The sequence below is a fragment of the Spea bombifrons genome, chromosome 4 (genome assembly GCF_027358695.1).
Source record: "Spea bombifrons isolate aSpeBom1 chromosome 4, aSpeBom1.2.pri, whole genome shotgun sequence".
Classification (NCBI taxonomy): Eukaryota; Metazoa; Chordata; class Amphibia; order Anura; family Pelobatidae; genus Spea; species Spea bombifrons.
In genome coordinates, this window is record NC_071090.1 from 111,758,473 (window position 1) to 111,869,080 (window position 110,608).

At 50.6% G+C, this 110,608-nt stretch overlaps 6 protein-coding genes and 1 long non-coding RNA gene across 9 annotated transcripts; 5 read left to right on the forward strand and 2 right to left on the reverse strand.

The window, feature by feature from the left end:
- The first annotated feature begins 210 nt into the window (after nucleotides 1-210).
- Nucleotides 211-14,065, forward strand: LOC128490457 (procollagen C-endopeptidase enhancer 2-like). The gene is made up of 9 exons (XM_053462334.1): nucleotides 211-355; nucleotides 9,653-9,761; nucleotides 10,190-10,448; nucleotides 10,709-10,833; nucleotides 10,947-11,083; nucleotides 11,754-12,100; nucleotides 12,165-12,290; nucleotides 12,804-12,977; nucleotides 13,928-14,065. The coding sequence occupies exons 1-9, from the start codon at nucleotides 270-272 to the stop codon at nucleotides 14,056-14,058; spliced, it is 1,494 nt and encodes a 497-aa protein (XP_053318309.1). The 5' UTR covers nucleotides 211-269; the 3' UTR covers nucleotides 14,059-14,065.
- A 2,939-nt stretch (nucleotides 14,066-17,004) lies between these two features.
- LOC128490456 (motile sperm domain-containing protein 1-like) lies at nucleotides 17,005-19,211 on the forward strand. The gene is made up of 5 exons (XM_053462333.1): nucleotides 17,005-17,275; nucleotides 17,382-17,457; nucleotides 17,545-17,756; nucleotides 17,843-18,007; nucleotides 18,907-19,211. Exons 1-5 carry the CDS (start codon nucleotides 17,074-17,076, stop codon nucleotides 18,936-18,938), a joined length of 687 nt encoding a protein of 228 aa, XP_053318308.1. The 5' UTR covers nucleotides 17,005-17,073; the 3' UTR covers nucleotides 18,939-19,211.
- Nucleotides 19,212-20,742: 1,531 nt separating this feature from the next.
- KIF1C (kinesin family member 1C) lies at nucleotides 20,743-35,747 on the reverse strand. 2 transcript variants are annotated; one of them, XM_053462331.1, is made up of 20 exons: nucleotides 35,415-35,747; nucleotides 33,210-33,344; nucleotides 32,613-32,689; nucleotides 32,316-32,495; nucleotides 31,171-31,236; nucleotides 30,639-30,817; nucleotides 30,068-30,179; nucleotides 25,675-25,752; nucleotides 25,522-25,587; nucleotides 25,167-25,242; nucleotides 24,692-24,901; nucleotides 24,052-24,307; nucleotides 23,896-23,971; nucleotides 23,734-23,813; nucleotides 23,516-23,610; nucleotides 23,343-23,426; nucleotides 22,907-23,090; nucleotides 22,722-22,794; nucleotides 21,646-22,251; nucleotides 20,743-21,499 (listed from the first exon to the last, which is right to left on the reverse strand). In XM_053462331.1, exons 2-20 carry the CDS (start codon nucleotides 33,313-33,315, stop codon nucleotides 20,786-20,788), a joined length of 3,318 nt encoding a protein of 1,105 aa, XP_053318306.1. In that variant the 5' UTR covers nucleotides 33,316-33,344; nucleotides 35,415-35,747; the 3' UTR covers nucleotides 20,743-20,785. The 2 variants fall into 2 exon arrangements, with proteins under 2 accessions (XP_053318306.1, XP_053318307.1); XM_053462332.1 differs by having other exon boundaries at nucleotides 35,615-35,727.
- A 9,247-nt stretch (nucleotides 35,748-44,994) lies between these two features.
- On the forward strand, nucleotides 44,995-45,965 carry LOC128490590 (uncharacterized). The gene is made up of 3 exons (XR_008353962.1): nucleotides 44,995-45,114; nucleotides 45,241-45,280; nucleotides 45,786-45,965. It is a non-coding gene; the product is annotated as an uncharacterized LOC128490590 (long non-coding RNA).
- A 3,203-nt stretch (nucleotides 45,966-49,168) lies between these two features.
- Nucleotides 49,169-79,149, forward strand: LOC128492094 (calmodulin-binding transcription activator 1-like). 2 transcript variants are annotated; one of them, XM_053464534.1, is made up of 24 exons: nucleotides 49,169-49,232; nucleotides 55,758-55,859; nucleotides 56,307-56,410; nucleotides 66,269-66,336; nucleotides 66,524-66,659; nucleotides 66,778-66,849; nucleotides 67,167-67,320; nucleotides 67,631-67,771; nucleotides 67,959-69,352; nucleotides 71,214-71,340; nucleotides 71,433-71,567; nucleotides 74,015-74,145; nucleotides 74,368-74,549; nucleotides 74,673-74,751; nucleotides 74,847-75,123; nucleotides 75,239-75,534; nucleotides 75,800-75,984; nucleotides 76,152-76,313; nucleotides 76,407-76,620; nucleotides 77,032-77,103; nucleotides 77,487-77,507; nucleotides 77,617-77,786; nucleotides 77,896-77,970; nucleotides 79,007-79,149. In XM_053464534.1, exons 2-24 carry the CDS (start codon nucleotides 55,829-55,831, stop codon nucleotides 79,068-79,070), a joined length of 4,290 nt encoding a protein of 1,429 aa, XP_053320509.1. In that variant the 5' UTR covers nucleotides 49,169-49,232; nucleotides 55,758-55,828; the 3' UTR covers nucleotides 79,071-79,149. The 2 variants fall into 2 exon arrangements, with proteins under 2 accessions (XP_053320509.1, XP_053320510.1); XM_053464535.1 differs by lacking the exon at nucleotides 77,487-77,507 and having other exon boundaries at nucleotides 79,007-79,148.
- A 5,262-nt stretch (nucleotides 79,150-84,411) lies between these two features.
- Nucleotides 84,412-87,359, forward strand: SPAG7 (sperm associated antigen 7). The gene is made up of 7 exons (XM_053464115.1): nucleotides 84,412-84,549; nucleotides 85,736-85,803; nucleotides 86,098-86,186; nucleotides 86,296-86,380; nucleotides 86,513-86,602; nucleotides 86,719-86,875; nucleotides 87,149-87,359. The coding sequence occupies exons 1-7, from the start codon at nucleotides 84,465-84,467 to the stop codon at nucleotides 87,259-87,261; spliced, it is 687 nt and encodes a 228-aa protein (XP_053320090.1). The 5' UTR covers nucleotides 84,412-84,464; the 3' UTR covers nucleotides 87,262-87,359.
- A 1,768-nt stretch (nucleotides 87,360-89,127) lies between these two features.
- ENO3 (enolase 3) lies at nucleotides 89,128-99,834 on the reverse strand. The gene is made up of 11 exons (XM_053463233.1): nucleotides 99,771-99,834; nucleotides 92,285-92,374; nucleotides 92,053-92,207; nucleotides 91,590-91,659; nucleotides 91,303-91,436; nucleotides 90,899-91,121; nucleotides 90,543-90,740; nucleotides 90,266-90,467; nucleotides 89,895-90,003; nucleotides 89,667-89,725; nucleotides 89,128-89,421 (listed from the first exon to the last, which is right to left on the reverse strand). The coding sequence occupies exons 2-11, from the start codon at nucleotides 92,367-92,369 to the stop codon at nucleotides 89,352-89,354; spliced, it is 1,305 nt and encodes a 434-aa protein (XP_053319208.1). The 5' UTR covers nucleotides 92,370-92,374; nucleotides 99,771-99,834; the 3' UTR covers nucleotides 89,128-89,351.
- Nucleotides 99,835-110,608: the final 10,774 nt, after the last annotated feature.

A 110,608-nucleotide genomic window follows, 5' to 3' on the forward strand; every position in this document is an offset into this window, starting at 1 on the left:
CCCCTTCCCCCTCTGCCTGTACACACATATAACATATAACACAGGTCCGTACACACGCATGCTGCATCTACACATACATCGCTTACCTGTGACACGCCAGACCCCTTTCCCCAGCAGCTCACGCACTCGTCCACGCGCACACTCATCCACGCGCACACACTCATCCACGCGCACACTCATCCACTCGCACACACTCATCCACGTGCACAGTCACACACACACCCCCACTAACAGTCCCAGCCGTTCGCACACAGTCTCTCCGACACACCATGGGCTGCACGCGCTTTCTCATCCTCTGTCTGTATTTGGGGGTCTCCTGGGGGCAGAACCCTGACCCCCAAACTAACTACACCAGGTAAGTGTCTTAAGAGTGTGCGTGAGCTTTACATGTATGTCGTAAGACTCATATGTGTACGCGTGTGATCTGCAGCCCCGTGTATGCCTGTGTATAGATCAAAGGGTCTCGCAATCTACCTACACAAGGAGAGGTTTGAGCCGTCTGTCTGTCTGTCCATCACCGGCCCCAGACACTTTTATTACTAGTTAACAAATAATTGCAGTTTTCCGCCGCTCGGGTTGAATGGGTTAATTTTAGTTAATTATCAGTCTTATTAGTCGTTGCTCCCCAGCGGTGGGTCACAGCGTCCGGCGCTACATACAGGGGCAAATAGCGCCCCCCCCCGGGTACTGCAACTAGATTGTACAGCACAGCCTGCGCCTGAAATAAGAGGAAATGGTACATTTTATATAAAATATATAACTTATAAAATATGTAAAAACAATAAAAAATTATAATAATAATAAAAAAATCAAATATTGGTTTCATTGATAAAGAATTATCCTCATTTAGTAAGAAGCAAAAGGTCTTTCACTCTGTTTATTCCGCCCCAGTGTATTAGGACCCCCCACTTGTGTTTATCCCATGGGGCAGTCATGTTAACTTCCAGTTCTCGGGATCTGCAGGATTATTCCTCCCCATTACGTTACTTCCCCCGATTGTTGTTGATTGGTTTAGGGGAGGAAATGAATCGGATGATGCTGGATTTGCCACAGGCTGCCGCCAGTCCCTGATAACCCATTCCGGGAAAACGCCCTGTACCAAGGATAAAATATAATGCGTCCGAGCCGCGGGTCTCCGGGGACGTTTCCCCTTAATGTACCCCCCGAGTGACAATGACAAAGTCTGGAACGCGGTCTTATCACCACAGCAACCAGATTGGACAATGCCATTAGTTGCTATGGTGATGCTCGCACCAGAATTATTATCTTTTTACATGCTGTAGCTCCCAATGATCTCGGCGCTGTACCCGCAGGGCACTCGCACTGTGTACACGCGGGGGTCTCTGCCTCTCTTCCAGCTTTATTGTTAAAGGGTTAATGGGAATCGTTTGATTTGATTGGCTGCGGGCCACGCGCCGGCCCTGACATTACGCTCTGCCACTGAGTAAATGTTTACATACACTTTGTTCCTTCACATCTCCGGCCCCCGTGGCATCCGATTGCCCAACTCTGCCCCCCCACTTCCATTTACCCCTCAATCACCCAATAAACCCCCCTCTCCCCCGTATCTGATGTTTCCTAAACCTCCCCGGCACAGGAGGGACGCGTCATACCCCTAAAACCACACGTTAGAGCGTCAGCTCTGCGATCTCAACTCTCTATATACTGTATCCTCTCTCTCTCTGTATATTAGAGCGTCAGCTCTGCGATCTCAACTCTCTATATACTGTATCCTCTCTCTCTCTGTATATTAGAGCGTCAGCTCTGCGATCTCAACTCTCTATATACTGTATCCTCTCTCTCTCTGTATATTAGAGCGTCAGCTCTGCGGGTTACTCGCCCTCCTCTCTATATACTGTATCCTCTCTCTCTGTATATTAGAGCGTCAGCTCCGCGGGTTACTCGCCCTCCTCTCTATATACTGTATCCTCTCTCTCTCTCTCTCTGTATATTAGAGCGTCAGCTCTGCGGGTTACTCGCCCTCCTCTCTATATACTGTATCCTCTCTCTCTCTCTGTATATTAGAGCGTCAGCTCTGCGATCTCAACTCTCTATATACTGTATCCTCTCTCTCTCTGTATATTAGAGCGTCAGCTCCGCGGGTTACTCCCCCTCCTCTCTATATACTGTATCCTCTCTCTCTCTGTATATTAGAGCGTCAGCTCCGCGGGTTACTCGCCCTCCTCTCTATATACTGTATCCTCTCTCTCTCTGTATATTAGAGCGTCAGCTCCGCAGGTTACTCGCCCTCCTCTCTATATACTGTATCCTCTCTCTCTGTATATTAGAGCGTCAGCTCCGCGGGTTACTCCCCCTCCTCTCTATATACTGTATCCTCTCTCTCTCTGTATATTAGAGCGTCAGCTCTGCGGGTTACTCGCCCTCCTCTCTATATACTGTATCCTCTCTCTCTCTCTGTATATTAGCGCGTCAGCTCTGCGATCTCAACTCTCTATATACTGTATCCTCTCTCTCTCTGTATATTAGAGCGTCAGCTCCGCGGGTTACTCCCCCTCCTCTCTATATACTGTATCCTCTCTCTCTCTGTATATTAGAGCGTCAGCTCTGCGATCTCAACTCTCTATATACTGTATCCTCTCTCTCTCTGTATATTAGAGCGTCAGCTCTGCGGGTTACTCGCCCTCCTCTCTATATACTGTATCCTCTCTCTCTCTGTATATTAGAGCGTCAGCTCTGCGGGTTACTCGCCCCCCTCTCTATATACTGTATCCTCTCTCTCTCTGTATATTAGAGCGTCAGCTCCGCGGGTTACTCGCCCTCCTCTCTATATACTGTATCCTCTCTCTCTCTGTATATTAGAGCGTCAGCTCTGCGATCTCAACTCTCTATATACTGTATCCTCTCTCTCTGTATATTAGAGCGTCAGCTCCGCGGGTTACTCGCCCTCCTCTCTATATACTGTATCCTCTCTCTCTCTGTATATTAGAGCGTCAGCTCTGCGATCTCAACTCTCTATATACTGTATCCTCTCTCTCTCTGTATATTAGAGCGTCAGCTCTGCGATCTCAACTCTCTATATACTGTATCCTCTCTCTCTCTGTATATTAGAGCGTCAGCTCTGCGATCTCAACTCTCTATATACTGTATCCTCTCTCTCTGTATATTAGAGCGTCAGCTCTGCGATCTCAACTCTCTATATACTGTATCCTCTCTCTCTGTATATTAGAGCGTCAGCTCTGCGATCTCAACTCTCTATATACTGTATCCTCTCTCTCTCTGTATATTAGAGCGTCAGCTCTGCGATCTCAACTCTCTATATACTGTATCCTCTCTCTCTCTGTATATTAGAGCGTCAGCTCTGCGATCTCAACTCTCTATGTACTGTATCCTCTCTCTCTCTCTCTCTCTCTCTCTGTATATTAGAGCGTCAGCTCTGCGATCTCAACTCTCTATATACTGTATCCTCTCTCTCTCTGTATATGAGAGCGTCAGCTCCGCGGGTTACTCGCCCTCCTCTCTATATACTGTATCCTCTCTCTCTGTATATTAGAGCGTCAGCTCCGCGGGTTACTCCCCCTCCTCTCTATATACTGTATCCTCTCTCTCTCTGTATATTAGAGCGTCAGCTCTGCGGGTTACTCGCCCTCCTCTCTATATACTGTATCCTCTCTCTCTCTCTCTGTATATTAGAGCGTCAGCTCCGCGGGTTACTCCCCCTCCTCTCTATATACTGTACTCTCTCTCTCTCTGTATATTAGAGCGTCAGCTCTGCGGGTTACTCGCCCTCCTCTCTATATACTGTATCCTCTCTCTGTATATTAGAGCGTCAGCTCCGCAGGTTACTCCCCCTCCTCTCTATATACTGTACTCTCTCTCTCTGTATATTAGAGCGCCAGCTCTGCGGGTTACTCCCCCTCCTCTCTATATACTGTATCCTCTCTCTCTCTGTATATTAGAGCGTCAGCTCTGCGGGTTACTCGCCCTCCTCTCTATATACTGTATCCTCTCTCTGTATATTAGAGCGTCAGCTCCGCAGGTTACTCCCCCTCCTCTCTATATACTGTACTCTCTCTCTCTCTCTGTATATTAGAGCGTCAGCTCCGCGGGTTACTCTCCCTCCTCTCTATATACTGTATCCTCTCTCTCTCTGTATATTAGAGCGTCAGCTCTGCGGGTTACTCGCCCTCCTCTCTATATACTGTATCCTCTCTCTGTATATTAGAGCGTCAGCTCCGCAGGTTACTCCCCCTCCTCTCTATATACTGTATCCTCTCTCTCTCTGTATATTAGAGCGTCAGCTCCGCGGGTTACTCGCCCTCCTCTCTATATACTGTATCCTCTCTCTCTCTGTATATTAGAGCGTCAGCTCTGCGGGTTACTCGCCCTCCTCTCTATATACTGTATCCTCTCTCTCTCTCTGTATATTAGAGCGTCAGCTCTGCGATCTCAACTCTCTATATACTGTATCCTCTCTCTCTCTGTATATTAGAGCGTCAGCTCCGCGGGTTACTCCCCCTCCTCTCTATATACTGTATCCTCTCTCTCTCTGTATATTAGAGCGTCAGCTCCGCGGGTTACTCGCCCTCCTCTCTATATACTGTATCCTCTCTCTCTCTGTATATTAGAGCGTCAGCTCCGCAGGTTACTCGCCCTCCTCTCTATATACTGTATCCTCTCTCTCTGTATATTAGAGCGTCAGCTCCGCGGGTTACTCCCCCTCCTCTCTATATACTGTATCCTCTCTCTCTCTGTATATTAGAGCGTCAGCTCTGCGGGTTACTCGCCCTCCTCTCTATATACTGTATCCTCTCTCTCTCTCTGTATATTAGCGCGTCAGCTCTGCGATCTCAACTCTCTATATACTGTATCCTCTCTCTCTCTGTATATTAGAGCGTCAGCTCCGCGGGTTACTCCCCCTCCTCTCTATATACTGTATCCTCTCTCTCTCTGTATATTAGAGCGTCAGCTCTGCGATCTCAACTCTCTATATACTGTACTCTCTCTCTCTGTATATTAGAGCGTCAGCTCTGCGGGTTACTCGCCCCCCTCTCTATATACTGTATCCTCTCTCTCTCTGTATATTAGAGCGTCAGCTCCGCGGGTTACTCGCCCTCCTCTCTATATACTGTATCCTCTCTCTCTGTATATTAGAGCGTCAGCTCTGCGGGTTACTCGCCCTCCTCTCTATATACTGTATCCTCTCTCTCTCTGTATATTAGAGCGTCAGCTCTGCGGGTTACTCGCCCTCCTCTCTATATACTGTATCCTCTCTCTCTGTATATTAGAGCGTCAGCTCTGCGGGTTACTCGCCCTCCTCTCTATATACTGTATCCTCTCTCTCTCTGTATATTAGAGCGTCAGCTCTGCGGGTTACTCGCCCTCCTCTCTATATACTGTATCCTCTCTCTCTCTGTATATTAGAGCGTCAGCTCCGCAGGTTACTCCCCCTCCTCTCTATATACTGTATCCTCTCTCTCTCTGTATATTAGAGCGTCAGCTCCGCGGGTTACTCGCCCTCCTCTCTATATACTGTATCCTCTCTCTCTCTGTATATTAGAGCGTCAGCTCTGCGGGTTACTCGCCCTCCTCTCTATATACTGTATCCTCTCTCTCTCTCTGTATATTAGAGCGTCAGCTCTGCGATCTCAACTCTCTATATACTGTATCCTCTCTCTCTCTGTATATTAGAGCGTCAGCTCCGCGGGTTACTCCCCCTCCTCTCTATATACTGTATCCTCTCTCTCTCTGTATATTAGAGCGTCAGCTCCGCGGGTTACTCGCCCTCCTCTCTATATACTGTATCCTCTCTCTCTCTGTATATTAGAGCGTCAGCTCCGCAGGTTACTCGCCCTCCTCTCTATATACTGTATCCTCTCTCTCTGTATATTAGAGCGTCAGCTCCGCGGGTTACTCCCCCTCCTCTCTATATACTGTATCCTCTCTCTCTCTGTATATTAGAGCGTCAGCTCTGCGGGTTACTCGCCCTCCTCTCTATATACTGTATCCTCTCTCTCTCTCTGTATATTAGCGCGTCAGCTCTGCGATCTCAACTCTCTATATACTGTATCCTCTCTCTCTCTGTATATTAGAGCGTCAGCTCCGCGGGTTACTCCCCCTCCTCTCTATATACTGTATCCTCTCTCTCTCTGTATATTAGAGCGTCAGCTCTGCGATCTCAACTCTCTATATACTGTACTCTCTCTCTCTGTATATTAGAGCGTCAGCTCTGCGGGTTACTCGCCCCCCTCTCTATATACTGTATCCTCTCTCTCTCTGTATATTAGAGCGTCAGCTCCGCGGGTTACTCGCCCTCCTCTCTATATACTGTATCCTCTCTCTCTGTATATTAGAGCGTCAGCTCTGCGGGTTACTCGCCCTCCTCTCTATATACTGTATCCTCTCTCTCTCTGTATATTAGAGCGTCAGCTCCGCGGGTTACTCTCCCTCCTCTCTATATACTGTATCCTCTCTCTCTCTGTATATTAGAGCGTCAGCTCTGCGGGTTACTCGCCCTCCTCTCTATATACTGTATCCTCTCTCTCTCTCTGTATATTAGAGCGTCAGCTCTGCGATCTCAACTCTCTATATACTGTATCCTCTCTCTCTGTATATTAGAGCGTCAGCTCCGCGGGTTACTCGCCCTCCTCTCTATATACTGTATCCTCTCTCTCTCTGTATATTAGAGCGTCAGCTCTGCGATCTCAACTCTCTATATACTGTATCCTCTCTCTCTCTGTATATTAGAGCGTCAGCTCTGCGATCTCAACTCTCTATATACTGTATCCTCTCTCTCTCTGTATATTAGAGCGTCAGCTCTGCGATCTCAACTCTCTATATACTGTATCCTCTCTCTCTGTATATTAGAGCGTCAGCTCTGCGATCTCAACTCTCTATATACTGTATCCTCTCTCTCTGTATATTAGAGCGTCAGCTCTGCGATCTCAACTCTCTATATACTGTATCCTCTCTCTCTCTGTATATTAGAGCGTCAGCTCTGCGATCTCAACTCTCTATATACTGTATCCTCTCTCTCTCTGTATATTAGAGCGTCAGCTCTGCGATCTCAACTCTCTATGTACTGTATCCTCTCTCTCTCTCTCTCTCTCTCTCTGTATATTAGAGCGTCAGCTCTGCGATCTCAACTCTCTATATACTGTATCCTCTCTCTCTCTGTATATGAGAGCGTCAGCTCCGCGGGTTACTCGCCCTCCTCTCTATATACTGTATCCTCTCTCTCTGTATATTAGAGCGTCAGCTCCGCGGGTTACTCCCCCTCCTCTCTATATACTGTATCCTCTCTCTCTCTGTATATTAGAGCGTCAGCTCTGCGGGTTACTCGCCCTCCTCTCTATATACTGTATCCTCTCTCTCTCTCTCTGTATATTAGAGCGTCAGCTCCGCGGGTTACTCCCCCTCCTCTCTATATACTGTACTCTCTCTCTCTCTGTATATTAGAGCGTCAGCTCTGCGGGTTACTCGCCCTCCTCTCTATATACTGTATCCTCTCTCTGTATATTAGAGCGTCAGCTCCGCAGGTTACTCCCCCTCCTCTCTATATACTGTACTCTCTCTCTCTCTCTGTATATTAGAGCGTCAGCTCCGCGGGTTACTCTCCCTCCTCTCTATATACTGTATCCTCTCTCTCTCTGTATATTAGAGCGTCAGCTCTGCGGGTTACTCGCCCTCCTCTCTATATACTGTATCCTCTCTCTGTATATTAGAGCGTCAGCTCCGCAGGTTACTCCCCCTCCTCTCTATATACTGTATCCTCTCTCTCTCTGTATATTAGAGCGTCAGCTCCGCGGGTTACTCGCCCTCCTCTCTATATACTGTATCCTCTCTCTCTCTGTATATTAGAGCGTCAGCTCCGCGGGTTACTCCCCCTCCTCTCTATATACTGTATCCTCTCTCTGTATATTAGAGCGTCAGCTCCGCGGGTTACTCGCCCTCCTCTCTATATACTGTATCCTCTCTCTCTCTGTATATTAGAGCGTCAGCTCTGCGGGTTACTCGCCCTCCTCTCTATATACTGTATCCTCTCTCTGTATATTAGAGCGTCAGCTCCGCGGGTTACTCCCCCTCCTCTCTATATACTGTATCCTCTCTCTGTATATTAGAGCGTCAGCTCCGCGGGTTACTCGCCCTCCTCTCTATATACTGTATCCTCTCTCTCTCTGTATATTAGAGCGTCAGCTCTGCGGGTTACTCGCCCTCCTCTCTATATACTGTATCCTCTCTCTCTGTATATTAGAGCGTCAGCTCTGCGGGTTACTCGCCCTCCTCTCTATATACTGTATCCTCTCTCTCTCTGTATATTAGAGCGTCAGCTCTGCGGGTTACTCGCCCTCCTCTCTATATACTGTATCCTCTCTCTCTCTCTGTATATTAGAGCGTCAGCTCTGCGGGTTACTCGCCCTCCTCTCTATATACTGTACTCTCTCTCTGTATATTAGAGCGTCAGCTCTGCGGGTTACTCGCCCTCCTCTCTATATACTGTATCCTCTCTCTCTGTATATTAGAGCGTCAGCTCCGCGGGTTACTCCCCCTCCTCTCTATATACTGTATCCTCTCTCTCTGTATATTAGAGCGTCAGCTCTGCGGGTTACTCGCCCTCCTCTATATATACTCTATCCTCTCTCTGTGTATTAGAGCGTCAGCTCTGTGGGCAAGAATCTAACACTAGAGGGTGAGAGGCCAAGATGGCATGGAAGGTTTTGTTACTGAGAGGGTGGGAGATAAGGGGAACAGCCTCCCAGCAGAAGTGGTATAGGGGATCTAAACACGCATGGGACAGGCGTACGGCCCCCGAGTCTAAGACAAGTCCTGGGACGCCGGGCAGGTATCTTGGTTTCTGTGACTCTGAGGGCGAGCGGGGTAAATAAATCTTCGTCACGCCGCCCCTGAGGACAGAGAATCTCGTTGTTGTGTTATTTAGTAAATACGGCCCCTGTTACCATGCCGACAACCCTCAGATGTGGAAGTGAAAACGCGCCGGGGGGGGGCCCGGGGCCTGTATGAAAAGCCCTGTGTGGAGGGGACACAGCCCACAGTGTGCCGATTATTTATCCACGGAAGCCGAGGGGCTCTCTGCGGAAACAGAGACGGGGGAGACGGGGGGTCCCGGAGGGAGGCGAGGGGGCAACAAACGGGGGGGGGTTACACCAAGAGGTGCAGGAATGAGATGCCCATAGGGGGGCCGGTCAGAAGCAACGGATAAGACAAGGAGAGGTCAGGGCCCGAGGGGGTGAGCGGGGGGTACGAGGGGGTGAGCGGGGGGTACGAGGGGGTAAGCGGGGGGTACGAGGGGGTGAGCGGGGCAGTAATGACTACTAGCTTTCGGGGTCTCGCTGCCCCTGTGTCAGACCCTCTGCCCCGGGGTCTGCGTATAACATACAGGACGGGAATTATACGGCCAACAAAACCAAAACATGCCAAGAAAAAATCAACAGATGTCTCATACCTACCAAGTGTCCCCGCTCCGTTTGGCCAGTCCCTCTTTCCTCCTCAGATGCCCCTCTTTTCCGATAGGTTTGATGGGTACGAGCGTCATATTCCTATCCCATGCGGGTGTACTAGCCTCTACCTCACCTGCTGGAAGGCCGTTCCGCTTCTTCCTCACCCACTCTGTGAAGAAAGATCTTGATGAGGGGATTGTTTATTAACCGTTTGTTGACTGTTTGTGGTATTGCAGGCCGGTCTTTCACTGCGGAGGAGACATTGTGGGGGATTCGGGGTACATCGCCAGCGAGGGCTTCCCCAACTTCTACCCCCACAGCCAAAAATGTGTGTGGAACATAACGGTAAATACACAGCAATGATGCGTGGACGGTGGGGAGCGAGGAGGGATGAAGGGAGCGTCCACGTCGGGGGCAGGAAGGGATCGTACCCGGGAAATTACCCCGGGATACGTATTTACCTCAGTCTCGGGGCAGATTCTGGGCTCACACAGTCCGGAGACGACTCTGGTTTAATGACATCCGAGGATCCTGATTGGCTCTTTTCTCCCTGCTACATCACAGCTGGAATCCCTGCTTGAATACAGGTGACTCCGTTCAGAATATCTTTACCTCCTGACCAGTCACGGTTTCCATAACGACCGTTATTAGAGCCATTCGGTTGCCAGCGTCAGCGAGTCACTGCGGTGGGGTCTGTGTGACGGGGTATTAAAGGGTTAATGTTTGGGGGTCTTGCGGGACCGTGCCGATGATCGTATTCTATGTTGTGCCAGGTCCCCGAGGGCCACGTCGTGGTGCTTACATTCCGCCTGCTTGACATCGAAGCCGACCCAGGCTGTCGCTACGACTACCTCAGCGTGTATAACGGGCTGAGCCGGGGCTCGCAGCAGCTGGCACGCGTGTGCGGGACGTTCCGCCCGGGGGCCCTCGTGTCCACGGGGCCCAATATGATGCTGGAGATGGTAACAGACGAGGAGAACGCCGGCCGCGGGTTCCTGGTTTGGTACAGCGCTGCGTCCGCACAGGTCTCCGGTAAGAAGGCATGCGGGGCGACGAGGGGCGCTGGGAGTCTGCCCCCTGCGGGGTGAGGCGGGGTGCTGGGAGTCTGCCCCCCACGGGGTGAGGCGGGGCGCTGGGAGTCTGCCCCCCCCCGCGGGGTGATGCAGGGTAATGCGGGGTGACGTTGGGAGTCTGCCCCCTGCAGGGTGATGCAGGGTAATGCAGGGTGCTGGGAGTCTGCCCCCCGCGGGGTATTAGCAGGCGGGGCAGTGAACGGGGTCTCTGTGTTGCAGACAGTCAGCGCTGCGGGGGGACACTGGAGAAGCCGCAGGGGTCGTTCAGTTCCCCCAACTGGCCGGAGAACAATTACCCGAGCGGCATCAGCTGTTCCTGGCACATCATAGCCCCCCAGGAGAAGGTAAGGGGCGGAATAATCTCTTACCCCACCAGAGGGGGGCCCTATCGTTACAGGAATACCCCCTGTGTGTGTGTGAGACGCCCCGGTAACCGGCGTGCTCTTTGCCCCGGTAGGTGATCGAGTTGTCGTTCGGTAAGTTTGACGTGGAGGGCGACGGTTACTGCCGGTACGACTACCTGGCCGTGTTCAACGGAGGACAGACGGACAGCAACCATCTCATCGGGAAATACTGCGGGGACACCCCCCCCAAGTGAGTGCGGCCGGCCCTACTGCCCCGCCCGCGATATATATATATATAACAGATTGTACAGCGCTGCAGAGTATGACGGCGATATATATATATATATATAACACATTGTACAGCGCTGGGGTATATGGCGGCGATATATATATATGTATATATATAATAACAGATTGTACAGCGCTGCGGTATATGGTGGCGATATATATATATATATATATATATAACACATTGTACAGCGCTGGGGTATATGGCGGCGACGTATATAATAACGGATTGTACAGCGCTGCGGTATATGGCGGCGATATATATATATATAAAACACATTGTACAGCGCTGCGGTATATAGCGGCGATATATATAATAACAGATTGTACAGCGCTGCGGTATATGGCGGCGATATATATATATATATATATATATATATATATATAACACATTGTACAGCGCTGGGGTATATGGCGGCGACGTATATAATAACGGATTGTACAGCGCTGCGGTATATGGCGGCGATATATATAATAACAGATTGTACAGCGCTGCGGTATATGGCGGCGATATATATAATAACAGATTGTACCGCGCTGTGGTATATGGCGGCGATATATAATAACAGATTGTACAGCGCTGCGGTATATGGCGGCGATATACGTGTAATATCGTTATGTCTCGTTGGTAGGGCGATATACTCGGACTCTAACGAGATGCTGGTGCAGTTCGTGTCGGATCCCAGCGTGACGGGGGACGGATTCGAAGTCACCTACAGGATGAAGGACGCGTCTGAGGTGCCCAAAGTGCCCCCAGGAACCAAGCCCACCTCTGCCAGCGTTCCCGACTCCAAGCGCCCGCTGGGTACCCGGCAGCCCCCGAAACCAAAACTCACCCCGAAACCAAAACTCACCCCGAACGCCACCCCCAAGCCCACCCTCAAAGCCACGGCCGCGCCGGCTACAGAAGCCACAGCCAAGCCCACCCGGAAACCCAAGCCAACCAGAGCGGCCACGACAGCCGCCCCCACTGCAACAGGTACCGGGGGCCACGAGGGCCAAACATGCCCCCAATCAAAGAAAGAGGGGCTCCCGGGGGTCAGCGCGCAGGCTCCGCCTTTCTCACCACCCAACGAATGTCGTTTTAGGCTCCGGATCCCGCGGGAAATGCCCCGAGAAATGCCGCAAGACGGGGACGCTGAGCAGCCATTACTGCGCCAACCAGTTCGGTGAGCAGCTGCTGGGCGCCACGGCAACCAGTCGTCACATTCCACCCCGGAGCAGCTTAACGAGCAGCCGTCTAATGAATATCCCACCCCCCCCGCTAATTATTTTCATCCACTAATTAATTATTTTTACCCGCTAATTATTCCCGCCCACGTGCTAATTATACCCATCCACCAATGAATTTATTTCACCCACTCATTATTTCCTTCCCGCTAATTAAATATTTCCACTTACTAATTATTCACATGGTGCAGTGAGACCCCAAGCGGGCGCAGGCGGGGTCATTGCCATCACCATGGTTACAGTCGGGGGGTAAATGTAAAAGTGACTTTAGGGCAAAGCTTTAAATTTGATAATTCTCAAGAAAGGGGTCTTATCGCCATAGCAACCCATAGAATGGTCCGATTAGCAGGTTGCTATGGCAGTAACAACTGTGCTTTGCACAGAAAGCTTAGCGAGGAATCCCGCAGAGCTTACAATCTAAAGTGCTTGGGGGGGGGACGATCTCTCCGCAGTGCTGGCGGGAACCGTGAAGTCCCTGGTGAAAGGAGACGTGGAAAAAACACTGGTGGCCACCGTGGGCATCATCCACACCTACAAAACCGGAGACCTCAGCATCCAGCAGGCCGGCAAGAGCATGAGCGTCCGGGTCATCAACGAGTGCCCCCGCTGCCCCATCCTCAAGAGAGGCGAGTGTACCCCCACCCCCGAGTATCTGTACCCGCCCCCGCCCCCGCGCTGAGTATCTATACCCGCCCCCGCGCTGAGTATCTAAACCCGCCCCCGCGCTGAGTATCTATACCCGCCCCCCGCACTGAGTATCTATACCCGTCCCCGCGCTGAGTGTCTATATACCCGCCCCCGCGCTGAGTATCTATACCCGCCCCCGCGCTGAGTATCTATACCCGCCCCCGCGCTGAGAATCTATACCCGCCCCCGCGCTGAGAATCTATACCCGCCCCCTTACCCCAGCGCTGAGTATCTATACCCGCCCCCGTGCTGAGTATCTATACCTGCCCCCGCGCAGAGTAGCTATACCCGCCCCCCGCGCTGAGTATCTATACCCGCCCCCCGCGCTGAGTATCTATACCCGCCCCCCGCGCTGAGTATCTATACCCGCCCCCCGCGCTGAGTATCTATACCCGCCCCCGCGCTGAGTATCTATACCCGCCCCCGCGCTGAGTATCTATACCCGCCCCCGCGCTGAGTGTCTATATACCCGCCCCCCGCGCTGACTATCTATACCCGCCCCCCGCGCTGAGTATCTATACCCGCCCCCACGCTGAGTATCTATACCCGCCCCCCGTGCTGAGTATCTATACCCGCCCCCGCGCTGAGTGTCTATATACCCGCCCCCCGCGCTGACTATCTATACCCGCCCCCCGCGATGAGTATCTATACCCGCCCCCCGCGATGAGTATCTATACCCACCCCCGCGCTGAGTATCTATACCCGCCCCCGCGCTGGGTATCTATACCCGCCCCCGCGCTGAGTATCTATACCCGCCCCCGCGCTGGGTATCTATATCCGCCCCCCCGCCCTGAGTATCTATACCCGCGCTGTACAATGATACCGAGTATCTATACGCTGTTGCCGATACGCTGTGGCATGTAGTGATGCTGAGTATATTTGCCTCTAGGCCAGAATTACCTGTTCATGGGGGAGGTGGATGAGGAGGGAAGAGGCCGCATCGGCCCGGAGAGTTTTGTCATCGCTTACAAGGCAGCCCAACATCAGATTCTTTCAAACATCGCCAAGAAGCCCTGCTAAAGAACCCGGCTCCCCGCCCGGCTCCGCGGGGCCTCGTGCCTGGTCATGTGACGTCCGCAGGGCCCCGCGCCTGGTCATGTGACGTCCTCGGGCTGAACGTCCCTTGTGAAATCCGTATTTAATCGCAGGAGAGAATCATTTGTTTCTGTAATATTTCCTCTCCTTTCTCTCACCGTCCTGTAAACCGCCCTCCATTGGCGAGACGTTTACCACGGTGCAGGAGGCAGAAGAGTTGCACTCCCCACCCCTTTACCACCATTCCCCACCCCTTTGCCACCGTTCCCCACCCCTTTACCGCCATCCCCACCCCTTTACCGCCATTACCAACATCTTAACCGCCATCCCCACCTCTTTACTGCCATTCCCCACCCTTTTATCGCCATCCCCACCCCTTTACCGCCTTCCCCATCCCGTCCCTGACCCACTTCCTGTCCGTTTCCTCAAACACCCCCTCTTTTTTTATGTAATAAATATTTTGACCCCCCCGTCTGTGTCTCCTCTTTGGATTGGACGGTGGCGTGACCTTGGATTGGACGGTGGCGTGATTGGCATACCTAAGAACTCTCTGGGTCTGACCTGAAGTCTCTGGGTGAAGCTCTGCTTCCCTGGGTTTCTGAGCTCTTTCATCAGGATGTGGGAGCCGTGTTTAGCCACGCCTCTTCCTGCCCCACTCCCCACCCACACAAGCTTACCCAGATCTGGCAGATGGGCACAGACAGCCCAGTACAGGGCATTATGGGAAGTTTTGTGCAGTTACGAGTCCCCTCCCAGATCCCACCCATGCAGAGGCAACCTAAAGTCTGTACGGAAGCTCGCAAGGACCAAAACCCCTCGGGAGAGCAGTACCCGACTCAGCCCCCCCCTCACCGGTCTCCAAGACCCGACCATGCCATCGCCCGCCCACTGGCTGCGTTACATACCCCCTGTGTGTGGCCCTGGTGTGTGGGGGCAAAATCAGCCAGCGCCCCCCAGACGTGTCTCTGTGCCAGACCGGTCCTCCATGACTCGCCTTAGCGTTACCAGCCTGCCCTCTGGCCACGTTACCGGGGTAGATATAATTTAAATTACTGCCCCTGCAGGTTGTGGGGGCTATAACCAAGTAACTGATCCGGATCTGCCCTCTCTGGTGACACGGCAACAGGAGAAGCAGACCAATGAGGAATGAGAAATACATTTCATCCTATTATCCGGGACTCGGTGTTATTACATAACGGCCCATATGTGATTTAGGGGTGTGGTTAGAGGCGTGGCTGGGGCTATTTGTGGGCGAATGGGGCATTTAGAAGAAGAATAATGGATTTTACCTTGGCAGGTATAGTATAGTTCTTGGCTAAGTCATGTATTGGCCGAATTTCTTTCGGTGTGACGTAACATCCTCCCCCGGGGTAAATAAATACCCCTCCGCTCAGTACCTCAAGGGCGGCAGCTGCGTGACGGGATACGAGAGAAAAAAAAATGCTTTCGACGAATGAATGGCAACACAGACAGCCAATCAGCGATCAAAGAAGGCGTGTACCCATTCCCCTTGTTGCTCTGTGTATGACAGCTCGTACGCGAAACCTCGGCGAATCGGGTTAAGGAAGAGGCGCGCCTCCTCAGAACATCCCACTTTCATTGGTTAATTCTCGCCGAATCAGCATGCAAGATATCTGACGGACGCGAGCTCCGACCAATCAGATCGTGTATACAGCGGGTATGTCAGGGAAGCAGCTGCTGATGATGGCGGAAGCTGCAGGTAAGGGGTCCGGGCCGCTATCCGGGCGAGATGGGGTTACAAAGTGAGGCCTCGCTCCCCCCAGTTACCCACCCCTGCTGCAGGGCAACACGATATATCGCGAGTGCACCAAGCTATGATGTCACGGCTGGTCACATGAACCCTGGCGGTGACGTGGAGGGGTGTGTGATTACACCTTAGGTTTCTGGCGTCACTGATGATGTCACTTTCCTCAGTACATTCTGCCCCCCCGGTATCGGGGTAACGCTGTACATTCTGCCCCTGGGTATCGGGGTAACGCTGTACATTCTGCCCCCGGGTATTGGGGTAACGCTGTACATTCTGCCCCCGGCTAAAGGGGTAACGCTGTACATTCTGCCCCCGGATATCGGGGTAAAGCTGTACATTCTGCCCCCGGGTATCGGGGTAACGCTGTACATTCTGCCCCCCGGGTATCGGGGTAACGCTGTACATTCTGCCCCCGGATATCGGGGTAACGCTGTACATTCTGTCCCCGGGTATCGGGGTAACGCTGTACATTCTGCCCCCGGGTATCGGGGTAACGCTGTACATTCTGCCCCCGGGTATCGGGGTAACGCTGTACATTCTGCCCCCCGGGTATCGGGGTAACGCTGTACATTCTGCCCCCGGGTATCGGGGTAACGCTGTACATTCTGCCCCCCCGGGTATCGGGGTAACGCTGTACATTCTGCCACCCGGGTATCGGGGTAACGCTGTACATTCTGCCCCCGGGTATTGGGGTAACGCTGTACATTCTGCCCCCGGGGTAACGCTGTACATTCTGCCCCCGGGTATCGGGGTAACGCTGTACATTCTGCCCCCGGGTATCGGGGTAACGCTGTACATTCTGCCCCCGGGTATCGGGGTAACGCTGTACATTCTGCCCCCGGGTATCGGGGTAACGCTGTACATTCTGCCCCCCCCGGGTATCGGGGTAACGCTGTACATTCTGCCACCCGGGTATTGGGGTAACGCTGTACATTCTGCCCCCGGGGTAACGCTGTACATTCTGCCCCCGGGTATCGGGGTAACGCTGTACATTCTGCCCCCCGGTTATCGGGGTAACGCTGTACATTCTGCCCCCCCGGTTATCGGGGTAACGCTGTACATTCTGCCCCCGGGTATCGGGGTAACGCTGTACATTCTGCCCCCGGGTATCGGGGTAACGCTGTACTTTCTGTCTCCGTGGCTCTCGCAGGCTTCTAGATGCGGCCGGTGAAGGCTGTGCCGGTGAAGGCTGTGCCCGTCATGCCCGCTGATGCCCCCCGCACGTAGCGGTCATGCAGAGGGGGGTCCCCGGCCGGGCGGAGGAGGAGGATGAGAAGAGAGGCAGCGCGGGGCTCCCCCTGCCCTCCACCTCCCGCTCCCCGCTCCCCGTCTTCGTCTTTCCTCCCGCGTTGGACTTCTTCGCCGACGACCAGAGCAGCCACAAGCAGGTCCTCACCATCTACAACCCCTTCCCCCGTGTGCTGCGGTACAAAGGTAAGCCGTGTCCAAACCGGCCCCCAGGGGCCACGACGAGCCAGCCGCAGGCCTAGGACTTCCCCGCCGAAGGGTACTGAGTGGCTTTTTTCCCCCTCTCTTCCAGTCCTTTCCACGGCCCCCTCCCGTTACGTGGTAACCGATGCCGACGGCGCCGTCCGACCCAACTCCTGCATTGACATGTGAGTCCCGGCCCCCGGCCCACTTCCGCCCCCCCCCCGGTCCACTTCCGCCCTCATCCCCTATTATTGTATCCCCTCCCCCCACAGAGTCATTCGGCACAGGGATGCCCACCCTCGCCACTGCGGGACCACCGATAAGTTCCGGGTGGAGGTCTGGGAGGAGGGCGCAGGCCGGGGCCCCGCGGGGAGGAAGGATATCGCCGCCGCTCTGCACCGCACCAAACCGCAAGCACGAGAAAGAGGAGCGCGGGATCCGGGGCTCTGGCGTCCGCCCTCGCGCATCTTCCCCACGCGGCAGGGTAAGAGAGGCGCTTGACCCGACTGTACACTTCGTGTGGGTGTAGAGATACTCGGCGCTGTACATATACTCGTTGTCACCGCACAGGGTTCCCGCGGCCGCTCTCTCCGGGCCTCTTCGGCCTCTACGTCCTGGTCGGGCTGGCGTCCCTGTTGGTTCTCATGCTCCCGTTACACGGAGACCCGCGGAGCGTGCTACACGAGAACCTCCACGTGTCTGTCGTGCAGAAGCTGGTGGCGGCCTACGTGTTGGGTAAGGCTCACCGTGACGCGGAAAATTTCCAATGTGTCCAAAAACGATGAGGGCCCCCAAAGAATCAAAAACAAATCTGAGCTTCGCGCACGCGCACTCTTGATGTCTCCCCCCTTCTCTGTCTCATATTTCCTTTTTCTGCTCCCTCCCCCGAGGAGCCGCTCCGGCCTCCCAGAGCACTTCCGCATCAGGGCCGAGCCTCGGCGCACACAGCGGGAACAACCACCACCTGATGCGGAAGAGCTCCGGGAGGCCGCAGCGGGATCTCCCGGGGAGAAAGAAGATGCGGAGAACAAGAAGTGGAGCCGAGAAGGAAAAGAGACGCGGGGGGCGGGGGGAGTGAAGGAGAGCGACGGCGTGAGTGTGACCCGGAAGTGCAGGAAACCAGATTGACTAGAAACGTACTATAGATAAGTAAATAAACCTGATAGATTGTAGATATGGCAACATCCGATCAGTGACTGCCTTTGGGTCACATGACGAGCATTCCCTGAATAATTATGAGAAAAAAAAAAAAAGTCCATGTATTTATTATGTGTATTGAATGGCAGACAGAGGGTTAATTAGCGAAGGGTCAGCCCCCAGAGTTGGTCTCTTCCGGTGCAAATAAGTATCAGGTGCATAGCCAACCCAGTGTGCCAGAGCTCATTCCTCCCCCCTCTGCCCACACCCGCTCATTCCTCGCCCCCTCTTCCACACCCGCTCATTCCTCCCCCTCTGCCCACACCCGCTCATTCCTCGCCCCCTCTTCAAACCCACTCATTCCTCGCCCCCTCTGCCCACACCCGCTCATTCCTCCCCTCTCTCGCTCATTCCTCCTCTCTCTATCCCGCACCTGCTCATTCCTCCCCTCTCTGCCCCGCACCCGCTCATTCTGCCCCTCTCTCTCTCCTGCACAGGTCTCCTCACCATGGTTTTCCTGCAGGGGTGACAGGAGAGCGGCCCCCTCCCCCACGCTTCAGCCGTCTTCAGACACGCGTGTTCATGGAACGGGCTGGATGACTTTATACGATATTGTAGCGTGTATCTATGACATGTATTCCTGTGTATACGAACACGCGACGTACTCATCTCCACGTATTATACATACATTGCAGCTCCGAGTGTGAGTGTGAGTGTGAGTACGGACGCTCCCGCAGAACGGGCTAAATGTTAAAAATATCGGAAAGCATTGAATTTTGTAAAAATAAAATATGCCGGAGCAGCGATGCCTGCGGGTGCTTTATAACAGGAGCGGGGCCGACGCGGGGCCCCCGGCAGTGGGGGTGGGTAGGTGTGTGTGGATCCCCCCCCGCGGTGGGGGTGGGTAGGTGTGTGTGTGGGTCCCCCCCCCCGCGGTGGGGGTGGGTAGGTGTGTGTGGCCCCCCTCCCCCAGCACAGTATAATAAGCATGTACAGTTTGTTGTGTAAACAGGGGACAGAGGACAGTCCGTGCAGTCAGACATGATTTATTGCATCATTGGGGCAGATGAACACGGCACTCAGTATACAGCCCCCTCCCCCGTTCCGTCACGCGCAGGCCTCAGCGGGCCCTTTTAAACGTGACGAGAGAACCCTGGGGTCCGGGGCAGAAGACCATTAAACACACATTAAAACAAACATGGCCGTCCGCCAGACACAGAATGAAAAGAAAGCGTTTGAGTGTCCGCGGGGGCCGTCGGCAGAAGCTGTCGGGCAGTAAAGTGCGGCTGTAGTGTTTAGAAGAGGCGGAGCTCGGGGCGGCCCCAGGGGGCCAATAATCCATAAACAATGTCCGGCAGGGGTCCTGGTTCCCAGGGACACCTCAACGTCTCCTCTCCGGGCGGCAAAACTTCATGCTGGAAGCCGCTTTAAAACCGGGGGCCCTCGGCCCAAAACCACCCCACGTAGCAGCAGACAGGCAATCAGAGCGGGGGAAGGGCCACAATAACAACCCCCCCTCAAACATCTGCCCGGCCGGGGCAACCCCATAAACACTACCGACCATCTACGTCTGTGTGCGCCACATATATGTAACCCCCCTACATATACATACATCGATATCGCGCACACAGACTGACATATCATATACATGCGTGTCTATATATAATCCCATATACATATACACACATATGTACACACTCCACATCACATACGTGTTCCTTACATAGTGTTCCTTACATAGTGTCACGGAGGCCGTCGGAGGGACGCTCGGCCCTCCATCCGCAAAGCAGCACAGAGGTGTCTGATTGGCCGAGGCCCTCATCGTGCACGGTGAAGAAAAAAAAAATATAATAATAATAATAATAATATAATAATAATCCACTGCTTTCATAGAAACAAAGATCTTCAGCGGGGGGGAGGGGGGCAGCAGGACGCTACATTATAGAACTAATGACTTAAAAGAGGCAGTTTCTCTAAAAATCGGTAAAATCCCTGAAAATAAACGTTTCTATAAAAGCAGCGATGGGTTCTGCGGCGCGGCCTCCCAGCAGGGGCGGGGATTGGCTCGATTAAGGCCGTAAAGCGAGTGGTTTAACGAGTCGGACGCCCCCTGGGATAGCAGCTTTTTAAGGATCGTCGTCTGAGCCCCAAAAGTTAATAAAATTAAAAACCCACTCAAAACAATAAAAAAAAATAATGAACACTTCCCGGATTATACTTCTGTGCGTCGCGCTAAAAACATTCCCCGCCTCTCACCGCGCCGTCTACTTCCTAGTCCACGCTCGCCGGAGATCACCTCGCTCGTCTCCGGCCGCTCATCTCCTTCGTTTCCCTTTCTCTGACCATCCGCAACATACTTTCGTAGCCGTTCTCCGCTCACACGGGGGTCTCCTCGTCGCGCAGGTCGGGGGCCGAGTTCTGCCTGCGCATCCTGGGGGGTGCTGTGTACGGGTGGTATTTGTAGAGCCTGTCCTGCTGGGACGATGGCTGCCGCGGCTGCCGGCCCCCTCTGTTTTCGCCCTCCCTCTCCTGACCTCCCTTTCCGTTTTGCTGGAATTCCTCCCCGTTTGGCCGATTGTGGCGCTGCGGGGGCCGCCTGCCTCTGTTCGATCCGCCATCCAGCGAGTTCCTCCGGTGCCGCTGAGGCTCGCCGTCTGCTTGCCATTTCGGTCGCCGTCCGTTCCGCTTCTCGTTTTCTTCCTCCCCGCCGGCCCTCTTCTCGTCGGGGGGCCAACCTCCGCAGGCCACGTCCTCCACCACAAACGTGGCCCCCGGCGCCCACGAGAACCGGTGCTGGGGGTTGCTCTTGAACGGGAAGCGGAGCTTGCAATCGAGCGGGGGGATAAACTTGCCGGTGCCCGGGGGGCGGCGGAGCGCGCGTGTGATCTGCTGGTGCTGCATGCTCTGCAGCCGGCTCTGCTCCTGCTTCACCCAGCGCATTCGCCCGCGCCGAAAAGACGGGTCCTCGTCCATCAGCTTGGTGACGCGATGCTGCCGGGGCGAGCGGTCGGGGGAGCCGTCGCTGCGGGACTCGGGGTCGTCGTTGGAAGCCCACGCCGGGTCGTCCACACCGTCCTCTGCCCACTCGTCCTGACGGAAAGGGAGGAAGAGAAACTCGGTTAGGAGGCATCGCCCGCTCTACTGCTTAAAGACCCCCCCCGATGCGCAAGGTTTACGGGTTTTATGCTGCTACGGCAGCAGAGCCGTGTCCCGCGCACAGCGCTCCCCTTCCTCACCTGCGTGACGGGCATCACTCTCTCCATCTTCACCATGCGGTCTCTCAGGGCCCGGATCTCCTCGTCCTTCATGTTGTTCTGCAGCTTCACCTCCTGCAGGATGTCTGTCAGCTTGTCTATGTGCGCCTTCAGATCCTGCACCCCGCCGCCGCCGCCAGCGCCGCCTCTCTTGTCGCCGTCGTCCTCTCCCACCCCGACCGTGTCCCACACGTCGCGGGCGACCGCCTTCCACCACTCCTTCTCGTTGGCGTCCCTCTTGCCGTAGGTGCGACAGAGCTCCTTCATCTTGATGACCGCCATGGCCTCGATCTCCTGCTTGCTGTGCTTGAAGTCGCCGAGGGCCACCTCGTAGCAGATCTCCTTCACCGCCTGCATCTTCAGGTCGGCCAGGGTGAGCCAGCGCGGGTCCTTGGCCAGCCGCCTCCGCTGGGGTATCTGGTAGACCCGGATGGGCTCGCGCCTCTTGCCGCTGCTGGGGAGGCCGCAGCGCCGGACTATGCTCTGCACGCGGCCCGCGGGGACCTTCTCCCTCAGCGAGGCGATGAGTCTCCAGCTCTCCTCGCAGGAGCGCTTGTCAGAGTCGTCGCCGCTGTCCGAGTCGCCGTACTGCGTGACACACAAGAGGGGGAAACGGCGGGGGGTCACTAAAGGGTTAACGGTCACTTTCATCCCCGCATTAATAATAATTATTATTTAAATAAAAGATGTTTTGATAATTTGTTAGCGATGGGTTTAATATGGCGCCGTCAGATTCCGTAGCGTCGTACAAAGGGACCGCCAGCCTTCAGGAAAACCATCTCGAGAGGCTTTGCTATAAACTGGTGTGTAAGATGATTGGGCACGGGTCACATGACTGACTGGAAGCCCCGCCCACAAGCCCAAGCAGTAACTTACATGTATAGCCGTCTGAGCGGCCCCATCCGGCCCCCGTCTGCTGGTTTCGTCTTAGATTCAGGAGCCGTACGTCTATCCCATGCATGTTTAATCCCCTCGCTGTATTGCCCTCTACCGCTTCTGCTGGGAGGCTCTTCCAGTTACCCACCCCCCTCTCGGTAAGCTCCGCCCCGGATACGTACCAGTCTCTGCTGCTCCAGGCTGAGGTCGGCCTCTTCCTTCTCTCTCTTGTACTGACATTCCAGGTCCTGCAGCCTAATCCGGGGGGGAATAAGGGGGTATCAGTGGGGGCCGGACGCCTCGGTTGTACCCCAGCGTGCGGGTGTAGCGCGGGTTTAGTAGATGGGGACCCCGTTAACCCTCTCACCGCTTCTCCATCTCCAGTTTGATGTCTATCCCCTGCTTTTCCAGCAGCTCCCGCTGAGCGAAGTTCCAGTCGACCGCCTCCGCCTGGCTCTCCAGCGCCGCGCTGCTCTTCTCCCGCTCCAGACGCGCCTGTTCAGGGTGGTTGAACCGGAACACGTGGTTCTTCCCCATGACGATCCGATTACCTGCACGGGGGCCACAAATATACAGCGGGGGCTTACTACGAGGGGGCACCACACGCAAGCCCAGAACCTGCCGGCAGATCGGCCCCCATCCGGCCCCCCATCCAGTCTGCTCTAAAGACTCAACCCTTAATCAGTCGCTGGCCTCGTCTTGCCGTATGCCGTATTACCCTGTACCACTTCTGCTGGGAGCCTGTTCCACTTATCTACCCCCTCTCAATAAAGCAACACATCATTACATTATAGGCCACGTACCAGATTTTAGCACCAAGCTCTGCGTCACCAGCTTCCCGTTGACGTAGGTCTCTGCCTCCTCGCAGGGCTCCAGGGTGACGATCACTGCGGATAAATGAGGAGAGGGTGAGTGGGCGAGGAGAGGGTGAGTGGGCGAGGTGACAGCACCTGCACCCCCACCTTGAGCTACGCACCTTCTCCGCTGGCACTGGTGTTGCAGTGAAACATGCAGTGCTGCTCTTTGATGAACTGCCCGCTTAGTTTAATGTCCACGTCCACACGGCCCACCCTGGAGAAGAGAGAGGGTACGTTGAGCAGGGGGAGAGATAGAGGGGGAGAGAGAGATAGAGGGGGAGAGAGAGAAGAAAGGACAGAGGAGGAGAAGGAGGAGTGTGAGTGGCAGCCGCATTACCGCGTCACTCCTTCCTTGATATGGTACAGCAGGCACTCGGACATCAGCGGATCCTCATTCAGATTCACCAGGTGAGGGATCTGAAAAAGTACGGGAAAAAGAATGAAGCCCCTCCCCATCCAGGCCACCGCCCACGTGTCCCGCCAGCCCCTCCCCCGTTACCTTCTTTGGGGAGAAGACCCCCACCGTCCCTCCGTCTTCCCTCACAGCAACTCCCATCTCCGCCAGCAAGGCTTCCCTGCAACACAGTGACAGTTACCCTGCCGCTCCCCTCCTTTCTCCCCCCGCGGACCCCGCCCCCGCAGACCCCGCCCCCACCTCTCCATCCTCATGGCTTCCGTCTTGCGCAGTTTCTCCTCCCAGGTCTCGTTCAGCTCGGCGATGATCTTCTCCGTCTCCTGCAGCCGCTCCATGGCCTCCTCAGTGCAGATCTCCTCCTCGTCCTCCCCGAAGGCCTCGCTCTGCCCGTTCACGGCGGGGGCCGCGGGGGATTCGGAGGGTCCGGTGAGCGGCGGAGGGGAGAGCGGCGCGGGGGGGTGCCGGGGAGCAGCCGCGACGTCGTCTAAAGCGATATCTGGGAGGGAGGGAAGGGGCAGAACAGAATGAAAACAGCCCTGTTACCCCGCTACTCACCAACACCCAGCTTCTCACCCCTCCAGGTTCCCAGGTCTGTTTCCCCCATGTGGCCCTAGCTGCACAGTAACTGCCCCGGCCGTTACCCCGCCACTCACCGGCCCGTTACCCCGCCACTCACCTGCCAGGCCCCGGCCCGTTACCCCGCCACTCACCTGCCAGGCCCCGGCCCGTTACCCCGCCACTCACCTGCCAGGCCCCGGCCCGTTACCCCGCCACTCACCCGCCAGGCCCCGGCCCGTTACCCCGCCACTCACCCGCCAGGCCCCGGCCCGTTACCCCGCCACTCACCCGCCAGGCCCCGGCCCGTTACCCCGCCACTCACCCGCCAGGCCCTGGCTGCACAGTAACTGCCTCAGCCTGGCCACCTCCTCCTTGAGCTCGCGGATGAGCCGCGCGTTGGGGTCCTCGTTGATGACGGCGTTGCACTTGATCTGCTTGGCGCGGTCGGCGTACCTCAGGGTGCTCAGAGTCTCCTCGTAGTTGACGTCGGCCGGGCTGAGCGCCGCGATCATAGCCGTGCGGGAGTTTCCGCCTGACAGAGAGAAACAACCGCGTCAGAATCACTACTACATTAAAGAGGGGAGGTGGATAAGTGGAGCAGCCTCCCAGCAGAGGTGGTAGAGGGTAATACGGTGAGGGTATTAAACATGCATGGGATAGACCGACGACTGGTTAAGGGTTGAGACTAAATCAACTCCCAAAGAGTTCAAATGGAAGGATATGCAGATAGAACATCTGCCCCGAGGAAAGAGCAGCAGTCCCTGCGCGGAAAGCTACACCCCCACCCCCCGACTCACCCAAATTCTCCTTCAGGAGCCAGGTCAGGGCAGAGTCTCGATACGGGATGAAGTCGGACCTTTTCTTCTTGCCTTGCTGAAAGAGTCAAAAGAGTTTAGAGTGTGAGGTCATTGGCCCCGCCTCCCATGGTATGACATCATCACATCATCACATGGCGCCAGCTGGAGACACTTACCCCTGATTGGCTAGAGACATCTGCAGCGTTAGGAGGAGATATAAGAGACACAGCGTTACAGCTCTTTCCGTAGCCCCCCACATTTGGGGGGCAGGGGAACTGAAACACAGAGGCGTCCTGCCTCTAGGGGGGCATTTGGCGCTCTCACAGTTAAACTCACCGCCCCCGAGGGCACTTACCATATCAGCCAGGGCAGAGATCACTTTCCCCAGGGTGGTCAGCGACTTGTTGATATTGGCTCCTTCCTGGGGGGGCGAGACGGGGTGTGATTCGGGGGTCAAGGAACCCTTTATCATCTGGGGGAGGGGGGCAAATCCAGTCCCGCCACGTACCTTTAATCTGGTTCCTTTTGCCCCCGATGAGTCTGCCCTTTCACTGCCAGCCAAATCCACGAGGCTTATTTTACTGACCTATCAGAGAAAAGCACAGAGCTGCCCTGTTACCCCATCAGAAGGGGGGGGTCACTGACCCTATAACTTATAGGAATAACCCCTGCACGTGAGCTGCCCTGTTACCCCATCAGAAGGGGGGGGGGGTCACTGACCCTATAACTTATAGGAATAACCCCAGCATGTGATGCCCTGTTACCCCATCAGAAGGGGGGGGTCACTGACCCTATAACTTATAGGAATAACCCCTGCACGTGAGCTGCCCTGTTACCCCATCAGAAGGGGGGGGGTCACTGACCCCATAACTTATAGGAATAACCCCAGCATGTGATGCCCTGTTACCCCATCAGAAGGGGGGGGGATCACTGACCCCATAATTTATAGGAATAACTCCAGCATGTGATGCCCTGTTACCCCATCAGAGGGTATCCCTGACCCCATAACTTATAGGAATAACCCCAGCATGTGATGCCCTGTTACCCCATCAGAAGGGGGGGGATCACTGACCCTATAACTTATAGGAATAACCCCAGCATGTGATGCCCTGTTACCCCATCAGAGGGGGGGGGGATCACTGACCCCATAACTTATAGGAATAACCCCAGCATGTGATGCCCTGTTACCCCATCAGAGGGGGGGGATCACTGACCATATAATTTATAGGAATAACCCCAGCATGTGATGCCCTGTTACCCCATCAGAAGGGGGGGGGGATCACTGACCCTATAACTTATAGGAATAACCCCAGCATGTGATGCCCTGTTACCCCATCAGAGGGGGGGGGTCAATGACCCCATAACTTATAGGAATAACCCCAGCATGTGATGCCCTGTTACCCCATCAGAAGGGGGGGGGGTCACTGACCCTATAACTTATAGGAATAACCCCAGCATGTGATGCCCTGTTACCCCATCAGAAGGGGGGGGTCACTGACCCCATAACTTATAGGAATAACTCCAGCATGTGATGCCCTGTTACCCCATCAGAAGGGGGGGGGATCACTGACCCCATAACTTACAGGAATAACCCCAGCATGTGATGCCCTGTTACCCCATCAGAAGGGGGGGGGTCACTGACCCCATAACTTATAGGAATAACCCCAGCATGTGATGCCCTGTTACCCCATCAGAGGGGGGGAATCACTGACCCTATAACTTATAGGAATAACCCCAGCATGTGATGCCCTGTTACCCCATCAGAAGGGGGGGGTCACTGACCATATAACTTATAGGAATAACCCCAGCATGTGATGCCCTGTTACCCCATCAGAAGGGGGGGGGATCACTGACCCCATAACTTACAGGAATAACCCCAGCATGTGATGCCCTGTTACCCCATCAGAAGGGGGGGGGTCACTGACCCCATAACTTATAGGAATAACCCCAGCATGTGATGCCCTGTTACCCCATCAGAGGGGGGGAATCACTGACCCTATAACTTATAGGAATAACCCCAGCATGTGATGCCCTGTTACCCCATCAGAAGGGGGGGGTCACTGACCATATAACTTATAGGAATAACCCCAGCATGTGATGCCCTGTTACCCCATCAGAAGGGGGGGGGATCACTGACCCCATAACTTATAGGAATAACCCCAGCATGTGATGCCCTGTTACCCCATCAGAGGGGGGGGGATCACTGACCATATAATTTATAGGAATAACCCCAGCATGTGATGCCCTGTTACCCCATCAGAAGGGGGGGGTCACTGACCCTATAACTTATAGGAATAACCCCAGCATGTGATGCCCTGTTACCCCATCAGAAGGGGGGGGGATCACTGACCCTATAACTTATAGGAATAACCCCAGCATGTGATGCCCTGTTACCCCATCAGAAGGGGGGGGGGTCACTGACCCTATAATTTATAGGAATAACCCCAGCATGTGATGCCCTGTTACCCCATCAGAAGGGGGGGGGATCACTGACCCTATAACCTATAGGAATAACCCCAGCATGTGATGCCCTGTTACCCCATCAGAAGGGGGGGGTCACTGACCCTATAATTTATAGGAATAACCCCAGCATGTGATGCCCTGTTACCCCATCAGAAGGGGGGGGATCACTGACCCTATAACTTATAGGAATAACCCCAGCATGTGATGCCCTGTTACCCCATCAGAAGGGGGGGGTCACTGACCCTATAACTTATAGGAATAACCCCAGCATGTGATGCCCTGTTACCCCATCAGAGGGGGGGGGTCACTGACCCTATAACTTATAGGAATAACCCCAGCATGTGATGCCCTGTTACCCCATCAGAAGGGGGGGGGTCACTGACCATATAATTTATAGGAATAACCCCAGCATGTGATGCCCTGTTACCCCATCAGAAGGGGGGGGATCACTGACCCTATAACTTATAGGAATAACCCCAGCATGTGATGCCCTGTTACCCCATCAGAGGGGGGGGGATCACTGACCCCATAACTTATAGGAATAACCCCAGCATGTGATGCCCTGTTACCCCATCAGAGGGGGGGGGATCACTGACCATATAATTTATAGGAATAACCCCAGCATGTGATGCCCTGTTACCCCATCAGAAGGGGGGGGGGATCACTGACCCTATAACTTATAGGAATAACCCCAGCATGTGATGCCCTGTTACCCCATCAGAGGGGGGGGGTCACTGACCCCATAACTTATAGGAATAACCCCAGCATGTGATGCCCTGTTACCCCATCAGAAGGGGGGGGGTCACTGACCCTATAACTTATAGGAATAACCCCAGCATGTGATGCCCTGTTACCCCATCAGAAGGGGGGGTCACTGACCCTATAATTTATAGGAATAACCCCAGCATGTGATGCCCTGTTACCCCATCAGAAGGGGGGGGGATCACTGACCCCATAACTTATAGGAATAACCCCAGCATGTGATGCCCTGTTACCCCATCAGAGGGGGGGGGATCACTGACCATATAATTTATAGGAATAACCCCAGCATGTGATGCCCTGTTACCCCATCAGAAGGGGGGGGTCACTGACCCTATAACTTATAGGAATAACCCCAGCATGTGATGCCCTGTTACCCCATCAGAAGGGGGGGGGATCACTGACCCTATAACTTATAGGAATAACCCCAGCATGTGATGCCCTGTTACCCCATCAGAAGGGGGGGGGTCACTGACCCTATAATTTATAGGAATAACCCCAGCATGTGATGCCCTGTTACCCCATCAGAAGGGGGGGGGATCACTGACCCTATAACCTATAGGAATAACCCCAGCATGTGATGCCCTGTTACCCCATCAGAAGGGGGGGGTCACTGACCCTATAATTTATAGGAATAACCCCAGCATGTGATGCCCTGTTACCCCATCAGAAGGGGGGGGATCACTGACCCTATAACTTATAGGAATAACCCCAGCATGTGATGCCCTGTTACCCCATCAGAAGGGGGGGTCACTGACCCTATAATTTATAGGAATAACCCCAGCATGTGATGCCCTGTTACCCCATCAGAAGGGGGGGGATCACTGACCCTATAACTTATAGGAATAACCCCAGCATGTGATGCCCTGTTACCCCATCAGAAGGGGGGGTCACTGACCCTATAACTTATAGGAATAACCCCAGCATGTGATGCCCTGTTACCCCATCAGAGGGGGGGGGTCACTGACCCTATAACTTATAGGAATAACCCCAGCATGTGATGCCCTGTTACCCCATCAGAAGGGGGGGGGTCACTGACCATATAATTTATAGGAATAACCCCAGCATGTGATGCCCTGTTACCCCATCAGAAGGGGGGGGGATCACTGACCCTATAACTTATAGGAATAACCCCAGCATGTGATGCCCTGTTACCCCATCAGAAGGGGGGGGATCACTGACCCTATAACTTATAGGAATAACCCCAGCATGTGATGCCCTGTTACCCCATCAGAAGGGGGGGGGGTCACTGACCCTATAATTTATAGGAATAACCCCAGCATGTGATGCCCTGTTACCCCATCAGAAGGGGGGGGGATCACTGACCCTATAACTTATAGGAATAACCCCAGCATGTGATGCCCTGTTACCCCATCAGAGGGGGGGGATCACTGACCCCATAACTTATAGGAATAACCCCAGCATGTGATGCCCTGTTACCCCATCAGAGGGGGGGGGTCACTGACCCCATAACTTATAGGAATAACCCCTACACGTGAGCTGCCCTGTTACCCCATCAGAAGGGGGAGGGGATCACTGACCCTATAACTTATAGGAATAACTCCAGCATGTGATGCCCTGTTACCCCATCAGAGGGTATCCCTGACCCCATAGTTACCCCGTTAGAGGCGGTACGGAGCCTCTATATACCCCGTCAGATGCCCCGGCTCCGCTCTCACCTTCTCCGTGTCCAGACCGGTCATTTCGTCGTGTCTCTTCTGCGTGAAGACGATGGTGAACACGGCGTGCGACCGGCTGCTCGTCTCGTTCATGTTGGTGGCAGCGACCGTCCTGTAGGAAGAGCAGACGGCGAGACTGACCAATGGGGAGGAATCACTGCACTGAGAGGGCACTAAGCCTGGTTTAACCCATTACATCATCAGTGCGCACGGCGACATCACGTACGGGTAACGCCTAGCCCGCAGGCCTCCTCATCTTCTGTGTCACGCGTCAGATGCTGCTGTACAGCGCTGTGCTCAGCAAAGCGAGAGCACATCCGCCACCCAGCGGTGGGCATCTCGCGACCCAGTATTGGATCACACCCAAAGTCCAAAGAACCCTAACGTACCATCACTGGTATCTACCGGGTGCCGCAAAGGGCCACGTTCCCCGGCATAGCTTATAATAATAATATATGTGTATATATAATAATAATAATATAATAATGGGGAGGAATAACCGCACAGATCCATGGGATACAGCATTAGGTGGGTTTCTGCCAGCGCAGATCCCGGGACGGCTTCCTCTTACCGAGCCTTGTTGCCACAGTCCATGAGGTCCGCGATGTCGGGGTAAGAGGTCACCGCCAGCTTGGACAAGTCCTCCACGTACGGCCCCATTATAGGGTGCTCCCGGACGCGCAGGTTCCCTTTGCTTTTGGGGCTCAGCAGATCCCGGACTCTCTCGCAGTAAATCTCCATGTAGCTCACCTGATTCAGCACATGGGACGGGGTAATTGGGGGGGTAAGAGGCAATAAAATAATGTGCGGGGCAGAATACAGGGGGGGGTAACAGGCAGTCAGATACCATGCGGGGCAGGATACAGGGGGTGAGGGGCAGATACCATGCGGGGCAGGATACAGGGGGTGAGGGGCAGATACCATGCAGGGCAGGATACAGGGGGTGAGGGGCAGATACCATGCGGGGCAGGATACAGGGGGTGAGGGGCAGATACCATGCGGGGCAGGATACAGGGGGTGAGGGGCAGTCAGATACCCCGCAGGGCATTGGGAGTATGTGTTAGGGGCATTAGGGTATCAAGCAGAACATGCGGCTTTCTCACCTCCACGGAGAAGGCCAGGTCCGGGCTCTGATTATTACCAACGCGAGCGAATAAATCCTCGCAGAGCTGCGGAGAACACGGAAAACATGGCCTTGTTAAAGGGGCAGTAACAGCTTGTGCATGCGCGGCATTAATAAACCACACTGCATGTCTGTAACTGAGCGCCCGTTTATCTAATGGACCTCCCTATTCCACCACTACACATGGTATAATCCGGTGCCATTCACAACTATCCCATCAGTGCCATTTAAGCCCTGCTCCCCCCGCGCTGGTACCTGTGGTATGATCCAGCACTGCTCACCTCTATCCCGCCAGTACTTATAATAGGATGACCCCAGGCCCGGCTCCCCCCGCGCTGGTACCTGTGGTATGATCCCGTGCTGCTCACCTCTATCCCGCCAGTACTTATAATAGGATGACCCCAGGCCCGGCTCCCCCCGCGCTGGTACCTGTGGTATGATCCCGTGCTGCTCACCTCTATCCCGCCAGTACTTATAATAGGATGATCCCAGGCCCCGCTCCCCCCGCGCTGGTACCTGTGGTATGATCCAGCACTGCTCACCTCTATCCCGCCAGTACTTATAATAGGATGATCCCAGGCCCGGCTCCCCCCGCGCTGGTACCTGTGGTATGATCCAGCACTGCTCACCTCTATCCCGCCAGTACTTATAATAGGATGACCCCAGGCCCGGCTCCCCCCGCGCTGGTACCTGTGGTATGATCCCGTGCTGCTCACCTCTATCCCGCCAGTACTTATAATAGGATGACCCCAGGCCCGGCTCCCCCCGCGCTGGTACCTGTGGTATGATCCCGTGCTGCTCACCTCTATCCCGCCAGTACTTATAATAGGATGATCCCAGGCCCCGCTCCCCCCGTGCTGGTACCTGTGGTATGATCCCGTGCTGCTCACCTCTATCCCGCCAGTACTTATAATAGGATGACCCCAGGCCCGGCTCCCCCCGCGCTGGTACCTGTGGTATGATCCAGCACTGCTCACCTCTATCCCGCCAGTACTTATAATAGGATGATCCCAGGCCCCGCTCCCCCCGCGCTGGTACCTGTGGTATGATCCAGCACTGCTCACCTCTATCCCGCCAGTACTTATAATAGGACGATCCCAGGCCCGGCTCCCCCCGCGCTGGTACCTGTGGTATGATCCCGTGCTGGTCGGGCTCGGGTTTTCCCATCATGCTGTAGGACTTGCCGGCCCCGGTCTGGCCGTAGGCGAATATGCAGACGTTGTAGCCCTCGAAGGCGTGCAGCAGCATCTCCTCCCCGATGTCCTTGTACACCTGCTGCTGGGACGCAAAGTTTGGATCCTCTTTCTGGAGAGAAAGAAAAAAACTTGTGAGACACAGAACGCGCCCCCCCCCCCCGGGGAACGGGCCCCCCCTCCGGCCCCGGGGCCACAGCCAGCCGCCCGTAGTGCGAAGTGCCCTTACCGTAGTGTGGGACCAGTAAGAATAATCAAATGTGAAGTTCTTGGGGGCGTCCTTGGGCTGCTTGGGGTTGGAGATACCTGAGAACAGCAGAGACACAAGGGCTGGGTTACCATCACAAAGACACCAGGCCGGGTAACCACTACTACTCCCTGATACACAACACACTCACTCCCATCACCAGCAGAACCAATTAACACACGTTACGGCATATTGGTGCTGGAGGAGAAGGGGGTCCCTGTGCACTTACCCCCCCCACACACACACACACACACACACACACACACACACACACACCGGCACTCACTTACCACCACCACCCGTACTCACTTAGCCCCCCCACACACACACACACACACAGGCACTCACTTACCATCCCCCCACATCGGCACTCACTTACCCCCCACCCACACACACCGGCACTCACTTACCATACCCACACATACCGGCACTCACCCCCCCACACACACAGGCACTCAATTACCACCACCACCCCCCGCACTCACTTACCCCCCCCCACACACACACACACACACAGGCACTCACTTACCATCCCCCCCACACCCCGGCACTCACTTACCACCCTCCACCAGCACTCACATGTAGTGTTTCCCTGCATCTGGATAACACATTTGGCATCTAGTGTCATCTCCCGAGTGTTGAAGGGCCGAACGCGGACAGCAACCTTCACCGAGGCCCCGGCCATCTTCAGGCGGATTATTCACAGGGATTCACCTGAGTAACAGACAGACAGTGCCGTCAACAAGCTGCAGCTTCTCAGCTACAACTCCCATGAGTGTGAGTAAACCGGAGGATGGATGAGGACCCCATCAGATTCAGGAGCCGTATGTCTATCCCATGCATGTATAAATACCCTCTACCACCTCTGCTGGGATGCCTTTCTGCATTCAGTCCAGTTGGGTGATTAAGACTGAGCCGTTCTAGTGTTCCCCACAGGCAGTAGGATAAGGATTAAGAGTCACACAAATGGCTCAAACCTTTACATTCTGGGGTAAATGTTCGTAATAAAGTGTCTGGAGTCCCTTTACAGCAGACGGGGATCCGCCGCCCGGCCTCTGCTCCACGGCTGCCAGTGGCTGGGTCTCTTCAGATGCCCTGGTGGTTGGGATCGGGGGTGGGAGGGGAGGCAGGGGTTAATGCCCTGCAGAGGAGGACGGGGCAGCTGGCCAAACACCCCCCCCCCAATACACAAACATCCCAGGAATGCGCTTCCCTTTAATCTCCTCGCACTCAGTCTTCTCACAAAGGGTTAATCCAGCACCGGCCTCCCTCCTTTGCTGGGCCTCCGCTCCTCTCTGCCGGAGCTAAATATACCCCAGGAAGGGGGGGGGGGCGACAGCATGCGACACAGACAGGAGTGACAGCGTGACAGACACGTGGGCCAGGCCAAGCCAGGGGGCCCCCACCATACCGCCCCGGGGGCCCCCACCATACCGCCAAGCCCGGGGGACCCCACCATACCGCCCCGGGGGGGCTATAAAACGTATATCCATGCCTTAGTATAACGCAGGAACTCAGAACCACTTATTCCGCCCCACACACCCTGTCCTCTTAGTCAGCATCATTAAAACTCCTATCAGTGGATTAAAAACCCTTAAAGGGACAGCAGCCAATCACCCAATCAGCAATTTAACAACAGGAGAGAACAAAGGGGAGGAATAATCGTGACGTAAAGATGATGTATGATATGATACACATAAGGGGGTTATATATATATATATATATATATATATATATGTATAATGCAATACAACATATATACAATATATATATCCACACACACATATTACATATAGAGACAGAACTAGAAAAAGGAGCGAAAAAACTGCATTTTCCGAGTACCGCCGGCCCTTTAAGGACGGGCCCGGCCGCGCGTGTTCACCAATAAGCAGGGTGAGGGTCAGCGGACGAGTTACAGCACGATCCCCAGCGGCCCCCGGAGGGCACACGGGGCCCAATCATCCCGAAACACATTCCTTCCCGGCCCCTAACACACAATACGGCCCCCTCGGCCCTCAAACCTTAAATCAGTCATTGGTCTCGTCTTAGATTCAGGGGCCGTACGTCTATCCCATGCATGTTTACATTACCCTCTACCACTTCTGCTGGGAGGCTGTTCCGCTTATCCACCCCCTCTCAGTAAAGTAAAATGTCTCCCTCACATTCCATCTACAATGAAAGGAAGTTCAGAAGAATTCAATCTGAAAGGCGAGACCGCATCGGGACGCGAGAAACGCCCCAGGATCGGGGAGGATTAAGTAAATCAGCCGTGGGGATAAGACTAACACTTCCTATCCGTGTTTTCGGACGGGTTATGAGTCACGCGGCGTCTGGCGGCGTCACACGCCTGTCGTGTCAGCATGTGACAGGTGTCAGGGTGACTCGCCGGGGGCCGGCATCTTCTTTAACGCCTTTCCAGATCCAAACACTCACAGTCGTTTCATCCTCAACTCAAGAGAGAGTGGTAGAGAAGTGGAACAGCCTCCCAGCAGAAGTGGTAGAGGGTAATACAGTGAGGGTATTAAACATGCATGGGATAGACATACGGCTCCTGAATCAGTCCAACGCGTGATTAAGGTTTGAACGGTAGAGGCCGAGGGGGCCGATCAGTGGGGAGGTTCTGGGTCCGTATGTGCGCCATGGCATACGAGAGCGATATAGAATAATAAACTGTACTGTGAGCCCATTGGCCGTAATAATACATTTTCGATTTGGGGGGGTTACCTATAGAGTCTATAGCATGTATACAGACACGTTATAGATCACGAGCCGCGAGCCCCTTACCTGTCACTCTGCAACACAACCGTCCGGCGTGGGAGCCCCGGGGGCCGGGAATTCCGTGGCTCCTGTAGAAATCTATTGGGGGGGTCTCTGTATCAGGGGCCGCGGGCGATCATCTCCATTCAGTCGCGCAGACAGCAGGAATCCCGACACACACTTGTTTGCCGCGTGCGAGTGGAGGTCACCGTATATTCCACGCCTACCGCATGCTTCATACGTGTGCCGCCGTCCGGGGGGCGATCCGCTCAATGCAGTGAAACTCCCGCCACGTACGTCTCCAACATGCGCGACAGCATCCTCGCCCTTAATTCATGATCCCCTCGGCCACAGGCGCGGGGGGGGGGGTGGTCTCTGTCACAGGCGGGGGTCACACGTCCTGAGACCCTCCGCGTTCGCGCGCTCCTTCTCCCCGCCCCAGAGGAACCGAGCGACCTTCTTAGATGAGATACAATCTGTCAGGAGAGAGAGAGAGCGTCTGGGGTGTTACATGGAGTACATGATATATTCTCCCTATCTATACACACACTATATATACGGTATATACCGTATATATTATATATACATACACATATATACACACCGCCCACATCCCAAGTGTATTTTCACTGTACAAAGAGCATATCGGCTCCAAACCGCTTATACCGTCCAAAAGCCTGGATGTATACATTATATATATGTGTGTTCCATGCGTATACAGACTACAAGCTGTGTGTACATTGTCTGAGCAGTATATTGGCTATAAGAGGAAGAATATAGGTTACAAGCTGTATATACAGTCCATATCTCTGAGTGTATACATTATATACAGGGTATAGATGTATACATGATGATCAGTGCGTATACACTGTATATGGAATATATATAGGACCCATAACAAGTGTGTATGGACAATATAGACCGCAAGCTGTATATACAATCCATATGGCAGATGTAATTCCCATATACAGTATACGTATACTGTACGTAGTTCCCGTATAATAGGCGCGTATACAGTATACGGGCTGTACGTAGTTCCCGTATAATAGGCGCGTATACAGTATACGGGCTGTACGTAGTTCCCGTATAATAGGCACGTATACAGTATACGGGCTGTACGTAGTTCCCGTATAATAGGCGCGTATACAGTATAAGAACTGTATGTAGCTCCGGTATAATAGGCGCGTATACAGTATACGGGCTGTATGTAGTTCCCGTATAATAGGCGTGTATACAGTACACGGGCTGTATGTAGTTACCGTATAATAGGCGCGTATACAGTATACGGGCTGTACGTAGTTACCGTATAATAGGCGCGTATACAGTATACAGTATACGGGGTGTATGTAGTTCCCGTATAATAGGCGCGTATACAGTATACGGGCTGTATGTAGCTCCGGTATAATAGGCGTGTATACAGTATACGGGCTGTACGTAGTTACCGTATAATAGGCGCGTATACAGTATACGGGCTGTACGTAGTTCCCGTATAATAGGCGCGTATACAGTATACGGGCTGTACGTAACTCCCGTATAATAGGCGCGTATACAGTATACGGGCTGTACGTAGTTCCCGTATAATAGGCGCGTATACAGTATACGGGCTGTACGTAGTTACCGTATAATAGGCGTGTATACAGTATAAGGGCTGTACGTAGTTCCCGTATAATAGGCGCGTATACAGTATACGGGCTGTATGTAGTTCCCGTATAATAGGCGCGTATACAGTATACGGGCTGTATGTAGTTCCCGTATAATAGGCGCGTATACAGTATACAGTATACGGGCTGTACGTAGTTCCCGTATAATAGGCGCGTATACAGTATACGGGCTGTACGTAGTTCCCGTATAATAGGCGCGTATACAGTATACGGGCTGTACGTAGTTACCGTATAATAGGCGCGTATACAGTATACGGGCTGTACGTAGTTCCCGTATAATAGGCACGTATACAGTACACGGGCTGTATGTAGTTCCCGTATAATAGGCGCGTATACAGTATACGGGCTGTACGTAGTTACCGTATAATAGGCGCGTATACAGTATACGGGCTGTATGTAGTTCCCGTATAATAGGCGCGTATACAGTACACGGGCTGTATGTAGTTCCCGTATAATAGGCGCGTATACAGTATACGGGCTGTACGTAGTTCCCGTATAATAGGCGTGTATACAGTATACGGGCTGTACGTAGTTCCCGTATAATAGGCGTGTATACAGTATAAGGGCTGTACGTAGTTCCCGTATAATAGGCGTGTACACAGTATAAGGGCTGTACGTAGTTACCGTATAATAGGCGCGTATACAGTATACGGGCTGTACGTAGCTCCGGTATAATAGGCGCGTATACAGTATACGGGCTGTACGTAGTTACCGTATAATAGGCGTGTATACAGTATACGGGCTGTATGTAGTTCCCGTATAATAGGCGTGTATACAGTACACGGGCTGTATGTAGTTCCCGTATAATAGGCGCGTATACAGTATACGGGCTGTACGTAGTTACCGTATAATAGGCGTGTATACAGTATACGGGCTGTACGTAGTTACCGTATAATAGGCGCGTATACAGTATACAGGCTGTACGTAACTCCCGTATAATAGGCGCGTATACAGTATACGGGCTGTACGTAGTTCCCGTATAATAGGCGCGTATACAGTATAAGGGCTGTACGTAGTTACTGTATAATAGGCGCGTATACAGTATAAGGGCTGTACATAGTTACCGTATAATAGGCGCGTATACAGTATACGGTATACGGGCTGTATGTAGTTCCCGTATAATAGGCGCGCATACAGTATACGGGCTGTACGTAGTTACCGTATAATAGGCGCGCATACAGTATACGGGCTGTACGTAGCTCCGGTATAATAGGCGCGTATACAGTATACGGGCTGTACGTAGTTACCGTATAATAGGCGCGTATACAGTATAAGGGCTGTATGTAGTTCCCGTATAATAGGCGCGTATACAGTATACGGGCTGTACGTAGTTCCCGTATAATAGGCGCGTATACAGTATACGGGCTGTACGTAGTTACCGTATAATAGGCGCGTATACAGTACACGGGCTGTATGTAGTTACCGTATAATAGGCGCGTATACAGTACACGGGCTGTATGTAGTTCCCGTATAATAGGCGCGTATACAGTACACGGGCTGTATGTAGTTCCCGTATAATAGGCGCGTATACAGTATACGGGCTGTACGTAGTTACCGTATAATAGGCGCGTATACAGTATACGGGCTGTATGTAGTTCCCGTATAATAGGCGCGTATACAGTACACGGGCTGTATGTAGTTCCCGTATAATAGGCGCGTATACAGTATACGGGCTGTACGTAGTTCCCGTATAATAGGCGCGTATACAGTATACGGGCTGTACGTAGTTCCCGTATAATAGGCGTGTATACAGTATACGGGCTGTACGTAGTTCCCGTATAATAGGCGCGCATACAGTATACGGGCTGTACGTAGTTCCCGTATAATAGGCGCGTATACAGTATACGGGCTGTACGTAGTTACCGTATAATAGGCGCGTATACAGTACACGGGCTGTATGTAGTTCCCGTATAATAGGCGCGTATACAGTATACGGGCTGTACGTAGTTCCCGTATAATAGGCGCGTATACAGTATACGGGCTGTACGTAGTTCCCGTATAATAGGCGCGTATACAGTATACGGGCTGTACGTAGTTACCGTATAATAGGCGCGTATACAGTATACGGGCTGTATGTAGTTCCCGTATAATAGGCGCGTATACAGTATACGGGCTGTACGTAGTTCCCGTATAATAGGCGCGTATACAGTATACGGGCTGTACGTAGTTCCCGTATAATAGGCGTGTATACAGTATACGGGCTGTACGTAGTTACCGTATAATAGGCGCGTATACAGTATACGGGCTGTACGTAGTTACCGTATAATAGGCGCGTATACAGTATACGGGCTGTACGTAGTTACCGTATAATAGGCGCGTATACAGTATACGGGCTGTACGTAGTTCCCGTATAATAGGCGCGTATACAGTATACGGGCTGTACGTAGTTACCGTATAATAGGCGCGTATACAGTATACGGGCTGTACGTAGTTCCCGTATAATAGGCGCGTATACAGTATACAGGCTGTACGTAGTTCCCGTATAATAGGCGCGTATACAGTATACGGGCTGTACGTAGTTACCGTATAATAGGCGCGTATACAGTATACGGGCTGTATGTAGTTCCCGTATAATAGGCGCGTATACAGTATACAGGCTGTACGTAGTTACCGTATAATAGGCGCGTATACAGTATACGTGCTGAATGTATTTGCCATTTAGCATATAGCAGGTGGGCACACATTGTATACAGAGGATATATAACAGGCTTCTATAGGGTGTATAGGGAATGTATAGGTTAAACGCTATAAATAGGATGAGTATAACAGGTGTGTATACATGCAGCATATAGGCTACGACCTGTATACACGGCCCGTTTTACGGCTGTACAAGTACCGTATGAGCCATATACGCTGTATACGCCCGGTACCTGGTCCGAGCCCGGTATGAGTAAATGCCCCTGTCACACCGGAAGCAGCTGTGTGTGCCGGATGTGCCCCCACCCAGCGGATACACGTCCTCCCGCCCGGCGAGCGAGCTGAAACCGATACCCACCAGGGGACACGAACCCTCCGTTCCAGAGCGGCTCCTTCTCGTCCTCTTAGCTGCTTCACCCGGCGGGAGCCGCCATCACCGGCTCGGGAACCCCACCCACCGCCTGACGTCAGCACGCCTCCACCAAACACCTCCTACTGCGTGCCAGCCCTGCGTCATCGAGCTGCCCCGCCCCTCAGTCTACATTGGCAGGCGTCAATCGTACCAAACCACGCCCGTGCTCTGAGTCCCCCAGATTCATCGAGCACGAAACACAAGAGACTCGCTCCGAGATGTAATACATTCACAGGCGCCAACGCGCGCGCGTAATAAAACCAGCTACTTTGGGTCTTTTGCGTTTAGCGCCCAGCTCTGGGAAGCGTTCCGAGGAAGTCGGAAACCCCGCCCGTGCGCGTGACGTTAGCAGTGGCTCTGAGCGGGAAAGTGCTGCTCCTGACAGGAAAAGGGGAACACGAAGTGGATGTGGGAGTGGGCTGTGTCTACTGAGTGGGTTTGGGGCAGGCCGTGTGTGGGGAGTGGGCTTGGGAGGTTGGAGGCTGTGTCTACACCCCACACATATGTACCGTACTCATAGCTCTGAAGTAAAGACCTTGATTGAAATACGACTTCAAAATAACAGCTGAACTGTGCAGTTTCGTTAATATTACCCCCTGCTGCTGATATATATATATATATATTAATATTACACCCTGCTGATATATATATATATTAATATTACACCCTGCTGATATATATATATATATATTAATATTACACCCTGCTGATATATATATATATATATTAATATTACACCCTGCTGATATATATATATATATTAATATTACACCCTGCTGATATATATATATATATTAATATTACCCCCTGCTGATATATATATATATATATATTAATATTACACCCTGCTGATATATATATATATATATTAATATTACACCCTGCTGATATATATATATATATATATATATATATATATATTAATATTACCCCCTGCTGATATATATATATATTAATATTACCCCCTGCTGATATATATATATTAATATTACCCCCTGCTGCTGATATATATATATATATATATATATTAATATTACACCCTGCTGATATATATATATATATTAATATTACCCCCTGCTGATATATATATATATATATTAATATTACACCCTGCTGATATATATATATATTAATATTACCCCCTGCTGATATATATATATATATATATTAATATTACCCCCTGCTGATATATATATATTAATATTACACCCTGCTGATATATATATATATTAATATTACCCCCTGCTGATATATATATATATATTAATATTACCCCCTGCTGCTGATTTATATATATATATATATATATATATATATATTAATATTACCCCCTGCTGATATATATATATATATATTAATATTACCCCCTGCTGCTGATATATATATATATATATATATTAATATTACCCCCTGCTGATATATATATTAATATTACACCCTGCTGATATATATATATATATATTAATATTACACCCTGCTGATATATATATTAATATTACACCCTGCTGATATATATATATATATATTAATATTACCCCCTGCTGATGATATATATATTAATATTACCCCCTGCTGATATATATATAATATTACACCCTGCTGATATATATATATATTAATATTACACCCTGCTGATATATATATATTAATATTACACCCTGCTGATATATATATATATATATATATTATATATATATAATATATATATTAATATATATATTATATATATATATATTAATATATATATATATATACATATATATATTAATATTACACCCTGCTGATATATATATATATATATATATATTAATATATATATATATATATTAATATTACCCCCTGCTGCTGATATATATATATATATATATATATATATTAATATTACCCCCTGCTGCTGATATATATATATATATATATATTAATATTACCCCCTGCTGATATATATATATTAATATTACACCCTGCTGATATATATATATATTAATATTACACCCTGCTGATATATATATATTAATATTACACCCTGCTGACATATATATATATATATTAATATTACCCCCTGCTGCTGATATATATATTAATATTACCCCCTGCTGATATATATATATTAATATTACACCCTGCTGATATATATATATATTAATATTACACCCTGCTGATATATATAAATTAATATTACACCCTGCTGATATATATATATATATATATTAATATTACACCCTGCTGATATATATATATATATTAATATTACCCCCTGCTGCTGATATATATATATATATTAATATTACACCCTGCTGATATATATATATATATATATATATATATATTAATATTACACCCTGCTGCTGATATATTTATATTAATATTACACCCTGCTGCCAATATATATAAATATTAGCCCCTGCTGCCAATGTATATTAATATTACCCCCTGCTGCTGATATATATATATATTAATATTACCCCCTGCTGCCGATATATATATATATTAATATTACACCCTGCTGATATATATATATATATATATTAATATTACCCCCTGCTGATATATATATATATATATATATATATATATTAATATTACCCCCTGCTGATATATATATATATATATATTAATATTACCCCCTGCTGCTGATATATATATATATTAATATTACACCCTGCTGATATATATATATATATATATTAATATTACCCCCTGCTGATGATATATATATATATATATATTAATATTACCCCCTGCTGATATATATATTAATATTACACCCTGCTGATATATATATATATTAATATTACACCCTGCTGATATATATATATTAATATTACACCCTGCTGATATATATATATATATATTAATATTACCCCCTGCTGCTGATATATATATATATATTAATATTACACCCTGCTGATATATATATATATTAATATTACCCCCTGCTGCCGATATATATATATATATATATAAATATTACACCCTGCTGCCAATATATATAAATATTACCCCCTGCTGCCAATATATCTAAATATAAGACCTTGCTGGCAATATATATAAATATTAGACCTTGCTGGCAATATATATATAAATATAACACCCTGCTGAAAATATATATAAATATTAGACCCTACTGCCAATATATATAAATATTAGACCTTGCTGGCAATACATTTTATATTAAAAAAAATTTGACTCTACACAAGCATTTCCCTGGGCCCCGCTCCACGCTCCCTAGCATGCAATCCCTCCCTCCGCTCCCGCACCACAAAATAGGTATAGATCAAATAAACAACACATAAAACAGCACTTGCATGTATAGATCGACTGAATAAGACATCCAAACCTAAACAACTACATACATAAATAATGTATGGAAACATAGCATAGCAGGGATAGATGGGGCCTGACTCGGGGTCTCTGCTGAATGCCAGCATATGATGTCATACCATGTCACTCCACCTCTTAATGATGACACAGCACCCCGCCGATGTTTCCATACATTATTATTGTATACCTGCAAATACAGGACTTGTTTGTCTGATTCTACGCCTTCAGCGCTCATTGCACTGCATTGTTTCATTGGTGTTTATTCCTCTGCTTCTCAGACCCGTAAGGCCTGGGACGATGGACGATCGCTACGGCAACGAGGACCCAATTCCTTTCGCAAAGTACGTAGAGTAACTTAATGTTATGAATTAGTCTGCGCCCGGGGCCACAGGCCGCCCCAGATTCAGGGATATCCCTGCTTGGCCGCAGGCAGCTCACTCAGGCTGGTTGTGATTGGTAAATATACAGAACACCTGGTCTGTGTGTAGCAACTTTGCTTTAGGGGGCGTGGTTAGAGATGTGACTAGGGCATACCTCCCTCCAGTCCCAGGTTTTCATGGATCAGTCCTGATTTTTTAGTCGGTGTCTGTCATTCATATTGGTTGCTTTGACATGGCCCCGGCATGTGCGTGGCACTGAGTGCATGCGCGGCGGTGTTATGTTAGTAGGCCGGCTGCGTGACTCTCTTGCCCTTGGAGGGGGTCCCTGGGCTTCTATTCCAGGCCTTTTATGTAAATTGATTATTGATGTTTTATGCTGCAGGCGGCCCGGTGGCAAATGAGTTTAAATACCCCGTTTGCCCAGGAGGCAGCGGATATCCGGCATTCCCTGCATATCGTGCCAGTTGGTGGGTGTTACTGCTGGTGGGACAGCAGGTTGTTACAGGGAGCTGCCCGGGCGGAGCTGGGCCTTTAATACATCTCTGCTCTGCCGCCGGATGATGTACAGATGACGAGTACCCGTCCCACTAATCCCAGCCACCACGCCACGTGTTCCCTGTCCGCATGCCATGTCACACGAAGCTCATGGCAATACTATGGCTGTGGATGCTTACTGAGAGGGTGGTAGATAAGTGGAGCAGTCTCCCAGCAGAAGTGGTAGAGGGTAATACAGTGAGGGAATTAAACATGCATGGGATAGGCGTATGGATCGTGTTTCTGGGGGTCTTACAGTGCTTGTGTTTCTGGGGGTCTCTTACAGCGCTCGTGTTTCTGGGGGTCTCTTACAGCGCTCGTGTTTCTGGGGGTCTCTTACAGCGCTTGTGTTTCTGGGGGTCTTACAGTGCTTGTGTTTCTGGGGGTCTCTTACAGCGCTCGTGTTTCTGGGGGTCTCTTACAGTGCTTGTGTTTCTGGGGGTCTCTTACAGCGCTCGTGTTTCTGGGGGTCTCTTACAGTGCTTGTGTTTCTGGGGGTCTCTTACAGCGCTCGTGTTTCTGGGGGTCTCTTACAGTGCTTGTGTTTCTGGGGGTCTCTTACAGCGCTCGTGTTTCTGGGGGTCTCTTACAGTGCTTGTGTTTCTGGGGGTCTCTTACAGCGCTCGTGTTTCTGGGGGTCTCTTACAGTGCTTGTGTTTCAGGCGGTCTCGCAGCGTGCACAGATTCCTGCCGGATCCCTTCCTCTCGCACCGAGCTTCTCACTCACCCCCAGAGGAGCGCTACGGCCCGGCGTTCTGGGACAGACTCATCAGGCAGCCGAGGTGCGGTGCGCCTGGTATCGTCTCTGCGACGTCTCATCCTCTCCCCGGCTGTCTCTCCCCCGTCTCATCCTCTCCCCCGCTGTCTCTCCCCCCCCGCTATAACGGCTGTAACCGTTTCCATTTCAGTGTTCCCGTTATGAGAGAAATAAATGAACCTTCAGGCCTGGTACGTTTAACCCGGACACAACACGGGGGTATAACCCACGGGGGCGACAGGGGAGGAAAGAGAGGGGGGCATAAGGTGAGGAGAGAGAGAGAGAGAGGGGCATCAGGGGAGGAAAGAGAGGGGCATCAGGGGAGGAGAGAGGGGGCATCAGGGGAGGAGAGAGAGAGAGATAGAGGGGCATCAGGGAAGGAAAGAGAGGGGGCATCAGGGGAGGAAAGAGAGAGAGGGGGGCATCAGGGGAGGAGAGCGATAGAGGGGCATCAGGGGAGGAAAGAGAGGGGGGCATCAGGTGAGGAGAGAGAGAGAGGGGCATCAGGGGAGGAAAGAGAGGGGGCATCAGGGGAATAGAGAGGGGCATCAGGGGAGGAGAGAGGGGCACTGGAGAGGAAAAGGGTTCAGAGAGGGGCACCAAGACATTTATTAACAAGCCGTTAAAGGAAAGCTCCGAGCCGGGAAGGTTTCTTAGGACTTTTTCCTTTCTTGTTCCTTTATTTTTCCTCCCCAGATGTGCAGTTACCCCGCGTGCAGGTCAGACACAGACTGGGGCAGTTTACCTGCCCCCAGCTTAGACATCCTTCCCTCCCCTTCTGAATTATGCGGAAGACGAAAGAGAAGGAATAAAAGTCGTGGCGGCAGCGAGAGAAGAGTGCTGTCCGTCTGTCACCATCTCCAGGAGCTGAGGAGCAAGCAGAGCCGCATCGAGCAGTCAGTAGCTGCTCCCTTACATCATATGACATCATAACATACACTTCTTAGCCCCTCCCACCACGTCACGGCCGCATCACAAACAGTAATTAGACCGCAACCCTATGGACCTCCTGTGCCTCCCCCTCCTTTTTTTTTTTACAGATGGGGGGACATCTGTAAAAAAAAAAAAAGGAGGGGGAGGCACAGGGAGGTGCGGTAAGCAGGTCAATGAGAGGGCCAAGTGAATGGCTGGGGTGAAACAAGAAGCGGGGGTCTCGTGGGGAAGGGATAGCGCTGGCAGAGTCCGTGGCACCAGAGCATTTTCTAGGGCGGTTTGGCCGCTGGTTGCCCTCCGTGTTGCCCCCCGCGCTCTGTGTGTGTACAGCCCGTGTTACATGTATGTAATTAGCTGAGGGAAGAGGAGCCCGTAATGTTTCCATGGAGTCTCGGCACAAGGGGCCACAGCTAACATGGCTGTCCTCAAAGCCCCCCAGCCTGACTACGCCCGTAACCCGCCGCCCGCGTGATAACCAACTTACCGCACCGCAGGGCTAAGGCTGCAGGTGGGGCGGTTATGAGAAGCCGGAGCCCGGAGCGGAGATACGTAGTCCGCACATAGACAGCTGCCAGACGGAGGTGGCCACAGCCAGCGGAGGAGACCACAGCGTGAGCTTCCTCTACAGCTCTCCCACCTGCAGCACGGAGCGGGTAAGGACTCCACCCCCCATCACCTGTGTACTAACGCTTTACCACAACCGCTCCTACAGGTGTGGTCCCCCCCATCCTCCCTCCCTCTCTCCCCCCCATCCTCCCTCCCTCCCACCCCATCCTCCTCCCTCTCTCCCCCCCATCCTCCCTCCCTCTCTCCCCCCCATCCTCCCTCCCTCTCTCCCCCCCATCTCCCTCCCTCTCCCCCCCATCCTCCCTCCCTCCCATCCTCCCTCCCTCTCTCCCCCCATCCTCCCTCCTCTCTCCCCCCCATCCTCCCTTTCTCTCTCCCCCCATCCTCCCTTTCTCTCTCCCCCCCATCCTCCCTTTCTCTCCCCCCATCCTCCCTTTCTCTCCCCCCATCCTCCCTTTCTCTCCCCCCATCCTCCCTTTCTCTCCCCCCATCCTCCCTTTCTCTCCCCCCCCATCCTCCCTTTCTCTCCCCCCCATCCTCCTTTCTCTCCCCCCCATCCTCCCTTTCTCTCCCCCCCATCCTCCCTTTCTCTCCCCCCCCATCCTCCCTTTCTCTCCCCCCCCATCCTCCCTTTCTCTCCCCCCCATCCTCCCTTTCTCTCCCCCCCCATCCTCCCTTTCTCTCCCCCCCCATCCTCCCTTTCTCTCCCCCCCCATCCTCCCTTTCTCTCCCCCCCCATCCTCCCTTTCTCTCCCCCCCCATCCTCCCTTTCTCTCCCCCCCCATCCTCCTTTCTCTCCCCCCCATCCTCCCTTTCTCTCCCCCGGGCGACAGTGCAGATGCTCGGCACCGATATATATTTCTCTGCTGCGTGCAGGAGGTGTTTCCGTGGCTGCGCCGTGCCGAGGGATCTCCGTCCTGCAGCTTCGCGAGCCCCGCAGCAGACCGGGAGGAGGACAGGGAGACGGACGCTCCTTGGCCCTTCGAGTTCCTGCAGGAGGAATAGTCCGGGGGCCCCAGTCCGCTCCCCCTCCGTGAGGTACGCGGCTCACACGTTCACGCAAGTTCCACGCAGACTGTAAACACGTTAATAAATGCCTCCTCTCACCCCACTCTGATAGCGGATGCTTTTCAGTTATTATGCTGCATTAGCCTCTACCGCTTCTGCCAGGAAGCTGTTCCACCTATCCACCTCCCTCCTAGTAAACTTTACATAGAGGGTGGTGAATAGGTGGAACAGCCTCCCAGCAGAAGTGACGAATCCAGTGAGGGAAATTTAACGCCAGTGGGATAGGCACATGGCTGCTGAATCTAAGACGAGACCAACGACTGATTGATACACGCTGCGCACTAGGGCAGGGTTTCAATGATCACTAAGAGTATTCGCCCTGCAGAAGCCCCGCCCCCGCGGAGCAATAAACACATCACAGGCTGAGTGCAAGGAATTGAAGATGCGACTAAACGCTTGTCACAGACCGGGGGGCTCACGTTACAACCGCCACTCCCCCTCCCCCGTCAGGTCCGCGGCTGCTGGGAGTTACGGTCTGAGAGTTACCGTCCGCGGCTGCTGGGAGTTACCGTCCGCGGCTGCTGGGAGTTACCGTCCGCGGCTGCTGGGAGTTACGTCTGAGAGTTACCGTCCGCGGCTGCTGGGAGTTACGGTCCTGGGAGTTATCGTCCGCGGCTGCTGGGAGTTACGGTCTGGGAGTTACCGTCCGCGGCTGCTGGGAGTTACGGTCTGGGAGTTACCGTCCGCGGCTGCTGAGAGTTACCGTCCACGGCTGCTGGGAGTTACGGTCTGGGAGTTACCGTCCACGGCTGCTGGGAGTTACGGTCTGGGAGTTACCGTCCGCGGCTGCTGGGAGTTACGGTCTGGGAGTTACCGTCCGCAGCTGCTGGGAGTTACGGTCTGGGAGTTACCGTCCGCGGCTGCTGGGAGTTACGGTCTGGGAGTTACCGTCCGCGGCTGCTGAGAGTTACCGTCCACGGCTGCTGGGAGTTACGGTCTGGGAGTTACCGTCCACGGCTGCTGGAGTTACCGTTCACGGCTGCTGGGAGTTACCGTTCACGGCTGCTGGGAGTTACGGTCTGGGAGTTACCGTCCACGGCTGCTGGGAGTTACGGTCTGGGAGTTACCGTCCGCGGCTGCTGGGAGTTACCGTCCGCGGCTGCTGGGAGTTACGGTCTGAGAGTTAAAGTCCGCGGCTGCTGGGAGTTACCGTCCGCGGCTGCTGGGAGTTACGGTCTGGGAGTTACCGTCCGCGGCTGCTGGGAGTTACGGTCTGGGAGTTACCGTCCGCGGCTGCTGGGAGTTACGGTCTGGGAGTTACCGTCCACGGCTGCTGGGAGTTACCGTCCGCGGCTGCTGGGAGTTACGGTCTGGGAGTTACCGTCCGCGGCTGCTGGGAGTTACCGTCCGCGGCTGCTGGGAGTTACGGTCCGCGTGGACTCCCAATAACCCTTAGTGTGCCCGGCTGTGGCTGAGCGCGAGACACATGCCGCTGCTCTACCCCACTTCCGGTTTCGCCGTGCGGGCTGACGCCACTCTAGGCAGCCCCCGCACGCTGTGCGCGCTGACGTCACCTGCCGGAGGTGTGAGGAGGGGGGCTCGGTGATAAGATGGCGGCAGGAGGGTCCTGGGGAGGTGAGTGGGTGCGGGGTACAGAACGGGTATATTGACAGAGCGGTGCCGTGTATATAGGATGGGTGTTGTGTTCCTCGTGTATACAGTGCTGTGTATGCCGGCCGAATAGGTTTTGTGTGTACAGTGCTGTCTACATGTTACATGGGTGCACTGTGTGTAAAGTGCTGTCTACAGGCTGGGTTGGTGCAGTGCTGTGTATACCGACTGGGTAGGTTCTATGTGGGTACAGTGCTGTGTATACCTGCTGGATAGGCTCTATGTGGTACAGTACTGTGTACACCTGCTGGATAGGCTCTATGTGGTACAGTACTGTGTACACCTGGGTAGGTTCTATGTGGGTACAGTGCTGTGTGTGTGTGTGTCTGTATGTACAGTGCTGTGTATACGGTATTTGGATTGGTGCTTACTATGTCACTGTATATGCAGGCTGGATGGGTGCCATGTGTACAGGCTCTGTGCGTGGGTACAGCGCTGGGCACATAGGCTGCATGTGCAGGTACAGCGCCTGGTACACAGACTGGATGGGTGCTGCGTGCGTGGGTACACAGGCTGGATGGGTGCTCTGTGCATGGGTACAGTGCCGGGTACGCAGGCTGGATGGGTGCTCCGTGTATGGGTACAGCGCCGGGTACACAGGCTGGATGGGTGGTGTGTGTGTGAGTACAGCACCGGGTACATGGGCTGGATGGGTGCTGCGTGTGTGGGTACAGCGCCAGGTACACCGGTTGGATGTGTGCATGGGTACAGGGCCGGGTACACAGGCTGGATGGGTGCTGTGTGGGTACAGCGCCGCGTACACAGGTCGTGTGTGTGGGTACAGCTCCGGGTACACTGGCTGGATGGGTGCTGTGTGTGTGTGTGGGTACAGCCCCGGGTACACGGGCTAGATGGGTACAGCCCCGGGTACACGGGCTAGATGGGTACTGTGTGTGTGGGTACAGCGCCGGGTACACAGGCTGGATGGGTGCTGTGTGTGTGGGTACAGCGCCGGGTACACAGGCTGGACAGGGGTTCCTTAACTGCCACCAGAAATGATTTGCCCAAAAATTCCCCTCCTGCTGTATCCGTGGCGACTGCACAGGCTCCGCCCCCTCAGTGCGATTCCATCGTCATCGGGAGTTTGAGAAATTTGTCTGCTTCTAGCTTTTTCCTCCCCATTAATAACAGAATAAAGAATAAACCCCGCCTCCATTACCCCCTTTTACTTCCTGTTGGGGGTCCATTTTTTGTTTGTTTAGCTCCTCCCCTGGCTGTTGCCAGGGAATACGGGAAGTAGTTGTGCGAACACTTCCTGGGCATGCTCAGGAACACACCCACAAGTATTTAATCCAATCACGTGTCTGTTAAACATGCGTGTGATTGGCTGCTGCTAGTCCTGCGGCTTGTAGTTGAGGTACACTTCCTGCTTCCAGTAGAGGCCGCAGGGGGAGGAGCCAGAGGACACAGAAGTCTCATTCTGTGCAGTGACACGCGAGGAGCATGCGCCCGGGGCCCTTAAAGCGATCAGAGGCCCCTATTGGTCTAGGAAACCTTTATATAAGAAACAGAACGTCCAGACAGGAAATCGATCGGACAAAGCTGCCTGCCGCCTGCGCTTCACTGTATAGAGGAGGCGGGGTCATCCCGGCAAACCCCACCCACCCAACTACCCTGTGCTCTAATATAGAAATATATAAATATAATTATTATTATTTATATATCGCCGTCATACTCCGCAGCGCTGTACAATGTGTGTTATTATTATTATTTATATATCGCCGTCATACTCCGCAGCGCTGTACAATGTGTGTTATTATTATTATTTATATATCGCCGTCATACTCCGCAGCGCTGTACAATGTGTTATTATTATTATTTATATATCGCTGTCATACTCCGCAGCGCTGTACAATGTGTGTTATTATTTATATATCGCCATCATACTCCGCAGCGCTGTACAATGTGTGTTATTATTATTTATATATCGCCGTCATACTCCGCAGTGCTGTACAATGTGTTATTATTATTTATATATCGCCGTCATACTCCGCAGCGCTGTACAATGTGTGTTATTATTTATATATCGCCGTCATACTCCGCAGCGCTGTACAATGTGTGTTATTATTATTATTTATATATCGCCGTCATACTCCGCAGCGCTGTACAATGTGTTATTATTATTATTTATATATCGCCGTCATACTCCGCAGCGCTGTACAATGTGTTATTATTATTATTTATATATCGCCGTCATACTCCGCAGTGCTGTACAATGTGTTATTATTATTTATATATCGCCGTCATACTCCGCAGCGCTGTACAATGTGTGTTATTATTATTTATATATCGCCGTCATACTCCGCAGCGCTGTACAATGTGTTATTATTATTTATATATCGCCGTCATACTCCGCAGCGCTGTACAATGTGTGTTATTATTATTTATATATCGCTGTCATACTCCGCAGCGCTGTACAATGTGTTATTATTATTATTTATATATCGCCGTCATACTCCGCAGCGCTGTACAATGTGTTATTATTATTATTTATATATCGCCATCATACTCCGCAGCGCTGTACAATGTGTTATTATTATTATTTATATATCGCCGTCATACTCCGCAGCGCTGTACAATGTGTGTTATTATTATTTATATATCACCGTCATACTCCGCAGCGCTGTACAATGTGTTATTATTATTTATATATCGCCGTCATACTCCGCAGTGCTGTACAATGTGTGTTATTATTATTTATATATCGCCGTCATACTCCGCAGCGCTGTACAATGTGTGTTATTATTATTTATATATCGCCGTCATACTCCGCAGCGCTGTACAATGTGTTATTATTATTATTTATATATCGCCGTCATACTCCGCAGCGCTGTACAATGTGTTATTATTATTTATATATCGCCGTCATACTCCGCAGCGCTGTACAATGTGTGTTATTATTATTTATATATCGCCGTCATACTCCGCAGCGCTGTACAATGTGTTATTATTATTTATATATCGCCGTCATACTCCGCAGTGCTGTACAATGTGTGTTATTATTATTATTTATATATCGCCGTCATACTCCGCAGCGCTGTACAATGTGTTATTATTATTATTTATATATCGCCGTCATACTCCGCAGCGCTGTACAATGTGTTATTATTATTTATATATCGCCGTCATACTCCGCAGCGCTGTACAATGTGTGTTATTATTATTTATATATCGCCATCATACTCCGCAGCGCTGTACAATGTGTTATTATTATTTATATATCGCCGTCATACTCCGCAGCGCTGTACAATGTGTTATTATTATTTATATATCGCCGTCATACTCTGCAGCGCTGTACAATGTGTGTTATTATTATTATTTATATATCGCCGTCATACTCTGCAGCGCTGTACAATGTGTGTTATTATTATTATTTATATATCGCCGTCATACTCCGCAGCGCTGTACAATGTGTTATTATTATTTATATATCGCCGTCATACTCCGCAGCGCTGTACAATGTGTGTTATTATTATTTATATATCGCCGTCATACTCCGCAGCGCTGTACAATGTGTGTTATTATTATTTATATATCGCCATCATACTCCGCAGCGCTGTACAATGTGTTATTATTATTTATATATCGCCGTCATACTCCGCAGCGCTGTACAATGTGTGTTATTATTTTTATATCGCCGTCATATTCCGCAGCGCTGTACAATGTGTGTTATTATTATTATTTATATATCGCCGTCATACTCCGCAGCGCTGTACAATGTGTGTTATTATTATTATTTATATATCGCCGTCATACTCTGCAGCGCTGTACAATGTGTGTTATTATTATTATTTATATATCGCCGTCATACTCCGCAGCGCTGTACAATGTGTGTTATTATTATTATTTATATATCGCCGTCATACTCCGCAGCGCTGTACAATGTGTTATTATTATTTATATATCGCCGTCATACTCCGCAGCGCTGTACAATGTGTTCTTATTTATATATCGCCGTCATACTCCGCAGCGCTGTACAATGTGTGTTATTATTATTATTTATATATCGCCGTCATACTCCGCAGCGCTGTACAATGTGTTATTATTATTTATATATCACCGTCATACTCCGCAGCGCTGTACAATGTGTGTTATTATTATTTATATATCGCCGTCATACTCCGCAGCGCTGTACAATGTGTGTTATTATTATTTATATATCGCCGTCATACTCCGCAGCGCTGTACAATGTGTTATTATTATTTATATATCGCCGTCATACTCCGCAGCGCTGTACAATGTGTTATTATTATTTATATATCACCGTCATACTCCGCAGCGCTGTACAATGTGTTATTATTATTATTTATATATCGCCGTCATACTCCGCAGCGCTGTACAATGTGTTATTATTATTTATATATCACCGTCATACTCCGCAGCGCTGTACAATGTGTTATTATTATTATTTATATATCGCCGTCATACTCCGCAGCGCTGTACAATGTGTTATTATTATTTATATATCGCCGTCATACTCTGCAGCGCTGTACAATGTGTGTTATTATTATTATTTATATATCGCCGTCATACTCCGCAGCGCTGTACAATGTGTTATTATTATTTATATATCACCGTCATACTCCGCAGCGCTGTACAATGTGTGTTATTATTATTTATATATCGCCGTCATACTCCGCAGCGCTGTACAATGTGTTATTATTATTTATATATCGCCGTCATACTCCGCAGCGCTGTACAATGTGTTATTATTATTTATATATCACCGTCATACTCCGCAGCGCTGTACAATGTGTTATTATTATTATTTATATATCGCCGTCATACTCCGCAGCGCTGTACAATGTGTTATTATTATTTATATATCACCGTCATACTCCGCAGCGCTGTACAATGTGTTATTATTATTTATATATCGCCGTCATACTCCGCAGCGCTGTACAATGTGTGTTATTATTATTATTTATATATCGCCGTCATACTCCGCAGCGCTGTACAATGTGTTATTATTATTTATATATCGCCGTCATACTCCGCAGCGCTGTACAATGTGTTATTATTATTTATATATCGCCGTCATACTCCGCAGCGCTGTACAATGTGTGTTATTATTATTATTTATATATCGCCGTCATACTCCGCAGCGCTGTACAATGTGTTATTATTATTTATATATCGCCGTCATACTCCGCAGCGCTGTACAATGTGTTATTATTATTATTATTTATATATCGCCGTCATACTCCGCAGTGCTGTACAATGTGTGTTATTATTATTATTTATATATCGCCGTCATACTCCGCGGCGCTGTACAATGTGTGTTATTATTATAATTTCTATATCGCCGTCATACTCCGCAGCGCTGTACAATGTGTGTTATTATTATTTATATATCGCCGTCATACTCCGCAGCGCTGTACAATGTATTATTATTATTATTTATATATCGCCGTCATACTCCGCAGTGCTGTACAATGTGTGTTATTATTATTTATATATCGCCGTCATACTCCGCAGCGCTGTACAATGTGTTATTATTATTATTTATATATCGCCGTCATACTCCGCAGCGCTGTACAATGTGTGTTATTATTATTTATATATCGCCGTCATACTCCGCAGCGCTGTACAATGTGTGTTATTATTATTTATATATCGCCGTCATACTCCGCAGTGCTGTACAATGTGTTATTATTATTTATATATCGCCGTCATACTCCGCAGCGCTGTACAATGTGTGTTATTATTATTTATATATCGCCGTCATACTCCGCAGCGCTGTACAATGTGTTATTATTATTATTTATATATCGCCGTCATACTCCGCAGCGCTGTACAATGTGTGTTATTATTATTTATATATCGCCGTCATACTCCGCAGCGCTGTACAATGTGTTATTATTATTATTTATATATCGCCGTCATACTCCTCAGCGCTGTACAATGTGTGTTATTATTATTTATATATCACCGTCATACTCCGCAGCGCTGTACAATGTGTTATTATTATTTATATATCACCGTCATACTCCGCAGCGCTGTACAATGTGTGTTATTATTATTTATATATCGCCGTCATACTCCGCAGTGCTGTACAATGTGTGTTATTATTATTTATATATCGCCGTCATACTCCGCAGCGCTGTACAATGTGTTATTATTATTATTTATATATCGCCGTCATACTCCGCAGCGCCGTACAATGTGTTATTATTATTTATATATCGCCGTCATACTCCGCAGCGCTGTACAATGTGTGCACATGATAATGGGAGTTTTGCTCATCATCAGGCTGGACTGATGGGGGGCAGCGCTTGCGCATGCTTCGGGGTATTGGAGCTGCGTGTTGAGCTGCGTGTTGTTTGCGTTGCGCTTTCTGTGATTGGTATCCCGCTAATCATCGTTTACTAATGACTTTCTCTCCCGTCTTCTCCCTCTCTCTCCGCTCTCGCCCCGCTCCCCCCTCTCTCTCCGCTCTCGCCCCGCTCCCCTCCCTCTCCGCACTCGCCCCGCTCCGCCATGTTCCAGGTCGCCGTGGTTCCAGACAGGCTTCGGTGTAACGCGTCTCCTCGCCTCCCAGAGATGTTAAGCCGTTTACAATGAATACTAAAGAGTGTGCGGAGGTCTCAGGTGAGTAAGGGGTTAAGTGAGGGGCGCGCCATCGTATTCCGCAGTGCAGTACAATTATCTTTACTAGAATGTTAGCGAGGGCCGGGTTTGGACTGACGAGGTCCTGTCACGTTTGGGTGACTTTCCCGGCTCTGTCACCGCACTGAGCGGATGCTTTATGGCAATGCTAATGAAGTCCGTTCCCTATAGACTTAGTCAGAGAGTCCTGCCGGGGGATTAAGACTTAGTCATTCTATTGCCCCCCCCCAGTGCCGTATATGATAAGAAGTCGGGGGGCGGGGTTAGTAGATCGGGGGTCAGATAACAGAGAATCATACAAACTTCCGAAAGCTTTATATTCCGGGGCAAAAACTCCAGCTGGTGTAAAAAGGAGAAGCGAGCGATGTTCCCGGGACGCGTCGTTAAATGCCGCCGTTTCTAACGCTCCCCTCCCTTTCCTTCCCCCAGAAAACACTCACCAGATCAAAGTGTTCCTCCCCAAGAAGCTGCTGGAATGTTTACCCAAGTGCCCCGTCCTGCCCAAAGAGAGGCATCGCTGGAACACCAACGAGGTGCGGACACCTAAAACATGGCTGCCGTCCGGCCCCCGGGGGGTCTCCAGAACCGCTCCCCCGATACTCCGAGATCTGCCCCCCGATACTCCGAGATCTCACCAGAACCTCCTCCCTTCTTCTGCTACGAGTTCTCCTCTGTATACCCCCCGCACCCTGCTTCCTTTTTCCTCCCCTTTTTTTTTTTATTGCCTGCTTACCTTTAAGTCATCAGTAATACAGTAAATGCCCCCGAGTGCCTTCTCCTGACCGCCCAGGGGCCCCAATTCTTTATTCTGCACTGGGGGGTTACATCCCAAGTGCATTATTTTACATTTATGAACATTAAACTGCAGCCGCCGCGCTCTCCCCCATTCCTCTAACATTAAACTGCAGCCGCCGCGCTCTCCCCCATTCCTCTAACATTAAACTGCAGCCGCCGCGCTCTCCCCCATTCTTCTAACATTAAACTGCAGCCGGCGCGCTCTCCCTCATTCCTCTAACATTAAACTCCAGCCGCCGCGCTCTCCCCCATTCCTCTAACATTAAACTGCAGCTGCCGCGCTCTCCCCCATTCCTCTAACATTAAACTGCAGCCCCCGTGCTCTCCCCCATTCCTCTAACATTAAACTGCAGCCGCCGCGCTCTCCCCCATTCTTCTAACGTTAAACTGCAGCCGCCGCGCTCTCCCCCATTCCTCTAACATTAAACTGCAGCCGCCGCGCTCTCCCCCATTCTCCGCACATTAAACTGCAGCCGCCGCGCTCTCCCCATTCTCCTAACATTAAACTGCAGCCGCCGCGCTCTCCCCCATTCCTCTAACATTAAACTGCAGCCGCCCCGCTCTCCCCCATTCTTCTAACATTAAACTGCAGCTGCCGCGCTCTCCCCCATTCTTCTAACATTAAACTGCAGCCGCCGTGCTCTCCCCCATTCTTCTAACAATAAACTGCAGCCGCCACGCTCTCCCCCATTCTTCTAACATTAAACTGCAGCCGCCGCGCTCTCCCCCATTCCTCTAACATTAAACTGCAGCCGCCGCGCTCTCCCCCATTCCTCTAACATTAAACTGCAGCCGCCGCGCTCTCCCCCATTCCTCTAACATTAAACTGCAGCTGCCGCGCTCTCCCCCATTCCTCTAACATTAAACTGCAGCCGCCGCGCTCTCCCCCATTCCTCTAACATTAAACTGCAGCCGCCGCGCTCTCCCCCATTCTTCTAACATTAAACTGCAGCCGCCGCGCTCTCCCCCATTCCTCTAACATTAAACTGCAGCCCCCGCGCTCTCCCCCATTCCTCTAACATTAAACTGCAGCCGCCGCGCTCTCCCCCATTCCTCTAACATTAAACTGCAGCCGCCCCGCTCTCCCCCATTCTTCTAACATTAAACTGCAGCTGCCGCGCTCTCCCCCATTCTCCTAACATTAAACTGCAGCCGCCGCGCTCTCCCCCATTCCTCTAACATTAAACTGCAGCCGCCCCGCTCTCCCCCATTCTTCTAACATTAAACTGCAGCTGCCGCGCTCTCCCCATTCTTCTAACATTAAACTGCAGCCGCCGTGCTCTCCCCCATTCTTCTAACAATAAACTGCAGCCGCCGTGCTGTCCCCCATTCTTCTAACATTAAACTGCAGCCGCCGCGCTCTCCCCCATTCCTCTAACATTAAACTGCAGCCCCCGCGCTCTCCCCCATTCCTCTAACTTTAAACTGCAGCCGCCGCGCTCTCCCCCATTCCTCTAACATTAAACTGCAGCCGCCGCGCTCTCCCCTATTCCTCTAACATTAAACTGCAGCCGCCGCGCTCTCCCCCATTCCTCTAACATTAAACTGCAGCCGCAGCGCTCTCCCCCATTCCTCTAACATTAAACTGCAGCCGCCGCGCTCTCCCCCATTCCTCTAACATTAAACTGCAGCCGCCGCGCTCTCCCCCATTCCTCTAACATTAAACTGCAGCCGCCGCGCTCTCCCCCATTCTTCTAACATTAAACTGCAGCCGCCGCGCTCTCCCCCATTCCTCTAACATTAAACTGCAGCCGCCGCGCTCTCCCCCATTCCTCTAACATTAAACTGCAGCCGCCGCGCTCTCCCCCATTCCTCTAACATTAAACTGCAGCCGCCGCGCTCTCCCCCATTCCTCTAACATTAAACTGCAGCCGCCGCGCTCTCCCCCATTCCTCTAACATTAAACTGCAGCCGCCGCGCTCTCCCCATTCCTCTAACATTAAACTGCAGCCGCCGCGCTCTCCCCATTCTCCTAACATTAAACTGCAGCCGCCGCGCTCTCCCCCATTCCTCTAACATTAAACTGCAGCCGCCGCCCTCTCCCCCATTCCTCTAACATTAAACTGCAGCCGCCGCGCTCTCCCCCATTCCTCTAACATTAAACTGCAGCCGCCGCGCTCTCCCCCATTCCTCTAACATTAAACTGCAGCCGCCGCGCCCTCCCCCATTCCTCTAACATTAAACTGCAGCCGCCGCGCTCTCCCCCATTCTTCTAACATTAAACTGCAGCCCCCGCGCTCTCCCCCATTCCTCTAACATTAAACTGCAGCCGCCGCGCTCTCCCCCATTCCTCTAACATTAAACTGCAGCCGCCGCGCTCTCCCCATTCTCCTAACATTAAACTGCAGCCGCCGCGCTCTCCCCCATTCCTCTAACATTAAACTGCAGCCGCCCCGCTCTCCCCCATTCTTCTAACATTAAACTGCAGCTGCCGCGCTCTCCCCCATTTTTCTAACATTAAACTGCAGCTGCCGCGCTCTCCCCCATTCTTCGAACATTAAACTGCAGCCGCCGTGCTCTCGCCCATTCTTCTAACATTAAACTGCAGCCGCCACGCTCTCCCCCATTCTTCTAACATTAAACTGCAGCCGCCGCGCTCTCCCCCATTCCTCTAACATTAAACTGCAGCCCCCGCGCTCTCCCCCATTCCTCTAACATTAAACTGCAGCCGCCGCGCTCTCCCCCATTCCTCTAACATTAAACTACAGCCGCCGCGCTCTCCCCATTCTCCTAACATTAAACTGCAGCCGCTGCGCTCTCCCCCATTCCTCTAACATTAAACTGCAGCCGCCCCGCTCTCCCCCATTCTTCTAACATTAAACTGCAGCCGCCGCGCTCTCCCCCATTCTTCTAACATTAAACTGCAGCCGCCGCGCTCTCCCCCATTCTTCTAACATTAAACTGCAGCCGCCGCGCTCTCCCCATTCTCCTAACATTAAACTGCAGCCGCTGCGCTCTCCCCCATTCCTCTAACATTAAACTGCAGCCGCCCCGCTCTCCCCCATTCTTCTAACATTAAACTGCAGCTGCCGCGCTCTCCCCCATTCTTCTAACATTAAACTGCAGCCGCCGTGCTGTCCCCCATTCTTCTAACATTAAACTGCAGCCGCCGCGCTCTCCCCCATTCTTCTAACATTAAACTGCAGCCGCCGCGCTCTCCCCCATTCCTCTAACATTAAACTGCAGCCGCCGCGCTCTCCCGCATTCTTCTAACATTAAACTGCAGCTGCCGCGCTCTCCCCTATTCCTCTAACATTAAACTGCAGCCGCCGCGCTCTCCCCCATTCTTCTAACATTAAACTGCAGCCGCCGCGCTCTCCCCCATTCTTCTAACATTAAACTGCAGCCGCCGCGCTCTCCCCCATTCTTCTAACATTAAACTGCAGCCGCTGCGCTCTCCCCCATTCCTCTAACATTAAACTGCAGCCTCCGCGCTCTCCCCCATTCCTCTAACATTAAACTGCAGCCGCCGCGCTCTCCCCCATTCTTCTAACATTAAACTGCAGCCACCGCGCTCTCCCCATTCTTCTAACATTAAACTGCAGCCACTGCGCTCTCCCCCATTCCTCTAACATTAAACTGCAGGTGCCGCACTCTCCCCCATTCTTCTAACATTAAACTTTAGCCACCGCGCTCTCCCCCATTCCTCTAACATTAAACTGCAGCCGCCGCGCTCTCCCCCATTCTCCTAACATTAAACTGGAGCCGCCGCGCTCTCCCCCATTCCTCTAACATTAAACTGCAGCCGCCGAGCTCTCCCCCATTCCTCTAACATTAAACTGCAGCCGCCGCGCTCTCCCCCATTCTTCTAACATTAAACTATAGCCGCCGCGCTCTCCCCCGTTCTTCTAACATTAAACTGCAGCCGCCGCGCTCTCCCCCATTCCTCTAACATTAAACTGCAGCTGCCGCGCTCTCCCCCATTCTTCTAACATTAAACTGCAGCCGCCGCGCTCTCCCCCATTCCTCTAACATTAAACTGCAGCCGCCGCGCTCTCCCCATTCTCCTAACATTAAACTGCAGCCGCCGCGCTCTCCCCCATTCCTCTAACATTAAACTGCAGCCGCCCCGTTCTCCCCCATTCTTCTAACATTAAACTGCAGCTGCCGCGCTCTCCCCCATTTTTCTAACATTAAACTGCAGCCGCCGCGCTCTCCCCCATTCCTCTAACATTAAACTGCAGCCCCCGCGCTCTCCCCCATTCCTCTAACATTAAACTGCAGCCGCCGCGCTCTCCCCCATTCCTCTAACATTAAACTGCAGCCGCCGCGCTCTCCCCCATTCCTCTAACATTAAACTACAGCCGCCGCGCTCTCCCCATTCTCCTAACATTAAACTGCAGCCGCTGCGCTCTCCCCCATTCCTCTAACATTAAACTGCAGCCGCCCCGCTCTCCCCCATTCTTCTAACATTAAACTGCAGCTGCCGCGCTCTCCCCCATTCTTCTAACATTAAACTGCAGCCGCCGTGCTCTCCCCCATTCTTCTAACATTAAACTGCAGCCGCCGCGCTCTCCCCCATTCTTCTAACATTAAACTGCAGCCGCCGCGCTCTCCCCCATTCCTCTAACATTAAACTGCAGCCGCCGCGCTCTCCCGCATTCTTCTAACATTAAACTGCAGCCGCCGCGCTCTCCCCTATTCCTCTAACATTAAACTGCAGCCGCCGCGCTCTCCCCCATTCTTCTAACATTAAACTGCAGCCACCGCGCTCTCCCCCATTCTTCTAACATTAAACTGCAGCCGCTGCGCTCTCCCCCATTCCTCTAACATTAAACTGCAGCCTCCGCGCTCTCCCCCATTCCTCTAACATTAAACTGCAGCCGCCGCGCTCTCCCCCATTCTTCTAACATTAAACTGCAGCCACCGCGCTCTCCCCCATTCTTCTAACATTAAACTGCAGCCACTGCGCTCTCCCCCATTCCTCTAACATTAAACTGCAGGTGCCGCACTCTCCCCCATTCTTCTAACATTAAACTTTAGCCGCCGCGCTCTCCCCCATTCCTCTAACATTAAACTGCAGCCGCCGCGCTCTCCCCCATTCTCCTAACATTAAACGGGAGCCGCCGCGCTCTCCCCCATTCCTCTAACATTAAACTGCAGCCGCCGCGCTCTCCCCCATTCCTCTAACATTAAACTGCAGCCGCCGCGCTCTCCCCCATTCTTCTAACATTAAACTGTAGCCGCCGCGCTCTCCCCCGTTCTTCTAACATTAAACTGCATCCGCCGCGCTCTCCCCCATTCCTCTAACATTAAACTGCAGCTGCCGCGCTCTCCCCCATTCTTCTAACATTAAACTGCAGCCGCCGCGCTCTCCCCCATTCCTCTAACATTAAACTGCAGCCCCCGCGCTCTCCCCCATTCCTCTAACATTAAACTGCAGCCGCCGCGCTCTCCCCCATTCCTCTAACATTAAACTGCAGCCGCCGCGCTCTCCCCCATTCTCCTAACATTAAACGGGAGCCGCCGCGCTCTCCCCCATTCCTCTAACATTAAACTGCAGCCGCCGCGCTCTCCCCCATTCCTCTAACATTAAACTGCAGCCGCCGCGCTCTCCCCCATTCTTCTAACATTAAACTGTAGCCGCCGCGCTCTCCCCCGTTCTTCTAACATTAAACCGCAGCCGCCGCGCTCTCCCCCATTCCTCTAACATTAAACTGCAGCTGCCGCGCTCTCCCCATTCTCCTAACATTAAACTGCAGCCGCCGCGCTCTCCCCCATTCCTCTAACATTAAACTGCAGCCGCCCCGCTCTCCCCCATTCTTCTAACATTAAACTGCAGCTGCCGCGCTCTCCCCCATTCTTCTAACATTAAACTGCAGCCGCCGTGCTCTCCCCGATTCTTCTAACATTAAACTGCAGCCGCCACGCTCTCCCCCATTCTTCTAACATTAAACTGCAGCCGCCGCGCTCTCCCCCATTCCTCTAACATTAAACTGCAGCCCCCGCGCTCTCCCCCATTCCTCTAACATTAAACTGCAGCCTCCGCGCTCTCCCGCATTCTTCTAACATTAAACTGCAGCCGCCGCGCTCTCCCCTATTCCTCTAACATTAAACTGCAGCCGCCGCGCTCTCCCCCATTCTTCTAACATTAAACTGCAGCCACCGCGCTCTCCCCCATTCTTCTAACATTAAACTGCAGCCGCTGCGCTCTCCCCCATTCCTCTAACATTAAACTGCAGCCTCCGCGCTCTCCCCCATTCCTCTAACATTAAACTGCAGCCGCCGCGCTCTCCCCCATTCTTCTAACATTAAACTGCAGCCACCGCGCTCTCCCCCATTCTTCTAACATTAAACTGCAGCCACTGCGCTCTCCCCCATTCCTCTAACATTAAACTGCAGGTGCCGCACTCTCCCCCATTCTTCTAACATTAAACTTTAGCCGCCGCGCTCTCCCCCATTCCTCTAACATTAAACTGCAGCCGCCGCGCTCTCCCCCATTCTCCTAACATTAAACGGGAGCCGCCGCGCTCTCCCCCATTCCTCTAACATTAAACTGCAGCCGCCGCGCTCTCCCCCATTCCTCTAACATTAAACTGCAGCCGCCGCGCTCTCCCCCATTCTTCTAACATTAAACTGTAGCCGCCGCGCTCTCCCCCGTTCTTCTAACATTAAACTGCATCCGCCGCGCTCTCCCCCATTCCTCTAACATTAAACTGCAGCTGCCGCGCTCTCCCCCATTCTTCTAACATTAAACTGCAGCCGCCGCGCTCTCCCCCATTCCTCTAACATTAAACTGCAGCCCCCGCGCTCTCCCCCATTCCTCTAACATTAAACTGCAGCCGCCGCGCTCTCCCCCATTCCTCTAACATTAAACTGCAGCCGCCGCGCTCTCCCCCATTCTCCTAACATTAAACGGGAGCCGCCGCGCTCTCCCCCATTCCTCTAACATTAAACTGCAGCCGCCGCGCTCTCCCCCATTCCTCTAACATTAAACTGCAGCCGCCGCGCTCTCCCCCATTCTTCTAACATTAAACTGTAGCCGCCGCGCTCTCCCCCGTTCTTCTAACATTAAACCGCAGCCGCCGCGCTCTCCCCCATTCCTCTAACATTAAACTGCAGCTGCCGCGCTCTCCCCATTCTCCTAACATTAAACTGCAGCCGCCGCGCTCTCCCCCATTCCTCTAACATTAAACTGCAGCCGCCCCGCTCTCCCCCATTCTTCTAACATTAAACTGCAGCTGCCGCGCTCTCCCCCATTTTTCTAACATTAAACTGCAGCTGCCGCGCTCTCCCCCATTCTTCTAACATTAAACTGCAGCCGCCGTGCTCTCCCCGATTCTTCTAACATTAAACTGCAGCCGCCACGCTCTCCCCCATTCTTCTAACATTAAACTGCAGCCGCCGCGCTCTCCCCCATTCCTCTAACATTAAACTGCAGCCCCCGCGCTCTCCCCCATTCCTCTAACATTAAACTGCAGCCGCCGCGCTCTCCCCCATTCCTCTAACATTAAACTGCAGCCGCCGCGCTCTCCCCCATTCCTCTAACATTAAACTACAGGCGCCGCGCTCTCCCCATTCTCCTAACATTAAACTGCAGCCGCTGCGCTCTCCCCCATTCCTCTAACATTAAACTGCAGCCGCCCCGCTCTCCCCCATTCTTCTAACATTAAACTGCAGCTGCCGCGCTCTCCCCATTCTTCTAACATTAAACTGCAGCCGCCGTGCTCTCCCCCATTCTTCTAACATTAAACTGCAGCCGCCGCGCTCTCCCCCATTCTTCTAACATTAAACTGCAGCCGCCGCGCTCTCCCCCATTCCTCTAACATTAAACTGCAGCCGCCGCGCTCTCCCGCATTCTTCTAACATTAAACTGCAGCCGCCGCGCTCTCCCCTATTCCTCTAACATTAAACTGCAGCCGCCGCGCTCTCCCCCATTCTTCTAACATTAAACTGCAGCCACCGCGCTCTCCCCCATTCTTCTAACATTAAACTGCAGCCGCTGCGCTCTCCCCCATTTCTCTAACATTAAACTGCAGCCTCCGCGCTCTCCCCCATTCCTCTAACATTAAACTGCAGCCGCCGCGCTCTCCCCCATTCTTCTAACATTAAACTGCAGCCACCGCGCTCTCCCCCATTCTTCTAACATTAAACTGCAGCCACTGCGCTCTCCCCCATTCCTCTAACATTAAACTGCAGGTGCCGCACTCTCCCCCATTCTTCTAACATTAAACTTTAGCCGCCGCGCTCTCCCCCATTCCTCTAACATTAAACTGCAGCCGCCGCGCTCTCCCCCATTCTCCTAACATTAAACGGGAGCCGCCGCGCTCTCCCCCATTCCTCTAACATTAAACTGCAGCCGCCGCGCTCTCCCCCATTCCTCTAACATTAAACTGCAGCCGCCGCGCTCTCCCCCATTCTTCTAACATTAAACTATAGCCGCCGCGCTCTCCCCCGTTCTTTTAACATTAAATTGCAGCCGCCGCGCTCTCCCCCATTCCTCTAACATTAAACTGCAGCTGCCGCGCTCTCCCCCATTCTTCTAACATTAAACTGCAGCCGCCGCGCTCTCCCCCATTCCTCTTACATTAAACTGCAGCCCCCGCACTCTCCCCCATTCCTCTAACATTAAACTGCAGCCGCCGCGCTCTCCCCCATTCCTCTAACATTAAACTGCAGCCGCCGCGCTCTCCCCCATTCTCCTAACATTAAACGGGAGCCGCCGCGCTCTCCCCCATTCCTCTAACATTAAACTGCAGCCGCCGCGCTCTCCCCCATTCCTCTAACATTAAACTGCAGCCGCCGCGCTCTCCCCCATTCTTCTAACATTAAACTGTAGCCGCCGCGCTCTCCCCCGTTCTTCTAACATTAAACTGCTGCCGCCGCGCTCTCCCCCATTCCTCTAACATTAAACTGCAGCTGCCGCGCTCTCCCCCATTCTTCTAACATTAAACTGCAGCCGCCGCGCTCTCCCCCATTCCTCTAACATTAAACTGCAGCCCCCGCGCTCTCCCCCATTCCTCTAACATTAAACTGCAGCCGCCGCGCTCTCCCCCATTCCTCTAACATTAAACTGCAGCCGCCGCGCTCTCCCCATTCTCCTAACATTAAACTGCTGCCGCCGCGCTCTCCACCATTCCTCTAACATTAAACTGCAGCCGCCGCGCTCTCCCCCATTCTCCTAACATTAAACTGCAGCCGCCGCACTCTCCCCCATTCTCCTAACATTAAACTGCAGCCGCCGCGCTCTCCCCCATTCTTCTAACATTAAACTGCAGCCGCCACGCTCTCCCCCATTCTCCTAACATTAAACTGCAGCCGCGGCACTCTCCCCCATTCTCCTAACATTAAACTGCAGCCGCCGCGCTCTCCCCCATTCTTCTAACATTAAACTGCAGCCGCCGCGCTCTCCCCCATTCTCCTAACATTAAACTGCAGCCGCCGCGCTCTCCCCCATTCTCCTAACATTAAACTGCAGCCGCCGCGCTCTCCCCCATTCTTCTAACATTAAACTGCAGCCCCCGCGCTCTCCCCCATTCCTCTAACATTAAACTGCAGCCGCCACGCTCTCCCCCATTCCTCTAACGTGACCCGGTGGATTATACTCCGCCCCGCCGTGCAGCGCAGCCTCAGGTAATCCCCGTTCTCTCCTGCAGGAAATCGCCTCTTACCTGATCACGTTCGAGAAACACGAGGAATGGCTGTCTTCTGCCCCCAAAACCAGGTACCGGGGTCACAAATCATACGTGCTGCTTGCGTGTTACGGGATCCCTGTCCGATTCTCTGTCTGTCCGCCTCTCTGTCTGTCCGCCTCTCTGTCTGTCCGCCTCTCTGTCTGTCCGCCTCTCTGCCTGTCCGTCTGTCCGCGGCCCTTTTTTCCGGTCCCTGACCGTCTCCCGTTTGTCTCCCAGACCCCAGAACGGCTCCATCATTCTGTACAACCGCAAAAAGGTGAAGTACCGGAAGGACGGATACTGCTGGAAGAAGAGGAAAGACGGCAAGACCACTCGGGAGGACCACATGAAGCTGAAGGTCCAAGGAATGGAGGTGAGAGCGCGGGGCGGGGGACACGGACGCGCCCGTGAGACGTGTGCCTTGTAATCTAATGACAGCGATGGGTTAAAGGGCCGCTGGCGCCGGTAACGCGGCCTCTCTTTATTTCCAGTGTCTGTACGGCTGTTACGTGCATTCTTCCATCGTTCCCACCTTCCACCGCCGCTGCTACTGGCTTCTGCAGGTGAGTTGCGGGGGCCACGGTCATTTAACCTGCGGCCCCCGAACCGGTCTGACCGGGCCTTGCGTTCCTCTTCTCTTTCTTGGCATCCGTTGGTGGGGGGGTAAATGAGGAGCTCCGGGAGGGGGATGGAGAAAGTTCTCCTCTAGACTGTGGCGGAGTTGTGCTGAGCCTGCAGTTTGCCAACTGACCACAAGATGTCAGCACTGAGCTGTCTAGTGTGCGCCGTCTCTGGGGGAGAGGGGCATTTACCCAACCAGGAGGGCAGGCAGGGAGGTTTGAGGGGCAACTGTGAACGAGGCCCTTGTGTTTTGTTTCAGAACCCGGACATTGTGCTCGTCCATTACCTGAATGTTCCGGCCATCGAGGATTGTGGGAAAATCTGTGGCCCCATCCTGTGCTCCACCAACAGCGACCGCAAGGAGTGGATGAAGTGGAGCAAAGAGGATCTCATCAACCAGCTGAGACCAATGTGTATGGGCAGGGGGGAGAGGAGGGCAGGGGGTAGAGGGTGGGGAGAGGAGGGCAGGGGGTAGAGGGTGGGGAGAGGAGGGCAGGGGGTAGAGGGTGGGGAGAGGAGGGCAGGGGGTAGAGGCGGGGGAGAGGAGGGCAGGTCGTAGAGGCGGAGGAGATGGGATGCGTCTGGGAGAAGAGGGCAGGGGTAGGGGAGGTGGTGGGGGGAGGAGGGCAGGAGGTAGAGGTGGCAGGGAATGCTGGAGGGTATTGGGCAGGGGTGATGTGGGGCATGGATTCAGGATTCATTAACCCTTTCTTTTTCTTTCAGTTCACGGCATTAAATGGTCCTGCAGTAACGGGAACGGGACCAGCGAGTTCTCCATAGAGCAGCTCGTGCAGCAGATTCTGGACACGCACCAGGCGAAGCCTCCTCCGCGAACGCACGCCTGTCTCTGCAGTACCAACCTGGGTCAGTAACACCCCCCCCTGACCTGGGTTTGGGGGTCACCTCTGCCCTCTCGCCCCCACCTGGGTGTGGGGGTCACCTCTCGCCCCCACCTGGGTTCGGGGGTCACCTCTGCCCTCTCGCCCCAGTACTTTTTGTACAGCTCTACGGAATGTGTTGGCGGTGTATGAATTTTTCCCTAATGTTTCAGGGTCTTCCGGCGGCGTCCCCCACAAATGCAGCAGCACCAAGCACCGCATCATCTCTCCGAAGGTGGAGCCGCGGCTCTGCTCGTTTCCCGCTCTCACCGAGGTCCAGAATATCTCTTCCTCCTCTGCGGAGCCGGACCATGGGAAGGAACGCCGAGGGGGCCACAAAGGTAGCCGCACCCCCACAGGAAGTGACCCCGGCTCCTCGCGCTCCTTCCCCGATCTCCCGGACTCCACGCAGGCGTCTCCTCCGCTTGCCCTCACCAACGGCTTCTACGCGGAGCGGGAGCTCACGGGCGTTACCATAACAACCACCCCGGGGGTTCCCGGCATCAGCGCGGTGCTGGTAATGACTGGCATTCCCGAGAAGCCCCTGGCGCTGACCCCCAGCCAACACCTGATGCCGGCGGAGGCAGGAAGTCAGCCGACGGCTGTGCCGGTTGGCATTTCCCTCCTGCCCTCTCCTGTCGAGGGTTTGCTGCTTTCCTCGTCTCAGAGCTTAGAGGTGACCATGGAGGCGGCAGCCGGCGGCACGGGGGCATTCGATCCGGACTCCTTCCTCAACAGCCCCAAGGAGGGGCAGACCTACGGAGGCGCGGCAGGAAGGAGGGAGTTTAAGACCGAGGCGGCGGAAGGTGGGACCGCGGAGCTGGTTCCGCATGCAGGTGGAGCGGCAGAGTCGGGAGAGCTGGCACCGTGCGCCGAGGAGGAAAAGCCGAGCACGTCACGACCGGGAGACGACGAGGTGAAGGAAGAAGGCGGCCCAGGATCCGAGGTGGACATGGACACCAGGGAAGAGGCGGCTGCCGGGGAGCCGCAGGCCGAGGTGGTATCTACAGCCAACGCGCAGGAGGAAGCGGAGACTCCGGCCACCCACATGAGCGACCTCTACTCCATCATCCAGAGCGACCTGAGCTCCTCCGCCATGCGGAGCGACCTGAGCTCCTCCGTCATGCAGAGCGACCTGAGCTCCTCCGCCATGCAGAGCGACCTGAGCTCCTCCGTCATGCAGAGCGACCTGAGCTCCTCCGTCATGCAGAGCGACCTGAGCTCCTCCGTCATGCGCAGCGACCTGAGCTCCTCCGTCATGCAGAGCGACCTGAGCTCCTCGTCGGGGGCTTCCAGCGTCCACATGGAGCTCTCCACCGAAAACTTCAACATCTCCTTCGACAGCCACTTCCCGGACCTGATCTCCGACCTGATGACGGAGGAGAGCGCGCCAACCGCCTACGAGCCGTACGGAGAGCCGCAGGCCCGCTCCTCGCCGGCCGACGCGGGGTATCTGCAGCAGCCCGTCCAGCCAATGGGAGCGCCCGCCACGTTCACCGACGCCGGGGACGCCTCTGTTCCGCTCGTCGGAATCACTGACTTCTCCCCTGAGTGGTCCTACCCTGAGGTGAGGCATTCTGGGTAATTCCCTGATAGTAGGGCAACAATCGTCTGATGAGAACGGCTACAAACAGAAATACTTTTTCTGTGGCTGTTTTTGTAGTTTTCATTGTCGTAGTTATTACCTGTCATTCAATATTAAGATTAAATAATATATTTAACTGTCCAATCTGACTAAGAGACCTCTGAGGTCTTGAAAGCAGGAGTCCAGACCCTTGCGTTGGGGTTTCTTTGTCACTAGGTGGCAGCACTGCAAAAAAAAGCAATTGATCCGGCTGCATCGTCCTCGCTGTAATCACCCGGGACGGGCAGATCTTCAGATATAATAATATGGAAGCGGCCGTCTTCCTGCTCGCGGGATCTGCTGGATTATTCCTCCCCATTAGGTTGTTCCTCCCTTATTACTAATCTATTGATTGGTTCAGGACAGGAAATTGATTGCCAGTGATCTCGGGTAATTTTATTAAGAACATTTAGTGGCATCGAGGAGACTCCCAAGTATCTCGCGTTGGGATTTTGTTTTTTGTGATTTTTTTTTTATTATTATTATTATTATTTTTTTATTTACATAAACGTTTTGTTTTTGTAATCTATTTTTTTATATATAATTTTTTTTTCAATATTTTTATTGTTGGGATTTTTTTAACTTTTTAATTTTTGTATTTTTTTGTGTGATTTTTCATGTTTACATGATTTATTTATTTTTTACATTAAATTTTTTTTTTTATGTCAGACGTCACTTTCGTGCTAAATATGAGTTTGTTCATGCTCCTCTTTTTTTTCCTTTTTTTTTTTTTTTTTACTATTGTACTTTTTTTATTCGTTTTATCAGGAATATTTTTTATTATACAGAAAAGTTCCTTTTCCTGACGTGTTTCTCTATTATATAAAGTATTTATTATACTTGTACACTAATATAATATTATATTACACTAATATATTTTGACACCAATATAATATTATTATTACACTAATATAATATCATTATTTGTATTATATCAATATATTATTATTATTACATCAATATAATATTATTTTTATTATACCATTATATTATTATTATTATTACACTAATATATTATTATTACTACACTACTATATTATTATTATTACACCAATATAATGTCATTTGTATTATATCAATATATTATTATTACACCAATATAATATTATTTTTATTATACCAATATATTATTATTATTACACTAATATATTATTATTACTACACTACTATATTATTATTATTACACCAATATAATGTCATTTGTATTATATCAATATATTATTATTATTACACCAATATAATATTATTTTTATTATACCAATATATTATTATTATTACACTAATATATTATTATTACACCAATGTAATATTATTATACAAATATGTTATTATTATTATTACACCAATATAATATTATTTTTATTATACCAATATATTATTATTATTACACTAATATATTATTATTACACAAATGTAATATTATACATATATATTATTATTATTATTATTATTATTACTACACTAATATATTTATTATTACACCAATGTAATATTATTATACCAATATAGTATTATTATTATTACTACACTAATATATTATTATTACACCAGTGTAATATTATTATACCAATATAATATTATTATTATTATTATTATTATTATTATACTAATATAATATTATTATTATTATTACACCAGTGTAATATTGTTATTATACCAATATAATATTATTATTATTATTACACTAATATTATTATTATTATTATTATTACACTAATATAATATGTTTTTTTGTTTTTTTTTTTGTTAAAAGCCTCCGGGGAGGGGCAGTAATTTTTACTAAAGTGTCTTTTCCTCCCCACAGGGCGGCGTCAAGATCCTGATTACGGGGCCCTGGGTGGAGGACACGGACTCCTATTCCTGCGTGTTTGATCATGTGACCGTACCGGCCTCTCTCATCCAATCAGGAGTCCTCCGCTGTTATTGCCCAGGTGAGGACGCGGTCCGTGTCGGCCGTGTGTTTCGCTGCTCGCGTGGCGTGTTTGTGGCGTGTCCGCTTAACGGTGGTGCGTGTCCGTTGCAGCACACGAGGCCGGGCTGGTCACGCTGCAGGTCGTCCAGCACCAGCAGATCATCTCGCACTCCGTGATCTTCGAGTACCGAGCCCGGAACTTCCTGTCTCTGCCCAGCACCCAACTGGACTGGCTGTCCCTGGACGGTAAGAGGCGGGGCCCCGGGGGGATGGATTTAACCCTTTACGGGGTACATTGTTGGCAGGTCGGATGGGATGCGCAGCTCAGGGTTTGTTGGGTTGGGGGGATGCTCTCTGGACCACGTTCGTCCCCCGATCTCTGGAGCGTGATTTAACCGGGCGCAGTGGGTCGGGGACTCTATGTCTGCCCCACCCAGGGGCAATTATTAGAGGCAATGAGGGACGGTTTCCAAGAGGCTTCTTCCCGGCCGTGTCTCCTGAGCTTAATGCAACCGCTCCACAGAGACCGCTTCTCAGGCTCTGCTTACGTATGGCGTGACTGCGCATGTGACTGCGGGTTTCGCCAAGCCCACCAGCCCAAAATCCCGGCCATCGAGGACCTCAAGGTCCCCGTCACTCCCAGGAGATGTTTGGGGGTCCTTCATCTCCATCGAGGCCTCCCTGAACCTTCAGCGTTCCCACAAGTCTTGCTGTGGGCCCTCTTACTAAACGTAGCGCCCCGTGTCTGAAGGGCCCCTCGTGCCAGCCGTATGACTCTTGGCCGACGTCGGGCTTATTCCACAGGGAGCGAGACGTGCGTGGGGAAGTCCGTGCTTTTGGCCACCTCCCGCGGTGGTCTCTCGCTCCCCCTGCCGGCCGCGCTGGTCTCTCGCTCCCCCTGCCGGCCGCGGTGGTCTCTGGTTCCCCCTGCCGGCCGTGGTGGTCTCTGGTTCCCCCCTGCCGGCCGCGGTGGTCTCTGGTTCCCCCTGCCGGCCGCGGTGGTCTCTGGTTCCCCCTGCCGGCCGCGGTGGTCTCTGGTTCCCCCTGCCGGCCGCGGTGGACTCTGGGCCCCCCTGCCAGCTCTCCTCCCGCGTGAGCCCCTGCTGGCGTCGGTGGAATCCCTCCTTTCTATTTCCGTCCCTCGTCTTTCAGCAGCCGCCAGCAACTCGAATCCCACCTGGGACTATTTTCCTGGCTGGGGAAGGACACGGTGACGCCGGCCACATGCCTTTCATTCCCGGGGGGAGAGCAGCGAGAGGGGGGAGAGCGGCCGAGACCCTTTATAGAAAGTCCGCAGTGTCCTCTGTCACCGACTTAACTCCATGCAGGCCACCGCTGCACCCTCATACGCAGCCGTCTGTGCCGCCCCGCAGGGGGATGGGCAGACGCCCCGCAGGGGGAGGGGCTGACGCCCCGCAGGGGGAGGGGCATACTGCCAGATGACTTGAATAGTAAATGTTTTAATACCCGGGATATTTATAGATCAGATTACAGCCGTATTAACTCTTTGTTTCCTGCTCTGTATTTACGTGTAATCCCCGCTTCATAAATACCCCGCTTCGTCTCAGAAGGGTATTAATATCTCATTTGGGGGTTTCCCATGAAAACGTTATTCACGCGTAGAAATATACAAACCTGATCTCTGCCCCGAGCAGCCCCGCTCCCCCCCGTCTAGCCGATCATTCGTTGGTCTCGTCCAGGAGCCGTATGTCTATCCCATGCATGTTTAAATCCCCTCACTGCGTTATCCTCTGCTGGGAGGCTGATCCACTTATCTACCCCCTCTCCAGTAAAGTAAGCCTTCTTCCTATTCCATCTCCGCCTCCGGCCCCCTGTTTTTCATTCACGTTCTATCCCCCCCTCTCCCGGGGCACGGTGCCACGTACTCTGCACACCTTCCCCCCCCGCCGGCCGTCTGATCTCCCCGGTAAATCCGATCTTCTTATACGATTGAGAGATTTAGAGAGTGCGAGTGAGCGAGAGTGCGGCGGGTGGAGGGTCCTCGTTACTGGGACAATTACAACATCGGCTGTCCCACCGGGGTGGGGGGCAACAGAGGGGCCGCGAGCCAAGGTGAGAGACGCCGTGGAGTCGGGTGTCTGGAGAGACCCGGAATATTCCACTCCCGCGGTGGGGGGGGAGGCTATTTTAGTAGGGTGAGGATTATAACAGAGACTCCTCCGTCTGCCGAGGGGGGCGGCGCGGCCCGATGGCGGCACTCGCCGGCGTGGAGCGCAGCAGCTGAAGGTAGGGGAGAGGGGCTGGGGTACAGCGGACCCCCACATAACCCCCGTCCGGGATAACGATTATGACGATTTTAATGATAACGTTGCCCCCGGTAACTGTCCACGGAGGTGGCGGCGCGGGGGCCTCGTGGGCTCTCCTAGGTAGCGATCGACGCCGGAATCTTTGTTTCGGGTGCCGGAGCGGAGAGCGGGCAGGGGGTCCGTATCGAGCTTCTGTTTCTGCCCCCGGGCCGGCGTGGCGGTGGTGTCAGAGCGCTCTGCGGCGGGGGTCTCGCTCTGTATATTGTGCTTGCGGTTACTGTGGGCCGAGCATCGGGGGGGGCGAATCTTTAAATTAAAATCGTGGAAATGTTATCATTGGTGAAAGTATCGGTGGACGCGTGGAATAGCCTCCCGGCAGGGGTGGGGTCTGTTGTCGGGGTGTGTGTAACGCTGTCCCCTCCGCAGACAATCAGTTCAGGATGTCTATTCTGGAGCGTCTGGAGCAGATGGAGCGGCGCATGGCGGATATGAGCTCGTCCCACCTGCAGACCTCGCAGCCCCCGCAGAGCACGTACCGGGGGTCCGAGACCACGCAGGTGAGTGTCCGCGGCCCTCAGTGTTCCCCCCCCCCCCGGGCCGTCACCGGGGATTTGCTAAGTGGATTAGATGCTTCTTAAATTACCAAGTAGATTTTTCCACCCCGTCTGTTGACCCCCGCAGTGCCAGGCTGCTGTGTCTTGGGGGGGGGGTGTCAGGGTCGGCTGCTGTCTCTTTTCTTGCTGCTGTTATGATGTTTGGCCTTTTTTCCTCCCCTCCAGACGTCTTCAGGAGACAGCTTCGAGTCCCGATTGGTCGCCATTTGTGAGAAGATGATGTCACAGACCTGCTGGGTGACATCAGACCTCTTGGCGCACGAGATGAGTTTCCGTGGCATGACTCTGCTCCATCTGGCGGCCGCGCAGGGATACGCCCGGCTCATAGAGACCCTGATACAGTGGAGGTGAGGGGCGTATCGGGGGGCAGGGGGCGTATCGGGGGGCAGGCTGTGTATCGGGGAGCAGGGGACTTATCGGGGGCTGGGTTGTCCAAAAAGTACCCTGATGTGTGATTGGCTGTCCCACAGGAGCCTGCACTCCCAGAGCCTGGCCGTGGAGCTGGAGGTGGACCCCCTGAACGTGGACCACTTCTCCTGCACCCCCCTGGTGAGAAAGCGTCCCCTCCTGTGCGTTAACCCTTTGTGTTCTGCCGCACATGCCCCGCCCCCTTCTCACAGCTCATCTCTGATTGCTCCTCTCAGATGTGGGCGTGCGCCCTTGGCCACACCGAGGCCGCCTCTCTCCTTTTCCGTTGGGACTGCAGAGCGCTCTCCATCCCGGACTCCCTCGGCCGGCTCCCCCTGGGGGTGGCTCGGTCCCGGGGCCACGTCAAGCTGGCGGCCACCCTGGAGGAACTGCAGCGACAGGAGTCTGTGGCCGGCAACTACACTGACCTGCACGGGGCTAGCTGGCACTCGCTGCTCGGCAACCACGACACCAGTAGAGGGCTCTCCCCCCTCTCCACCAGCGCAGACACCGGTAACGAGCCTGACTGATTCCACTGTTACAGAGATGCCCCTCCCCCTGCGGGGTGACACACGGGGAGCTGGGCGTCTGCGCCTTGTGGGGTAATCTTTTATGTTGTCTTCCCCAGGTCTCAGCAGTCTCCCGTCTCCTTCGGACGTGTCGGATGGCTCGGTGTCGGTCACCTCCGCGTACTCGAGCAGCTCGGCCCTGCGCGGTTCCCCAGACTTCAGCCCCGAAAGCAGCCAGGATGCCCCGGCGGAGATGCCCCCCAGCCCCCCGATTCTGGGGACCTCCTCCTGGGATCTGGGGGACGCTGAAGGAGCCGCCCTTTTCCTGGACTCCCCCGGCATGGAGGCGGATTATGGAGAAGACGCGGCCCTCCTGGAGTACAGAGAGGACACGGAGAACCAGCGCTACCTGCAGGTGGGAGCAGAGCGGCCCCTTCCGGCCCCGTCTGTAAAGACTCAACCCTTAATCAGTCGTTGCTCTCGTCTTAGATTCAGGAGCCGGATGTCTATCCCATGCATGTTTAATACCCTCACTGTATTACCTCTACCACTTCTGCTGGGAGGCTGCTCCACTTACCTACTACCCTCTCACTAAAATAAACCTTCCTTGCGCTCCATCTGTGTATCTTTACGCCGGATGTATGTATGTGACCCGCATGCGGCCCCCTTTTCCCTCTCAGGTTGATATGGTGACCCTCGCCGAGCAGATCATCGAGGCCACACCGGAGCGCATAAAGAAGGAAGACTTTGCGGCGTCCGATTCCGGCCCCCTCCGTGAGCGGCCCAGTAACCTGAGCAAGACGATGGCGTGGCTGGCGAGCTACCTGGACACCGCCGACAAAATGCCCGGCCTGCCCCCTCACGGGTCAGTCTTACAGTGCGTGTATCCGTGGTGTCGCGTGTTGCCGTGGCGGCACGGTGGTGTCGTGTGTTGCTGCGGTGTCGTGCGTTGCTGACGTGTGTTGCTGTCGTGTGTTGTCGTGGTGTCCTGTGTTGCCGTGGCGACGGGTGACTCTGCTCTCGCCCTCGCAGTGAGGGGATCCGTGCCGCCCGTGCCTTGGCGCGTTTCGCCCAGATGAGCCCCGGAGATGACGGATCCAGTCACGGGTGTCACCCCGACACGGGGCCGTTCGTGCAGCGAAGCAAGAGGGGGAGCCGGCGTTGTGCGGAGAACCTGCGCGTGAAAGTGACCCGGTAGGGGTGGCTGTGATGGGGTCTGGCTGTTGTTACCCCCGCTGGGCGTCCGTTACTGTGCAGCGAGGTCACGTGATCTCCTTTGATCTTTAGGTCCGAGGCTCCGCCCTCCACCCCGCCCCCTCTGGGGGAGATCTCCTTCGAGCGGTTTGAGCCCCCCGGCACGGCTCGTTGGTCGGAGTTCCTCAGCGCGTCCAGCAGCGGGCGCATGGAGAGCGAGTTCGCGCTCCTCACCCTCTCCGACCACGAGCAGCGGGAGCTCTACGAGGCGGCACGGGTCATCCAAACGGCTTTCCGCAAGTATAAGGTGAGCCCCCCACCACAACGTAAACAATAATATAAGGGGCATCAGCTCCCCTCCGTCTCTCTCGTCATTCTCTCGCTCCCCTCCGTCTCTCTCGTCATTCTCTCGCTCCCCTCCGTCTCTCTCGTCATTCTCTCGCTCCCCTCCGTCTCTCTCGTCATTCTCTCGCTCCCCTCCGTCTCTCTCGTCATTCTCTCGCTCCCCTCCGTCTCTCTCGTCATTCTCTCGCTCCCCTCCGTCTCTCTCGTCATTCTGTCGCTCCCCTCCGTCTCTCTCGTCATTCTCTCGCTCCCCTCCGTCTCTCTCGTCATTCTCTCGCTCCCCTCCGTCTCTCTCGTCATTCTCTCTCTGCTGCTAGCTGCATAAATGAAGTAGCATTAAAGGATTGTTGATGTTTTCTTGTGCTGTCCGCAGGGCCGACGGCTAAAGGAGCAGCAAGATTTGGCTGCTGCGGTTATTCAGCGCTGCTACCGGAAATACAAACAGGTACTGAGAGTGCTGTATCCCGGCCCTCACCCTGCCCCCGCGTCTCCTGACACCGGCCCTCACCCTACCCCCGCGTCTCCTGACACCGGCCCTCACCCTACCCCCGCGTCTCCTGACACGGGCCCTCACCCTACCCCCGCGTCTCCTGACACCGGCCCTCACCCTACCCCCGCGTCTCCTGACACCGGCCCTCACCCTAACCGCGTATTGTATATTCCGGCCCCGTGTATCCCCTGCTCCGGCCCTGTATTACACGCCCCGTTACCCCCCCCCCTGTGTAGTCCAGTGCTGTTCGGTTTGGCCCCTTGCTGTAAAGCGAATGTTTGGGGCCGTTCTGGGCTCTCATGTTTTTTCTCCACTAACCGTCCGTCTTCTCTCGCTAGCTGACGTGGATTGCTCTAAAGGTAATTAGGCTGGAAACGCCCTCCCTGTGTTTCTTACCCCTGGGGAACCCGTACTTGCCCCTCGGGGGCGTTCCCACCGGTTGACTGTCTCTCCCCCTTACCCCCGCAGTACGCCCTGTACAAGAAGATGACGCAGGCGGCCATCCTCATCCAGTCCAAGTTCCGCAGTTACTACGAGCAGAAGCGTTTCCAGCAGAGCCGCCGGGCAGCTGTGCTCATCCAGCAGTGTTACCGGAGCTACCGGGAGGGGGCCCGCGGGGGCCTGCAGCACCGCATCAAGTGCGTAACGCTCCCTGTCCTGACCATTGTCCTGGGGGACCCCCCGCGTGGCTGCTGCGGGGTATTAAGGAAAGGGGTAACATTATGTGTTTTCTCTGCCGCTCCACAGGGGCTCCTTCCTGACGAAGAAACAGGACCAGGCCGCCCGTAAAATCATGCGCTTCCTGCGACGCTGCCGCCACAGGTAACGCCCCGGGTGCCCACCGCTGCCTGCCCACTGATACCCACCCAACCAACTGGCCGCCCAACTGCCCGCCCACCGCTACCCACCCAACTGCCCGCCCACCGCTACCCACCCAACTGCCCGCCCACCGCTACCCGCCCAACTGCCCGCCCACCGCTACCCGCCCAACTGCCCGCCCACCGCTACCCGCCCAACTGCCCACCGCAGTATAACACACATCATCCTCCGTGTAACGGGTTCACCAAGAGAGCTGTAGTAACTCCCAGAGATCACCCACATGCATCCTCCTCTTGTCCCCGGAATCACTTCCAGCACCAGCCAGCATGCGCACCTTGGAACCCTGCTATGTGTACCCAATAAGTAGACACAACTACCTTGAACTGAGTACAGCAGGAATGAACAGTTTATTGTAGTAAAGCATAGACTCATATAGCCACAGAACTTCATTAACATAAATGAACAGATACATGCATTCAACCCCACCTTTAATCCCCAGTCAGCAATCCTATTGATGGGATTAATTAAACAATGGAGTTCCTGCCTGTTTGGCAGCCGGGCTGGGGCCATCTCTGACTACCTTGGGCTCCTGTATGACAGCTCATTCTGTCACACTCCGCATTCTCTCCTCTCTTTGTCATTCTCTCTTTGACTCTCTACTCTCTCGTTGCCATTATCTCCTTGTCTTTCCTCCTCTCCTTGTCTCTCCTCCTCTCTCTTTGCCACTCTCTCCTTGTCTCTCCTCCTCTCTCTTTGCCACTCTCTCCTTTTCTCTCCTCCTCTCTCTTTGCCACTCTCTGCTTTTCTCTCCTCCTCTCTCTTTGCCACTCTCTCCTTTTCTCTCCTCCTCTCTCTTTGCCACTCTCTCCTTTTCTCTCCTCCTCTCTCTTTGCCACTCTCTGCTTTTCTCTCCTCCTCTCTCTTTGCCACTCTCTTCTTTTCTCTCCTCCTCTCTTTGCCACTCTCTCTCCTCTCTTTGCCTTTTGCTCCTCGCCATTCTCTCCACTCTCTCTCATCTATTGTTTTTCTCTCCCCTCAGGATGAAGGAGCTGAAGCAGACGCAGGATCTGGAGTGTTTACAGAAGAGGGGACTGACCAATTAACCCCCAACTCCTGCGCGAGACGCGTCACTGACTGTCCCCCGAGCCGCGCATGCCGCCGGACACGCCGTGTATCTCTGTATACTGCCCGCTATGGGGAGCAGGCAGGATCCCACGGAGTATGACTGGACTGTGTGTGTGCATGTGTGTAGAACACGTATGTTCTTTGTGTGTGTGTGTGCGTATTCTCTGCCTGGGGATCCCTGTGTCAGACTGTAGCGTGTTGGGGGGGGGGGTTGTCCAGGGGGCCATTGTGCTATCACTCATACCTCTTAACTGCCTGCTCTTCACATGTACTCGAGTGTGCATGTACACGCGAATGGATGTGTGCAAAGCCGTTCATGTATGTATGTATGCATGTATTTAATTCCTTACTGTATATTATTCTGATGTGCACACGCGTGCTCACATACATGTGCCACTTGAAATACATACGCGCATGTACTGATATAATCGCGTGCGTGTGAATCAGGGACACGTGTAGCCCCTGTGAAGATGGCTGTATATAGCTGACTGCGTCTGTGTCTAAGCGTGTGCTTAGGTTGGTCTCCCTGAGCTTGCGTGTACTGAACACGCGTACACGCACAGGACTGTGTGTATATATATATATATTTGTGTATATTTGTGGCGGGCGTCACGCGCATCACACGTCGGCAGCTGAATAACTTATTTATTTCACTGGTAACATTTCATGCACTTTGTAATTCATCCTATAAACCAATAATTTAATTTTTATTTTTTTTATCCTCAAAAAAACCTTTTCTGTTGATTATTTTGTTGTCTCTTTAATTTTTTTTATGTTTTTTTTTGTAAAGATTTTCGTTACGCGTCATTGTGAATAAAATATGACATATCGGGGGGGGGGGGAGTAAATAATATTCTCCACCTATAGATCATATCTATACGGTCGGATAAAACAACAGATCATAGTATTTATCGAGGCGTCAACAACGGAACACTACAAGTATTGGGGAGGAAAAACTGCATTTAGCTACCACGACGTCAAACGATGGAGGAGAAGAAGAAAAAAAAAAAGTACTGAAGATGCCCGAAATAAAATATGTATAAAGAAAAAAATATATATATATTTAAAAAAAATATTTTAAACAATGGCAACAAAGAAAATATATGAAAATATACATTTCCTGCCGTTTTTTTTATTTTTTTATTATTATTATGAATTTATTAGTCCTGGAGACCAACATTTTTCATTTCAATCTATGTTTTTTTTTTTTTTTGCTTTTAAATTATTTCAACAATTTTTTTGGTTTACATTTTACGTTTATACTTCTGGTTTTTGTTTTTATATATTTTTTAATTAATTTTAGAATTTACACCTGGGGAAAAAAAAAATAAAAAAAATTTACATTTCTGAAAACTGCCTGAGATTAAAAAAAAAAAAAACTGAAAAAATGTGGGGACGATGGATAATCCACCAATGTAATTTTAAAGAAATATATATATATTTTACAAAAATATATAGGAGAGGAAAAAAATAAAGGTCGCGTTTAAAAAATCGTAAAAACACGGAGAATAAACCCAAACGGAAGCGTTCTCGTCCGGCCGCGGAAATTGTTTTTTGCATGGAAAAAAAAAATGTAAATATTGTATTATAAAATTTTCTGAAAAATGTCGAATTTGCCTGCTTCCCGCGAAGAGATTAACCGGCGCCTGAGGAGCCGCTCCTCGCTCCGTTTCTTTTTACGTTTTCCGGTGTGTTCTGCGAATTTCTACTTTTTTTTTTTGCATGAATTTGTATCGTTTGCATTAAAGATTCTGCGCTGGCCGGAAAAATCCAATAAATTATATTAAAAAAAAAAAAAAAAAAGGATTTGAAGTTTTTTTATTATTAGAAATTGAGTGATATAAATCAGTGACCGGCCCCCTGTATAACGTATAGATAAATCAGTGACCGGCCCCCTGTATAATGTATATATAAATCAGTGACCGGCCCCCTGTATAATGTATAGATAAATCAGTGACCGGCCCCTGTATAATGTATAGATAAATCAGCGAGCCGGCCCTGTATAATGTATAGATAAATCAGTGACCGGCCCCTGTATAATGTATATATAAATCAGTGACCGGCCCCCTGTATAACGTATAGATAAATCAGTGACCGGCCCCCTGTATAATGTATATATAAATCAGTGACCGGCCCCCTGTATAATGTATAGATAAATCAGTGACCGGCCCCTGAATAATGTATAGATAAATCAGTGACCACCCCCTGTATAATGTATAGATAAATCAGTGACCGGCCCCTGTATAATGTATAGATAAATCAGTGACCGGCCCCTGTATAATGTATAGATAAATCAGTGACCGGCCCCCTGTATAATGTATAGATAAATCAGTGACCGGCCCCCTGTATAATGTATATATAAATCAGTGACCGGCCCCCTGTATAATGTATAGATAAATCAGTGACCGGCCCCTGTATAATGTATAGATAAATCAGTGACCACCCCCTGTATAATGTATAGATAAATCAGTGACCGGCCCCTGTATAATGTATAGATAAATCAGTGACCGGCCCCCTGTATAATGTATAGATAAATCAGCGAGCCGGCCCCCTGTATATTGTATAGATAAATCAGTGACCGGCCCCTGTATAATGTATAGATAAATCAGTGACCGGCCCCTGTATAATGTATAGATAAATCAGTGACCGGCCCCTGTATAATGTATAGATAAATCAGCCAGCCGGCCCCCTGTATAATGTATAGATAAATCAGTGACCGGCCCCTGTATAATGTATAGATAAATCAGTGACAGGCCCCTGTATAATGTATAGATAAATCAGCGAGCCGGCCCCCTGTATAATGTATAGATAAATCAGTGACCGGCCCCCTGTATAATGTATAGATAAATCAGCGAGCCGGCCCCCTGTATAATGTATAGATAAATCAGTGACCGGCCCCCTGTATAATGTATAGATAAATCAGTGACCGGCCCCCTGTATAATGTATAGATAAATCAGCGAGCCGGCCCCCTGTATAATGTATAGATAAATCAGTGACCGGCCCCCTGTATAATGTATAGATAAATCAGTGACAGGCCCCTGTATAATGTATAGATAAATCAGCGAGCCGGCCCCCTGTATAATGTATAGATAAATCAGTGACCGGCCCCTGTATAATGTATAGATAAATCAGTGACCACCCCCTGTATAATGTATAGATAAATCAGTGACCCGGCCCCCTGTATAATGTATAGATAAATCAGTGACCGGCCCCTGTATAATGTATAGATAAATCAGCCAGCCGGCCCCCTGTATAATGTATAGATAAATCAGTGACCGGCCCCTGTATAATGTATAGATAAATCAGTGACCGGCCCCCTGTATAATGTATAGATAAATCAGTGACCGGCCCCTGTATAATGTATAGATAAATCAGTGACCGGCCCCTGTATAATGTATAGATAAATCAGTGACCGGCCCCCTGTATAATGTATAGATAAATCAGTGAGCCGGCCCCCTGTATAATGTATAGATAAATCAGTGACCGGCCCCTGTATAATGTATAGATAAATCAGTGACCGGCCCCCTGTATAATGTATAGATAAATCAGTGACCGGCCCCTGTATAATGTATAGATAAATCAGTGACCGGCCCCCTGTATAATGTATAGATAAATCAGTGACCGGCCCCCTGTATAATGTATAGATAAATCAGCGAGACCCAGCCCCCTGTATAATGTATAGATAAATCAGTGACCGGCCCCCTGTATAATGTATGGATAAATCAGTGACCGGCCCCTGTGTAATGTATAGATAAATCAGTGACCGGCCCCTGTATAATGTATAGATAAATCAGTGACAGGCCCCTGTATAATGTATAGATAAATCAGCGAGACCCAGCCCCCTGTATAATGTATAGATAAATCAGTGACCGGCCCCTGTATAATGTATAGATAAATCAGTGACCGGCCCCTGTATAATGTATAGATAAATCAGTGAGCCGGCCCCTGTATAATGTATAGATAAATCAGCGAGTCGGTCCCCCTGTATAATGTATAGATAAATCAGTGAGCCGGCCCCCTGTATAATGTATAGATAAATCAGTGACCGGCCCCTGTGTAATGTACAGATAAATCAGTGACCGGCCCCTGTATACTGTACAGATAAATCAGTGACCGGCCCCTGTATAATGTATAGATAAATCAGTGACCGGCCCCTGCATAATGTATAGATAAATCAGTGACCGGCCCCCTGTATAATGTATAGATAAATCAGAGACCGGCCCCTTGTATAATGTATAGATAAATCAGTGACCGGCCCCCTGTATAATGTATAGATAAATCAGTGACCGGCCCCTGTATAATGTATAGATAAATCAGTGACCGGCCCCCTGTATAATGTATAGATAAATCAGTGACCGGCCCCCTGTATAATGTATAGATAAATCAGTGACCGGCCCCCTGTATAATGTATAGATAAATCAGAGACCGGCCCCTTGTATAATGTATAGATAAATCAGTGACCGGCCCCTGTGTAATGTATAGATAAATCAGTGAACGGCCCCCTGTATAATGTATAGATAAATCAGTGACCGGCCCCTGTATAATGTATAGATAAATCAGTGACCGGCCCCCTGTATAATGTATAGATAAATCAGTGACCGGCCCCTGTATAATGTATAGATAAATCAGTGACCGGGCCCTGTATAATGTATAGATAAATCAGTGACCTGCCCCTGTATAATGTATAGATAAATCAGTGACCGGCCCCTGTATACTGTATAGATAAATCAGCGAGACCCAGCCCCCTGTATAATGTATAGATAAATCAGTGACCGGCCCCTGTATAATGTATAGATAAATCAGTGAGCCGGCCCCCTGTATAATGTATAGATAAATCAGTGACTGGCCCCCTGTATAATGTATAGATAAATCAGCGAGTCGGTCCCCCTCTATAATGTATAGATAAATCAGTGAGCCGGCCCCCTGTATAATGTATAGATAAATCAGTGACCGGCCCCTGTATAATGTATAGATAAATCAGTGACCGGCCCCTGTATAATGTATAGATAAATCAGTGACCGGCCCCTGCATAATGTATAGATAAATCAGTGACCGGCCCCCTGTATAATGTATAGATAAATCAGAGACCGGCCCCTTGTATAATGTATAGATAAATCAGTGACCGGCCCCTGTGTAATGTATAGATAAATCAGTGACCGGCCCCTGTATACTGTACAGATAAATCAGCGACCGGCCCCCTGTATAATGTATAGATAAATCAGGTGTGGGCAAATAGCTGGAGTATGCCACTGGTTTCCATAGAGACTGCGCCGGGCACTACGGGTTTAAGAGAGGTGGGCCCCACCGCGGTCGCCGCTTTAAGCACAGTCCTGTTCACGCGCTGGGCGCGCTCCCACTGTCTCAGTCCAAGATGGCGGACCTACTCGGTTCTATCCTCAGCTCCATGGAGCGGCCGCCTCAGGTCGGTGACCAGGAGTCCCGGCGCAAAGCTAGAGGTGAGTGGGGCGCGGGGCCCGCTGTGGGGATGGCGGAAAAGCGGCAGGAGGTGAGCGGCGGACGCTCGGCAGGCTCCGGCGCCATCGCTGTTTATCTTCGGAAATGTGGTAACCTGCTCGTACCTAGCGTTCTGATTGGATAGTATTCCCGCCACTCATTTATCATTTTTCCAGTCAGCACTTGGGTTTGTGGAAGCGCTGTTTTTGATTGGCTAACTGTTTGTAAAGCGCCTGCCGAACCTGGGGCTCTTGCTGGCTGCGAATTCCTGCAGCTCTGTGATTGGCCGGGATCGGCTGCTCTCTTTGTTCGTAGTGTTACTTAGAAAGAACGCGATAGGCTCAGAAACATTGTCCTTTCCTCCTATTGGAGGGTTTATCTCAGCCGTATCGTTCGTTATCCCACCAGTGATTGGTTGATTCTCCTGCTGTTTTCATTTGTGTGTTAAAGGAACAGACATGTGGGGCATTAAAGTAAATTTATAACCCCCCAAAAAAATGTATAGCCTGTCTTGTGCCCTCACACTGCCCGCAAAGAACGCCTTGTTAATAATTATACAGGGAACATATAATTGTCATGTGATACAAATCCAGGCACTGATTGGCTGTTGCTGTCAAGCGTTTATTCTGTGTTTCAGGTACCAGGGGTTATTTTCTTCAGATACCCGAGAGGGAGAGGCTTCGGTGTATGTGGGGGTAACTGGGGCATTTCCTGATGTACGTTACCCCTGTTTCTGGCACCCAGCATAGTCGTGCTAGAGACATCTCGTGGTCTTTTACCCGGTCTCGGGGTGAATGGGTGGGGTCTCGGGCTCTTTTACCCTGGTCGCGGGGTGAATGGGCGGAGTCTCGGGGTCTTTTACCCTTGTCTTAGGGTGAATGGGCGGAGTCTTGGGGTCCTTTACTCCAGTCTCGGGGCAGAGTCTTAGGGTCTTTTACCCTGGTCTCTGGGTGAATGGGCGGAGTCTTGTGGTGAATGGGTGGAGTCTCTGGGTCCTGTACCCCGGTCTCGGGGTGAGTGGGCGGATTCAAATGGATAAATGGTGTCAGGAAGGAATTGGTGTGCGGTTTGCCCTCCCATCGTAGGAATGGATTCCACCACCTTGCCCCGCCCCCAGGGGCAGTTACTGTTTTTTTCTTTAGTATAATTGCCCCATGGTGAGTAATGCTAACGCTGGTGATCCCACAGAGCAAGCGGCCCGGCTGAAGAAGATGCAGGAGCAGGAGAAGAGACAGAAGCTGGAGTTCAGGAAGCGGGTGAGAGCCTCCGACAGACGGGCGACGCCATTTATCTGCAGACCGGGGCAGGAGGGTTAAGTGTGGGGTGGGGGGGTGAGAATCATACAAACGGCTGATATGCAGCTCCCTGAAAATATTATATTATGGGGCAAAAACTGCAACTGAAAAAAAAAACAGATTAATCATTAATCAGATCCAAATGATAAAATAAATCCTCTTTAATGGAAACTTTCACCCAAAAATAACTGGCACCACCCTGTTCCCGTTTCCTAACTCATAGTTACCAACTGTCCTGTCTTTTTTCCCCTTCAGATGGAGAAGGAAATCTCTGACTTTATCCAGGACACCACCCAGACTAAGAGAAAATTCCAGCCAATGGGAAAGATCGAGCGCAGCATTCTGTAAGAGAACCCCCCCATCAACCCCCTAACCCCTCCCCCACCACTACCCAGCCCCTCCCCCCGCCCGTTCACTGAGTCCCCTCTGATGCGTCTCCCTGTCCTCTTGCAGCCACGACGTGGTGGAGGTGGCCGGGTTGACGTCCTTCTCGTTTGGCGAGGATGAGGAAAGCCGATACGTCATGATCTTCAAAAAGGTGAGACCCTCATGTTTACATTCCCTCCCTGGGTCAGCCTCTACCACCTCTGCTGGGAGGCTGCTCCATTTGTCTCCCCACCTCTCATTTAAAGTAAAACTTCCTTATGGAGTCCCGTCTCTGATTTGTCAGGAGTTTGCCCCGTCGGATGAGGAGCTGGAGGCGTACCGCAGGGGCGAGGAGTGGGACCCGGCCAAAGCCGAGGAGAAGAGAAAGCTGAAGGTATTTGCTGAGGTCGCGGCGCGGGTTCGAATGATTGACCCGCCGTCCGCCTGTGGCCCCCGTGGGTAGGTGTATTAGGTTATTGCGTTGACTCCCTGTCTTCGGACTCCCGGCAGGAATTGGCCCAGAAAGAGGCGGAAGAAGATGCCTTAAGGGGTCCGTCGACCGTCAACCCGGCAACGGACTACAAAGATAAATACAGCCACCTGATCGGGAAAGTCGCCGCCAAGGACGCCGCGCACACGCTGCAGGCCAACAAGGCGTACGGCTGCGGTGAGTGCCCACGCGGCCCTCAAAAACCTCCCATTACCTGCAGCCGCCATCGTGCTCAGTCATGTGATCTTTGGGTGACTTTCCCGGCTCAAACACTGCACTGAGCTGATGTTTTATGGCGATGCTAATGAAGTCCGTCCCCCATAGACTTTCATTAGTGAGGGAGTCCTGCAGGGTGATTAAGACTGAGACGTTCTGTTGTTTCCTACAGGCAGTATAAGGAATAGGAATCTCCATCGTTCTAATTTGTAATTTTTCCTCCCCTGCATACAGTTCCCGTGGCCAATAAACGTGACACTCGTTCCATCGAGGAGGCGATGAATGAGATCCGTGCCAAAAAGCGACTGAAAGCAGAAGACGGCGACCCGGCTGGCGCGAGATCCTAAATCCCGGACCCGGCTCTCCCCAGCTGACCGGCTTGTGGTGATTGGAGGACGCAGCCCGCGTCTCACCGCGACGGACATTTTTTTTATCTTAAGCTTTTAAATTATTACGGATTTGCCGGCTGCCCGCGTGATCGTAGCGGGGTGGGGAGTGACGGACGTCGCCTGCCGCCATCCGGGGAGAACGTTCTTCTCGCACTGACTTTACGGCCTCCGGTTTAGTGGCTTTTTTTTTTTTTTTTTTTTTTTTTTTTTTTTTTTGGTATAAAGAGTCCTAAAGCCCAGAGCGGATGCCCTTCCGCCGCTGCCTGTCCGGCCTCCGCTTAGAATTCCATTTTTATTTTTTGTTGTCCGATGCGTTTTTAGAGATTCCTCTGTGGAACGGACTCTCCGTCCGCGTGAAGCCGCGAGGTCCGCTCCGGAGTAACCCCGCGGCTCTGTTAACCCTCCGGGTTCCGGCTTTTATTTCTGTACATAGATCCCGTCTGCCGGATTCTTTTAACCTCCCGTGTTTTAAGCTACCTCCTTCCATTAAAGTGATCGTATCCATGGAAACCGCTGTGCTTTTTACACGCTCACGAGGGGCGGGGGAACACGTTGGGTAACTGTACATGCGCAGGCAAAGGCTGCCTGGACCAATCAGCATCCAACTAGGATTTTGGGTAGTGTCGGTATGTCAATGCAAATATTCCTCCGTTTCCCATCATCCCTCATCTCAGCGAGCGTATCAGAATCTTTCTGTCAGACCAAGCAGGAAGTTGGAAGCTGCTTCCTGTTCTCTCCCTCCCAGTAGCCGGAGCAGGAAGCGGCTTCCTGTTCTCTCCCTCAGTCGGACCGAGCAGGAAGTTGTAAGCCGCTTCCTGTTCTTCCTCTGGCAGCCCGAGCAGGAAGTTGGAAGCCACTTCCTGTTCTCTCCCCCGATTGTTTTAGCAGACAGCGCATGAGGCAGCGATTTATACCCTGTGATGGGGCAGCAAGAGGGCGGCTCCCAAATACAATAACGGAGAGAAATACTGAAGGGGAAGATGAAGATCGGAGCTGGCGGAACGGGCCTTGGTCGGGGGGGGGAGTCATGATGAGAGTTGCTTCCCGTAAGCAGCCATTCACGTTATAATCGGCAGGTTTGGGGTTTTCTTCTCCAAATGCGTAACTTTACGTTGTTGATGTTGAACTGTCTGGGCCGGGAGGCCCGCGTCTTCTTCTGATTTATTTACCTTTTATAACCGTGCGTCCCGGGCCGGCCCCTGCAGTGCTGCGCTCAAACTTTTAATCGAACTCTTCTCTCTTCTTTTCATCCATACATTAACCCGTTGTGTGCCACGGCACAGCCCGCATCCACAGCTTCCCCGAGGGCCACGCCGCGACTTACACCTTTAGAGAGAAACTTCCCGGATGGCATCATCAACTACCCCGCTACAGGGGTCACAGGGGAGAGCTGCACCTTCTGGTCCTGGGGGCAAGTAAAGCCTCATCAGCCCTTTCACATCCTCCCAGTAAATAACGCACACATACTCACTCATACTAACACACGCGCATACTTATACTCACTGTAACAAACATGCACACTCATACTAACACACATTTACACATACAATTGCATGCTAGCACACACGCCTTCACATACTCTGACTCACATTCTCTCACCCCCCCTCCCCCAATATATAAAATGATTTTATTTCATTAATTCAGGAACGAGGTATTTTAAACATTCTTTACAAGCCGTATCCGGTTCCGCTCGGAATTCTTTTTAATTTATTTGGAATTCTGTGCTCGTAGCGTGTGTCAGGACACATGTATGTAACCATGCATGTACGTGTTCTACGCAGGGTATACGGTAATAAACACTAAACCCCCAAATTCCGAAAGGTGCTCAGTTTAGAGATTTATTCCAAAAACGTGTCCGTGATTTTTTTTCTCGATACGCAGGAAGGATTTGGCGAGCCCGAGACACATGCGTGTGCGAATTAAAGGGACACGTGGCTTGCGTGGCACTTTAGAAAGGCTCGGCGTGCTGGGGGTGGTCTTGGTGTTTTGAGCTCTGCAGGGAGTCTCGTTGGCGTGAGTGTTGCAAAGGATTCTGGGCGACGGCTGCTTTACTTAGCCCGGGGGTTTCTGAAGTTACGGCCGGCAAATTTAGCCTTATCGCCGAGCTCCTCCTCGATCCTGCGGGACAAGAATGGCGTGAGATATGATGCTATATAACGCAGTGGTGGGCATATGCCACATTATATAACGCAGTGGTGTGAATATGCCGTGCTATATGGCAGTGGTGGGCATATGCCACGTTATATAACACAGTGGTGTTTATATGCCGCGTTATATAACACAGTAGTGGGTATATGCCGCGTTATATGGCAGTGGTGGGCATATGCCGCGTTATATAACACGGTGCTTGGCGCGTCTCTCACCTCATCAGCTGGTTATATTTGGAGAGTCTCTCTGATCGGCACGGGGCCCCTGTCTTAATCTGTTGAGAGGAAATGGGGTAAGGTCACCATCTTGCCCGGTACTTGGCTGCTGAGTCCATGCCCTGCCCCAGAAACTGCCCCTTAACCCTCTCATTCATCTCACTCCCTCTCCCTGCGACTCCCTCCATCTTCTGCCCTAGCGCCGCTCCCACCCCTCCACACCCTCACCTGTCCAGTGCACAGTCCCACCACCAGGTCGGCGATGAAGGCGTCTTCAGTCTCTCCGGAGCGGTGACTCACCATTACACCCCAGCCATTGGACTGGGCCAGCTTACACCTGCGGAGATACTCCGTGTCACTATATATACAGCTCTGATATAAGCCACCTCTCACCACCCACCCCATATCAGGACAGAGAGCGTTAGAGACCAGTCCCCCCATACCTGCCGGTACCAGATGTCCAATATAGCAGGCAAAATCAAGTGGGAATGTTAGGACCACAGCTACCATTTTAATGGGGCAATAAGACACAAGAATCCTCTGCAATAAGCCCACCGTACAATTCTGCCCTTAGTCTGGATTCTGAACAACGAACTCACGCTTGGATTGACTCGGTGACTGAGCCGATCTGGTTGACCTTCAGGAGCAGACAGTTACAGGCCTTCTCCTCCACTGCCTTCTGGATCCTCTTGGGGTTGGTGACGGTCAAATCATCTCCAACCACCTGGATGTCGACAGAAGCCAAGAATTTCTTCCAGTTTTCCCAGTCGTCCTGATCGAAAGGGTCCTCGATGGAGACGACTGTCATGGAGGAAGTAAAGTCATGATGTCGGCACTCGGCCTGCTGGTGTTACCCCCGCAAGGAGAGATTCTCACCTGGATATGATTTAATAAAGCTTTTGTACAGGTCTCCCAACTTTTCCCCGGAGATGTAGCGGCTTGGGTCATCGGGGGATTTGAAGTCCAGATCGTATTGTCCTTTCCGGTAGAATTCAGAAGCTGCCACATCCATTCCGATGACAATCTTGTCGGGGTATCCAGCCTTTTCAATTGCCGCCTTCAGGAGCTCCAGGGCTGTTGGAGAAAGGGATATAGACGTTCTAAATTAGGTTCCTGGTCCCCCTAGACTGTGTTCCTGACAATGGTTGGCCATGTAGTCGACTGGTGTCTATCACAGTAGAAACATCTGCTCAAAGCTCTACTCATTCATGTGTACTGATCCCCTTCCTCACCTTCATTGTTCTCCAGGATGTTGGGAGCAAATCCACCTTCATCTCCTACGTTGGTGGCATCCTTTCCATACTTGGCCTTTATGACGCCCTTCAGGTTGTGGTAGACTTCGGCTCCGATGCGCATGGCCTCACGGAAGGTGGAGGCTCCTACTGGCAGAATCATGAACTCCTGCATGGCCAACTTGTTCCCTGCGTGGGAGCCCCCATTGATGACGTTAAAGGCCTGTCCAGAGACAATCATGGATTTACAGTGGGGACGTCCATGGTGGCCAAAACACATTCAATGGAATTGGGTTTCGTGAGGCACAAAAGACACAGACAGAGGGAGGTGATGGAAGAGTGAAATGGAGACAGGATGGGCATTGGTGGGATAGGACACAGTAACCTGAATTAAAGGTTCTCACAGGCACAGGAAGGATGATTTCTGGGTTTCCAGCCAGATCTGCGATGTGTCGGTACAGGGGGACTCCTTTCTCTGCTGCGCCGGCCTTGCACACGGCCAGTGACACTCCCAGGATGGCATTGGCACCAAACTTAGCTGTGAGAGCAAATTATATGAAAGCTGATCTGCGAACCCAACGTGGTGCAACCAACATCCTCAGGAACCCACCATCCAGTCTCCTCACTACACCACCTATTCCTCTACCCCCCCACCTTATCCTCAGATACCGCCTGCTCCTTCCGTACTTACACTTATTCTCAGTCCCGTCGAGTTCCAGCATCAGTTTGTCGATCTTCTCTTGATCCACGACACTGAGTTTCTGGGGAGAGATCAGACAATTTCTTGGAGGCCCACCAAGGAACGTCTCACATCTTTGTGCCTCATTCATCTCACCAGGTCCCAAGACTTTTGGCTATTCGTCCATCTAAGCATCAGCCAACTAGCAACCTATCCATCAGTCCATCTATCAGCCTGCTCATCCATCAGTCCATCCATCCATCAGCATCTGTCAAGTAGCATCTGTACCCTCCTTTTCTTGGGCAACGATGTTGTCCATCACTCCTTACGCCTGATAACCAGTTAACTGAATTCCTTATCTTCTCTACTAACTCAATCCTCATCAGTTCTCTCCCTCCATTCCCATCCTCAGGAACCCAGCAACCCATCCACCAATCCAGTCTTTAACCCATCCGTCCATCCATTAAATGGTTACCTTCTCTAGCAGAGCTGGTACAATCGTCTTGTTGATGTGCTCCACGGCCTTCAGGACACCTTTGCCCAAATATCGGGACTTGTCTCCATCCCTCAGCTCCAGAGCCTCATATATTCCAGTGGAGGCTCCGCTGGGCACAGCCGCCCGGAAGAGACCTGGAATTAGGACAAATGTTGTCACTTCTAGGCTCCACATACTTGGCCTCCATTATCCCTGAGGAGCATGAACTCACCCTTGGCTGTATACAGGTCAACCTCAACTGTTGGGTTACCCCTGGAGTCCAGGATCTCCCTGGCATGTATCTTCTGGATGGACATGGTGCCTGAAAGACAGGGAACGCTAATCAGTGATGCTGAGTACCTGTACTGACACGAAGGAAGTAGGCCTACAAATATGGTAACCCTATACCCAGGGTACTAGCACCCATACTATACCTAGTGTAACCGGCACCTATACTATACCTAGTGTAACCGGCACCTATACTATACCTAGTGTAACCGGCACCTACACTATACCTAGTGTAACCGGCACCTATACTATACCTAGTGTAACCGGCACCCATACTATACCTAGTGTAACCGGCACCTATACTATACCTAGTGTAACCGGCACCTATACTATACCTGGTGTAACCGGCACCTATACTATACCTAGTGTAACCGGCACCTATACTATACCTGGTGTAATCGGCACCTATACTATACCTGGTGTAACCGGCACCTATACAATACCTAGTGTAACCGGCACCTATACAATACCTAGTGTAACCGGCACCTATACTATACCTAGTGTAACCAGCACCTATACTATACCTAGTGTAACCGGCACCTATACTATACCTAGTGTAACCGGCACCTATACTATACCTAGTGTAACCGGCACCTATACAATACCTAGTGTAACCGGCACCTATACAATACCTAGTGTAACCGACACCTATGCTATACCTAGTGTAACCGGCACCTATACTATACCTAGTGTAACTATCATCTCTACTATACCTAGTATAACCGGCACCTATACTATACCTGGTGTAACCGGCACCTATACTATACCTGGTGTAACCGGCACCTATACTATACCTGGTGTAACCGGCACCTATACTATACCTAGTGTAACCGGCACCTATACTATACCTAGTGTAACCGGCACCTATACTATACCTAGTGTAACTATCATCTCTACTATACCTAGTGTAACCGGCACCTTTACTATACCTAGTGTAACCGGCACCTCTACAATACCTAGTGTAACCGGCACCTATGCTATACCTAGTGTAACCGGCACCTATACTATACCTAGTGTAACCCGCACCTATACTATACCTAGTGTAACTATCATCTCTACTATACCTAGTATAACCGGCACCTATACTATACCTGGTGTAACCGACACCTATACTATACCTAGTGTAACCAGCACCTATACTATACTTAGTGTAACCAGCACCTATACTATACCTAGTGTAACTATCATCTCTATTATACCTAGTGTAACCGGCACCTATACAATACCTAGTATAACCAGCACCTATACAATACATAGTGTAACCGGCACCTATACTATACCTAGTATAATTGGCACCTATACTATACCTAGTGTAACTAGCACCTATACTATACCTAGTGTAACTATCACCTATACTATACCTAGTGTAACCGGCACCTATACTATACCTGGTGTAACCGGCACCTATACTATACCTAGTGTAACCAGCATCTCTACAATACCTAGTGTAACCGGCACCTATACTATACCTAGTGTAACTATCACCTATACTATACCTAGTGTAACCGGCACCTATACTATACCTGTTGTAACCGGCATCTATACTATACCTAGTGTAACCGGCACCTATACTATACCTGGTGTAACCGGCACCTATACTATACCTGGTGTAACCGGCACCTATACTATACCTGGTATAACCGGCACCTATACTATACCTCGTGTAACCGGCACCTATACCATACCTAGTGTAACCGGCACCTATACTATACCTAGTGTAACCGGCACCTATAACCGGCACCTATACTATACCTGGTGTAACCGGCACCTATACTATACCTAGTGTAACCGGCACCTATACTATACCCAGTGTAACCGGCACCTATACTATACCTGGTATAACCGGCACCTATACTATACCTGGTATAACCGGCACCTATACTATACCTAGTGTAACCGGCACCTATACTATACCTGGTATAACCGGCACCTATACTATACCTGGTGTAACCGGCACCTATACTATACCTGGTGTAACCGGCACCTATACTATACCTGGTATAACCGGCACCTATACTATACCTAGTGTAACCGGCACCTATACTATACCTAGTGTAACCGGCACCTATACTATACCTGGTATAACCGGCACCTATACTATACCTAGTGTAACCGGCACCTATACTATACCTGGTGTAACCGGCACCTATACTATACCTAGTGTAACCGGCACCTATACTATACCTAGTGTAACCGGCACCTATAACCGGCACCTATACTATACCTGGTATAACCGGCACCTATACTATACCTGGTGTAACCGGCACCTATACTATACCTGGCATAACCGGCACCTATACTATACCTGGTGTAACCGGCACCTATACTATACCTGGTGTAACCGGCACCTATACTATACCTGGTGTAACCGGCACCTATACTATACCTAGTGTAACCGGCACCTATACTATACCTGGTATAACCGGCACCTATACTATACCTAGTGTAACCGGCACCTATACTATACCTGGTGTAACCGGCACCTATACTATACCTAGTGTAACCGGCACCTATACTATACCTAGTGTAACCGGCACCTATACTATACCTGGTATAACCGGCACCTATACTATACCTGGTATAACCGGCACCTATACTATACCTAGTGTAACCGGCACCTATACTATACCTGGTATAACCGGCACCTATACTATACCTGGTGTAACCGGCTCCTATACTATACCTGGTGTAACCGGCACCTATACTATACCTAGTGTAACCGGCACCTATACTATAGCTAGTGTAACCGGCACCTATACTATACCTGGTGTAACCGGCACCTATACTATACCTAGTGTAACCGGCACCTATACTATACCTAGTGTAACCGGCACCTATACTATACCTGGTATAACCGGCACCTATACTATACCTAGTGTAACCGGCACCTATACTATACCTGGTATAACCGGCACCTATACTATACCTGGTGTAACCGGCACATATACTATACCTGGTGTAACCGGCACCTATACTATACCTGGTATAACCGGCACCTATACTATACCTGGTGTAACCGGCACCTATACTATACCTGGTGTAACCGGCACCTATACTATACCTAGTGTAACCGGCACCTATACTATACCACCAATTGGGATCCTCGGATATCATTAAATCAGAGGAGAATATGAACGATGCGTTTGGCTGAGCTGATCGACGGCCGTCGCGTCTACCTGATAAATTCTGTCCAATCCCAAATTATCTCCAGGGGAGTCTAAATATAACCCCGCGGAAAAGGGCAGAATACTTATAGTAACAGGCAAAGGTCAACCAGGCAGTGCCAACCTCCCCCTCACACACTACTACACCACAACACATATACACAGCACCGACCTCCCCTCACACACTACTACACCACAACACATATACACAGCACCGACCTCCCCTCACACACTACTACACCACAACACATATACACAGCACCTCCCCCTCACACACTACTTCACCACGACACATATACACAACACCGACCTCCCCCTCACACACTACTACACCACGACACATATACACAGCACCTCCCCCTCACACACTACTACACCACAACACATATACACAGCACCGACCTCCCCTCACACACTACTACACCACGACACATATACACAGCGCCTCCCCCTCACACACTACTACACCACAACACATATACACAGCACCGACCTCCCCCTCACACACTACTACACCACAACACATATACACAGCACCTCCCCCTCACACACTACTACACCACAACACATATACACAGCACATCCCCCTCACACACTACTACACCACAACACATATACACAGCACCGACCTCACCTTACACACTACTACACCACAACACATATACACAGCACCGACCTCCCCCTCACACACTACTACACCACAACACATATACACAGCACCTCCCCCTCACACACTACTACACCACAACACATATACACAGCACCGACCTCACCTTACACACTACTACACCACAACACATATACACAGCACCAACCTCCCCTCACACACTACTTCACCACGACACATATACACAACACCGACCTCCCCCTCACACACTACTACACCACAACACATATACACAGCACTGACCTCCCCTCACACACTACTACACCACAACACATATACACAGCACCGACCTCCCCTCACACACTACTATACCACAACACATATACACAGCGCCGACCTCCCCCTCACACACTACTACACCACAACACATATACACAGCACCTCCCCCTCACACACTACTACACCACAACACATATACACAGCACCGACCTCCCCCTCACACACTACTACACCACGACACATATACACAGCACCGACCTCCCCTCACACACTACTATACCACAACACATATACTCAGCGCCGACCTCCCCCTCACACACTACTACACCACAACACATATACACAGCGCCGACCTCCCCCTCACACACTACTACACCACAACACATATACACAGCACCTCCCCCTCACACACTACTACACCACAACACATATACACAGCACCGACCTCCCCTCACACACTACTACACCACAACACATATACACAGCGCCGACCTCCCCCTCACACACTACTACACCACAACACATATACACAGCACCGACCTCCCCTCACACACTACTACACCACGACACATATACACAGCACCGACCTCCCCCTCACACACTACTACACCACAACACATATACACAGCACCTCCCCCTCACACACTACTACACCACAACACATATACACAGCACCGACCTCCCCCCTCACACACTACTACACCACAACACATATACACAGCACCGACCTCACCCTCACACACTAGTACACCGAAACACATATACACAGCGCCGACCTCCCCTCACACACTACTACACCACAACACATATACACAGCACCGACCTCCCCTCACACACTACTACACTACTACACCACAACAAGTATACACAGCACCGACCTCCCCTCACACACTACTACACCACAACACATATACACAGCGCCGACCTCCCCCTCACACACTACTACACCACAACACATATACACAGCGCCCACCTCCCCCTCACACACCACTACACCACAACACATATACACAGCGCCGACCTCCCTCTCACACACTACTACTACACCACAACACATATACACAGCACCGACCTCCCCCTCACACACTACTACACATATACACAGCGCCGACCCTCACACACTACTACACCACAACACATATACACAGCACCGACCTCCCCCTCACACACTACTACACCACAACACATATACACAGCACCAACCTCCCCCTCACACACTACTACACCACAACACATATACACAGCACTGACCTCCCCTCACACACTACTACACCACGACACATATACACAGCACCGACCTCCCCTCACACACTACTATACCACAACACATATACACAGCACCGACCTCCCCCTCACACACTACTACACCACGACACATATACACAGCGCCTCCCCTCACACACTACTACACCACAACACATATACACAGCACCTCCCCCTCACACACTACTACACCACAACACATATACACAGCACCGACCTCCCCTCACACACTACTACACCACAACACATATACACAGCACCGACCTCACCCTCACACACTAGTACACCACAACACATATACACAGCACCGACCTCCCCTCACACACTACTACACCACGACACATATACACAGCGCCTCCCCCTCACACACTACTACACCACGACACATATACACAGCACCGACCTCCCCTCACACACTACTACACCACGACACATATACACAGCACCGACCTCCCCTCACACACTACTACACCACGACACATATACACAGCACCGACCTCCCCTCACACACTACTACACCACAACACATATACACAGCACCAACCTCCCCCTCACACACTACTACACCACAACACATATACACAGCGCCGACCCTCACACACTACTACACCACAACACATATACACAGCACCGACCTCCCCTCACACACTACTACACCACAACACATATACACAGCACCTCCCCCTCACACACTACTACACCACAACACATATACACAGCGCCGACCCTCACACACTACTACACCACAACACATATACACAGCACCGACCTCCCCTCACACACTACTACACCACAACACATATACACAGCACCTCCCCCTCACACACTATTACACCACAACACATATACACAGCACCGACCTCCCCCCTCACACACTACTACACCACAACACATATACACAGCACCGACCTCCCCTCACACACTACTACACCACAACACATATCCACAGCACCGACCTCCCCTCACACACTACTACACCACAACACATATACACAGCGCCAACCTCCCCTCACACACTACTACACCACAACACATATACACAGCACCTCCCCTCACACACTACTACACCACAACACATATACACAGCACCGACCTCCCCTCACACACTACTACACCACGACACATATACACAGCACCTCCCCTCACACACTACTACACCACAACACATATACACAGCACCAACCTCCCCTCACACACTACTACACCACAACACATATACACAGCACCTCCCCTCACACACTACTACACCACAACACATATACACAGCACCGACCTCCCCTCACACACTACTACACCACAACACATATACACAGCACCTCCCCCTCACACACTACTACACCACAACACATATACACAGCACCGACCTCCCCTCACACACTACTACACCACAACACATATACACAGCACCAACCTCCCCTCACACACTACTACACCACAACACATATACACAGCACCAACCTCCCCTCACACACTACTACACCACCACACATATACACAGCGCCGACCTCCCCCTCACACACTACTACACCACAACACATATACACAGCACCTCCCCCTCACACTACTACACCACGACACATATACACAGCACCTCCCCCTCACACACTACTACACCACAACACATATACACAGCACCTCCCCCTCACACACTACTACACCACAACACATATACACAGCACCGACCTCCCCCTCACACACTACTACACCACGACACATATACACAGCACCTCCCCCTCACACACTACTACACCACAACACATATACACAGCACCGACCTCCCCTCACACACTACTACCCACAACACATATACACAGGACCAACCTTCCCCCTCACACACTACTACACCACAACACATATACACAGCACCGACCTCCCCTCACACACTACTACACCACAACACATATACACAGCACCGACCTCCCCTCACACACTACTACACCACGACACATATACACAGTGCCGACCTCCCCCTCACACACTACTACACCACGACACATATACACAGCACAGACAGCTGCAGCTCCAGCCTCTCCTCACATGCATGGAGTCCCTGTCTTCCTTGACCCTGAGCGTGTTGTATGTATCGATGCTCCGTGGGTATCACGTGTGGCTCTCACCTGTGTTTCCGTGGCTTGTGGCCGGCAGAGTGGGGAAGGATATGCCGGCTGGTGGTTTATATGCTCTGGTGGGTGGGCACTGCTGCCGGTGACAGTGAGGGGGGCAGACTTGGGGGGGTTGGGGCAAGAAGACACCGATCACGCACGCATGTGCACATATATAGAAACTCACCCTTTCACGCGCGGTAAATCCACTGAGCCGGGGGTAAGCAGGAGTTTAATGTTTCCTCTCCCAGACCTCACTGCACATCACAAGGAGCCAACCCGGGGGGCTGCCACCAAATATTAACCCTTTAATACCCTGTCACACAGACCCCACCGCAGCGACACGCTGATGGCTGCAGCCAAATGCGTCTAACAAATCATTATGGAAACCGTGACTGGTCCAGAGGTAAAGATAGTCTGAATGGAGTCACCTGTGTTCAAGCAGGGATTCCAGCTGTGATGTAGCAGTGAGAAAAGAACCAATCGGGATCATCGGATATCATTAAATCAGACTGGTGTAAAACCTTGAGAATCTGCCCATTCATCTTGAGAGTGGGGTAAAAATCCTGAGAATCTGCCCCTTCACCCTGAGACCTCCTGCCCTAGCGTGCCCCGTTCCACATCGCACCCCCTTTGGCACAGGGGACGGAGTGGGGGAAGTGGTTGGATATAGGTTGGTAAATAGCCGGCAGGGGGTATAACGCAGACCCCAGTGACTGGCCGCCTGTCTCCGTGTCGTGTCCCTTCGTGTCCCCTGTGTACCCTTGGCAGGGGTCAGCTCCGGGTCTCCTGTTACCCCTGACCTTTCGCTTTGCTCAGGAATGAGGCAGAAGGAGGGCGTCTCTCCTCCCTGACCTTAAACTGGGATAAATATAACCCGGTGCACCTGCCCTGTCCTTACCCCCGACAGCCCTATCTCCTGTCTGCCTCCTTATCACTGCTCACCCTGCCTGCGTCATACACGTCTGCATACACGCTAATAATCATCACGCACATGCTAATAATCACATCACACACGCTAATAATCACATCACACACGCTAATAATATACACGCACATGCTAATAATCACATCACACACGCTAATAATCATCACGCACATGCTTATAATCACATCGCACATGCTAATAATCATGACGCACACGCTAATAATCACACACGCTAATAATCATCATGCACATGCTTAGAATCACATACGCTAATAATCATCACACACGCTGGGGGTTATATTACTGTATACAGCGCTGGGGGGTTATATTACTGTATACAGCGCTGGGGGGTTATAGTACTGTATACAGTGCTGGGGGTTATATTACTGTATACAGCGCTGGGGGTTATATTACTGTATACAGCGCTGGGGGTTATATTACTGTATACAGCGCTGGGGGTTATATTACTGTATACAGCGCTGGGGGGTTATATTACTGTATACAGCGCTGGGGGGTTATATTACTGTATACAGCACTGGGGGTTATATTACTGTATACAGCACTGGGGGTTTATATTACTGTATACAGCGCTGGGGGTTATATTACTGTATACAGCGCTGGGGGTTATATTACTGTATACAGCGCTGGGGGTTATATTACTGTATACAGCGCTGGGGGGTATATTACTGTATACAGCGCTGGGGGTTATATTACTGTATACAGCGCTGGGGGTTATATTACTGTATACAGAGCTGGGGGGTTATATTACTGTATACAGCGCTGGGGGGTTATAGTACTGTATACAGCGCTGGGGGGTTATAGTACTGTATACAGTGCTGGGGGTTATATTACTGTATACAGCGCTGGGGGTTATATTACTGTATACAGCGCTGGGGGTTATATTACTGTATACAGCGCTGGGGGTTATATTACTGTATACAGCGCTGGGGGGTTATATTACTGTATACAGCGCTGGGGGGTTATATTACTGTATACAGCACTGGGGGTTATATTACTGTATACAGCACTGGGGGTTTATATTACTGTATACAGCGCTGGGGGTTATATTACTGTATACAGCGCTGGGGGTTATATTACTGTATACAGCGCTGGGGGTTATATTACTGTATACAGCGCTGGGGGGTATATTACTGTATACAGCGCTGGGGGTTATATTACTGTATACAGCGCTGGGGGTTATATTACTGTATACAGAGCTGGGGGTTATATTACTGTATACAGTGCTGGGGGTTATATTACTGTATACAGTGCTGGGGGTTATATTACTGTATACAGCGCTGGGGGTTATATTACTGTATACAGCGCTGGGGGTTATATTACTGTATACAGCGCTGGGGGTTATATTACTGTATACAGCGCTGAGGGTTATATTACTGTATACAGCGCTGGGGGTTATATTACTGTATACAGGGCTGGGGGTTATATTACTGTATACAGCGCTGGGGGGTTATATTACTGTATACAGCGCTGGGGGTTATATTACTGTATACAGCGCTGGGGGGTTATATTACTGTATACAGCGCTGGGGGTTATATTACTGTATACAGCGCTGGGGGGTTATATTACTGTATACAGCGCTGGGGGGTTATATTACTGTATACAGTGCTGGGGGTTATATTACTGTATACAGCGCTGGGGGTTATATTGCTGTATACAGCGCTGGGGGTTATATTACTGTATACAGCGCTGGGGTTATATTACTGTATACAGCGCTGGGGGTTATATTGCTGTATACAGCGCTGGGGGTTATATTGCTGTATACAGCGCTGGGGGTTATATTACTGTATACAGCGCTGGGGGTTATATCACTGTATACAGCGCTGGGGGTTATATTACTGTATACAGCGCTGGGGGTTATATTACTGTATACAGCGCTGGGGGTTATGTTACTGTATACAGCGCTGGGGGTTATATTACTGTATACAGCGCTGGGGGTTATATTACTGTATACAGCGCTGGGGGGTTATATTACTGTATACAGCGCTGGGGGTTATATTACTGTATACAGCGCTGGGGGGTTATATTACTGTATACAGCGCTGGGGGTTATATTACTGTATACAGCACTGGGTGGATATTACTGTATACAGCGCTGGGGGGGTTATATTACTGTATACAGCGCTGGGGGTTATATTACTGTATACAGCACTGGGGGGGTTATATTACTGTATACAGCGCTGGGGGTTATATTACTGTATACAGCGCTGGGGGGTTATATTACTGTATACAGCGCTGGGGGGTTATATTACTGTATACAGCGCTGGGGGTTATATTACTGTATACAGCGCTGGGGGTTATATTACTGTATACAGCGCTGGGGGATATATTACTGTATACAGCGCTGGGGGGTTATATTACTGTATACAGTGCTGGGGGTTATTACTGTATATAGTGCTGGGGCTTATTACAGTATACAGTGCTGGGTGTTATTACCGTATACAGCGCTGGGGGGTTATATTACTGTATACAGCGCTGGGGGTTATATTACTGTATACAGCGCTGGGGGTTATATTACTGTATACAGCGCTGGGGGGTTATATTACTGTATCCAGCGCTGGGGGTTATATTACTGTATACAGTGCTGGGGGTTATATTACTGTATACAGCGCTGGGGGTATATTACTGTATACAGCGCTGGGGGTTATATTACTGTATACAGCGCTGGGGGGTTATATTACTGTATACAGCGCTGGGTTTATATTATTGTATACAGCTCAGGACGCCTGCAGTGTTAGACTATGACCAGTAGGAGGTGCTCTTTTGTAGTGATTCCCCTCTCCCGGCTCTCCGTCGGGGGCAGATAGCGCACGGTGTGATTCCCGCAGTCTGCCCGGCGGTTTTGTGTGGTTTTTCTTTTAGTTTTGCTGTTTTTCTGTGAAATAAGAGAATTATTTTTGTCGTTTATGTCGGTTCTTGTAGGAAAAATATTTCTTTATAGAGATTTCAAACTCCCTGAGAGTCTGGACACAAATATAGTGGGCTCCTAACAAAGAGGGACGACAGGGAGGAGAGAGGGGTATCAGGGGAGGAAATAGGGGCATCAGGGAGGAAAGAGGGGTATTAGGGGAGGAAATAGGGGCGTCAGGGAGGAGAGAAGGGTATCAGGGGAGGAAATAGGGGCATCAGGGAGGAAAGAGGGGTATCAGGGGAGGAAATAGGGGCGTCAGGGAGGAGAGAGGGGCATCAGGGAGGAGAGAGGGGTATCAGGGGAGGAAATAGGTATCAGGGCGGGGGCGAGCGTTACTGGGGAGACGGCGAGTGTTACTGGGGAGGACCAGCGTCCCGCCCAGGCGTGTGTCAGCGATGCTTCACAAACTCGTCAATACTCCGGCTGAACACATTGGCCACACGCGGTGACGCACAGGAAACCTCACAATGACGTCACCTAAAAAAATAAAACATTGCATGCAGTACGCGGCAGCGATCACTGGGTGTCAGCACTGAGAAGCAGATGAACTACATTACCCAGCATGCAATGCCAGCCGGTTACCTCTGTAACAGGGATACTGAGGTTTACTAATAGCCCTATCAGAGCAGCGATCCAATCAGCAGCAGCCTTCGCTGCATCCAAAAAAACCTGGTTTTTATCTAATTTTGGCCCAATAAACCCCTTTATCTGCAGACCTGGAGCCGTCATTGCTGTCAGTCATGTGATATTATGGGTAACTTTCACCACACTGAGCTGATGCTTTATGGCGATGCTAATGAAGTCCGTTTCTCCATAGACTTTCATTAGTCAGAGAGTCCAGCTGGCTGATTAAGACTGAGTCATTCTATTGTTTCCCTCAGGTGGTATGACTGGTCAAACTACACAGGGACGGTTGGGAGATATAGCAATAATAACTGCAAATACACCTGCAGAATTCGCTCCAGTCCTGCTCCTGGTATATCTGATATATCTGTTGATTTGGTGCCAGAAAGTAGTCAGAGTTCAGGTATTTCCTTCTGTGCGGATAAACATCTCCCATCACTCACATCCACCTGCAGCTCCATGCTGCAAAAAGGGGAGGAGCTTACGGCTGCGCCGCTGCGTGTTGCGGCTCGTACCCGTGTGCGTGTTTCCTCTGCACGCCATCATCACGGATGACTCTGCTTCCTGGCAGAATATTACAAAGTGAACAAACCGACCTCAGAATATCACTGGATTATTCACTAAAATTAACTCTTTCCTGAAACTCTCAATATTTTAACAATTTAACAAATTTTTTCTGTTTGTTTGTAAAACATGAACCTAAATAAATCATTTATAATAATAACACACATTGTACAGCGCTGCGGAGTATGACAGCGATATATAAATAATAATAATAACACATTGTACAGCGCTGCGGAGTATGACGGCGATATATAAATAATAATAACACACATTGTACAGCGCTGCGGAGTATGACGGCGATATATAAATAATAATAATAACACATTGTACAGTGCTGCGGAGTATGACGGCGATATATAAATAATAATAACACATTGTACAGCGCTGCGGAGTATGACGGCGATATATAAATAATAATAATAACACACATTGTACAGCGCTGCGGAGTATGACGGCGATATATAAATAATAATAACACATTGTACAGCACTGCGGAGTATGACGGCGATATATAAATAATAATAATAACACATTGTACAGCGCTGCGGAGTATGACAGCGATATATAAATAATAATAACACACATTGTACAGCGCTGCGGAGTATGACGGCGATATATAAATAATAATAATAACACACATTGTACAGCGCTGCGGAGTATGACAGCGATATATAAATAATAATAACACACATTGTACAGCGCTGCGGAGTATGACGGCGATATATAAATAATAATAACACATTGTACAGCGCTGCGGAGTATGACGGCGATATATAAATAATAATAATAACACATTGTACAGCGCTGCGGAGTATGACGGCGATATATAAATAATAATAACACACATTGTACAGCGCTGCGGAGTATGACGGCGATATATAAATAATAATAATAACACATTGTACAGCGCTGCGGAGTATGACGGCGATATATAAATAATAATAACACACATTGTACAGCGCTGCGGAGTATGACGGCGATATATAAATAATAATAACACATTGTACAGCGCTGCGGAGTATGACAGCGATATATAAATAATAATAACACACATTGTACAGCGCTGCGGAGTATGACGGCGATATATAAATAATAATAACACACATTGTACAGCGCTGCGGAGTATGACGGCGATATATAAATAATAATAATAACACATTGTACAGCGCTGCGGAGTATGACGGCGATATATAAATAATAATAACACACATTGTACAGCGCTGCGGAGTATGACGGCGATATATAAGTAATAATAACACACATTGTACAGCGCTGCGGAGTATGACGGCGATATATAAATAATAATAACACATTGTACAGCGCTGCGGAGTATGACGGCGATATATAAATAATAATAACACATTGTACAGCGCTGCGGAGTATGACGGCGATATATAAATAATAATAACACATTGTACAGCGCTGCGGAGTATGACGGCGATATATAAATAATAATAACACACATTGTACAGCGCTGCGGAGTATGACGGCGATATATAAATAATAATAACACATTGTACAGCGCTGCGGAGTATGACGGCGATATATAAATAATAATAACACACATTGTACAGCACTGCGGAGTATGACGGTGATATATAAATAATAATAACACACATTGTACAGCGCTGCGGAGTATGACGGCGATATATAAATAATAATAACACATTGTACAGCGCTGCGGAGTATGACGGCGATATATAAATAATAATAACACACATTGTACAGCGCTGCGGAGTATGACGGTGATATATAAATAATAATAATAACACACATTGTACAGCGCTGCGGAGTATGACGGCGATATATAAATAATAATAACACATTGTACAGCGCTGCGGAGTATGACAGCGATATATAAATAATAATAACACATTGTACAGCGCTGCGGAGTATGACGGCGATATATAAATAATAATAATAACACATTGTACAGCGCTGCGGAGTATGACGGCGATATATAAATAATAATAACACACATTGTACAGCGCTGCGGAGTATGACGGCGATATATAAATAATAATAATAACACATTGTACAGCGCTGCGGAGTATGACAGCGATATATAAATAATAATAATAACACATTGTACAGCGCTGCGGAGTATGACGGCGATATATAAATAATAATAATAACACATTGTACAGCGCTGCGGAGTATGACGGCGATATATAAATAATAATAATAACACATTGTACAGCGCTGCGGAGTATGACGGTGATATATAAATAATAATAATAACACACATTGTACAGCGCTGCGGAGTATGACGGCGATATATAAATAATAATAATAACACATTGTACAGCGCTGCGGAGTATGACGGCGATATATAAATAATAATAACACACATTGTACAGCGCTGCGGAGTATGACGGTGATATATAAATAATAATAACACATTGTACAGCGCTGCGGAGTATGACGGCGATATATAAATAATAATAACACACATTGTACAGCGCTGCGGAGTATGACGGCGATATATAAATAATAATAATAACACATTGTACAGCGCTGCGGAGTATGACAGCGATATATAAATAATAATAATAACACACATTGTACAGTGCTGCGGAGTATGACGGCGATATATAAATAATAATAACACACATTGTACAGCGCTGCGGAGTATGACGGCGATATATAAATAATAATAACACATTGTACAGCGCTGCGGAGTATGACGGCGATATATAAATAATAATAACACATTGTACAGCGCTGCGGAGTATGACGGCGATATATAAATAATAATAACACACATTGTACAGCGCTGCGGAGTATGACGGCGATATATAAATAATAATAACACATTGTACAGCGCTGCGGAGTATGACGGCGATATATAAATAATAATAACACATTGTACAGCGCTGCGGAGTATGACGGCGATATATAAATAATAATAATAACACACATTGTACAGCGCTGCGGAGTATGACGGCGATATATAAATAATAATAACACACATTGTACAGCGCTGCGGAGTATGACGGCGATATATAAATAATAATAACACATTGTACAGCGCCGCGGAGTATGACGGCGATATATAAATAATAATAACACACATTGTACAGCGCTGCGGAGTATGACGGCGATATATAAATAATAATAATAACACATTGTACAGCGCTGCGGAGTATGACGGCGATATATAAATAATAATAACACACATTGTACAGCGCTGCGGAGTATGACGGCGATATATAAATAATAATAACACACATTGTACAGCGCTGCGGAGTATGACGGCGATATATAAATAATAATAATAACACATTGTACAGCGCTGCGGAGTATGACAGCGATATATAAATAATAATAATAACACACATTGTACAGCGCTGCGGAGTATGACGGCGATATATAAATAATAATAACACATTGTACAGCGCTGCGGAGTATGACGGCGATATATAAATAATAATAACACACATTGTACAGCGCTGCGGAGTATGACGGCGATATATAAATAATAATAACACACATTGTACAGCGCTGCGGAGTATGACGGCGATATATAAATAATAATAATAACACACATTGTACATCGCTGCGGAGTATGACGGCGATATATAAATAATAATAACACACATTGTACAGCGCTGCGGAGTATGACGGCGATATATAAATAATAATAATAACACATTGTACAGCGCTGCGGAGTATGACGGTGATATATAAATAATAATAATAACACACATTGTACAGCGCTGCGGAGTATGACGGCGATATATAAATAATAATAACACACATTGTACAGCGCTGCGGAGTATGACGGCGATATATAAATAATAATAATAACACATTGTACAGCGCTGCGGAGTATGACGGCGATATATAAATAATAATAACACACATTGTACAGCGCTGCGGAGTATGACGGCGATATATAAATAATAATAACACATTGTACAGCGCTGCGGAGTATGACGGCGATATATAAATAATAATAACACATTGTACAGCGCTGCGGAGTATGACGGCGATATATAAATAATAATAACACATTGTACAGCGCTGCGGAGTATGACAGCGATATATAAATAATAATAATAACACATTGTACAGCGCTGCGGAGTATGACGGCGATATATAAATAATAATAATAACACACATTGTACAGCGCTGCGGAGTATGACGGCGATATATAAATAATAATAACACACATTGTACAGCGCTGCGGAGTATGAGGGCGATATATAAATAATAATAACACATTGTACAGCGCTGCGGAGTATGACGGCGATATATAAATAATAATAATAACACATTGTACAGCGCTGCGGAGTATGACGGCGATATATAAATAATAATAACACACATTGTACAGCGCTGCGGAGTATGACGGCGATATATAAATAATAATAACACACATTGTACAGCGCTGCGGAGTATGACGACGATATAATAATAATAATAACACATTGTACAGCGCTGCGGAGTATGACGGTGATATATAAATAATAATAATAACACGCATTGTACAGCGCTGCGGAGTATGACGGCGATATATAAATAATAATAATAACACACATTGTACAGCGCTGCGGAGTATGACGGCGATATATAAATAATAATAACACACATTGTACAGCGCTGCGGAGTATGACGGCGATATATAAATAATAATAATAACACACATTGTACAGCGCTGCGGAGTATGACGGCGATATATAAATAATAATAACACACATTGTACAGCGCTGCGGAGTATGACGGCGATATATAAATAATAATAATAACACATTGTACAGAGCTGCGGAGTATGACTGCGATATATAAATAATAATAACACACATTGTACAGCGCTGCGGAGTATGACGGCGATATATAAATAATAATAACACACATTGTACAGCGCTGCGGAGTATGACGGCGATATATAAATAATAATAACACATTGTACAGCGCTGCGGAGTATGACGGCGATATATAAATAATAATAACACACATTGTACAGCGCTGCGGAGTATGACGGCGATATATAAATAATAATAACACACATTGTACAGCGCTGCGGAGTATGACGGCGATATATAAATAATAATAATAACACACATTGTACAGCGCTGCGGAGTATGACGGTGATATATAAATAATAATAACACATTGTACAGCGCTGCGGAGTATGACGGCGATATATAAATAATAATAACACACATTGTACAGCGCTGCGGAGTATGACGGCGATATATAAATAATAATAACACACATTGTACAGCGCTGCGGAGTATGACGGCGATATATAAATAATAATAATAACACACATTGTACAGCGCTGCGGAGTATGACGGCGATATATAAATAATAATAATAACACATTGTACAGCGGTGCGGAGTATGACGGCGATATATAAATAATAATAACACACATTGTACAGTGCTGCGGAGTATGACGGTGATATATAAATAATAACACACATTGTACAGCGCTGCGGAGTATGACGGCGATATATGACGGGTAAATGCACACAGACCCCTTCTGCAGGGACTGAATGACAGATTGAGTACCATGGATGGGCCAACTTCTCCTCACTGTACAGCTGAGAGGGTGGTAGATAAGTGGAGCAGCCTCCCAGCAGATGTGGTAGAGGGTAATGGAGTGAGGGGGTTTATGTATCAGTGGTACAGGCTGCGGGGAGCTGTAGGGACTTGTCTGCGTTTGAACTGGTTTTGGTCACATTTCTATAGCACGGCTCGGGGGCCACAGTCTCAGGAATGGTATTTCCTCCCCAGCCCCGGGCCGCGTGGATAATACCCGTGTCGGGGGTCTGGGAGCGCCGGGGGTCCGGTTACATTT

Bases quoted from the DNA above. Each gene is read 5' to 3' on its own strand.
- LOC128490457 (XM_053462334.1), top strand. From the start codon at position 270: ATGGGCTGCACGCGCTTTCTCATCCTCTGTCTGTATTTGGGGGTCTCC. The intron at 356-9,652 runs GTAAGTGTCTTA...GTGGTATTGCAG, and splicing joins CCCCAAACTAACTACACCAG to GCCGGTCTTTCACTGCGGAG. The intron at 10,834-10,946 runs GTAAGGGGCGGA...TTGCCCCGGTAG, and splicing joins TCATAGCCCCCCAGGAGAAG to GTGATCGAGTTGTCGTTCGG.
- LOC128490456 (XM_053462333.1), top strand. From the start codon at position 17,074: ATGCAGAGGGGGGTCCCCGGCCGGGCGGAGGAGGAGGATGAGAAGAGA. The intron at 17,276-17,381 runs GTAAGCCGTGTC...CCTCTCTTCCAG, and splicing joins CCGTGTGCTGCGGTACAAAG to TCCTTTCCACGGCCCCCTCC. The intron at 17,757-17,842 runs GTAAGAGAGGCG...GTCACCGCACAG, and splicing joins CATCTTCCCCACGCGGCAGG to GGTTCCCGCGGCCGCTCTCT.
- KIF1C (XM_053462331.1), bottom strand. From the start codon at position 33,315: ATGGCCGGGGCCTCGGTGAAGGTTGCTGTCCGCGTTCGGCCCTTCAAC. The intron at 30,818-31,170 runs GTGAGAAAGCCG...GTGCTGAATCAG, and splicing joins ACCTGGCCTTCTCCGTGGAG to GTGAGCTACATGGAGATTTA. The intron at 23,972-24,051 runs GTGGGGGCGGGG...ACTGTGTTGCAG, and splicing joins GAAGCCATGAGGATGGAGAG to GGAAGCCTTGCTGGCGGAGA.
- LOC128492094 (XM_053464534.1), top strand. From the start codon at position 55,829: ATGAATACTAAAGAGTGTGCGGAGGTCTCAG. The intron at 77,104-77,486 runs GTACTGAGAGTG...TTCTCTCGCTAG, and splicing joins GCTACCGGAAATACAAACAG to CTGACGTGGATTGCTCTAAA. The intron at 77,508-77,616 runs GTAATTAGGCTG...TTACCCCCGCAG, and splicing joins TGACGTGGATTGCTCTAAAG to TACGCCCTGTACAAGAAGAT.
- SPAG7 (XM_053464115.1), top strand. From the start codon at position 84,465: ATGGCGGACCTACTCGGTTCTATCCTCAGCTCCATGGAGCGGCCGCCT. The intron at 84,550-85,735 runs GTGAGTGGGGCG...GTGATCCCACAG, and splicing joins GTCCCGGCGCAAAGCTAGAG to AGCAAGCGGCCCGGCTGAAG. The intron at 86,603-86,718 runs GTATTTGCTGAG...GACTCCCGGCAG, and splicing joins AGGAGAAGAGAAAGCTGAAG to GAATTGGCCCAGAAAGAGGC.
- ENO3 (XM_053463233.1), bottom strand. From the start codon at position 92,369: ATGTCCATCCAGAAGATACATGCCAGGGAGATCCTGGACTCCAGGGGT. The intron at 92,208-92,284 runs GTGAGTTCATGC...TCCTAATTCCAG, and splicing joins TGACCTGTATACAGCCAAGG to GTCTCTTCCGGGCGGCTGTG. The intron at 89,422-89,666 runs GTGAGAGACGCG...CTTGTCCCGCAG, and splicing joins AAATATAACCAGCTGATGAG to GATCGAGGAGGAGCTCGGCG.